The 102,483-nt window shown below is 45.3% G+C and overlaps 2 protein-coding genes across 5 annotated transcripts; both read right to left on the bottom strand.

Moving 5' to 3' along the window:
• Positions 1–5,370: 5,370 nt before the first annotated feature.
• Positions 5,371–8,649, bottom strand: LOC119655573. The gene is made up of 3 exons (XM_038061501.1): positions 7,264–8,649; positions 7,164–7,208; positions 5,371–7,100 (listed from the first exon to the last, which is right to left on the bottom strand). The coding sequence occupies exons 1-3, from the start codon at positions 8,423–8,425 to the stop codon at positions 5,863–5,865; spliced, it is 2,445 nt and encodes an 814-aa protein (XP_037917429.1). The 5' UTR covers positions 8,426–8,649; the 3' UTR covers positions 5,371–5,862.
• A 12,409-nt stretch (positions 8,650–21,058) lies between these two features.
• LOC119655245 (small G protein signaling modulator 2-like) lies at positions 21,059–74,850 on the bottom strand. Of its 4 annotated transcripts, none has more exons than XM_038061037.1 (13): positions 74,369–74,850; positions 41,130–41,544; positions 40,628–41,066; positions 40,180–40,489; positions 39,939–40,118; positions 39,529–39,879; positions 39,206–39,362; positions 38,586–39,139; positions 38,149–38,462; positions 32,085–32,209; positions 31,823–32,002; positions 31,479–31,756; positions 21,059–22,760 (listed from the first exon to the last, which is right to left on the bottom strand). In XM_038061037.1, exons 1-13 carry the CDS (start codon positions 74,388–74,390, stop codon positions 22,672–22,674), a joined length of 3,414 nt encoding a protein of 1,137 aa, XP_037916965.1. In that variant the 5' UTR covers positions 74,391–74,850; the 3' UTR covers positions 21,059–22,671. The 4 variants fall into 4 exon arrangements, with proteins under 4 accessions (XP_037916965.1, XP_037916964.1, XP_037916962.1 ...); XM_038061036.1 differs by having other exon boundaries at positions 38,149–39,139; positions 39,529–39,688; positions 39,743–39,879; XM_038061034.1 differs by having other exon boundaries at positions 38,149–39,139.
• Between the last annotated feature and the right edge of the window lie 27,633 nt (positions 74,851–102,483).

The following is a 102,483-nucleotide window of genomic DNA, read 5'->3' as shown; positions in this document are numbered from 1 at the left end:
AGTTGCCTGGTCCACCTTGCATCGGTAGTTGTCTTCTGGTTGAAGGCGAATACCAAGGGCTTGTGCTTTGTGCGGATGGTAGATTGCCCGCCTTCAAGTAATTCCTGAAAGAGAGAGAGAGCAGAGCCTATCTCAGCTCACAAAGACTGTTCCGCTCGAAACGTCTCACCATAGGGTCAAAGCTCTTACTGTACAAGACTATGATCTTGCCAGTCCTGATGTATTCCTTGGAAACTTGGGTTCTTAGCAAAAAGAATTGCGAACTCTTGGCCGCGTTCGAGAGAAGAATCCTCCGAAGAATTTTTGGCCCCCTACATGAGGATGGACGATTCCGTAGCCTACACAATGACGAAATCTATGAGCGATACCATGACCGTCCGGTTGTGGATAAAATCCGGCTCAATAGGTTACGGTGGGCGGGTCACTTAATCCATATGGATGAAGATGATCTATAAGAGCAATATCTATGGTAGGAAAAGAAGACGAGGCAGACCCTGCCTAAGATGGAGCGATGGCGTGGGCCAGGACGCCAGACAGCTTTTAGGGATATCGAATTGGTGGACCTCGGCGCAAAACCGGGATGTGTGGAGTTCCTTATTAAGGCAGGCCTAGACCGGATACCGGTTGTTGCGCCGTTGATTATGATGACGTACAGCACTGTAGATAACCAGAAGTTTTCTATCATACGTAGAGTACTTGCGCTGAGCCTCGCTGAATACATTTGAGGTTGCCAAGTTCTGTTGACTCGTTGGTGCAGCTCCCATACCGTGGTCTGAAGCATCCCAGTCTAATGATATTTCTGCTTCTGGGTGTGGATGACCTAGTAGTGCCTTCTGAAGATCTGTTATGCATTTTTCGAACGCAGCTACTGCAGAATCGATCCAGTGGATCGGAGACTTGTCATTCTTTTTTGACATGTGTAGAAATGCATTTAGGGCTTCTGTGTAGTGGTTGTATGTGGAAGGCATTTCCGGTAGAAGGTCAGCATCCCTAGGAATCATCGTAGCTGCATTACCATCTCCGGGTGTGTGCAGTTCTGGATTGATTAGTAACATGCCTAGTGATGTTCCCTTGTAGCTTAGTAAGCCGTTCTGTCTGGCCAAGATCGCATTTCGCAGGATTGAGATTGACTCCGTGCTTTGAAAGTGTCTTGGAGAGTATCCTGAGGTGCTGCTCTTGTTCTGAATCGTCTTTTGAGGTGATGAGCAAATCGTCCAGATATGCGATAATGAAAGGTGGATCTCCGAAAAGAGAATCAGTGAATCGTTGGAAGGTCTGTGCTGCAGAGAAAATGTGTTTGCCCTGTAGTCTCACGTTGAAGTCCGCTGTGTTGGGCACACTGTATCTGTCAGGCATAGTGTGTGCGTTGAGCCGGTGGTAGTCGCCACAGAGACGAATAGTGCCATTCGCCTTTTTGATATTGTGCAGAGGACTCGATCTAGAGCTGTTGAATGGTCAGTAGATTCCCTGGTCTATCATCCACTGGAATTCTTGTTTTGTCGCTTTATATTTTGTTGGGGGAAATCTTCTAGTCTTATCGTTCATGGGCTTATCTGTAGTTTCTGTGATGTAGTCCACAGTGTGCTTTGATTGTTTCTTAGACTACACAGGTTTTGTTAGTTCAGGAAATTGGGTGAGGAGATACTGGAAACGGTTGCCTTCTGTGACTGTGGGTATATTGCTTTACATCACTCTTCCTTTCGTAGTGAGCCCAGTTTTGCTATAGATCAGTTGTCGACGCTGGAGATCTATTAGATGGGATGCTCTATTTGATGACCTGACTGTGAGGTCGCCTTAGGTTGAAGTCCAAAACTTCGTTGTTTCTACCGGAATTCTTGATAGTCGTCCTGTTGGTTGCATAGAGAGTGTAAGACTCTGGTGCCGCTTTAGAGTTTTTAGGTATGGACAAGACTGGGACAGTATGTCTAGTTTGTCCACTTATCGTTGATGAAAAGGTGTGCCAGCAGCGGTTTCCGCCATTAATGTTGTTGGTTGGAGTTTTACTTACACGCAGCGTAATATCTGCGTGCTTTTACGCCAAACTATTTTGGTTTTGAGCTACTACGCATCTTCGCGTTGTTTTGATCGTTCTCGAAGCTGTGGCGAAGCTTTGTTATATCAGCTTCTCAAACTGACAAGACCGGCTTGGGTTGTACTGCGCAGAATATGGGATGTGAAGGATAGACTTCGCATATCTTATCCAATTTGTTCAAGTTTGTTTGTTCTGAGGTTTATAGGATCTCCTGTGTACACCTAGGAAGCGCTTGCCAACAAAGCCGGCGAGCAGTCTCATTTGGGGAAGAAATTGAGAAGATTTTTCACCTCCAATTTGTTCGTCTTCGTCTGTCTGACCGCTTGTTTTCAGGGTCCATGGAGATTTCGATCGATCTATTCTTGAGTGCGTTATAGCCTTGGTTAAGACTTTTTACTAAGTCGGACACCTGTTGTAGTACCTTGAAGTCCAAGTTGGCGATAACCAGCTGGAATTGCATTTTGTCCTGGTTTATCCAGGAAGTGCCGAACACGTCTTTTATCCGGTAAAACCAGAGGGTTTGGTACGCTTTCCAGAAAGGTGGAAGGCGTGGCGCGTGGTTTAAGCTTCAAAACCCTATGGTGGTTGGATCTTGGCTGCTGACGATTTGAGGAATGTCTTCCATTGACACCTTGACGTCGGTATCAGTCGCGTCGCAGCAACATAAAAAATAGTGCTTTTCAATACTATTTTTTATGTTGCTCTAGTCGAGGTCACTATTTATAGAAGTAATGTAATTAAAATCCATCATTCAACGAGATTTGGTGGACAGATGGGAACTATGAAATCCCACGCATACAGCGAGTGACATAAACTTAGGTGGTGTTTAAAGGGGGGGCTCCCGTTACATGTAAAGGATATAGTCGTGCGGGGTATCAAATGAAAGGTCTCGGTTAGTACTTTCCGAAACTGATATTAGTTTTGGCGTGAATTGCAGAATGCGCGAGTAAGGAGTCAAAATGTACGCACTTAAAGTGAGACAAGACTCATTTTTGGAAACTACCCAACCCAAAAATACGAAAAAAATCAGGAAAGTGCGCTTAGATGAAATCTAGGCCTCAAAATATGTCCCATTCCGATATCTGCTCAAATAAAATTACTAATAGTTTATTACCAGCTTTTAGAAATTTACTGAAAACCCCCCTTAAATTCATTCTAGGACTACCAAAATGGTCTGCAGGATGGGTTGAAGGCGGAGAAGGTCGTCAATTTAAGTGAATGTTCATGAAGGAAGTCTTTGATTGTCGAGTCTATAATCGAAGTAATGGCGGGGTTGTTTCTAGGTGCTGCTGATGTTTTCGTGTTATTGGTGAGAACGAAGTTTCTGGATTTGTTTCTGCCTGTCAACCTATTTATGTGTCCAAATATATTAGGTCCCAGCTTCTCATCTGCAAACTTGCGAGTGAGTTCCTTGTTACGAAATTGTTCAACCATTGAACGGATTAGTGTCCCTAGGTAGTTAATCCGAGAAATTAATACCTTATATTCGGTGTTAATTCTGTTGTCATTTTTATGGAAGTTCCGCTTGTGATTTCTGCACCAAATTTGCCTGACTTTCAGATGTTTCATTATTTCGTGTGACAGTTTATTAAACTGAATCTAATCCACTTTGAGGAGCTTTGTGTTTCTGTGTGAAGCAGAGTTGATGGCATCAGCAGCCAAAGTGATGACCTTATCGATTTCTTTGTCTGTTAGATTTTACGAGATTGTGAGTTTCTTCGGGTTCAGCTGTGATGCTAATTCTGATCTGAACTTATCGCAGTTAGTGTGGGCGAAGGATCTAATTTTGTTGGGTACTCACTTTTGCAGTTGAGAGGCGAAGGAAAGTTTCAGCTCAACTGCAAAGTCATCGGACATGCCTGGTAAGGTTTTGCGCATCAACACTAGTAGAAGTGCTCTTTCAGAGAATCTACCAACTCTTGTGCGGTGGCACATTGGGCGTGTGAGACCACACACGTGGAGTTAAATGTAATAATTTTTAACTCCATAGACTCATTATCAGTTGGATAGCACCGAATTGTCGGTGTTCGTTAGTTTGGACCGAAACGAGCGTTTAGCCCAAGTTTCTGAAGGTCAACTTGTTGCTTTGCGGAACTTGAAGAGCTGCAGCTTTAGGAAGAGTATACCTGGCTGCTTGAGCGTAAGATACGACTGGTTGAGCCAAGCTTTGTCTGAGTCACCGCCTGTTTGGCTCTCATTGCATCAGCATTCTTTTTTAACTGCCAACTTCGCTTCTGGAAACCATGTCCTTGTATGACAGGCACCCGCGGTAGTTGGCGGGATGTCCAGTCTAGCCGCAATTGCAGCCGGTTGGTGTGTCTGTCGCGGGTTATGAACATTCCCCTCGCACATTAGTTTTTGTACACTTCATGCACCTGTGCACGATGGTGGAATTGAGAGTGATGTGCCCGAAGTTTTAGCAGTTGTAGCACTGCACTTCCTGGATAGGCTTGACTCTCTCAAGCGAAATTTTTTAGTGGAGTATATAATTCACCTTGAATTCTTCATTTAGCTTTTAAGAGGGCTCGAAAGTAGCCATGAACAGCCCCAATTGCGACTTCAACGGGAGCGTTGGGTTCTGGCTATGGAGAAGCTCCTCGGCTCACGTGACCAGGTTCGACATTCTTTTGACCTTCAAGTGCGAATACTCTTCATTGAGCTGTCGCATTTTGTCAGTCGGATCTGTCTCTCTGTGAAAACCGCGGATTAGTAAGGACTGAGTCCTTAAGGCTAGTAGCGTGGAGCCCCTTTTCTTTAATAAGTTGAAGATCGCCGCACGATCTTCGATCATCATCAACGGCGCGGCGATCGGTTTCGCTATCTAACTCTATCGAATGCCTGATCTGGCTACAACTTCAGGGCTTTAAATCCCCATCCAGCGTATCAAGCCACCGTTGTTTCGTATGTAAGTGATTAACTTACAGCAGCGGATACAAGTACAAATATGCACACAACATATCCATGACGACTGGAACCCGGGAGCAACGGGACTGAGAGGGCAACACTTTACCTCCGCAACCATTGCGAATTCAGCAAGAATTGGCGCTCAAATCTCACTAAAAGGCAAGACTTGGTTGGTTGCTATGAGCAATGGTTATTGATCCCATATAACTTAAGCGCAAAACGTCACTCAACATGGAACTTAGAACCTTGCAAGGTTGTACGCTGTGCGATGCGCATTGCAATATTATATAGGACTTGCCATATGGTAACTTATAAAGTAATCTTTCACTAAGGTCCTCGCACCAAGTGACATTTCACTATGCGCATCGTAAATGTTGCTGCGTCTTCAGGCCTGGGTTGTTTTTTTACGGAGAGAAGAAGAAAAACAATTTTTTTTCAGATTGATCCGGTTTACACGTAACCTATCTTTAATCAAGTTTTCCAAAACATTTATTTTCTTTTATTCTAAATATTATAAAAGGCTAACGTAACCTAACTATTAACTGAAAAATTCACAAACTAAAATCGTTGACCTTAACTTTTCTTTTTGTCGTGGAAACGCCAAGTTCAGTGTTCCCCAGTAACTGGCATCGAACCTAAGCTAATCGGACCTTTCATTTCATTATTGGTATCACATTTACAACACCGAAAATCGTCCAACTTTCACTGGACAATTACATCAACTTCAAAGCAAAGACGGAGAACCACGGAAAGTACTTGCTGAGATGGAAAATGAATGACCTCAAAACTTGTCCAAGCAGTAGCGCAGTTCTCAGAAAAATGCTCGATAGTTTCGAGACGGGATAGGATTGAACTGACGCGGTACAGATATTGCAACCCTTTGAACAGGATCTGAAGGGTGTATATCTGGGGTTCGGCGAATCTTTTCAGAAACGACGTGGAGTAATTTGCACGTTCACATTGGTACGCATTGACCGGGGATCGTGCGGGTTTTGCGGTCGAAACATGTTTTGTCGAGGATCTGCCAATGGCGGCCCCCGCTGTGGATATGGATAATTGGGATTTGGATTTTGATGTTGATTGTATCCGTCCATAGGTTGTGGTGGTCCATATTGCGGATGCATTTGCTGAGGAGGCGGCACTGGCTGAGGCCCGGATGGCGGAAACATTTGATTTCGCTGATGATATGGTTCCGGGACAGGTTGTGGGTGACCCATCGGAGGAGAATAATCAGAATGTTGTTGGTAGTCACCAGGATGATGCTTCGGATAGTCATCAGGATGCTGTTGCCGATAGTCACCAGAATGCTGCCGTTGGTAGTCGCCGGGCAGTTGGCCTGGTCCCGGGCCCGATGAAGGGAATAATGGCATAGGCGGTCCGGTAGGTTTTGGAGGGTACAATTTGGGTATAGGCGGCTTCGGATGATTGAACAGTACAGCTGGGGTCGTCAGATTTGATGGATTCTGGGACTCTGCAGCGCTGTGATCGCTGTGGCCGCCTTGACTCTGCGCTAAAGTGAAAATGTCCATTAATCGCTCACGCATTCGCATCACATCATGGCTGGATGCAGGTGCGGGACCCATTAATAGCTCGGAGAACTCTTGTATCGCCGTTTGCTGCGCCGACCCTAGTCGGTTTAGAGTCTGAAGCATGGAGTGTGACACGCCCTCGTACATTGGATTTGAATTTGATTTCAACGGAGCCTCGGTTGATCGCAGGGAAGCTTGCGTCGCTTTGTCAGCGAACATCTTGAGTTTACGTACAATGCACTTGTTGCACTTTAGAGGTTCCGTTTGACACTCGGCGTTCACGAAATACGCCGCCGAAGTGGAGGACTCCAAAGGGTCTTCATTTTCGCTTTTCATTGGCTTCGACTTCAACGCGCTTACCAGATCGTATGCATTGAAGCCAAGCAAGTGCACGATTTTTGCCGTGTGCTCACTGAATTTGGTGATGCCAAATTTGGCTGTGTTGATGGGCAGCGCATGGGAGCTGAACTCATACTGAATACTGTTGCTGGCGCAGAGTGGAGATCGATTTTCGGAGAGTTGGGTTGCGTTTTCGAGAACGGCTGCGGTCGGGGTGTATAGGAATCGCCTTCTTATCTTCGGGTTGCTCGCGTGATAGTCGAAATTCTTGATTGTCTCCTTTGCGAACTTTACCACTGCGGAAGAAGCGAATTTGTTAGTAAATTGTTACCATGTTTTCTGATACTCTGCATGGTTACCTCTTTCTCGATGCGATAGCGGTTGGTCGTCCCAATTATGAATACCTGCGAGGGAGAAATGTGTATATTTTTTGGAATTCTCCATCAAAAACTGACTAACCTTCACTCGAATGGGATGATCCCGACATGCGACTTGAGGAATCGAAATCTTCCACGGGCTCTGTCTTGATTTTCAAGGGTTGCGGCATAAGCTTTAAGGCTACGGGATTCTTCACGAGGGGAGTTCCGCGAGTTTCATTCTCGAAGTCGGCGTCTAACCCACTCCCATTTTTGGATTGGTTGCTTGATGTTTGGGGATAGGCCGAGTCCACTGGCTCCGTTTTGATTTTAACCGGCAGCGGGATTTCATTTGAAACCGCTCTTCGCTTCTTTGGCGGCTGCTCACTGGAAGACGAGGCGGGCTGACTAGTTTTCTTGAGTTCTGCAAGGACTTTCTCGCGCTGTTTTTGAAGGAATGCCAAATCATCTTCGATTGAGGATTTGGATGGAGCACGACTTGACGACACAGGTGGAGGCGGCTTTGTGTACGGCGTGGAGGGTAATGGAGGCTGTTTTGGGTCCTTGTTGCTCTGCTGCACATTCGCTTCTGCCTTGTCTGGAGGAGGCGACAATCGTTCTTGTTTCACTCGCCGCGTGAAAATTGCTTCGTCATTCGATTCTGATATCTCATTGCAGTTTGTCGGAATCTCCCTGGGAGGGGAGATTCTCTCTTGCTTGATTTTTACAGGAACGAATGACTCCTTTGTCTGGGGCTGCTCGTCTTGCCTGGGCGGAACGGGTGAGGGCTGTGTGCTTGCACCCGGAATATCACTTTGTGTTGACGGCACTTTACTAGTATTTGAGATTTCCTGAACGTCTTCAAGTGTTCGACTTTCCTTCTGATCGACGCTGACCTGTGGCTCTGTCGTTCCCCTTGAAGTCTGTTTCTCAAGAGTGGATTCCGAATGTTTCCTTTTGCGATTATTCTTGAGATTCTCTGAACTACTTTGAGCTGCTTCACCGTTTCCTTTGTCCGCTCCTGACTCCGGCGGTATTTCAACTTCTCCGTCCTCTTTACTTTGATCATTTTCATTATTTGCCGCTCCCGACTCAACCTCGTCATACTCAATCTCGTTCAGGAAGTCTAGCTCGTCATTCACCCAGTTTAAATCATCCTCATCGTCATCTCCCGCTACTGGTTCGCTTTTAACTGCAACATTATCCACTGCAACCTTGTCATAACCAGTATCGAGGGGTTCTTCTTTCACTTTAACTCCTTCCATTGAGTACTTGTCGCTTCCCTTCGCGAAGCCGCCAACCGCAATTTAACCTCAAAATTCGTACAACTGCATTTCGGTGAATTAAAAACGAATTGTTGGCGTTGAGCAGTCTCAGCGGTTTCTTAATTTTTAATCCGTTGAGACCGATTGGAAAATTGTCTAACTAGAATTGTTTCGCAGTTTGTCGGGGCAACAACCTTCGTTACATCAACGCCAACGTCAAAAAAGTCAACTGCCCGAAAATTCGAGCAGGTTCTGCTGTCAATTGGAAATGAAGGTGAATAAGTTATAATTTTGAATGGAAGTGTACTGACTTCCAGGGTGTCGAGAAGTATTTGGCAAAAAACGGATAAAGGATTCGAAATTCATAGAGAACTTATGGATTTTTTGACAGAAATGATATTTTAGTGCCGATGTTTGTAAATAAATAGAAATTAGTCCTTTTCTTTTAATGATGTGTATTTGTTAGGAAAATATTATATACTAGTTTCGCGAAAAAGAAGGTCGGTGATAAAAAGTACGTTGTAATTATAGCAAAAAATTTACGGAAGGCGGAGCGATGAGCCGAAAAGCATTTCAGCCTGAGAGGTTTGCAGATCCCCTTTGAAAGTGGTGCGTAGCCCATGGAGGACTGCTTTCTTGGAGATTTTAACAGTAAAGTAGGGACGGAGCCTGCATTCAAGCGATACGCCAGCTCCCATAACTTACGCAAGGAAACCAGTGATAACAAAATGCTGATTATTCAGTTAGCAGTACCGGTCGAAATGGTTGCTGGAAGTACCTGGTTTGCGCGGAAGGCGGTCCACAACACACATGCGCCTCTCCAGACGAGATCACTTTCAACCAAATTGATCACGTGTTGATTGAACGTCGCCACCACTCAGCCTTGATGAATGCCATGAACTCCGTAGAATGGAAAAGCGACTTCACAAACAGAAAAAGGAAGCCTGGGAGAACCAACAAGTCTGTAAATTCGAGAAATACAGGGAGCAACCGCACCAGGTGTGGAGGTGATACTAACAAGTCAGCAGGATGAAGCTTTATACTCCTCGATGCTCATCCTGCCGAGGCAAAGAAGGAAATCTGATTTCCGACAGAATGGGTACATTGGAGCCATGAGTTGAGTACTTTGATGAACTGCCAAACAACCAAAGTATCGACGAGTTGGAAGTCCTACCAACTGAAGATGATGAACAAATTCTCCCCCAGCAAGCATGGAGGAAACAATCCGTGCAATTCAGCGGCTTAAAAATCATAAGTCGCCAGTACCTGAAGGAATTATAGCCGAGTTGGTTAAATATTAAGGCGACCAACTGTACCCAGTAGTTCATCAACTAATCCTGACGATTTGGGACAGCAAATCAATGCCTGACACTGGCAACGGGGCATTATCTGTGGCATACATAATACAGTGCAGCAATTATAGAGGTATCACGTTGCTGAGTACCATCTATAAGATATTCTGCGCTATCCTTCTAGGTCGGATAGCCCCGTACACCCAGAACATCATTGGCCGATACCAAAGAGCCTTCACTCCAGGCAAATCATCAACAGATCAGATTTTCTCTCTGCGGAAAGCGATGGAAAAACTACTGAAATATGGAAATCAGTTGCACCATCTTTTCATCGACTGTAAAACCGCCTATGATAGCATAGCCAGGGTAAAACTATACACGGCCATGAGTGAAATCGGTATCCCAACGAAATTGATAAGACAAGATTGACTGGGCTGACCCTGACCAATATGCGAGGCCAGATGAAAACAACAGGATTACTTTTGAGACCATTCAACATCAACAACGGTCTAAGACAAATCGATGCTCTATCATGCGTCCTCTTTAACTTGGCCATGGAAAAAGTGATCCTTGATGCGGATGTTAATGCCAGAGGCACCATCCTCTTTGAGGCCACCCAACTACTGGCCTATGATGACGCTATTGACATTATGGGACGAACAACCCGAGATATACAGTCTACCTGTCGAACAAGAGGCGACTGAAGCGAGATCTTGGCCCACACATTAATGAAGGCAAGGTGAAGTACATGGTGGCAATGTCAGCGCCAAAAACCAAAGAATGAAAAAAGAACAATAAAGGTAGGAGACTACTACTTTGAGACCGTTGATAATTTCTCCTATCTAGAGTAGCCGATGAAAGCTATGATGACAAAATCCAGAAAGCTTGTAGGAATATCGAATTGGTGGACCTCGGCGCAAAACCTGGATGTTTGGGGTTCCTTACTAAGGCATGGATAAATCCTATACCGTTTATTGCGCCGTTGAGCTGGGCGGGCAGGTCAGCCTCAAATTTGCGACCTTGATCAGCGGTGATAGCACATACGATGGTGGGAGCCGTTGTATCTAGGACTGGAAGTGCTTGCAGCCAGCGTGTATGTCGGTCAATAATAGTAAGGCAACTTCCGTAGCCTTGCAAAGAAGGAGCTTGATGAGGTCCACGCGGATGTGTTCAAACTGAGCGTTAAGAGTTTTGAAAATACCGACTTCTGCTCTGTTGTGTCAGTGTATCTTTGAGAGTTGGCATGGTACACATTGCATGGCCCAGCGCAAGAAGTTCCTGTGGAGACTCGGCCAAAAAAAAAATTAACACGCTTGACTGTGTCCCGGCCTCTTGGGTGTGTCAATTGGTGAATGGTACCAAAAGTCTGGTGGCGAAATGAAACCGGTAATACGGCTTGATCGTTCCATTGAACTCCGTTTAGTAGACTACATGGCCGTCCAACTCAAGTCGGAGAAACTTGAGGCGAGGGCTAGCGAAGAGGTACGATAGATGTTTGTCTTTCGTCTGCGCCTTGCTGATACCACGTGGATTGAGTGTGATGAGTATAGAGACCGCCTCCACGTGTTTTCGTCACTAGACGTGTACTCGAAGCGACGTTTCGCCCTGGGACCTATAATACTCTTTGAATTTTTGGGCCCCTACAAGAGGATAGAGGACTCCGTAGCCTACATAACAACGAAATCTATGAGCGACACCATGACCGTTTGGTTGCGGACAAACTCTGGGTCAATAGGTTATGATGTGCGGGTCACTTAATCCGTGTGGATAAGGATGACCCAGCCCGGAAAGTTTATAAGGACAAGGCAGACCCTGCCTTAGGTGAAGCGATGTTGTAGACCAGGACCCGAGGGGAGCTTTTAGGGATATCCAATTGGTTGATCTCGGCGCAAAACCGGGATTTTTGGAGTTCCTTATTAAGCAGGTCTAGGCCAGATATGGTTTTTGCGTCGTTGATGATGATGACTAGAGAGGAGGTACTAGACGTAACACTAGACAATTCTCTGATGAACGGGCTGGTCAAGAATTTGAGAATGTCAGATGAACGTTCTATATCGGATCACAGGATAATCAGATTTAGCATTGGGGGCAACTCCGAAATAAAAAGAATGCTCACTTTCTTCAACTTGAGCAATATAAGCTGGATATTCTGGGCCTAAGTAAAGTAAGACCTTGGAGAGTAAAAAAGTGGGACTCTGGAAAGCACTCCACTTCCTCTTGCGGCAATGTGCTTTTGTACTCTGGAAAGTGATAGCAGACGCGAATTCGGTGTCGCGTTTTTTGTAACTTCTACCGCAAGGCGCGGTCGAAGTCAGAAGACCTGAGAGCCGGTTTCTGATAGACTTCTAACTGCAAGATTCCAGTCCAGGTTAAGAAGCATTCCAACCATACAATGCTACGCACAAACGGTGACTTCCGATATAGCGGAGAAGGATGCTTTCCACACACAATTAAACGCAGTTCAGGGGAGGTTTATTAAAGGTAACATTGCAATCCTGATGGGTGATCTGAATGCTAAGGTAGAGTCTGACAACACCTTGGTCAGATATGTGATGGAGAAATACGGTCTTGATCACCGCAACGGTAATGGTGGGTGGTTTCTGGATTTCTGCAACCTCTATCGCCTATTCATTGGTGGCACATTGTTTGAGCACAGAGCCTGCCGTAAGGCCAGTTGAGCTTCAATTGGCCGACGCCGTATAGGCAATCAGATCGACCACTTCGTGATCAACAGTAGATTTAGGAGTTGTCTACTGGATGTGCATAATAAGAGAGGCGCCAATATCGGCCCCACAAGGTATCACCACCTGATGGTCGCTTACGTTCTTTTGCGTGCTGCACCCGCAACTTCTCGTAGGGTTGAAGAGCTGCAACCCCTTAAGTTCACCATTGACTGCTTATTGTTGCCAGCTGCCTAGACGGTCTCCTAGCTAAGTTATTTATCGCTGCACTCCCAGTTACTGTAGATACTGTTTTCTCTCGTAGGGAATGGGAATGATTGTCAAGATCCCAAAAAAGGAGATTGGTTTTGAGTGTAACAATTCGAGGGGTGTCTGTGTGTTTTCAACCGTCGCGAAGATAATAGCTAAAATAATAATGAACATATCAAAGAATATCTCAAATGCTTGATCGACAGAGAGCAGGCATATAACCGCTCTGGATTGTCCTGCATTGACCAAATCGATAACATGCGAATCATTTTCGAACAGTGCACGTAGATTAGATCTTCGCTGCGCGACAGCGTGGACAGGAAATGTATTTGGAGTGCTCTACGTAGAGTAACTAATATCTATTATCCGAGCGACATATGATGGCGCAAAATGACACGTGCTGCATCCAAGTAAAATCTCAGAGGAAATTGTGAGGTTCTTCATGCTGCCTTGTTCAGAGGACGTAACGGAGTTCAATGGACCATTACATCTTTTTTCAAATACCTCGATTAGGCTGGTGACATATGTTTGCTCTCTTACCGGGTCATAGGCCTTGGCCAAATGACTCTGGATTTGGAAAAAGAGGCGACTAGAGTAGGACTGAAGATAAACACCAACAAAAGCTAGATCTCAATCTGACGGGTCATCGGACTCTCCTTATCTGCATTAATGGGCAGAGTATCGAAGCCGTCGATCAATTTGTATATCTATGAAGCATGGTTTCTGCCGACGGTGTGCGTTAGTGCCCTTTCTGTCTTTCTATATGGGAGTAGCACATGGAAGCCGAATTCCACTGTTACTCAAAAGCTCCAAGTCAATATCTGCCTGGGTAATGTTATCTGAGTGTGCTGACCTGATACTATCTCAAAAGTAGAACTTGGTTGGTGCACAGGCCTGCCACTCGTTCGCACTGTGATCGGAAGACGAAAGGGGCAGTGGATAGGTCATACTTTGCGGAAGGGCGACAATTGCATTATGGGCTACGTCATTCAGTGGGATCCATTCTCCCAAGATGCCGACGAATGGGTCGCCCCAAGAGCACTTCGCGCAGAACAGTAGAGGAGGAGTGCGAGCGTCTCGGGAAGTCATTGGGGGAGCTGAAGGGCATTTCAGGGGACCGTAAGCGATGGTGCGGTTGACGTACTATACCCCACCAAGGGCTGAATGGCATCCATAAATATATATATACATAATAAATTGCTGATCAAATCTTTAAATATATATTACTTTTATTTATAATAAATATTTCAAGACATTATCTTCATTTTTAAACTATAATCTTAAATACAATTTCCTTTTCATAGATTTTCTGATTGAATTTCAGGTTACTATTTCCATGGTTAGAACATGTTACATTTTTCATATCTTTCCTATGAATTACTGAATATTGTAAATTTCATTAAATAAAAATTGTGAATCTGTAAGGTGGTTATTTAGTTATGTCTAAATCTTTGCAAAAGTTATGGCCCTTTCTATTATATTTAATTTTTACTGTAAAAATTCGTGGAAGATATCTTGTATGATAAAATTGTATTTTTTCTGTTTTATCTGAATCTGAATTTAATTATATGAATATGTTTATTGATGTTCTGTTTTGTTAATTTAGTCCAATATATTTTTTTTATTATTATTTTTATATGATACATCCAAACCATCGTGTTTTAATAATTTTTTTTTTCTTTTTGAAAAATGAATTATGTATTTATCTGTAGTTTTTACATTGATTGTGGTGATATTGATTTTTATTTTGTACTAAATAGTCATAATTGTGTGTTGAAGGGGTTTCTATTTATTAGCTGCTGGTATTTCTCTTCTAGTTTTTTCCTTGTGCAAGAGAAATATTCCTTCTGAACAAAAAACGCTATTCCTGTATATAAGTGGACACAATAGCTGGAATTGAAATTGTTGAATTTTAGGCACTCGTATAATACACAACTTCACAACAATTAGTAAATAACATTGAGTTCTTTATTTCTTCAAATATAGAACCCTCCCGCGATAAAATATACATTAAATTAGATTGAATTAAACAGTTTAAAAAAGCAGGTATTTTTTGGAGAGTTTCTCTGACAACCTGAAAACCAAATCACTCTCGTAAAAGGGGAAACCATATCTCCAGCAGTCAGAACTTTAGTAGACCTACTATGCTATTCTGCTTCCTATGGACAATCACAAACATCCATGACGATGGTTAGGATTTGGATCAAGGGCACAAGGCCAAGATCATGCAAGGATGAAGATATTCCTCAATTTGATAGTTTCATACTTCGTCCTCCTTCGGGTTTTCCCGATTCAGCTTTTATTATACACCTCTGAATAGTGAGTGGTTAAGCACCACAGCATACTGAACTCCCTGAAATTTTAGAATGGGATGACCCACACTTAGGATGGAAAGCGTAGTTCCTCTGACTGGTACGTGAAGGGGGGAGGGGAATCAGGGAATCACTAATTTACTGACCCTGCAGATGTGATTCCCAACATCAAGACTTGGAAGCGTAGAATGTACAGAGAGGATAACTATCCAAACGCTCGACCAGTGCCTCACGGGGCATGCAGGTACATTGATGAAGTGCTTCTTTATCAAGAAAACTGAGAGACAGTTACGAATATGATAGGATGCATACCGTGCAAATTGTGAGAAGCGGAAAAGACTGGAAAGGCGTGTTTTCAAGTGCACTCAGTAGCTATAGTAAATTGCGTTCCGCGATATAACGTTGTGTCGGAAGTTTAGCAAGTTGCTCTGATTATGCTTCAGGATAAGGTCAAGTCTTCACACGACTTTCCTGTTGTGGTCGCCACAAACTCTCTTTGAACCAGCCAGGAATGGGGTCGAGGTGGGAGTAAGTTCATCTAACTCCCTCGACGATTATCTACCTTATCGTGGTGAAGGAGTTCAGTAAGGAAGATCCTCTAGGGAATTAAAGGTGATACCTGAAGCTAAGCGGTAATCAAAACCTCAAGCTAAGGTATGAATACCATGCCGATGACAGAATGGTCACAGAGGTTCAGATGTCTCCATTAACGGTGAAGTCTGGCTACCAGGCGAACCTCAGTTTTAGCTAGCCTTGTTTCGGAGCCGGCTTCCTTTCCCCGGTAAAACTAAGGCTATGGCAGCCAACTATGAAAAACTACAAAACAAAAACCCTAAGTGAAGGGGCAACCCTAAGCTCATCGATGGAGAACCTGAGACCAATAAAAGTTGAAATCTCTCTAGACTCAGATTCTTCACTTATTCAAGTGGGAACCAATCCGATTGGGACCCAGTCTTTAGCACACGAGGCGAAGCAGGCTCTTTCTGTCGCCACTCCTGGCCCCGGGCTCCAATTGGCACCTACTGAGGCTAAAGTCATGCCCCCGGGTACGCATCTGTCATCGTACAGCAAACAGCCTTCGGAAAAACCGCCTCTGGACAAACTGCCTTCGGGTATCTACGATTAAGAAGAGGGACGTACACAGAAAGCGAAGTGCTTGAAGTGCACTTGCCCGGTACCATCCACAATCTCACAGGTGGGTACAGCCCTCAACCAAGAGACTGGAACCTAGCATGCAAAATAGTATCAGTGGTGCGAGTAAATTTAACTCGGTCCATAGATACAAGTCTGTATGTGGGGATGGTATCATCTTCGCGCTCTAATGGAGGGAATGTGTGCTCTATTCGGAATATATGCCTCCATGTCTGGCACACACTTATATTCCAATTAATTGCCGTGTTGTGAAGATGATATTTATTCCCAAACCAGGGAAATCCACCTACACCACGGAAGCAAAAGGCTTCCGACCGATCAGTCTAACGTCCTTTCTACTAAAAGCACTAGAAAGACTAGTAGATCAGTTCAGAAGAGATACATACATTCCTAAGTGGTCCCTTCACTATAGGAAACACGCGACAATGTCTGACACTCATGGACACCGAAGGTGCCTTCAGTTAAGCCTTGGGTAGGTAGGTAGGTATCAGTGGCCGCCCCGAGGGGCCCAATTAGCGCTGTGGTGCGCCATTTTAATGCCACAAACTCCTGACTGCTGTTATGGGAGCAGGAAGGCAGAGTCTAGCCGTCTTGGTTCTTCAGAGCCAGCCCGTAGCCTTCACGAAAGAAAGCAGCTCTCCCACCCTGCAGCTAGAAATCTCTCTAAGGTCCCCAAAGAATGGTTTACCCAGTGTCCGTAGCCTGACTCTAGATAGAGCTGAAGAAGTGCATGAGAGTTTCCCGTTCTTCACCGCAGCGTTGGCAATGCGAATTGTAGCGTATGCCGAGCCTGGTGGCATTGTCCCTTATGGGCCAGTGCCCCGTGCAGACCGCCATAATCTTGAACGCATTTGCACGCGTCTGGCACAGGAGATCTCGTGAGCGGGCTATGTTATAAGCGGACCAAATTCTCCGTGACTTGGCACAGTGGAACACCGACTGTATTCGCCGAAGGGCTGTCAAAAGCAGACTCTCGCCTGGCCAATCCGCCAGCCCGCTCATTCCCCTCTATGTTCCTATGCTCGGGAAACCAGAGGAGGGTGACCTTGAGCGTGCCGTCCAGACGATTCAGCGCGTCACTGTACTGCACCACCAGCCTGGAAGATGTCGTCGCTGAGTACAAGGCCTTGATGGCCGCTTGGCTGTCGATCAGAATGGCTGTGTTACGCTTGGGACGCGAATCTCGCTCCAGCCATCGACAAACTTACAATATCGGCAGTACTTCCGCTTGGAATACACTGGCAAAACCTGAGAGACCATACAGCTTGCATTCACTGTGTGTATTCGAGACAACCCCGCGCCGACTCCACAGGCCATCTTTGATCCGTCGGTAAAGACTACTGAGTCATAACCTTGCAACACGCCGCCGGTCTTCCACTTTGCCCTGGTTGGAAAGTCCACACCAAAGTTTCTCGTTAACTTCAGTTTGCGTGTGGCATAGTCCGTGGGGAATGTCCAGATATCCCGAGGTACTTCGTCTAGAATGTTGCTGTGCCCGTAGGACCATTTTATAAATGGCAACGAGTCTTTTGGGATTACATATCTAATAATCTTCACTGATGTATCACTCACGGCACTCACAGCAGAATGCTTGTGAGAAAAATGGCAAGGTCCCGCCATCTGTTCCGATAGTCGGGCAACGTTATCAGCACTAGACAGCAAGAGTATATCAAGCCAGTTGCTACTGAAACTTGGCCGACTAAAAGAAGCATTCCTGATATGGGTGGCATGGCACTCAAACATCGCTGGTAATGAGGAAGATAATAGACTGGCTCGCCAAGTGCCTGGATCCATAATGGTGGGGCCAGAGTTTTTGACATCCGGCCACCCACTGTCAACTCTACTGTGAAGGGTGAAATTTTAAGGATTCATGCAGTCTAGTGGAGAAGTTTGACCTTTCGTCGGCAGGCGAAAATCTATGTGAAAGAACCCAGGGCAGTTAGAGTGGCATTTTTGTTGTCCTTTAAAAAGTGGGGCATGAAAACTCTAGTAGGGCTTTTAACGGGACATTCCTCCTTAAACTAAATTGGGGTGTTGATTTCGACTATATGCAGCGAATGTGAGGAGGAGACGGCCCTGTATGTTCTCAGATTCACAAAAGCCTGCGAAAACCGTAAGCGGGAAGCCATTGAATATGCGATTTCCAGGGATAGTACAATGGACCTAACAAAGGCCTCAGTGCTTGGAGTTGCGGCTCCCTTCACCAAACTTACTAAAAGTTAATCCAACTGATAAGGATTTGATTGTCTGATGGTCATGTTTTAGTGGTAAGCGGATGTGATGGGGGATGAATGGAAGTGACACTCTAGGGATGATGCCAAGGTGAAACAGTATATATCTAGGGCTGCACGACTAGCTTAGTTTCTAGTATGCTGACTCCGAATATTCTGGACTCCTCCCGATTTAATTACGACAACCACCAGGGTTGAACAGGCCATGGTGGTGGAATTCTTTTTGTAAATTACTGGTAGGACTAAGACATGGACTTAAATTTCAAAGAATGGATGACCATAGAAGAAGGGGATGTGCCTGGAAATCATTATCTTTGAACTAGACATGACGAATATCAGTCATAGTGCACCTGTTGTCCGTCGACGTAAGGGACTCCCTCGGGAAACAGGAATCGATAAGAATACTAGCTGAAAGAAGCTAATGCAGAAACGGAATTTTGATGGGATCCTGCTCTAGAGCCCGTATCAGTGCTTTGAAGGAAACTACGAAAATAAAAAAGGCGGCACTGTCAACGAGTGCGGTTAAAAGGACCTTGCTAAATACCAAGCCATTGTTGTGGAAACTGGATGAATTGCAGCACTCGAAGTGCGTTCCGGCTAACTGAATGGACTTCCTCCGAGAGGAAGACATTGATATTGTACGAATTTAGGAGCCTGATCATTATAGGTTCCCAAAACAAACAATTAAATTGGGGTTCTAGCTCAGAACAGAAGGCTCCGTGGGCCAGAAGCAGAGAAAGGAAGTTTCTTCCAATTGAGCTGGTCCGTCATCAAATGGACGAAACCGGCTGTTTTTGTAAAAAATTGGATTCTAACCCAGAACAGAAGAGTCCGTGGGCTAGAAATAGAAAATGGAAGTTTCTTTCCAATTGACCTGGTCCGTCATCCAGCGGATCGCGGAAGGACTCCTTCATATTCTTCAACATGAACTTAGACCTGTCCGGCTCATAACAGCTATCATAGGAGGAAACAACACCCGATAACCACTTCGGTCACGCTGCTCCCAGAGCAGAGGTGAGGCAGCGTCTAATGAGTAGTCTCTGCTCGAGACGAAACCGACGTCTATTTTTGTAATAAAATTTCTTCCACAGTACTAGAGACACTGACCCGGAGAAGCATAGAATAACCTTTCAAAGAAGAGCCTGCATACCTTTCTGTGTATCTCTTCCTGCGTCTCGCAGGACCTGAAACCCAGCAACACAACTGGAGTAAAATTAGAGCAGCTTGGAGCGGAAAGTCTGAATATCTCAACGGTTTACCTAGCTCAAGGATCCAGAAAAGCCAACCTGTTGATGGGTTGTGATGTAAATGCGAAACACATGGATTGCGGGAGTTCGATTCAACGAAAGAGTCGACATTCGATTCGATGTGTACAAGCGCAGTACACCAACCTCCCATTACCCCAGTTCGGGATTTTTGATAGTTGGAAGGAAGTCTTTGATATCATCCTACTAACTGACAATGAAACTTTCAAGGGGGAGAACTGGATAGTGTCTAATCACAGATGTTTCTCGGATCACAGCTTCATACTTTTCAACTTACATTCTGCTGTAGAGGTTTTTCTACACTTTTAGAAACCCCCGGACGATCGATTGGAGGGAATTTGGTCAGGTTATCAGAACTAAACTTATCGGTGCTTCCAGGGCCGTAGAGAGAACTCCGGGCCCGGGGTGAAAATTATCCGAAAAAAATGGGCCTGGAGGGAACATTTTATGAGTCTGAGGTAAAAATTATATTATCCCCTTTTTCATTGAAATTTGTATTGCAGACTCTCCATAAAAGTCCGGGTACGGGGGGACGTTCTACACCCTCTTGTCAGGCCAGGGTGCTTCCAATGATAACATCGCCACGGCAGGCGAACTAGAGCCCTTTCCTTTTAGAGCCTCGTATTTGGCAAAATTTAGCAATAAGTTATTGCCACAGTGGTGAATTAAGACCTGTCCAATCTTAGGCTAGAAATGTCTTTAGAATTTACTATAGTCATAGGCGTTGGCAGATATAAGACTGCCATCAGAACTGCCAAGAAGCGGTCCTGTCCGTCAGGCTCCAGAAACAGTTAGAAACGGTTGTTCTGTGGTTTGTAGAGATTTTTCACAGTTGTGTGTCGGTCAGATATACACCGCACTCTTAGAAGGTTGTGCCCGTTTTCATACCGAAAGCTGGTAAGCAGGGCCATGAGTGTGCAAAGGACTTTCAGCCAATCAGCCTCACCTCTTTCGTGTTGAAATTTCAGTACGTCTGCAATCTACATACCTTTGTTGTCACTCAGAATGTATAGCGAGCATTCAACAACGTTAGTATCAATCTAATCTGGGAGGTAGTCACCGGACCACAGCTGTGAGTAGAGGTATGCCCTAGGGGGGCATCATCTCTCCGGTGCTCCATTTAATTGGCGCAAACATCGAAGCAGATGGGAAACGATGAGAAGGCTGATTTGATAGCCTCTCCAATCCACCTGGACCAAATCTATAACCGATGAAACTAGTGAATCCGATCTAGACGAGTCAACCCCGCAGTCGAAAAGGATAAAGGTTAAAAAAGAAGAGGAAAATGGTATTTCAATTACTTTCAATAGAAAACCATTTTTCAATGTTAAGAAAAAGCATTCCTAGTCCTTTAAATTTAACGAAACCATCCCCTTTAAAATCGCAAAAAAAAGCTGTTGTGTTTAAAATAAAAAGCAAAATATATTTTTTTTATTCTGAAAGCAGTTGTACTATTTTAAATAAAAATTAAAGCAGAAAAATGTATTTATTTAAGTGTTTAGTTTCTAACAGTCACCACTTCTATTTGATCCTTTCAGTAATTTTGTCTATTTATTTTTTGTTCTTTTTTTTCTATTTTTATTTAAATTAAGGAAACATTTTTAGAACAATATTTCCTGAATAAAATGAAAGCATTAGGTGCAAAAGTATCAACCATTTTTTAGCAAATTTAATCAATTAGGCTCTTTAAGAAAATAATAAATATTAAAATATTATTTTTATGTAAAAAGAAACTAAAACTATTAAGCTTTTGCTTATATAATATTATAAATAGTGGACTAAATTTGCATTGCGCTAAAAATATTTCTTTAAAATAATTTTGTAATTAACCTTCTTTTTTGTATATGAATATTTGTATATATGCATTTATAGTTACATAGAAAAATTTGAAAATAATTCCATTAAATAGTACAATAAATATAAATTTTGGTTTGAATTTATTTGTCGCAATTCAACGACTTTGGCAAACTGTGCGCAGTATATACTTTGACAGTACAGTTTTATACGTGCGCTTTTTGTTACACAGTATATTAATGCTCTGCATTTTGTTAAATTCTGTTTTCATTTAGAGTTTCGTAGAAATAGGTAACCACATTGGGAATGGTCAGGTATCTGTCCATTTGCTTTCAAACTGAACTACCTGAGATGAAAACTCTCAATTTTTTTTTATATAAAAGCTAGTAATTGATCAAAGTGCTATTTTTTTATTTTTTAAAAATAAACCATGATTTTAAAAATTCATTCAGGACCATTAGTTTTTATTCCAGATTCCTTTTAAAAATATTTGTGTAAATTGAAGCATAGAAAAATAATAGTTTTTCTCAATCCGCTAATTGACACACACCCAGACAATTCTCATATTTTTCTACCAATGGCCATTCTCTTTTAAATAATATTAATTCTTATAAAATAGACTAAAATCACACAAAGATAGTTCAGTTTGAATTTCATGTGTTTCAATTTAAGGACATTCTGATAACGGCAATATGTAAATGTTGGATATAAATATGTCTTTTATCTTCCTTTAATATTGGTTCACTACTGCTATTCAGATTGATATGAAATTAGTCAACATTTGAATAATTTTTTATCTTTTTTTTCACTACAGATTTCTAATCAACTTTTGTAAATATATTTATACATAGACATTTATTTTCTTGTTGTTCCTGATTATATTACCTTAGAATAAGTTAATGGGTAAACGTATTCTGAAAATTATTTATAGATAATTATAAATCAACAACAATTCAAATATACATAAATGTAATAAGTGATAGAGAAAATATTCAAAATATTTCTTTCTTAGTGTTAAAGTGAAATGTTTATTATTTACAGAAGAAAATAATATTTAATGCTTTCCAATATGCGGTTTTTGACTATTTACTCTATTTTTTTATGAGACTTTCCGCCATTTTTGTGTTTTTAGAAACATATATGGAAAAATGAAAAAGAATATAAATATTGTATTTATATTTGCCTTGGAGATCATTTAGGTTTTTCTACTTGGATATTTTGTGATTATTGTGTGTTTAAATGATGTGAATATCATTTTTTAAATAACTTTTTATTTATTTTCTATAATTGTTTGCAATTGAAGGACTAAACTTCTTGCTAATTTCAGTACGGATGCTGTGTTGTGCCGTTCTGCCATTTCTGAAAAATGAATTTATAATAAGTTATATATATATAAAAATAGATATATATATAAGTTATAGATTGAATATAGCTGATACTATAACGAAGATGATGAATCTACTTTTTCAATATAAAAGAATCCATCGGGTAATATTTTTCGCATAGGCGTGTACGGTTCTCATCAAAGTTCCCAGTATTGTGCCTTGTATTGTGATTTATGTGTTTGCATTCTAAAATGAATTTGAAGGAGGCTTTCGAGCCACTTTATTTCAACAGAGATCAGTGGGAGATGTATTCTGAGGTCGAGATTTTACATAATTTTTTTTTCAGATTTTCCGATTGGGCGATTTCTGTCTCATTTCAAATTTGAACTTCCTGATTCCTTATTCCCATAATTTACAATTGATTTGAGACCTGTTTCATAAAGTACTAACTGGGACCTTCCGTTTGGTACCTCTCAACACCAAATTCATAGAAAAAAATGTTGCACTTCTGCTTGCGTGTATGAGGACTTACAAGCAGAAATAAAGCGGATGAATCAGGTGGTTTGAGTCTTAATAAAGATGGTGTAGAAGTTCATCGAAAAGGACCAATCCGCGTGCTCAGTCAAGCTAACGGATCAAGATTATACTCGCAATAAAAACAAATCCCCGGAGGACTTAATCCGGAACCTGCAGACGACAATGATGGCGCCTAGGTGTGGTTGAGTCTCCATATACTACTTGATTATATTTTTCAAGTTGAAGTCAATGCATCAACTAAATCCTTGCGACCGTTATGTCTTACCCGCATGGTGTTTCAGCGCCCTTTCCTCATAAAAAGACTCACTGGTAAATCAACTCGGAATAGGCGTAACGTTCAGCTATCGTAATTGAGCGAGAACAAAGCGTCGATTGGGCTTAACAGAATCCCGACCTTAATCTTTAAAAAATGCTCTGTATGAAAAACTTTAAACACCCGTATCTCTGTTAACATTAATAATTTCGAGAAAAGGAGCTTAATTTGTGATCACTAGTTTAGAGGAGGGTAAGACCTTCAAAACGATATATAGGTTTGGGAGTCTACTCGCGCAAACCATCCGCGAGAAAAACATCGATGTGGCCATACTAAGTGAACCATACCGAAACCGCGGTGGTAGCGTTTGGGTCAAAGACCAAACGGGCCAAGCAGCGCTGTGGACTTGTGGAGAACAAGCCTTCCAGGAAATAATGGAGCACCCGGAGGAGGGCTTCATCAGAGCGAAGGTGAAGGGCATCCACATCTACAGCTGCTATGCTCCACCCAGCGCTACACTCGTCGAGTATGAGCGGATGCTTGCTGCTCTTGTTTTGGATGCAAGAGGACGTTGGCCAATCGTAATAGGAGGCGATTTCAATGCGTGGGCTCTTGAATGGGGCAGCCGGGTAACTAATGTCAGGGGACGTGTTCTCCTCGAAGCATTCGCGGAGCTGGACGTGGTACTGGCGAATGTTGGGTCTTCGTACACTTTCCGGGGAAGGGGCCTGGGGTCTATAGTGGACCTGACATACGTGAGTGCCACTTTAGCCAGTAGAATCGCTTGGCATGTCAGTGAGGACTATACTCACAGCGACCACCAGGCAATCTGCATAGAGATCAAGGGCGGATCGAGCTCGAAAAAGAGTTTTCGCAGAATGCCGGGTGGTATGCTTGGCTGGACAGTGAAAGCTTTCGAGGGGGACACGTTTTCCGCGCCGCTCAAATCCGACATATCCCTGAATGGTACGGCTGAAGAGAAAGCCACCCAGATCACTCGATGGGTGACGGAAGCATGCGATGCTACTATGCCCAGAAGGCGATTGCTCCCCAGTAGGCAACCCAACTACTGGTGGAACAACGAAATCGCAAGTTTGCGAGCCGCATGTTTTCGGGCAAGGAGGCTTTACCAGAGGCTCAGGGGAAAACCCAGTGGCGACGGTCGAGAGGAGGCACACAAGCAATTGCGTGGCCGCCTAAAGGAAGCCATTCGGAGGAGCAAAAAGAACTGCTTCAAACAGCTGTGCGACCATGCCGACATAAACCCTTGGGGCGAGGCTTACAGAGTGGTGATGAAAACGCTGCGGAAATCACCCCAGGTGACCTGTCCGCGCCTCCTGAAACAGATTGTTACCACTCTGTTCCCTCACCGCAAAAATAGGGGAAGGCAAATTTTTGTCCAGCTAAATGGCGGCATAATACCGCCTGTAACTGTGGAGGAGCTGCGGGAAATATGTGGTAGGTTCGGTGACAACAAGGCCCCAGGGTTGGATGGCATCCCCAACCGAGCTTTGAAACTGGCAGTGAAGACTAGGCCCGACCTTTTCGCCAACACCTTCGAGGCGTGCCTAAAAGAAGGAATATTCCCTGCCCAGTGGAAAAAGCAAAAGTTGGTGTTGCTTCCGAAGCCTGGCAAGCCACCTGGAAACCCAGCGTCGTACCGTCCTATCTGCCTGTTGGATACAATGGGGAAGATGATGGAGAGAGTCATCTACAACAGACTCCTGCCCATCGTCGAAGCCAGCAATGGTTTGTCGGAACGCCAGTTTGGTTTCCGACGCGCCCACTCTACGGTGGACGCAATTGGCATGGTGGTAAACCTGGCAAAAGGTGCACTGATTTCTGGCGGCTGCTGTGCCGTGGTGGCGTTGGATGTCAAAAACGCATTCAACTCGGCTAACCGGAATAAAATTAAAGGGGCGTTGGCTGACATGGGTGTCCCCGGATACTTAGCGAATTTGTTGGAAAACTACCTCTCAGAGAGGACTCTCTGGTACGGGACGCATGAGGGCCCCAAAGAGTACATTGTCACAGCCGGGCTACCACAGGAATCGGTACTTGGTCCCCTGTTGTGGAATATCATGTATAATGGGGTGCTTGCTCTTCCCGTCCCAGAGGGGACTACGATTGTCGGCTTTGCTGATGACCTAGCTGTGGTTGTTGCAGCAAAACACCCAGAAGATGTGGAGGTTTGCGCAACAGAAACAGTGAGAGCGGTAAAGACCTGGCTAGAAAAGGCCGGGCTGACTTTGGCGGACGCGAAAACGGAAGCGGTCTTAATAACGAAACGCAGGAAAAATAACACTGTAAAAGTGGAGGTCGGTGGACATACGGTCGTATCAAAGCCGGCTATCAAATACCTGGGGGTAATAATTGACACCAAATTGAGTTTTAGGGAACACCTAGAGTATGCATGCCAAAAGGCAGCCAGTGCCACCACGGCACTTGCAAAAATGTTACCAAATATTGGAGTGGTGCGCTCCATCCTGCTCTACTCGTCGCCTGTGTGGGCAAAGGCACTTGCAAACTCTCAGAGACGGAAGCAGGTGAACTCGGTTTACCGGCGGATGGCTTTGAGGGTTTGCAGTGCTTTTAGAACCACATCAGATGAGGCAGTATTGGTGGTGGCAGGCATGATCCCGGTTGACATTCTGGCCAAAGAAATGAGTGTCCTGTACAATGCAAGACATATTGAGGGGCATGCACAGCGTAGAAGTGCGGCAAGGTCAGAGTCGCTTGATCTCTGACAACGCAGATGGGACGAGTCTTCGAAAGGTCGGTAGACGCACAGGCTCATTCCCAACATTAGGGTGTGGCTTGAGCAAAACATGGGGAGACCAACTACCACATTACCCAGTTCCTCACGGGACACGGTGGTTGCTACAGTCAGTATCTGCACCGCTTTGGGATGGATGATTTTCCGAACCTACCCTGCGAAGTAATACCTCAATGGTGGTTCCGCGGGGCTGGGGCTGGAGAGACCGGGGGTGGTTTTTAGTGGGTGTGAATCCCACACGCGCTCGCTGTAGTTCCGCCGTTCAGGCGGCGGACGTGTCTTTCTAAGATTTTCCACCTCCGTGTACGCACAAAAAAAAAAAAAAAAAAGGTTTGGTGGGTCTGGGTGCTAAGAAAATGGTCTCAAAATGGAGGAAAAACGTTTAACGCTCGTACCTCCGTTAGTATTGACCATTTCGAGAAAAGGAGCTTAATTCGTGATCATTAGTTTAGAGGTGAATTATACCTTCAGTGTCACTTTCAATCAACATTATTCAACGACTGCTTGCTGAATGTTCATTTCTCCTCGAACTAAAAGTATGCTCAGATCACACCCATCTAAAGCAAAACACACTCTCCTCCTCTCGGATAGCTAGGTCTATCGCTATTTTTACTCATTGGATCATACGTTCCTAGTCCTGGGAACCGATGCTTTACTCAGTATTAATGGGAAGACACCTACAATAGCCTGCCTTTTTCACTCCGTATGATAATATGGACTCATTTATAAGCTAAACAATATACTTTACTTCCATTCCCACTTCGGCTAGCTACTCTTTAGCTTACTAGAAGGGTAAAGTAACAATTCAGTAGTAACTCCTTCTCCTTACTCCTATCCAGCTGAAATCCCACAAGGCTCAGTTCGTTAAGCAAGCCTGCTCTCTCCCGAAACCCCCTCCTGCATTCAATAACTAAAGGTTATCATAATATACTATTATTAACTTTATTTGAACAAATATCGATGTGGAGGGTATTTCGGAGCCTAGGCCCCATATAGTAGCAGCCTCTTGATTTTTTTCAGATATTTCGGTTGGGTAGTTTCTGAGAGTGGATCCGTTAAAGAAATGATTACTTTCGACCCCGGGCACTTCCCATCTTTCAAACAAATGTCAAGACTAAGACCGGCTTCGGAAAGTACTAACTAAGACCTTTCATTTGATATCCCGCCCCCCTTCACAGTTCGCACCTTTCCACCAAAGTCGATCGCTACCACCATTTCCGAGAAAAGTGTGTGTGACAGACAGACAGACTGGAAACTCTCGATGAAATTCTATCAGCCGAAAGTTTGCCAGGAGGACTGGGATGCGATCAACTCCATTATCGCAACGATCCAAAGTAAACTGCGAAAAGCGGAAAAATTAAGGGAGGCGTGGTTGCAATTGGCGCGGATAAACGGAAGAGACCTAGCAAAATTAAGCTAATTCCGCCTGGTGACGTAATACCTGAAGATGGGGAGGTAGATGGGAGTCGGGGGTGGTTTTAGTGGGTAAAATCCTACACATTGGCATGTCCAAACCAGTGTCTTTTGGGGATTTCAATAACAACAAAAAAACAAAGACAGATAGAGAGACAATAAACCAATTTTAATAAGGTTTTGTTTTTCACAAAACCTTAACTAGCGGAGATGTTTTTGTTTACATTTTACAAATTTAGGTCATAGCCAAATTGCTCAAGTTCTTCAAAATCGATATCGGCCATCGTTGAGTTCGGGTTCCAGAAAACATTTTCGCAGTCTGGATTACTATGATTATTCTAGGACTTAATGACCAGAATGTGTCTCACTTTCTTGAGAAGTTGCGTAACTAGTCAGAAATCAACGTTAGCAAGGTAGTCCTTAAGTTCGCGTTCCAGAGCAACTTTCATGGAAGAACGCTGGCTCTTCACCATAGAATATAGATCGCGATGGAATAGCGCACTTCGCGAACAGAGTGGCGAATCTCTGCAAGGCAACAAGAGTTCAAGACTCTCCAGCTCATCGCACGCATATACCGTTCACATTTCAAACTTTAATCAATATCACTCCCAAAACCATAAATAAAGAAACTAGGGACATATATTCGTGCTGATGATGAAACAGGATGTGCCTCGAAAGAACGGTCTCGTCAGACATCGGATCCGATATTTTTGTCATTCCTCTTTCTTTTTGATATGCTTGGACCTTGTGTTTCGCTGCCCCTTCATAATTGCTGAAGTCATCTAGCCTATTCTCGGAACTAATCTCCTGAATTCTTGTCACAGTTAAGAGACCTAGTAACGCCTATTATACAGGCACTAAAGAAGTTTCATCGATCGGAATTTATATCGAGTAACAGGGCCTTCTTAAAAGACTCAATGGCAACACAAAGCCTCCCTTGTCACTGCAACTGAAAATGGGGAGTGTGCATCAATACATCATTACAGAAGGACTAGCAAGTACAAAACTATTGAGAAAATACTTGTAAGTTTGGAAAAGTTACTCTCACAAGCAACACATTTTCCTCATCCGGTTCAAGACATAACCCCAGCAATTCAGGGTGATCATTTATGGAGGAAGATAACATAGAAATCTGAAGGTTTTTCCTGAAGGAAGTGTGGGTCAAACCAAGGGGTGATTTCGTGCGAAGTTCAAGCCACTTCCAGCTCACTGCGTATAATCGAGCACATGGTGGAAGGATACTCTACAGCCCCAACAAGATAACGAGAAAATGCAGGCCACAGTATACAGCCCTGGATCTGTCCCCCCGTCAACTGGACAATACATTTTTTAGTAAACAGCCCTGGATCTGTTTCCCCGTCAACTGGACAATACATCTTTTTGTTTTTGGATAGCTGGTCTCTCAGATTTCTGGTTCATAGAGCTCGGTTTTGGGGAAACAGCGATTTTTCAAAAAGTAGTGATCGTAGTTTTTTTCGCTACGGAGGTGGAGCAGTGTTCGATGAGTTAACATTCGTAAACATGACCTGGAGGAGTATTATATTAGCTGAAAACCGTAAGGTTCATGCTGGCCGGAATAAAAATGATTTTCCAAGTCCTAACAACCGTTTTCTGTCAGGTTACTTCCAGGACAAAAGTTAGCCACAGTCCGATAAATTGCGTCTACTTTGGACGAAATCGCCAGTCGCTTTATTACAGATAGCATTTAGTAACAAACTGCTATACGTCTACGCATATGATACTCTTTCTTGAACTTCGCGAATGATGGTTTCCGACAGGACATATAGAAGAAGCATGAGCCAGATGATCTAGCGTCAACTCATTTGACGAAACATGATCATAACAAGGAATGGGCTAGTGCCTGCCGGGTGTGCCAGAGTAGCAAGATCGGTCGTCACGTATATCGCTGCCTGGGACAAAGGTTCCGATCATGTTCATCTGGATATCATTGGGCCAGTGCCAAACTCAAAAGAGAATCGATACGTCGTAACGTTGGATGGATTGCGCTTATCAGATCGAGGAACAGACTGAGGAAAGCCATTTGAGGATATACTTTTCAAAGCACTAGCGAAAATGGTTAGCTGTGATAGGACCTGCATCACAACGTATTATCCAGCTTTAAATTAAATGATTGAGGGATGGTCAATCTATGCAAATGTCATCTATACAAACAGCCTTACAAGACCACGAAATTCCTGAGGGTTTAACGTGAGTACCTGCCGTGAAGGCTTAATCCCACGGTCCTCTTCGGACACGGATTGATTTTGGGACTAGAATCAGAGCCCCGCCATGCAAGCACAGCGGTCCTGGTTTATACTGAGTGTAGGCTCAGCATTCATACCAGTGGATGCGAGGCCTATCTAACACCTCTGCCGCAACTAAGGGGTACGGCACCCGAGTTGTACAGCGCAACTCCACACTTGAACTCCGAAGAGCTCTGCCCGCGATAACCGGGCCGAGAGCACATCCTCCAGGATTTCTCCTGGAGCATATGCTCTCAGAGGGCCATCCCGGTTCCCATGGTACCAGATAACCTCCGGTGAGGCTTCGTGGCAGAGCCACTTCAGATGAGTTCCTTGCAGACTCGGGTCTAATCGCTCTCCTCGAGTACGTGGGGACGGAACTCCCCAGCGGGTTAACTGGAATCAGTCCGAGGCGGCCTTACAAGACCACGAAGAAAGTCACGGATAAGGTCTTGGCGTATGGATCGAAAGCTAGGTTTTCATTATTGATCAAATAAAGCCTCATTTTAGTCGGGCCACCTTGAGGCCAAATCCTAACAGCAATGGGGCCAAAAAAATACAACCTGAAACCACACAACATGCATTTATCAACGTCAAGCTGCCAGACAAAAGTGCCAAGTGCTTCAAGTTTTCTGAAACTGGTCACTCCAGCAACATTATGGCAGGTCTGATCCAATTTATGCAGACGTGTATATCATTCGCCAGTGCTGTCTGCCATGAAAATCCTGACACACCAAACTCCAACCAACCAAACCAATGTAGACTTCTCACAATGCGCAACATAATCTTGGTAATTCATTCCAATGTTCAGTGTTAATACCCAGCCTGATGCTAGAATCAGTGAGGCCCATAGTAAGGTGACCTGAACTTTTTTGGCTAATATAAATCACAGATAGTGTTCCTGTATGAAACCAGTCTGCACTATCGTCAAAGCTAGCTTCTTAAACCTCAACTTATCTGAACAAAAGGACAGCATTTGAATCCAAATTGTATGCACGCTAGTCGCAACACAATACTGGCTTTCAAGAAGTTCTTCGCGAAATCTTTGCAAATTCCCTCAAATTTCGCTAAGGTACCTTTGCCTCAATTAAAACAACACTGACTTCGTGTGGCTCCTATCCATCTATCCATCTACATGTTACCAATTCTTCGATCTCAATAAGATCGCATTCACTCCACTGCGCAGACCAACTCTACATAACTCGATGGGGGAAGAGATTCTCCTAGGTGGATACCCACAGTAATAACTGCGGTTGCCACCCGCATTATTTTTCCTGCTCCATGAAGCTTCCACTTGAGCCTAGCTTTCCTTATGTGCTATGAAGGGAGGAGCATCATCTTCTATAGGTTGACCAGATTCCAATGACAGCTATTCCAATTGTTAAGTTATCAATGATATTCAGTTGTCAAAATATTCAGTAAGTTGCTTGCCAAATATTTGGAAATTATTAAAAAATATTATGGAAATTGCGACAATTGAAATTTGAACAATTTAAAAATATAAAAAAACCTTGACCAAGTAAAACTTACCATTGAAAAACTTTATGACATCTGTAAAATCCATACTATTTGATAGTATTATATCTCTATAAGTTTCCAATAGCGCCAATGCTAAAAATAATACAAAATGAGAGCTGGCCGTGTACTTGGCCGCCCAAATGACTTCCCACGTTGAGAATACATCAGCATATACCAGTTCTCGTTTGAAATCCAGCAGAAACCATCGATAGCAAAAGTAGAAATGAGTGTAATCTCCATGAGCATGCATAAGATCATACAACTCTGAGTCCAAAATTTGAATAAGGGATCTATAAAAAAAGGATAATTCCAGAATCAGGTGAACAGTGGTGGATTTAAAAAAGTCACTTATATACCTCATATTTGAAAAATGCATATCCATAGCAGAACCACTCGGGAAGTTCTGAATCATTCTCTCCATCAAATGGCAGAAGCAACTGTAGCTCAAGGACTCATCGTCAAAAATAACAAGGAGCGGTGCTACCAAATCACACATGCCCTGCATATAACCGATGTCTAGATGTTCCCATATGTAGCTGCGAAGATTTTGAGAAGTTAGTGGAATTTAGGTTTTTTTATTTCTCGTTCTAATTGGGCAACGACTCTCTTCATACTCACGTGCAAATAACATTACGAAGTTTGTCTAAATTCTCATTTGCAAAGTACCAATAGTTGCGGTCACAACGCTGAACATCCTTTTCAATACGATGCAGGTTGAGGCCGAAATTTTCAAGTAGTTGACACTGAAATTAGAAATGAAATTAGTAGAGAGAAAATCTAGTACCGGACGACTCTCGCAACGGTACGCCGTCAGACTACCAACTAAACATCTCCCCATCTTCAGAGAGCTAGTTTGTTTGTCACATTACTTCCAGCTAGCCCACGAGCTCTCCCGTCTTAAGGAGCCTTCAGATCAGGGAATTCCTTTCACCAACGGGATGGGAGTGGAGGAAGGGAATTGTTAGTTCGAAGAATCCCCTGCCATCCGGCCCCTCCACAGGTTGAGCTCTATCTTCTTTGTAACGATAAGAACCCGAACGTAATCCGTCACATGACTCCACCTGTTAGCGGTCCTTAGCATCTTCTCGACAATATTGTCTGGAGAGAGATCCTCGGTGTTTAAATAGAGCTGCCGAAGACTCCCATCCCACCTTCAATAAAAAAAAGGTGTTATGGGCGTCGTCCACAACTCCACTGCTAAACACACAATCAGTAGATCGTGCCTTTCCAATCTTATACAGGTAAGACATGAAAACCTCCATGTCCACTTAGGAGCTAGATAAGGACATAGTCAGTCTCACCATGCTTCCGATCCAGCCACATTCCTAAGTTGCTAATGAGCCACGCTAGTGTCTAGTGTCATTGTCGTTCTTTACGAACAATCACCTCCCTTCACTTCCTTTGCCTTTGTATAGCAAGAAAAGCAACGGGGATCACGTTCGCGATTACCATCACGGCCGGTTCAGAGACAGGACGGTAGGCAGATGCCACTCGTAAAGCTCCCCGTCTTTGTACTCGTGCAAGACGCTTATGATATACATACCCCCTTGCCAAGAGTGTCAGCCCATACCTCTGTGGCGTAGAGCAGAATAGAATGCGTTGAACTCATCAATAGATGTCGCCTACTAGACGTGGGCCATTAGCCGACTTAAGGCCGAAACTCCAGTTACTGCTTTGATTTGCTCGAAAAATTTCAACTTTGAGTCAAGAATCAGTCCAAGATACTTTGCCGTTGGTTTTGATTATGGCCGATCGATAAGGGATGCAAGGTCGGAATTCTCTCTTTAGTTAGGATTACTATTATACTTCGGCTTTTTCCAGTGCAAGGTGCTTCATGGGCAGTAATCCATCCGCTTATCCGTCGCATTAATGTCTTGCGCCTGTTTGACAGTGCATCCAGCAACAAGCGCCGCGACATCATCTGCATAATCGACCAGGCACGGCTCTTCTGGAATATAGAGTCTAAGCAGCATAAGAAGCGTTCCAGAGGTCCGGCCCTAGGATGGATCCATCAGTTCCTCAATATCCGTTGGAGATAGATCGGCACGTGGAAAGTATTGTCTAGTATGCCTAGAATGTCTTTCTATCTTACGGAATTAAAGGAATTTCTGACGTCAAGCATTACGAGAAGCACCACCCGTAGAGATTGGCGGCTGCGTTCCATCGCTCGACGAACGGCACCCGGCAGGTTGTTTCTTAGCCGTAGATGCATTGGATGGAGAAGCCTTCGAGTACATAGCAGATAAATTCAGCTCACCGGGCATTGATAGCAGAGATCCTGCGAAGAAAGTTCGGCCGTTGTAGCGTCTTTGTGGCTCAGGGGGGGAGAAGCTGGACAAAAACCATCCCAGCTGTAAAGGTAGATGGGTGACCTAGCAGGCTCTTACGCTTCGGAAGATCTCCTCAAGGTCAAGGTCAAACGTGCACAATATTCTCAAATTTTCAAATCGGGAAAAATTCTGGTGGAGCTCATTTCAATGTCGAGAGATATTCTTCTCCGCATCGTTGAGTTCAATGCGAATTTATAAGACCAACTTGGCTAGTGTCAAATTTAACAAAAAAGGAGGAATCGCTCGACATCTAGGTCATGGTCGCATACCAACGATATGTGTTATTACTATAATTGTTCCAGAGCAGCAACTTGCCTTGCAGTTTCTCCAGTCAACATCGTTGTCTACAGCATTCGGGAAACCAGCTGCCATAGCTCAAAATTCTAGCTACAAGCCACGGAAGCAGAATTGCCTTTATATCATGGACAGGTCCTCAAGTGTAGTCTTTCTGATTGACATCGGAACTATAGTATCTATCTTTCCCCAAATCATGCACGTCGGTAATTGAGAACTTTCTCTAGGGGTTGCAAACGGATCACTCATGTTTACGTTTGGGCCCAAGATTGCACACGTGGGTTTAGGAGTGTGACGTTGGTTGACTTGATTGTCCGTCCCCGCAGATGCAAAAGTGATCATTTGAGGGACTGATTTTCTTTCGTATTGCGGTTTCCTTCCAGATCTAAAGAGGCGCCGCCTCATTGACGATTCAAATCTTTGTTGAACTCCTGGAAAAGTCAAGGGGTTGTTCGTCCACTTCAATTCGGTTCTCTCGCCGGGTCAGCCATTAACTTTGGGTCCAAAAAGGAAGTTGATACGGTGGTCGCATATTATTACAAATGGTTTTTAGCCAAACAAGGGCGCATTATAGGTCAAGCAGTTTCGAAACAGCACCACAGACCCGTCAGTCTTCACAAGGACTCGCCAACTTCTCAGTGCGAAACTCAAGGTTGAAAAAGCTGAGTACACGCGTTATTGCATCTCGCTGTTGTCAGACCGTCAAGTGGAACTTATGCAAGCCCGTTGCAGATTACTTCGTCAAATTTAGAGAAACTTATTTTAACGGGACTTGACGACGTCTACTTGAAAAAATCCGATTCCTGAAATGGGTTTGTTTTCAGACCCTTGTAGCAGAGATAGACATCCCCAAACAGCAGTTACTACGCCATTCAGATTCATCGAGTTCTTTGAAATGCCTCTCGGTTCAAAACAACGCTTGACATACCTTTTAGAGGTATATGCACAGCATCTTGGGTCGTGATCATCTAGTTGAATAACATCCTGATCCTATTATCAAGCCTGCAGGAACACAGGCGGGTCGTTTTCACAAGCAAACTTCACGTTAACTGGGATTAATGCCTATTTGAAGGGAACAAATTATCTTCTTCGGTGTTATGGTCAACGCGCTTGATTTCAAGCCGCCCCAGAAAAAGTTGAGGCTACCTTGGTCTACCCTAAACCATGGAAAAAAGCGTTAATTTGGAACAGTCAACAATTTTAGAGCGCACATACCGCATGTCCCTCAAGCGCAGGTATTATTGAAGGTGCGAAAAAGTGCGACAAGCGGAAAAGCGATTGGCCTCTACAGCTCGTAGGAACCTTCTAGTCTTCCAAATAGGCATTGGCTAACGCTAGAACGTCAATGTTTTTACAACCACGCGCCAAGATTGTCCTTTCAGCTGACCCCTCTTTATCCGTTATCGGCGGTTTATTGAAGTGGTTAATTGTCGGGAAAAGTTATATTTTGGAGTTCTCTTTCAGGAAGCAGTCCTCGGCAGAACAGAGATACAACCCATACGGTCGAGAACTCCTCAGAATTTTCGCGGCGCTTAAACATTCCAAGCACATCGTGAAAGGAAAGAACTTCATCATCCGCACGGACCATAAGTCCCTAGTCAAGGCTTTTCTTCAAAGGCCAGAAAAAGCATCTCATGTGCGGCAACTCCAAGTCATTGACCAGTTCAGTACCACTATCATGCACGTCACAGGCGAGGAAAACACTGTTGCAGATGCACTCTCGCGCATCTGTCTAATGAAAATGCCAACCAGATTCGATACGAAATCTATCGGCGAGCTTAGGGAGCGAAAGTCACAGACTCGCCAGGCGAAAGAGCATCGTCTCTCAGAATCCAGCGTCTTTAAATTAAAGACGTTTTACGTCATATTTGTCAGGCCGAAATTACCACCTGTCGCCACTTTCTGTCACGCTGCTCCCAGGATAGAGGTGAGGCAGCGTCTGATGAGTTGCCTCTGCCCTGGATGAAACTTGCAGTCAGGATATTTTCTTGGTCATTATTTGCTTGAGGCGCTTTGAAGAACAATCATCAAGGTTACCCACGGTCCCTCGTAGTGAGGCAGTGGCAAAGAGACAGGAAGCTGAAGAAAAATTGGTCTGACCGGCATCCGCAAAGGGGCACTTCCTTGGTTGCCCGAGTACATTCCGTATCAGAGGGCAAAAATACGCAAGCATACTGGTAACCAACCCATTAAAATTAAGATCATGGATTCAGGCTAAAAGCCATATTCCCGTGCATCTCATAGCGGTGCCCCTGGCGAAGCATTACAGATACTGCTTAATCATTACTGATAGAGTTAGTAGGAGGCCATAGGCAATCCAGCTCAAAAGCGTCCAAGCAGACACGGTTGCAACAACACTATTTACTTCCTTGGCAAAGCTGCTTGGTGCAGAACGAAAACCTCGCCATATCACCTCTGGAATCAAATGACATGATCGAACACAGGCACCGCGCTGTGGCGAAAGTGGCGCTCATGTGCCAGCTTTCGATGCTATGGATCGAAATCCTGCCAATTGTTTTTCTATGTCAGAACAGCGTATATGGAAGACGTCAAAACTTCGCCTTCGGAATTCCTCTACAAGTGAACTAGGAGAATTTTTCGTCCGTGGATAACCTGCGAAAGCACTTCAGGCTGCTGCAGTTGAGTGCAACGACACATCGGAGCAAAGTAAACGTTATCATGCATGGAGGTCTTCATACCTGAACATATGCCTTCAAGCGCATCGTCGCCATGAAACGCTCGCTAATACGGTCTTATACAGGTCCACACAAGGTGACCCAAAAATTATACGACCTTATCAACGTCGGCGGCAAATCTACTATCGTTTCAATAAAGAGACTACGACGTACCTGACTTCTCTATTCACCAACCACAGGTGCGCATCAAGATAATACACGGGGTTCATTTCAAGGTACCTATGCTTGTTGCCCAGGACTTTCCACTAGCCGAGGGTTGTCATCCCGAAGAGCCTCAGGTCAAGCAACTTCCAGAAAGGGAGTCATTGTGGTACCGCTTCACAGCCGGATCCACTCTCCTTCTTTTGACGCCGATTCGCTCGTGGAAGGAACAGCTGATGCCGCGTGCCATTTTCTAGCTTGTGCTAAGAAAGCGATGGACAGGATTCGCGGTAAGTGTTCTTTCTCTTTCGGTAATCAAGCCGAGCATTCAGACAAGTGTCTCCTATTTAGGAAACTGTGGCGTTATTGCCCTTCTCGGAGGTCTTCAAAGAATGGTTTACTTAGTGTCCACAGCCTAACTCTAGCTGGAGCTGGGCAATCGCAAAGGAAGTATCTGATGGTTTCTCCCTCTTTTCCGCAACTTCGGCGATAAGATTTGTAGGATATGTCAGGCCGTGCACGCGCTTGGTACAAGGCTCGCGTAATCAGGTCTTGTTATAGGCGAGCCAAATCCTCCCTGACTTGGTGCAGATGGTAAACCTTCGCTATTTCAGGTCCGCGGTTGGTAAGTAGTGCGAGTAGATTCCACCCTTAACAGTTGGCAACAGGACACAGACTGTGCCCGTCGAGGGACTGGCAAGAGTAGAACTCCGCCTATTCACTTTGTCAATCCGTTCATTTCCCTCTGAGTTCCTATGACCGGGAACCCAAACGAGAGTGACCTTAAGGTGCCGCCAAGACTGTTCTTGTATTCCCCTACCAGCCTATCGGATGCACCGTGTGTATCCGAGAAAACTCCCGCTCCGACTCCAAGGACCATCTTTGATCCGTCGGTGAAGATAGTGTCAAAGCCTTGTAACACTTCGCCAATCTTCCATTTTGCCCTGGTTGGAAAGTCCACACAAATCCCTCGGGACGTTCGCCTTGCGAATAGTGTGGGAATGCCCAGAATTCTCGAGGTACTTTACTTAGGATGTTAATGTAGTTGTAGAACCTTGCTCTCCAACATCCGGACTCACTGAGAGTTTCAGCGCCTTTAAAGCGGAGGTCTAGGGGAGGAGGTGTAGGACTACATTGAGAGCATCTATAAAAGTTCTCTCCGGATCGCTGATAAGAGCTGTAATCTATAAGATAGAAATAAATGCACAGAGAACCACTTACGCTATAAACTCCTCCATTTGAACTAGCTGGTGACACACATGCAGACTTCGGTTCCTGTAATGCATCCAATGCATTTCCATTAGCTTCTTCCTTAACTGGTGACATGACTGCAGTCTTCTCATCTTCTTCCTCCTCTTTATCAAAATTCGCTACATCAATAGACGCCTTTGTAACAATAACTGAAGCCCGAGGTGATGAGGCCGTAAATTGCTGCAAATGTTGTTCATCATGGTCCATTCCTTGTGCTGACGTTGCTCCAGCATCATCTTCATATTCCGTCAGCTCCATTTGAATATCGTCCACGCTCTGAAATTCTGGAAGTTTCATGTTGTTCAAACGTTCACCATTATTCATATCATTAGTATCGATAAATTCATTGCCGACGGTTTCGTATGAGGAAGTGGTAGGGGAACTTTTGTTGCTGACATTTTCTTTACCTCCGGTTGTAGTGGCAGCTGCGACACCATCATTTTCACCAAAACAGTTCTCCTTTAGTTCCAATTCGATGCCATTAATTGCGTTTTGATTACTCACGTTTCTCATCTCTGCATCATTGTCTTTTTCTTTTGGTATCTCCTCAGGATTCATTTCAGCATCGTTATCATCTTGACCGTCTTCATTATTTTTGATGTCTTCGTCTGGAACATTACCTGAATCTGTACTACTCTTATTTGCACGCGTTGGCTTTTTCATTTCCTCAGCTGGCACTTCTTCTTTCTTCTCTACATCATAATCAACAGGATCAGATATATCGGAAAAGTCATTATCCTCGAAAACATCATTCTCCATTTCGGCATCAACATCAACACCTTTTGTTTTGTCCCCACCACTACCACTTTCGGAACTAAGCTTTGCCACTGCATGAGCCGTTTTCTCCTTGTCTCGTTGTCTTACAATGGCTTCAACAGCTAACCATTCTCCCATTGTGGTCTCGTAGTAGTGCCGAGCAGCCTCATCCAACTCATGTCGTTCTTCTGGTGTGCTTCCGAAGCTGGTGGAATAGAAGTTGGAATTTTGAGTACCCTAGTAAGGTTAAGGCTTAAACTGAAGAGCTTACCTGTAGTGTCCAAGCAAATAAGGCCAAACTTCCTTACGTATCTCATGTTCGACTCCACCATAATAAACAAGTCGGTAAACTTCTTTATCATCGGATACAACCCCATCTGCATTGAGAGACTCCCATCGTTCTTTGGTTAGTCCTCCTTCAGCACCAGCTTGAATAAAATTTTTGCAAATCAGAGAGTTAAAATGAAGGCACTGGTCATCTAGTTCAACCGCTCCCAAGGTAGATAGATTCCTTCTCTTCTCAAAGTATCAAACCATGCTTCAAGGGCCTTTAGTCCATCTTAAGAAATAAAAAAACAAACTTGCATGTTTTACCTTCTGGGGTGATCCTGCCGTTCACCAATCCAATTAAATGTGTCCTCACGGTTGACAGATGCCTACAATATGCTAACCATCCATAAAATGCTCTGGAAATTATTTGTCTGCGCATTGTTGAGCAAACCAATGCTATACTTGCTGTCTGATTTGCACCTACCTGGAAGCACAAGTTAATGTATTCAAGGACCTTTGTGTCGTTGCTCAAACTTACCTGCGGTGTATCAGGCAAACTTTGATCTAAGGACATGCTCTTACTCGAACAATCGCTACTTTCATTCGTTGAACAACTACTCAATTGGGTTCGCCTAGGACTCGTGCGACCAGTCTCCATGATCTGATGTGTAGCCACTAGGAATATATGAAGTTAGACACACTTCAAGGCTTCAATATATTATTTTTCAACTTACGAAAATCTGCATGGTTTCCCTTATTTACCACACGGAATACATAATCTATTGGGTGATCTTCATTTGTTTCTAAAACCGATGATAAGAGACGCCTGCGTCCCTTAGCTGGCCATGGGAAAATTTTGCCAATTCCTCGAGTTGACCATAGCGGAGGATCCAATTGTCCGTGTGGTAGGAGACCTAGAACCATTGTACACTTCGAATTTATAAAGTTCAAGCCAGGAACTGAGAATATTTTCACCTGTCTCGAGACAACTCAGAAAAGCTGCCATGTGTCCACCTTCAGGGAAAAGTATAGGAGGATGCTGGACGCCATCCTGACCAACAAAAATAATAGTTCCTCCGGTATCCTCGCCACGTATTTGATGGCAATGTACATAGACAATTTCGTCGACGTTGATGTTAAGGGCATAGGCCCAATATGAACTTTTGTCAGTTACTTCGCATTCGGTATAGCCATTCATCAACTGATTTGGGGTCCATTTGACTGTGAGGGACTGTGCCGTTTGATGAATGCTTAGATATCCTGGCATTTGCTCGCTGACGTCCTTCTGCAAAAACGGAAGACTTTTACTTACTATACAATCAAATGTTAAGCATAGAAATATCCTTGGATATTTATTATCCACATTCTAGGTTCATCAAGGAGGCTCAAATCCATCCGATGAAGGCAACCTCATAATATTTACCGGCAACACAAGGATGTTGTTCTTTCCATACAACAAAGTGACACGACTATTCTGATGTAAGGACTCCACATAATCCTTGGCTGTAACAGATGTGCTGGATTTAAACGACCCGGTGCTAGCTTCCTCTGAACTAGTGTGCAGACTTCTTTTGAAGTTTAGTATAGGCCGTCGACATGTCGGTGGCGTAGGATTCCCCGAACTTATCCGGTGACGTTGTACCAATTCATCAGCATGAGGGTCGGTCCAATAATGATCTGGTGTCTTTGCTCTAGAGTAATCTAGGGCGCATGGTCCAACTAATAACGAACTAAGGATCGACCCATAATCAGGATCAGCTACCAGTGAGTCCCGCTCATAATATCTGGTAGCATTGGTTACTAAATGTTCGATGATTTTCGCTAAGCGTTTCTCGTATAATGCCAACCTTATCCAGAGGTATCTGAAAACAAACTTTCATATTAAGAAATATGTCTTCATAACTTGACATGGTAGATGATCCTACTTAACAGTTGGCTGTGCCGGCGGTCCACTAACCGTAGTTACTGAATTGCTGCTGTTCTTTTTCAAAATTGGTGGTTTGTTCGTGCTATCACTACTCGATGAAGACCTTTTGTTTGGATCTGTATTTTCAATATCCTGGACTTTGCGACTAATATAGGCAGCTTCCGGGCAGTGTTTTGCGACCTTATGTAGCAAAGCTGTTGTTGATGATGTTTTAAAGAGGCCTAAGGCTCGTCTGCGTAGACCTTGACTTAGGCATGCTTCAACTGCAGCACATAGTGATGTAACTGAGCCACTTTCTTCGTGTACAAATTTTCTAGTAACCGCCTCTTCCATCAGTTGTTTAACCTCCTTTTTGACGGAAGCTATTAGGCGCTCTTTATATTCTACCGAGTCTAAAAAGAAGAATAGAAATCCTGAAATAAGGTAATAAGAATGATAGTAATGAGTTTGAGGGTTTCTTGAGATTTAGAACTTTCATACAAACTTGTGCGAGACCAAACACAGGAAGCTGTTCTACAAATTATATAGCTGGTTAATGAAGCACAAAACGCTTTTTTTGGAAATATTTAACATTTTTTAACTGCGTAAAAATAACTACTACTACCAGGCAGGATTTCATTATGTTGAGAAATTGCCTCGTAGGCTCTGCAAATCGTATCCATTTTTTTTACAATAAATACCCCTATTTTCAAGTGTGACCTATCCACTGCCACTTCTTAATCAACACGTCTATCGGTGCTTGGCCTGTATGGCGACGTGGTTCGAATTTAGATCGGGCTCAAGTACTTCGATAATAACAGTAACATGAACCAGTTCCATTCAGTAACTTCAGGGGTACATTGCAACACCCCCTCCTCCCGCAGCCGGATACCCCATTTGTTTAGTTTAATGTGCGCTTTCTTTTTTAAAAAAAGATCGGCTTAGTCGAGAAAAAACCCCTCACAAATTTGTCTTGAAGAAAAGTATTGACGGCATTCATCGTTATGAAACCGACAAAGTTGTTTTTTTTTAAGTTTATTTTGACGCAACACATAGTGCCAATGATTTCTTTAGATATGATTAACGTAGAACTAGGCGGTGACCAGAATGACTAACTTTGTTGACTATGACCAACCACGAGGGCAGAGCTATCCCAAAGACCTAAAGAAAAAGCCGTTCTCACGCTTTTCACAAAATTTCACATGTTCTTAATTCGATGCGAAGAACCACATCAGAACCTGAAACGTAAAGCTAGGGAGAATCGATGGAAGATGGAAAACTCGAGAATGTCACAATGGAGAGGGAAGACGGTCTCCGATCTCACTTGCCTCTATATGCCTCTATATTTTCTGCCCATTGCGTACTTCTTTCTTCACTACAAATGGCGGCCAACGTGAAGCCCAAAGGATGTTGTAAGATTCAGAATTTTCAGTTCTTCAGCTGCTCATAATCGTGGATGAGAAACCTATCGTTAACGTCCCTGATGGGACCTTCAAAAAGTCTATAATAATCTGCAAGTCCTCTCGTAATACGGTAGCAAAATCGTCAGAGAATTGACTCAATTGAATACGGGTTGTCTCCCAGATCCGGCTGTCGCGTACAAGTGGGAAAAGTTTCTTGTTGCCACTGGACTCAGGAGACAATCAATTTTGTCAATGACGTGGGAGGATTGAAGTTTCCAAAAACACTCCGGAACTTAACTAGCACAGAAGCGTGCAAGCGAGTGTCAACGACTCACTTCAATGGAGCTGCACGGTCAATTTTGTCACTTTTTTTAGGCCTTTGCGATAGTTCTGTTTTCATGGTTTCCTACGAACGACCCAGACGGTCTACTTCTAGGTTCATTATAAAGTGCAGGAAGAGGTAGTAGAAGCCTTCATTCCCTAAAATATTGCCTATGGTATCCATCCCCTAAGTGATAGTGTCGCGTCAGAAGGTCGAGGACTTTAGAACAATGGTGACTTCACTTGCGGACGCGATCTCCAAGCGGACAGCGATTGTGAATACTTAGCGTTCGGGAGGTAGATCTCCATCGCAGTCACGGTTGAGATCTGCTTCACGAAAAGGGTGTACGGGTAATCGCATCCTGGGGCCCTCAGCTATCCCGACAATGTGCTGGTACCAGTGAAAATTAGTGGTTAAAGGGTAGTATAGGTCCCAGGGCGAAGCGTGGGTTGGTACCCACGATGGAGCATGAAACCTGGGAAACGCCTGCTGAACCAACACCAACAGCTCTACTACCACATTCTATCTCTACCTCCACCTGATGACCGCTGGGATCTCTCTCTTAACGAAAAGCAGCAGACGGTGAAGGGTGAAGTTGAGTTTCCCGCGCCTAAAAACGGGACAAATTGTACCAACTGGTCCTCCAGGTTGGGGGTTGGGTAGGGCTGACAACCCTATACGGAAAACAGCTTGTTAGAAGCCACAACAGGAGCCTTGAACTGGACTGATAACACAACGACGAATCCAGCAACGAAAACGGAATAACGATTTGCAAATTTTCTCATGGAAAGTGTGCTCCCTGTACAGAGATGGCCAAACAGCTAGCCGATACCCATTCCCAATATAGGGCTGATATAACAGCATTGCAGGAGATGTGCTGAACAGGGATCATATATTATAGCGGCCATCCAGTAAACCATGTGCTTGAATCCTCGAAGCCTGTCCCAGATACGATATCAAAATCATACTTGGGGATTTTAACAGCCAAGTAGGGACGGAGCGCGTATTCAGGCGATACGTTGGCTCACCACCAGGGAGCAACTGCACCAGGCGCGAAAGTTTTACCAACAGTCAGGTTGTTGGCAGTCAATAGGACCCATTTCAGCTCACAAAAACTGTTTCGCTCGAAATGTCTCACCATAGGGTCAAAGCTCTTACTGTACAGGACAATGATCTTGCCAGTCCCCATGTATTCCTCGGGGACTTGGATTCTTAGCAAGAAAAATTGCGAACTATTGACCGCGTTCGAAAGAAAAATCCTCCGAAGAATTTTTGGCCCCCTACATGAGGATGGACGATTCCGTAGCCTACATAACGACGAAATCTATGAGCGATACCATGACCGTCAGGTTGTAGATAAAATCTGGATCAATAGGTTACGGTGGACGGGTCACTTAATCCATATGGATGAGGATGATCCAGCCCGAAAAGTCTATAAGGACAATATCTATGGTAGCAGAAGAAAAAGAAGACGAGGCAGATCCTCCCTGAGATGGAGCGATGGTATATGTCAGGCAGCTTTTAGGGATATCGCACCTAGCATATCCCAATATTTCCACTGAACATTTCTTAGAATGGGAATTGGAAATAGAAAGAGGGGTAGTGACGCCTTCCTCAGCATATAAGATTAGAAAGTCAGACTCCAATTATTTTGATGCATCACATTGTGTCAAAGATTTCTATAGATGCAATGAATGTAGAAATAGGCGATGACCAGAATTAGCAGCTGGATTGACTATGACTAAGCACGAGGGCAGAGTTATCCCAAAGACAGTGTAGCATTCAAGTGCAGCCCCACTAAAGTGTCCGGCCAACAGACGTTTGCATCTAATGGTTGATTTTGAAACGATTTCGTGATTATCAACCTGGGTTTCGCCTGTGTTATTTTTCCTGCGATTGGTAATAAGGACCGCCTCCGTCTTATCTTCCGCCAGGTCCAGTTTCACCATTTAGAGCCATACTTTGATGGTGTGAATGGCTTCGCTTGCATACAGTTCCACGTCCTGGTGGTGTTTCACAACTACTACCATTGTCAGGTCGTCGATAAAACTGATCAATGTTGCTTCCTCTGGCATGCGAAGGCCGAGCGCTCCGTTGTACATTATGTACCACAGCAGGGGCCCCGTACAAAACCTTGGGGAACACCTTCTGTCACAACATATTCCTTCGGCCCGTCGTTCATCTCGTACCAAAGAAGTCTCTCCGAGAGGAAACTCTCGATTTCCTAATTTTTACTGTCAACTTCAGGGCATTGTTCGGAATACCATCCAATCACGGGACCCTATTATCCTCAATTCATCCACAGATTTCCCATCGTTCCTCCTCGGTAACCCCTGGGATTGTGAAGACTTCCTGTTGCACCGTTGTTTGAGGTCCACTTTCTTCCTGCTCTGGGAAAACAATTGCAATTATTTTGAATAAGAGTCGCGGACACGTCAGTTGGGTGATTTTTGTCCACGAATCTTGTTCATTACAACTTTGTAAGCAGCGTCCCATGGGTTCGTATTTGCTTCAAAGCACAACCGCTTGTAGCAATTCCGCTTACTTTATTCTTAAGGCTACTTCGAAGATCGCGGTATTTCTTCTCCGACTGCGATGTTCTGGCTTCCCTCTGTTCCTTTGGCAAAGCCAAATCGCTCACCGACACGATGCTCTCAATAGCGCAATTTTCTGGTTCCAACAGTAGTTTAATTTCCTGCCTGCCTTTCCTTCTAAAGCCATCAGGAATATCTCTTCCTCGAAAGCTCCAATGGACCACCCCACCAGACCATCATTCTCGTCAACAAGGTACTGAGGCAGGTTAGATCGACGATTGAGCCTAGCCCTTTGCCTCGGAAGGTGGGCACGCATCCAACGCAGGCTAGTACAATGCCCAACTCCGCGAAAATTTCAAGCAAGGTTTGCCCATGGTGTTTGTTACTCAACTTCCCCAGACTAAGGCCCACACATTGAAATCGCCGGCAATGATTTTGGGGCTGTGGTCCCTAGCATCCGATTGAGCCTAGCCCTCTTCCTCGGAAGGTGGGCACGCATCCAACGCTGGCTAGTACAGTGCCCATATCCGCGAAAGTTTCAAGGTTGCCCATGGTGTTTGTTACTCAACTTCCCCAGACTAAGGCCCAAGAATTGAAATCGTCGGCAACGATTTTTGGGCGGTGGTCCCTAGCATCCAACATCAAGCTGTCTAGCATCTCATCATATTGCGTTAAATCCCTGATTCCACCGGTTTCGTCATCCTTATGATGGCACTTTCTTCTATTTCGCTAAGGTTGAATTGTTCCCTTAGCACAGCACAGATATCCTCTCGTGATATGACCTCGCCTAGCCCTTTGCGCTCGATTAGTATCTGTTGCTTTCGAGCTTTCACGTCTGCTTGCTCACCTAGCACCTTTTCCACCTGACCGCGAAAACTATCCACTGTCTTGTAGCTAGATTTGTTTAGCTATAGCATCAGATCTCCCTTTTCCGTACGCTTGATATGACTGAACCTATCGCCTAAGTCTGTCAATTCCGGATCGGCTTTGACTTTCCGAAGGATATCAGCGTAGGACATCTCCTTTCTTGGAAATAATGATTATCTCCGGACGAATCTTCTTTTTCTCCTTCTGCCGCCCACCTTTATCCATTCTTCGGGTTTACGAGCTGTAGGCTCTTCCCCTTTTTTCAAAGTTGGGGCCGTAATCGAAGAACTCCCCGAAACTTTCTCCGGCGCAACCTTCTTCGGCGAAGAGGCCTTTTTCTCCTTGGCTGCTTGTTGGGCACCAATGGATTCACTCATTTCATCCCTACTCGGTTTGCCCGCGTTCTCACTTACCTTATGTTGAGGAGGCATTACCTGCGTCTCCCACATGACTTTGCCAGATGATGCTTGGGCGTTTTTTTCCTCCACCGCCCTAATATAGGACAACTAAATACCAAGTATCAGAGCCCTAATATTTTGGTGGATATTCCGCCTCTCCTTAATGAACTCACTCTCAGTCGCCAAACTGGTGAAGTATTATGAGAAGAGGATGTTATCACTTCTCCTCGGATGCGATGTCAGCGCCCATCACGAAGTCTGGGGAAGCAACGACACCAATCGAAGAGGTGAGTACCTTCTTGAATTTATTCTTAGCAATAAGTTAGAAATATATAACATACGGAACACTCCAACATTTGTGACCAGCACTAGACAGGAGGTACTAGATATAACTCTAGGAAATACTCTAATGAATGGAATGGTTAGGAATTGGAGGGTGTCGGATGAACCCTCAATGTTTGATCACAGGATAATCAGATTCGACATTGAGGGTAACTCCAAAATAAAAAGAATAATAAGGAATCCCAAGAGAACGGATTGGGAATCCTACACAACGCACCTGAGCAACAACATTGCTCACCGTCAAGGGGGCGGTGACATCAGGAGCGAACTGGAATAGAAACGGTGGTGGAAAACCTCAACACAATTGTCATTGACATATATGAGGCCAGCTGTCCGGCTAAGACAGTCAAGTCATCAAGGGATGTACCATGGTGGAACCTGGCCAGAATGAGAACAGAGGCACGAAAACTTCAACCGGGCAAAACAAACCGGGGACTGGCAGAGGTAGAAAAATACACTGACTGCGTATAGCAACGCGATCAGGGAAACGAAACGGAACAGCTGCGGATCAACCCAGCCAAAACCACCATAGTACCATTCACTAGGAGGCGTAAGCTTCATCACCTGAGAGTCATAAGATTACATGATGTGGAGGTGAAACGAGAATCAAAGGTCAAATATTTGGGAATTACGCTGGATCAAAAATTACTCTGGAAGACACATGTCGGAAACACTTGTCGGAAAGCCACCAGGGCTCTGATGACTTGCAGATCCATAGCAGGAAAAAAATTGGGTTGCAGCCCGAAGATACTACTTTGGATATATACTGCAATAGTAAGGCCAATGATTACCTATGGAGCGGTAATTTGGGCAGAAAGAACCGAACTCAGCACACAAGCCAGGGAATTACATAAGCTCCAAAGGCTGGCTTGCGTGTGTATCAGTGGAGCAACAGGAAATGCCCAACGGAATCCGTGGAGATCCTTCTGGGATTAATCCTTCTCCATCTGCACATACAGATGCAGGCAAGGAGATCAATATTCAGGATGGCCGGTAGTATGAGTGAGGCGGGGAGCTGCCTAAATCGAAGGAAGATTGATATTCTTTCTGGCGGTATCCCGAATTACTGATACTAAGGGATAACATGTCAACGAGGTTTCACTTTGATAAGAAGTTTGAAACACGTTGGAGTAACAATGCAAACTGGGAGAGCGTGGCTGCGACTTACGGCTTAAACCAGCAACTGATTACTTGGTACACTGACGGATCCCTCACAGCAGAGGGAGGGGGTGTCGGTGTCATTGGTCCAAGGAAAATGTACTTTGAGCCAATGGGCAGGTACACCAGCATATTCCAGGCGGAAATATACACCATAGACAAATGTGCCTCCTTTAATCTGCAAACGAACTATAGAGGCAGAACATAGCTATTCTCACCGATAGCCAAGCAGCGATCAAGGCACTTAGGTCCAACCAGGTGAACTCTAAACTGGTATGGGAATGCCTTGATAGACTGAATACACTCGGCTCATCCAACAAGGTCTGGATACTTTGGGTTCCAGGCCATGCTGGGTTGGAAGGCAACGAGGCAGCGGACGAACTAGCCAAGAAGGGAGCAGGGACGCCTTTACACGGGCCAGAACCCTTCTGTGGAATCGGAAACGGTTTCAATGCTATGAATCTAAGAAATGAAGAGGAACGGTTGAGGAAACTATACTGGGCGGGCCTACCAGGGATGGAGCAGTCCAGGGTGCTTATTGGGGAATACGAACCCGTGCGCACAAAGGATTGCTTAAACCTCACTAAAAAGAACCTCCGAATCATAGTGGGAATTCTCACGGGTCATTGTCGGCTGAACTATCACCTAGGGAAGCTAGGGATATCTACGGACGCTGCCTGCAGGTTTCGTGAGGAGGATGACGAAACCTCTATACACGTCCTGGGACAGTGTCCGGCACTTGTGCAAAGTAGGTTGAGGCATCTGGGATAATACTTAATACCAGATGCAAAGCTGAAAGATCTGGAAGTAGGGAACATACTAAAGTTCCTAACTGTTATAGGTTTGCCTGAGATACTATGATCAATAGGTACACTCTAACCAGTAAAAGGGGCACAATAGTTCTTCAAGGACGCGTTGCGACTTTCCCTTAACAGAATAATAATAATAATGCAGGGCTGACGTTATTTTCAGGACAATGAAATATTGCACTGTTCCGAATTGAATCGTACAACAACGACATGGTCGTAAATGCTAACTAAAATTTCAACCCCTCCCCCTCTCCATTATGACAAAAAGTCTTATAGTTTACTTACAAACTTCATATATAGCCAAGACAATGTGTGGTACCTCAGTGGGAATCCTAGGCCATTATTTAGCTAACACTGAGTTTGCGTTAACTTCAGGTCACTAGGCGACATGTTTCAGAAACCATTTTCAATCGGCTTAATATCTTTTAGGCCAGCAGAGTCATACAAAAAGTCATTAGGATCCTTGTTCCTAAGGAGCTTGAATTAGAAAATAATTAGAAGAGGATGTATACTCCAACAAAACGAATATTCATCAAAAGTCCTTGGAACATCAAAGAAAGGCAACCTAAGGAGCACATAATATCCGATTAAAACTATTCATAGGAACATCCCAATGGAACATGTACATAATTGAATCCTCTTTTGCACAATCTCTCGTCCTTCCATTCATTATAATTTACACAGCCCACATCAATTCAGTCGACTCTATTTCAGAGGATAAATCAATTTGGAGCAGTTTTGTTGAAATTTTGCTGTATACCCACCCCCGCGTCCTTGCAGCTATAGACAACATACATAGAAGCAAATAATAGGCTCGCATTGCTACTAAAACAATAGACATGTGAATAGACAAACATATACAGACCCAGCTCTAGTTTGATTTGAATTAGTATCAACATCCCAGAAGTAATTAATTTTGGATGTTTTACAATGTAAACCAATTTACACCATGGGGAGGGGGTTTGTTCAGTGACATTCAAATTTAATTGAAATCCACAAGATTCTGAATTTATCTACAATTCCCTGGTTGGTTCCTGCAACAATTGGAACCAGATCAAATATGTGTTCCTCCACTGAGGATGGGTCCATGATGGAAGAAGAAAAAGCCCAGCATCTTGAGAGGGATGAAAATGATTGCTTGACGTTCGCCTGGTGGCTGACGTTGAAAGGATATTAAACACCCGGTCTAACTTTCTTCCGTTGCTCTGGAAGTGTGAGAGTCCTTTTTCGGTTTGACTTAGGCTCTCTGAACTCAATAGAGTTTGCACAAGTCACTCTATATACTTTCAGCCTACGCATCGCAGAAGCCTACATATGTATATGGGTTGATATTGGGCTAAGAGTCGGATTTATACAAATGTAATATCCTGAATGCTCAAACTAGATACATCCTTTTTGACTGCTGTCTGTTCTAGGAAAGCTTAAATCCCACGTTTGAAATGAATTGACGTTTGGGAGCTGGGGGTTTATGGATTATGAAATGAGATATGAAACTGGTATAATTTGAGGCAGGATAATGAAGGAATCTTTAAACGTCTAAGGTAATACCCATATCGTTTACACTGTGAATTAGGCAGGAGCGAGGGACAGTTGGGGGTTTTTTAGAAGTCCTTCTATGTTTTGTTCTCCGAATTGAATTGAATATCAAATTAAGGATGAAGTTAGTCACCTTGAACCATTTCTAACTTCGATTATTCTGAAATGAAATTGGCATTTTCATGAATCCTTACTAGAAAATATTCCATAGAAAAGTATATCCTATGTTCTAAGGCAATTCGATTTTGGAAACCTGAGCAAATACACAAATTTAAAGTGGGCTTCCGATAGTCCTTCAGTCCTTCAAATTTCATTTAAATACTCTTCTGAAAAATGTTCATTCCGCTGAATTCAATTCCTTCAAGGAAAATGCAATTAGTCCTTGTTTTAGAATGCCGTTGAGAGGAAGCCATAATTCTTGAATCAATGGGTCATTATCAACATTATCAACGACCTAACAGCGCATAGTCACCACACTATTCGAATAGGTACATAGTCTGTAGACCTTTATGTGTTGGGAGGGGCCGACTCATTATTGTTTCCTCAACTTCACAACTGTAGACACTAGTTTGCCATCGTGAATATGATTATTTTTTGCCAAATAGGACTTATGATGCGCCTTTATACTTTGTCAACCATACATCCACTGCCTTTTCGGAAACTTGTGTAAAAAGTCAGTTTTCCCTACATTATTGGAGCATAGGTCTAGCGACCAAAGAATCCAAGTTTCCAAGATAAGCCAGTATTTTTCGAAATCAGCTAGGCAAAGTACAAGGGACCGAATAAAACAGGATATGTAAGTGGTTGCCTCATCCTCTTGGAGCTTAAAACTCTCCCGGATTTTATCAACAAGAACGAGGCCTGACAACGTTCTCCATTGATAGTTACGATGGCAAAGTATTGCTTGTAAATACGATTCACCTTTGCCGTCTGTATACGGACATAGTAGCCGCTATCCGACAGTAGCTGGAAGCTCCCATCAACAAACACAGCTACACCCATCATGTAGCATGTAGCTTTGTTTGCTGTGCCGCCTGCGGCCTAGCCTAGAACAGAACATGCTACGCAGCTGCCCATCAGAGTTTTTACGAAAAAGTCCCTGATCGTATTTCGCCCCCGCGCGCCTTCAGCGAGACAATATCTAAGCCTCCTCTGCAGGTTAAGAATCGCAACACAGCTCCGTTTCTCACTGTTGCTCTAAACCCTGGTACTTCATCCATTCGTGCCAGCGGTAACGGGTAACGGAAACTGGCCTCCCCAAAAAATTGTTTCTCCCCAGCGTTCGCCACTTCCACGGACGAGCTACAGGAGTACAGAAAGAATAAATTTGGTGCTCTTTCGCCATTGCTTTGTGTCAAACTGACAAAGACAGCAACTCCGACCGAATGTTAACTTCTTTTAAAGTCACTTAACCGTACCGCAATCCTTCTTTCTGGCCTGAAGATGTCTTCATCAAGCCGTACAAGCGTGCCAATTTGCGAGTGAATTTCAAGACAGCGCGCTTGCCTTGCATTCAATGTATCTAGCCCTGTGTCCACCTACTTTATCAAAATGTCAAGAGTTTAAAAGCCAAGCGGGAGGCCTTCAATTTATCCATGCTGGCTCAGCAACATCATATAATCTGAATTTTTGAAACTCGGTTTGATGATGTTTTACTGAACTCGGAGCTCCCCGACGGTTATTCCATTTTCCGTTGTGATAGAGACGGGGCTGCATAACGTAAGCCCACTGGTAGTGGGGTCCTAATTGCAATAAAATATCAACTCTGCGCCGAACCGTCTTTACCTCTTCTGGCTCTGCTGATGATTGTGTTGTTGTTCGTACCTCCCCACATAATTCCCTCAGCCCCACCCTGTTTATTGCATCCTTTATATACGACTCCTGTGCTTGCCCTCTTCCTCTCTCTTTATTTTTGAACACTAGTCTTGCCATGAATTTCACCACCACTTACTTGCCAAGCTCCCCTAAATTGCGCGTAAATCTGCTAAGTTCAACTTTCCAAAGCTAATTTTGAAGGTCTCAACTCAGCCTTAGCGTCAATTAACTGGGATCACCTATTACATAACTCAATGTGTGATCAAGCTCGAGCCGACCCCGCTTGTGAACGGGACAAAGGCTGAAGAAAAAGAAGAAGAATGTGTGATCAAGCTCACCTCACCTTTTACAATATCCTGCCGATCTCACATGCTGCTATGTCCCCTTTTCTCCTACTTGTCCGCTTGGTTGACCACAGAGATCCTGAATCGCCATTATGGAAGTGCGGAGTTTCGGACGCTAACAATGACACCGAATTTGCTTACCTCAAGGCTATGCGCTCCATTGTGGAGTCTATGATCAAAAAAGCGTATGAGAGATACTTATTAAGCATTGAGCCCTTGTCCGTGGTAGCTTGAAACCATTTTTTTGTCTCACACTACCTATTCTTGTAGTCCCACCCAATTCCTCCCTTCTTCCATAAATTTTGCTGACTCCACTACAAACTGCTCACAGCAATCCTATGACCTTTGTTCTTACTTCTCTTCCGCGGTCGATTTCTCCTTTGATACCGTTCACCACAATATTGGTCTGGCCTTGACCGCCACCTTTAGAGCCCTGTTCGGAATTCCGTCCAATCCCAGAGCCTTGCTGTCCCCAATACGTCTGCAGATTTCCCAAAGTTCCTCTTCGGTAACATCAGGGATCGAGAAGACGTCCTGCTGAGCTGCCAGTTGGGGTTCTCTTTCGTCCTGCTCCTGCTGCGGGAAAAGAGTTGCAATTATTTGCAACAAGAGCCGTGGGCATGTCACCTGAGGTGATTTTCGCCCGCGGATCTTCTTCATTACAACTTGGTAGGCTGTACCCCACGGATTCTTATTAGCCTCCATGCAGAGCTTCTGGTAGCATTCCCGCTTGCTTCTCCGAATGGCCTTCTTAAGGTTGCTTCGCAGATCCCTGTATTCCTCCTCACGCTCCTGGTGCTCCGGCCTTCCCCTTGTCCTGTGGGAAAGTCTCCTCGCTCGGAGACAAGAGGATCTCAAGGCAGCGATCTCCGTGTTCCACCAGTAGTTTGGCCTCTTGCCGTGGTGCAAACGTCGTCGTGGCATCGTAGCGTCGCATGCTTCGGTTACACACTGAGACAGCTGTGTGACCCTTTCCACCGCTGTTCCATCCGGATCATGGGCTCCCTCCAATGCGGCCAAGCTTCGATAGACCAGCAAACCGCCTTAGCCTTTCCACCTCCAGAGCGTCGTTGACTGCTTCCCCGGTTCCCAATGCAGAGGAAGATGGCCTGGTGGTCACTGCGGGTGTAGTGCTCACTCACTTGCCAAGCCATCCCCCTCACCAGTGAAGTGCTAACAAATGTCAGGTCAACGATCAAACCCGACCCTCTTCCTCGAAAGGTGGGTACGCATCCAACGTTGGCCAGCACGATGTCCAGCTCCGCAAATGACTCCAACAGAATTTGACCTCTGGTGTTCGTCGATCGGCTTCCCCACTCCAGGGCCCACGCGTTGAAATCGCCCGCAATGATTTTAGGGCTGCGGTCTCTAGCATCCAACACCAGACTGTCTAACATCTCCTCATATTCTGCTAAGGTTGCACTAGGAGGAGCGTAGCAGCTGTAAATATGGACACCGTTGACCTTCGTCCTTATAAAACCAGCTGCCGGGGGGGCCATGACTTCCTGAATGGCCTGTCTTCCGCACGCCCAGATTGCGGCGTTGCCAGACGCATCCACCGCCCAAGTCGCACCGCCGTAGTTTCTGTACGGCTCGCAAATAACCGCGACATCGACATTCGACTCTCGAATGGTTTGCGAGAGCAGGTCCTGAGCTGCCTCACAGTGATTGATATTGATTTGTATCAATCTCATTTGCCTGTGCGGTTCAGCTCCCTCCTATATACCGGACATCTGCTGCTTCCCGCAATATGCCGGCCGTCCACGCCCTCTTTCCCACTACATAACATACACCGTGGATCTCCGGTGCAATCTTTGATGAGGTGGCCCTCTTCCCCACACTTCCTGCAACTCCTCGACCTATCATGCTGGCTAGTGCATGCCGCCGCAAAATGGCCGAAATCGAGGCATCTGAAGCATCTCTTTAGAGAGATTTGCTCCCTGAGCCTGCACACGACCCAACCTACTCTTACCTTGCCCGCGGTAATTAACTTCATAGCTGATTCCGCCGGCAAACTAATAATAGCGGTCTGTGTGCCACCATATGCCTTCTTCATCCTTCTTATGGCACTCTGGTCTATATCACCAAGGTTGAACTGTTGCTTCAGCGCAGCACAGATGTCCTCCCGTGAGGTGACTTCATCTAGGTCCTTGCATTCGACCACTATCTCCTGTTTCCGAACTCTTACCTCAGCTTCCTCTCCAAGTACACTTTCCACCTTCCCGCGGAAGTTATCGGCCGACTTGTCGGCGGATTTACTTAACTCCAGCATCAGATCCCCTCTCTGTGTTCGCCTGATACGGCTCACACTATCCCCCAAATCCTTCAATTCCGGGTCTGACTTCACCTTTCGGAAGATGTCGGCATAGGATATATTTCCCTTCTTGGAAATAATTATTATTTCCGGGCGGAACTTCTTTTTGTCCTTTTTCCTCTTGTTGCTCACCTTAGCCCATTGTTCGGGCCTCCGGGCGTTGGTTTCTTCCACTTTTGTAGGTGTTGTGGCTGCAATCGTGAGATTACCGACTTTCGCGGGTACTCTCGCCGGCTCCGCCTTCTTTGGTGAAGAGGCTTTTTTCTTCTTCGCATCTGAAATCGGGTATCCTGGACCAGCCTGTTGGCGCTAACAGGGTCCTTGAAAAGGACTTTCACACTCCTCCAACATTCTGAATGTTGAGTGATTTGATTTGATGATGAAATTGCAAGGAATTTAAGTTGAGAGGGGTAGTTTCCCGAATTTTGATCCTTTTGACCAAGACGGGATAGCTTTTGCTCTAGGTTGCAAAGTCATACAAGCAGCTTGTCGATTAGTGTTGAAAGTATGGGTCGAGGAACCAATGACAAATGATATCCCATATACAAAAACAATGGGATCACCAAGTGCAACCAATTTAGGGAAAGGAAGGGGGGGGGGGTGACTTAGGAAAGAAATAGGATGATGATCTGAGATGGGCTACCATAATTTGTGTAACAAGTAAAACTTTTATGTGGTGAAAGACCGTAGATACCGGTAGACAAGGTAAGGATGTAATTGACTAGTTGACCTGAGAGGAGTCGGGAGACAAACTTTTAATGAAGAAATATTATCAGAAAAGCTGGTTTTAAAAAAGTTTAGGTGATTTGTTATTTTTTCAAGAACTCTGGGCTCCATACCCACAGGCATATTATTAAAGAATTTACCCAGGCATTTTTCAGCATTGAGAAGTTTAGGAGTTATTTATCCAGGACCGAAAAAATACTTAGCAAAATATTTTTCCAGAAAAAATATTCTGTTTTCAATATCGCAATCTCTGTGGACAAATACAATAAATTCTCTGGCTTGATTGACTTCTACTTTGAATTCTCATTCCTTGCCTGCAGTGCGGGTGAAAGCAATTCAAATTATTCGCAAACATACACAAAACAAATCCCCTCCCTTGTCTATTACGTAAAAGAAAGTTCCAACCACAAATCATTTACATTTTTCACATAGCTCCTTTGCATACGACAGGCTAAAGTGGTTTTCCCAAGCCACACCATTTCTCCGATGAGGGAAGTAAGAGGATCCTTATTGCCATCCCATTGCAAGTGGCTAGAGGGAGGGTGTGAAGGTCCTGTGCTCTTCCCATCATCTATTGCCGGCACGCAACTAGAACACTAGATGGAATTTGTTCGATTTGACCTGAAACTGTGAGGTTATTGAAAATATACGTTCGAGCATTCATTGAACTGGACGAATCCTTCGATTTTCCCATTCGCCAGTCAAAGAGAAATTTTGGAACTTAATGCGATACAGCTGTGAGCTAGGAATGTGGAATTTAAAGTGGCATATAATGTAAAAATCGGAGGAAGGACGAGCTCCTCAAGTCGTAAATGGTCGCCATGTAGCACTTTGGAATTTTAGATGGATGGATGGCTATAAATCTGACACTAGTTCGGTTTAGCACGTACACTTTGGGGTGGGTAATGGAATTTGAACTGCTTGACTTCTAGCGGAGAAGGAAGAACATCTTCTTCAGTAAATATTTACATTGCTGGACTATGTAGATGAAAATTGAAGCAATTCTGATTTCCAGGAGTTTGGTGACAATGGGGATGCATAATTATGGTTGAATTCTGTGGAAGTGTTTATGTGGGAGGGATGTTGGCCTACCAATTGTTCCAAGTGATTAGGACAAATCCTACCGAAAATCTCAGGCAGTTGAATGATTTGGCTACTACATGGCAAAATGGAACTTCGCGTAAGGATGGTTCTACTGCTTAGAATCAATGCCATACAGAAAGAATAGGAACTATGAAAAATCCATCCTCTGTATGTAGTGTCAGGATGATTTTCATCGCTTTTGTGTGGTTTCTTCATAAAAATGTTTGTATTTTATCTCAGATTTGTGGCAATTGCTTGTCTGTTTAAATACTTACTTTTTGAAACTATTTGAAACTTAAAGGAACTTGGTTATATCGCTTCCTAAATTAAGTTGTAAGTAGAATCAGGGACTTTCTCGGACTCCATCTTGATATGATGGGGTAGCATATAGTAGAGATCAGTAGGTGAAATATGTAATATCACAAAAGTGATATCACCTCTAAGTGCGATATTACAGTAACATCACCGAGTGGGACCCAAACATTACAATATCACCTAATATTACCGCATTACCAAGCGTCATGGCATTACAAAAGTGATGTTGTAATATAGCATCACCTAACATTAGCACTTTTCTAGTACTGGCTGACTTTGGGCTGACTTTTGCGTTGGAAATGAATTCGGGTGCATGTTCATATGGGGAGGCAGATTCTTGGCTTGAAGTTATTCGTTTGAAATGTTATATTGATGTGTGTATTAGTAATGGGTAGGTGATAGCATCTTAAAGTATGATATAACATTACCATCGAGCGCGATCTAAACATTACAACATTATCATACATTACCGTATCACCTAGCATTACCCCATCACCTAACATTACCGCATTACCAAACATGTTGGCATGGCAAAAGTGATGCTACAAGATACCATTATTACCGCATCACCGCATTACCAATCATCATCGCATTATCGCATTACCAACCATCATTGCATTACAAAAGTGATGTTGTAATATAGCATCACCTAACATTAGCGCTCTTCGTAGTACAAGTTGCAGCGGAATTTGCCGATGCTGAGTATTGGGCTGGTTTCGGGCTGGCTCTGTAGTCCAGTCGTTAAAGCTGAAAATCGGGTGCTACCTCCGAATTTTTTCAGTCAATTGGTCTTAAAAGCTTTAATGACTGGACTATTGGACTTGTTTTATGTTGGCTTTGGGCTGGCTTTTTGACTGGTTTCAGGCTGATTTTGGGCTAGAAAATGATTTCGGATGCATGTGCATATGGGGATGCAGATTCTTGGCTTTAAGGTATTGATTTGTAATGGAATTGGAATAAATGTCGGCTGCTGATTGATGTGTTTAAGGCGTTGATCTACGTAGTATAATATTTCCTAGTACATCGGGGCTCGTATCGACTATCAGTTATGAATCTGTTCTCTTGGCTGACTTTGATGTGAAAAGGTGATTTTGATAGGTAAACTTTAATTACGCCAAGCAAAGATAACATCTAACATAAGTAAAGTAATGCTCGTTCGCAAAAATCATGATTCCCTGTTCTTTATATGTGAAAATATTGTATTATACTATTTATTATCTAATGTCCTTATGGGATCTTTTGTTTTTTTTCTTCTCTTGGATAAAATATATTTTGCTCTTTGGGCTGATGATATGTCATATGCACTGTTAAGGTAAATGAAAGGTTTTCAAGAAGTGATATTACATTAGTAGGTAATGTGATATTACCTACTAATGTAGTGTTTTGTATGTAGTAGCTCACTACTACGATAAAAGGGGACAAAACATGAATATGGAATGTAAGAATTTGCACTCTCTAAGTCAGTGTCAGAATTCACAGACTTAGAATCCACCCGCGACTTTGCGTAATCCAGTTAATTCGCCGCAGAGACATGCATTTTGGAGACCTGACCAAAATATATTCATGTTTCTCCACAGAAGAATTCCTGGAACACGTGCTATCCACTTCAGTGGAAAGCCTACACTTGGTGGTTGAGGTGCAGTCAGCCAGAAAGGAGGCTAGAGCAACTCGAGTAACGGGAGAAAGGGGGTACCCGAGTACCGCCTGTCTGTCTTTGCCTTTATTACCCAAATCTTCCAGAAAATAGGAGATAAAGACACGATAGAAGAAAACTCCAACCACTAAAAAGGGGAGTTTCAGGCTTAATCCTGCGTGCCAGAGCCTTTTTTATTGCATCTATCAGAAGAAGCGGAAGCTAGGGATATGATTGCAACTGGTCTACCTGGTGTACCACCGATATGCGGAATTGGATCCATGCAGACCGGGCATTTGAAATCTGCCATCCAGAGAAACCGAATGCAATAAAGCGGAACTTTTGGCTGAAGATAAGGGGAAGTTGGTGATCCCGGTGAAACCCACACTGGACGTAGCAGATTCTTCAGGTAGCGACCGTTCACAGCACATGTTAATCTAACCAAGCAAAAAAGTTAGTCACATTAACATGCAGAATGCCATAGCATCTTCTTTTCTACTGGTTGAAGTTTGGCAAAGTGGCAGAACTGCTCTTATACCTTTTCGTACAAGTTAGAATCTTCTACGACGAGAGATCCTCAAGACCTAGAGTCTACGTCCTCATGCAAAAATTGTTAGAGACAACCACGCTAAAACAATTGTGCTACCAGGATGTACATAGTTGTGGTCAGTCAAGTGGTCTTGAACTTTTAATAGGTTGTAATGCGAACGTCCAATATATTTGTTGGGAGAGAATTTGAATTTATCACGTCAGCTGTCTCATGGCTGAGGGTGTATCCTATCCTCCGAGAAGCCAAACAGAAGTGAAGTAATTGACTGAAAAATATCTATCTAGACTGGTAGATGATGATGAAGTTTCACTGTAAGGCCACCGTGGATCAATTAAGATCCTGACAGTAGATTGCAGCGTCCTAGGTGACTAAGGAATCCTTTGATAATAGAAGATCAATTGGGAACTCTTGGCCGCGATATTTTAGAGTTCCTTCGAAAAGGCTTGTCCTAGGCAAACGTGGTAAAACGGTTCGCTTGTGGAAACGAGAACTACAAAAACTCAAGAAATCAACCAGGCTACTTCTGAATCATACTTATAAAAGCAATGAGAACCAAGGCTCGGTGACCGTCAAGAACTCCAAGTGTGAATATAAGAGTCTTATAAAAAATTCGAAGTGAAATTCCTTTAGAATATACTGTGAAAAATTGGAAGGAAAAAGGCAGATTTCAAGGCTGTCATCAAGTCGATCAAGATGGAATGGTACTTTCACAAACTTCAGAGTTGAGTCAGGGCATAATTTCTTGAAAATACATCTTCCGGGTGAGCAGCTGATTGAATTGGGCAAGTAAAAATTAACAGGTCCTGCAAACCTCCCAACACGAAAGTGTTACAAGAGAAGCTGGAACACTGCGGGAACAGTGTTTACCAGCGAAAAAGCAAAAGTTACTTTGCTGTCCTTCAAACACATCAAAGCACCTGACATGGATATAATTTTTCTAGCGATACTAAAGGAGGATATGGTGCACCTGGAGCTACGTGTCTACGTGTCCTCAACAAGGTGTCTCAGTCCAACTGCTGTTGGTCAGCACACTGATATAACTGCGAAATTTATCTATGTTAGATAATAAGCATTTTTGGAACACACCTGTAGAGGCAAAACTGAAACCAGCTCTCACAACTTATGGGCTATGAAGGCAGACCTTCCCTTCTGCAGTAATGTAATGTGTCTATGCATCCGTATTGTGGTGGGTTAGGGTGAGATAAAAGAATAAATGCAAAGAACGGTATGCTCAGTATTAGCGGTTCTAGTTGTACTATTGCGCTGAAATAGGAGCAGTTCATAGACTAATATGTTTAGATCTATCGTGAACCAAAGGATGTGAGGGGCACGGAATATTGTAAGGGAACTGAATCCCAGTTATTGCATTGCCTTCTGATTCTTGAATCTCTGGTAGTCTATTTAGTAGAAAATCTAAATTTATCCTCAAACATAGAGAAAACTGGTGCGAAGCAGAAGAATAGGTGGCAGGAATACTAAGGGGTCCTTCTGTTGCATGAGGCTACCTTCGTGAGAAAACCGTGAAGTGGGTTTTTTCCTTTGAAGAATGTGCAATCCTGAAAGCGGCAACGTGGTTGATTGAAGGGCAGGTATGTCGCCTTCATCCAGATCGAGCAGGCCGCGCGAGATCTTGGGCTGCACATCAATGAAGGCAAGACAAAGTATATGGTGACAACGTCAGCACCGAAAACCAACCAACCAACGACATCAAACTACACTGGTCAAATAGGAAGAATAAGGATAGGAGACTACAACTTTGAGACCGTTGATAATTTCTCCTATCTAGGGTCGAAAATCACAATCGATAACAGCTACGATGATGAAATCTGCACACGGTTGTTGTCAGCCAAAAGAGCCTATTTCAGCTTACAAAAACTGTTCTGCTCGAAACGTCTCACCACAGGGTCAAAGTTCTTACTGTACAAGACAATGATCTTGTCAGTCCTCATGTATTCCTCGGAGACTTGGGTTCTTAGCAAGAAGAATTGCGAACTCTTGGCCGCGTTCGAGAGAAGAATCCTCTGAAGAATTTTTGGCCCTCTACATGAGGATGGACGATTCCGTAACCTACACAATGACGAAATCCATGAGCGATACCATGACCATTAATGAGGCTTATATTTCTAAACTTGCCTCGCAAACGCAGAGTGCATAGCCTTTCGCTAATATTTTCAAAGCCGATAACAGCAGGTTTCATTTTTTAGGTGACTAAGAAACCTACTCCAAGCACATGGTTTACTGGATGGCCGCTATAGTATATGGTATAGCGTCTCTTCTCCAGGAAAACCGGTCCCTCTCCATCTCTTGCAACTCTGTTACATCAGCCTAATATTGGGATAGGGTATCGGCTAGCTGCTCAGCAGCATTCGGTCTGTCCCTGGAAGGCACGTTCCATGAGAAAAAAATCTAAACAAAATAGTAACCCTAATGAAATAGGTCCTGCCAATGTTAGTGTTAGTGACCTGGCCAGAATTGAGTGATTCAAGAATCTCGTCTCTCTATAGTTTCGTGTGCTGGACGACTAATAAAAACAATGAACGCCGCTTCGCGGTCATAAAAAGATACTGTTTTGGATCAGTCGCCTAACACGCCGTGATTACATGAAATAAGATTAGTTGGGAAATTGCCATGAAGCCGGCCTCGATGATATGATCATGTAATTCACGCTGATGAAAACTTACTAATTCAGATTCGACTGAGCATCAAAGTTGATGGGAAACAACCCAAAAGCCGATTGAAATAGCGATGGCTTGATTCGCTGAGTGGTGATTTAAAAACTTCTGGAGTCAACCCAGGCCAAGCCTATGGCCGAGAACAATGGCTGCATCAATCTAGTCGGACTGACCCCACTACCTTATGGGATAAAGGTCGAAAAAGAAGAAGAGGAGGGCTCATTCATAACTATAATACATCGATTGATATCCGACATCCATTCTATGTTAGATACCCTCTACGAGAAGTGATATTTGAGCCGCGACTTTCCTCTGACCCCTAAGTCATCCAGTCACCAATATCACTAAAAGGACAATTTAATGAGTCAATTTGCTTTCCAAAATGCACCTCAAGGAAACAAATTAGAGGGTATTACAGCAGTGTATGTAACACCACCATAGTTATCTGCTTTTAAATTACGTAATTACGTCCTACCTGCTTCCTAGCATTTCTCTCGCAAATACGTCGTTGAAATTGAATTACGCCCGGAAATCAACCATTTTTAAAATTTTCATCCAATTTATCAAGCATCCGTAACGTGGGTTGTTAATTCATCAACCTATTACAGCATCCTCCACAAAACAAAGTGAAATTTAACTCAATTTTCCAATGCCCACAAACTACATGCAGACAAAATCGAATTAATCTGCTCTGGATTTCCTCAATTAAACTCACGATATAGAGCCCGGAAATGGTGAATTCAAGAAAACTGTCTCCAGCTGGTCATAAAAGGGAACTAAATCGAAATGAACAAAGACCACCCCGGCCGTAGCCCGTGGCTAATGAGACGATTTTATTATTTTCCGCGCCTTCAATGCGATAGAGGGATGAACGTTAGCATGGACCGTCCCAAGGATTCAAGGAACTTAGTTCCAATATTATCGTCTTGAATGCAGGATCTCGCAAATTTTACGCAATTTGAAAGGAAATAAAAGTGATATGAATTGAAATTGTTATTAAAAAGAAAGTACAACTGACGCCTACGTGGTATCCTGTCTTGGATATGGACAGGACGAAATTCAATTATTCGGAGCTATTTTCGTATTTGGGTACTGGATGTAGATTGCGCTTCCGCTTGTAGGAGGAGAATAATTTATTTTTTCAATTTACTGCGATTTTAGTTTGTTATCATAGTGAGGTCCTTAAATTCATTCCAGGGTAGCTTGAAAAATATTTGCCTTAAAGTTGAGCTCGTCCTTCCTCCTCCCCTCTACCTCGCTTTCTCAAAACAAAGCCTAGAATTACTGATCTAGGCTAAGTAATTATTCACATGTTAAGGGTAGAAAGTAGCTGTTCGCTTATATTAGCTCATCTATAAAGACGATCCTTAAGAACCTCAGCTTAACCAATCTACCAAGAAGAAAATCCCACTTAGACGTCGTCCTAATTTAAAATAACAACTAAATGAGGGTGTTTGCGCAGACATTAAAAATTAATTAAAACAATAAAAGCGAGTTCCAATATCAACCGCACACAATATCCCTCTTCCTGTGTCCTTCACTAGCCAGTCACAACCGACGTCCTGTTGAGTTTTCTTTTATGACAAACCTATAAATCGCGTATTTAACTCCGGGGTAAAAGCTTTTAAAGGATCCAATTTCAAGTTCACGGATAGTAAAGTCAGGACGAAGGCGCTTCTGAGGGAGGATGCGTGAAAATATGAATCAATGGCATGTCGAAGTGGCGGAGACATCACTGAACGGACATATCAATATGAAGTGCGAGCAAGAAGGATGTGGTTGGCAAGTAACATTCTCCTGCATTCCTGTGAAGAAATCATCTCCCAATTACACACATAGCTTGTATGGGTACTGTACATCCGTATAGCATGAAATTACAAATGTTTTTCAAAGGAAATGCTCATAGTAAGGTTGAGTATCGGAGGGGGTGTAGGCGGATGAACGGAGAGACGAGAGGACACCGTGAAAAGTAGCCGACCATCTGTTTGGCACGCAGCTGTAGTTTATACAACCTTAAGGACGAAAAGCTTCAGAAAGCTTAGGGGATTGTATGTGACGCACATACATTAGGTGTGGGGTTTCCATTAATGTGGGATGGTGGTGTCCCGGAAGGATTCAGGATGTAGGAATATCTCTTTACTTACAAGAAAATCAACTTATATTTAGTATGGCATTGGTTGGGCTGCCTAGGCTGCTACCGAAGCGAGTCACAGGCATTTAGTGGAACAAGAAATGGCAGCCAGATAAGTTCCTTGCTCCTTCTAAGGTTCCATTTCCTTTTAAGAAGAAAGGTTTCCTGCATACGACCCACAACATATAATATATCAGTAAATTGTACGTGAGCGAAAACCAGTCGAAATCTTTCGTGCTATAAAAATCCGATGGATATAAAGGAAGGGTCACGTTTAGGCAATGTAGAAAAAAAAAGAGGTAGAGGGGGAAGGGAGAATTCAAGATAGGAGAGATCTAGTGGTAACGTGAGTTGTAGGCTAGTTCATCATCATCAACGGCGCAACAACCGGTATCCGGTCTAGGTCTGCCTTAATAAGGAACTCCAGACATCCCGGTTTTGCGCCGAGGTCCACCAATTCGATATCCCTAAAAGCTGTCTGGCGTCCTGACCTACGCCATCGCTCCATCTTAGGCAGGTTCTGCCACGTCTTCTTTTTCTACCGTAGATATTGCCCTTATAGACTTTCCGGGTGGGATCATCCTCATCCATACGGATTAAGTGACTCGCCCATCGTAACCTATTGAGCCGGATTTTATCCAAAACCGAACGGTCATGGTATTGCTCATAGATTTCGTCATTGTGTAGGCTACGGAATCGTCCACCTTCATGTAGGGGGCGAAAAATTCTTCGTAGGGTTCTTCTCTCGAAAGCGGCCAAGAGTTCGCAATTTTTCTTCCTAAGAACCTAAGTTTCCGAGGAATACATGAGGACTGGCAAGATCATAGTCTTGTACAGTAAGAGCTTTGACCCTATGATGAGACGTTTCGAGAGGAACCGTCTTTGTAAGCTGAAATAGGCTCTGTTGGCTGACAACAACCTTGCGCGGATTTCATCATCGTAGCTGTTATCGGTTGAGATTTTCGACCCTAGATAGTAGAAATTGTGAACGGTCTCAAAGTTGTATTCTCCTATCCTCATTCTTCCTGTTTGACCAGTGCGGTTTGATGTTGTTGGTTAATTCGTCTTCGGGGCTGACGTTGCCACCGTATATTTTGTCTTGCCATCATTGATGTGCAGCCCAAGATCTCGCGCTGAATGCCGCCTGCTCGATCTGCATGAAGGCAGTTTGTACGTCTCGGGTGGTTCTTCCCATGATGTCGATATCGTCAGCATATTCCAGTAGTTGGGTGGACTTAAAGAGGATCGTACCTCTTGCATTTACCTCAGCATCACGGATCACTTTCTCGAGGACCAGGTTAAAGAGGACGCATGATAGGGCATCCCCTTGTCGTAGACCGTTGTTGATGTCGAATGGTCATGAGAGTGATCCTGCTGCTTTTATCTCGCCTCGCACATTGGTCGGGGTCAGCCTAGTCAGTCTTATTAATTTCGTCGGGATACCGAATTCTCTCATGGCCGTGTACAGTTTTACCCTGGCTATGCTATCATAGGCGGCTTTAAAGGCGATGAACAGGTGGTGCAATTGTTGTCCATATTCCATCCAGTTTTTCCATCGCTTGCCGCAGAGAGAAAATCTGATCTGCTTTTGATTTACCTGGAGTGAAGCCTCTTTGGTATGGGCCAATGGGGCGTATGGGGCTATCCGGCTTAGCAAGATAGTGGAGAATATCTTATAGATGGTACTCAGCAACATGATGCCTCTATAATTGCTGCACTGTGTGATATCTCCCTTTTTATGTATGAAACAGATAATGCCTCGTTGCCAATCGTCAGGCATTGATTCGCTGTCCCATACCTTGAGCACAAGTTGATGAACCACTTAGTGTAACTGGTCGCCTCGATATTTAACCAATTTGGCTATAATTCCATCGGCTCCTGGCGACTTATGATTTTTTAGCCGATGAATTGCACGGACTGTTTCTCCTAAATTTGGTGGTGGCAGTATTTCTCCGTCTTCTTCAGTTGGCGGGACCTCCAACTTGCCGATGTTCTGGTTGTTCGGTAGTTCATCAAAGTACTCAACCCATCGCTCCAATATGCCCATTCTGTCGGAAATCAGATTTCCCTCTTTGTCTCGGCAGGATGAGCATCGAGGTGTATAAGGCTGCATCCTGCTGACTTGTTGGTAAAACTTCCGCGCCTGGTGCGTTTTCTCCCTGTAATTTTCGAGTTCATAGAGTTGCTGGTTCTGCCAGGCTTCCCTTTTCTGTCTGTGAAGTCGCTTCTCCACTCAACGGAGTTCATGATAAGTCTCTGCGCGTGCCCGCGTTGAGAATGCAACATTACTCGGTATGCGGCATACTTCCGTTCATCGTCAAACCAGCCGTTCCGACTCCTTTTGCGGCTGGGGCCAAGTATGTTTGTGGCCGTATCCATGATAACGTTCTTAAGGTGATTGTGAAGATCATTTGTTGATGCTTCATCTCCAGGTCCTCTGTTGACTGCAGTTAGTGCGGCATCCATTTCCCTCTTATAGGTGTCGCGGAGGGCTGTGTTGTGGATGGCTTCAGTGTTCACTCTGATTGTCAAAGGGGCTAGTTGCTTTCACGAATAAGCCTATTTCCACCAGACTTGCCAGTTTTGTACCACATGTTATGACCTATATTAATACAGAATTTTCTGGGTCTAGGATGAACTAAAGGAAGGGTGATTTTCAGTTAGTTTTCGAAATATCGAAATAAACTTTATTTAAACAGATATCGGGAAGGGGTGTTTCGAGGCGTATTAGTATATAGTTAGTTTGGTAGTTTCTGAGAATGGATTCTTGATGTTTATGTGCATCTCCCCTACTCTCTCCTTTTATAGTTAACGTTGAAACTAGGACTTGTTTCTAGGGCCATAGAGAGAAAATTCGGGCCGGGGTGCAAACTTACACGGGCACTTCTGTCTTCCTTAACTTTAGCTTTCCCGGTGTATATTTTTCTCTCTCCTCTCCTTTGAGCAACCTTACATATCCAGTACTCCCCCGGTGTTAAGCACCCTCCTTTCCTGGCCGTTTGAACCGCATCGTGGCATCGCCTGGCTGGGTACCTTTGAACGAGGATACTGTTCTTTTACTCTTCTCTAATTACTGCGGGTGGTGTCATTATCTCCCAAGTCTCTCATGGCATTTACGATCTTGCTCGTTATTCAGGGGAACGTATGGCAAGGAAGACTCACCGCAAACTTATGTGTGTCTATGATTAGGCTGACTTCACGTGTTTTCTTTGCTTTCCTCTTACAATCAACTTGGGTTTTCTTTAGGCTCCTTTATAGGGTGGGTACTTCCTGGTTCATTAATTTCGCCTACCTTAAAATTAGTTGCTTATTTCAATAGTAGATAAGTTTCCTGCTGGGGAATATGGTGGAATCGCCATTCAGTCGTATTTCGTTCTGCGGAAAGTCTTTTGTGCCGCTACTTGGCAGCACACATTGACGAAATTTCGCTCATTCCTCGGTTTCGTTAACGAGCCTGACGCCATCCTTATTTCTAAACTTAAATAATTGGGCCAGACTCTCAGTTTCAGTAGGTATACATATGTATATCCTTCGGTCAGCAAATTCATGTCCAACTGTACAAAAGTGGACATTAACTTCCATTCCTTGGGTTTTTAATAGTTCTGATGGGAATCAGGGAAAAGGCTACCGAAGCATATTTTCGAATTCCGTTAAAATAATCGATAATGATTTTTGTGAATTTTTTGGCCCTCATTATATCCCAGGAATATGAATGAAGTTTCCTTCCGCACGTGTCTCTACAATACTTATTTTTTCGCCTACATCACCTGGTTTTCTTTGGTCAGTTGAGGTGAGCGTTTCCTATGGGTTTTGGCATGCCCTATAAATACGATCTCGAGGCAAGTGAACCACGCCTCAAATTAGAGGGAGTACCTGATTTATTCCAGCTAACTTAGGAAGAATACAAAGAAAACTACCTATTTTTAAAAGTTTACGAAACTCTCGGTGGCTGCGGTTCGTCAATAACTGCTTGCGGGAGCTTTCCTAAATTTGGGGCAAAACCCCAGACAAAAGTATGAATGGATGGCAGAAATTATCCTATGGCAGACAGATATTGACGCACCTTGGTGGATAACTCTTCCACTGCAATAGGTAACCCTATACATGATAAGGAAAAGAAAATGAACAAAGACCCCTTCAAATTAAGTTGTGAAATACTAGGTTCATCGCTTAGCTGGATGGAAGACCAGTTGTTGATGGGGTCGTGGGCAGAGCAGGAAAGAAGCAACCAGCATCACAATGAGAGGATTAGCACTGTGCTAGCGAAATCTCATAAACGGAAAACTGTCCGAAGGACATGCATAGCACACTAAAAATGCTTTACGATCCCATTGACCCAAAGTATAACTTCCATTGCTACATTAAGGTTGTGGTCAGAAATCTAATGCATAACAACCGAATACGCAGTGAATGCAGGGATGTCGCCAAGTTACAAAAGTGACCACACTACAACAAGTTTCTGGAACAGGAGTCTATCTCTCCAATAAAAACGGAAACTGCGCATTTCCATGGGACATTATGCAACGATCTTTTCGATGCGAAATTAAATCTCGGATGCTTTACTTTTGCTGATGCTTTGGTTAACTTCCTTCCATACGCGGACCGAAAGCAGCAACTGGGAATAAGCCTCCCAAAATGACCACACAAAGTACGGCAAAGTTTATCCTGTCGAAAATCGGAAGACTTATAGAAGTATTGTGAGCATTCTGATTGGCCAGCAACTAACTGGGCATGTGGTCAGAATAGAAATTCTATAAGATGGTACGTGTCCATCCTGTAATAAAGAAGCGGGATCCACGGATCATTTTCAATGTGAGTGTCCCGCTTATGTATCACATACATCCACTAAAGGAAATCCTGCCATTCATAAACGAATCCTTTGAGACAGCACAAGCACAAGGGCTAACTAGGGTCTGAGTGCACAGAGCCTTTGCCCCTCCCCAACCTCATACATACACACAAAGGAGCATATGAGAGGAAGGCTTTTGATACCAAAAAGAAAACAGAAACTCCGAAGAGGCAAAATTGGGGCCAGCACAAAGTTTAGGACCAAAATCTGATCCGTTAACAAAATTCTAGAAAAGGGGAGGGGAATGTTTACTATAAAGGCTAGAAAATATTTCAAACAAAAAAGATCCCATTCAGTTGCTACTATTATCGCTAAGTGCTCTGGATGACAATGTTACAAGAACTAGGGAAAAACTTAGAGAAGAGCTACTCATGGAACTTTAGCAGACGCGTAACGAAAGAACACCCAACTACCAAAACTTGGCAGGCAAATTCTTAGGAAAGGAGGTCATAATGAGGCAAATGACCCGCGACACTGCTGTGGAGCATAAGAATCATACAAGATTATGCGGAGGGACGTATGGTGGACGTCGCGCCCTGTGTAGTGATTGGCGTATCTAGATCAACTTCGCCACTTTTCTCGGTTATAAGCTTGGTCCGGGTGGAGTTGAGAGTCTCTTAAGTCACTCTGTAACGTATCAAACCATCGTTGTTTCGGCCGACTTTTTGGCCATACTTTTTAGTATAACAGAGAGAAGAAGAATGATGAACTAAGGTTATGTCGGACGACGGGATATATATCTGCCAGCTTCACTGCGACATATTCTAGGAAACTTGTGCGGCGATATATGGCGAAAGAAAAATCTAGTTCGGGAAAGGGTCTTATCAGGAGTATACAGCGTATTGATAATTATCAGAGTAAGAGTGGCGAATTGCGGGCTCAAAATCCGTAGAAGGATTTAGCAAAGTATATCAGAAATTGTGATAGCGATAATAGTTTCGTATAAGTCGTTCCCATCTGTTGACCCAACCTATCCTTTGACCCGAATGATCTATTCAGTAACAAATCCTTGTGTGCCGAGCGACTCTCTCCAACTGGTAAATCGTGATTCATGAATTTAAGGGGTAACTTAATGGGAAAACGTACCTCCTGGTTATACGCCGACATCAGTGGTAATGGTCACAAACTGCACTGTTGGCTGTACGCAACATTTTCCTTTTAGACCCGGCAGTACCTAACTCAAAGTAAAGAACAACCATCCATTCATCGACCATTTCCTGATTACCACCGACATCAATGTAATTCCGAATCCAAACTTTCTCCCATTCTTTTAAACCGTTCTTGGCATCAGTGACCGATTGAACTAATCCCCCATTGTTTCTATTCCAGCTTTAACTCACACAGAACCAGGAAGTTTTTAACATATAACTCACCGTGTGATTCATCAATATATTGAAGCAGTTTAAGAGGCACGCATCCTAGACTTTGGCAGCTTCATTTCGCTCCCGGACAGCATCCTGCAAGACATCCACTTTAAGAAAATCCTACGGCGAAGAATATTTAAAAGTCGATATTCCCAGCAATACTCTTCCCCAAAAAACGAGATGGATTTCCATTTTTCACTTCCCTTTGGATTACCTAAGGACTAATCAACGGCCCCAACGCAGCCTGACTATTGCCGCAGATTGCGATGGCCCTGCCTTTTACCCACCCGTTAATAACCCAGGCTGCTGCTCTTTAGATTGCATTGGTTCGGCTAAAGTCTAGCACCACAAGGATTCAACTTGTCTGGGCTTCCAGACTATGCCATCTATAGTATAGAAATTGTGAAGACCCACGCAGTTGAGTCATCAATTTGAAATCCTGCCAGGAGTAACATTTTTATTCTTCCGTAAAAATTAGGACACCAAAACTTCTAACAATCGGAAATAAATCGGACTGGGACGCTCCGCTATGGCTCCTCATATTCGCAATGTTCATCGAATAGAGCAAGAATAACAAAATCGGGCGGCTTGACAAAATCCCTTCCATAGTCCTTGAAAAATACTTTATCTCCATCAGCCCCTTTCTGTTAACACTATTCAGCCATTCTTTCTTGAACGCCGATGTTTCCCCGAGATCAATGTTTGCTTGGATCTCAGCCATCCCAAAGAAAAACGAAAATCATCTCTTCCTAGTTGGCTAGCGGCCTATATCCATTCTTTCAACCTTCGCCAAAATGTCCGTACCGACTATCAAGTCAATGATAGGTCAGATTGGTACCAGGAAGCGGTCCTGGCTGGACTATTGTCAAAACATTAAAAGCACCAGCAAACCTGCGAGACTCAGTGATACTATTGCCACGGTACATAGAAGCTAATCTTTTCATAAAAAGTCGGAAGACACCTGGATGGAATGTTCTGGTGAGGTCCTGGAGCTGCTAGTCCCGCCAGCAAGGGGGAGCATGCGAGTCAGAGCCTTACGTGGAGGGTATGCAGTCCCAGTCCTGTGAGATTATTAAATCGGTGATTACCGAGGATAAAATTAACTAAGCTATAGACAGTGTATCTCCGGGTCCAGAGGGCTTAATATCAATCGTCCTCCAGAAAGAGCAAGATTGGGTTGTGCCGTGATTTGTAGAGAGCTGCATTTACTTTAGATACGTGCCGCACTTCTGGAGACGTGCGCATAGTTTTCATACCGAGAGCAGGCAGGCACGCCATGGGTCCATGAAAGACTTTCCGCCAATCAGCCTCACCCCTTTCATGTTAAAGATCCTAGGCCGTATCCCAGACATCCACTTTTGGACGATAATGGAAAGCACGACTTTCTCAGCTCAGCTACATCAAAGGCAAATTCGCAGAAACCGCTCTTTACAGGATAATTAGCACAGTTGAGTGGTCGCTACACTACTCGAGCTGCCTTCCAGAATACACAAGGATTATTAAGCTACGTAACTACCAAAGCTATCAAGAAAGCTCAAATCACATTAGGGTTGAAGGGTGTCTTACGCAGTTGATAGTATCCATGCTAAGAATCCGGATAACCCATTCTGATCTGGAAGGTAGCCACGTAACCAAAGCTGTGAGCAGAGGGACGCTCCAGGGTGGCGCTATCTCCCCAATACTCTGGTTGATAGTGATCGAATAAATTCTCCGGACGTTGGAAAGAAGCGGGGTGAACTTGATGTCGTTGGTTATGACACAGTGTCCTTCACTGACGAATTAAAAACGGTGTGTGTAGCCGGTGCGGGGATTTTCTTGGATACACATAATGTAGTCGAGTCGTATGATCTTACAGAATTCGCCAATGTATTCCAGGCGGAAGTACTGGCGATACTAGAAGCTTGTCAATTGGCTGGGGAATGAACCTAGTGCCAAGCGCAACATATCCATTCTGACCTACAACCAGGCGTCCATTAAGGCTTTGCATTCAGTGGCGATTTCCTGCAGATTAGTGGAGTAGTTTAAGGATGAACCGAACAATCTGAGCGGCACGATCAATATCATCCTCTTCTGGGCTTTGCTCTGAGCATCCTCTCGGTGGATTGAATTTCAGTCCGACTGGCGAGAATGTAAGAGGTGAAATTTACTCGCATTATTTGTAATGATAAATTTGATATATCGATGATGTAACGACCATCTTTAATGGCCGGAGACGACCAAGAGGAGAGAGCTAACCCAAAAACGTAAAAAGATGGCGAAATTGACGAAATTCTGCACGCAAACATTAGAGCTCCATCGTCACTGTGCTAGCCAGGCTCGGGAATGTGAGGGATCCTTTCAGCACTTCGATTCTTCACGTATCATTGCGCAAAATTCAAGTCTCTGGACCGCGCGCGTGGAGCTGTACAACCCCGGACCCTAGTGTCATGATCGGAAGAGTGTATCCTCAATGGGTCACATCTTCGATCGATGTTTTTCCTGCCTAATATGTTTTGTGAGGCGCGACCTCTGAGGTTCCCGCCCCGCCTTGACATCCTCAGGTCATTATATTGGAGGATATCAAGAAGAGGAGACATAAATCATCAGACACTTCTTTCGCGATTGCTGGTAGGTGAATAATTCATTGAGGATTCCAAAGAGTTCTCTAGTTGTAGGTGGGGTACCTTCATGGATGCTACGGATTGGCTCTGAAGAAGTACTTCGATGTTCGGATACGCTGTGGAATTCCTTTAAAGGCTGAGTGTCTGGGGATTGAGACTAGCAAGAAAAATTTCCTTCGCTCGAACCAATTTCCATACATATCCCTTTCCTATAAAAGTGGTAATCTGTTTTTTAACGAGAAAGATAGAATAGTTCCCTATATAGATCGCCACTCTCATGGCTAATGCATTCCTCCATCCAAATAAAACGGATTTTTCTATCCTTACCCTTACCTTACCCTTTTCGAGTAATATTGAAATATATATATATATATCTTAAAGTTGCCCACAAAGTCCACAAGGGTTACCCTTGTGGAGTATAGAGCACCCACACCATTTCCTTTTAGTATGGTTATTTCCCCCTTTTCGTTGCCATTCAGATAGCGCTTCAATCTCATTATCACCTCCCTTAATATTGTGCAAGTAATCAGCATCCAGCGGCAAGATAAGCATCAAGACAAACACAAGCACTCATGACACAATCAGGATTCGAACCCGGTGCACGAAGTCCAGAGGCTCTTATTGGAAGAGACCGAAATATCTGAGTTATTCAATTACCAAGTCACAGTAGATATTTTTCGTAACGTATTATTAGTTCTTTACAATGGAAATATCCCATATTCCTAGTCTTGAGTTAATTCTTTAAAGAGTTAAAGCCGATGACTGAGCTCAGTTCCTCAAATTACCTTCAGTACGAATAGTATTGGAACTTCTACAACTCGAAGCGTCCCAGAATATCCTGAAAACTCTCCTATCTGGTACTACTGAAAATGTGTATCCTTTGCGAAAGCATACACATGAGAAGTAACAACCTCAACAACTCTCGCCTCGTTCTTGGTCACGTTTTCTACCCACTCGCCACCATACTGCCGCCACGCTGCCAATTGAACTTTGGGAAAGTACAAAAACAAAAACATCTTTAGATTTCCTTACGTGGAAGAAAGTGTAACAAGAGAGAAATTACTTTTAGTATGAAGTTATTTGGGGATATCTGAGAGAAGGAGTAACATTTTACCGTATTTTTGGCTGCATTAATGTTCAAAACATATTGGAAAGGCTTTCACGTAGATTGATTATCATTCGTTTGATATGAAGCAGATAAAAATACACAGAAAATGAAAACCTGGTTGTGCTCACAGTTCTTACCACATTTCCATACGCTACTATAATATTTACGCTAAACAGATTGAAACCCAAACACTTACTAGGACCCAAACAAACCAACAATATGGCGATCTATCAACTGCTTCAGCCATAAATTAAACGAGTCACAAAAGCAACAAAATACGAAACATGTAACATGGGCGCTGCATTTTCTACTAGGGCTTTCTGATAATTTTCCACCCTCACGCGCCTCGTAACGCTAACTATCAAGAACTCCACCGAATACCAACCTGTTTGTCCGGACGACGACATATTGTAGTGGAAAATCTGTTAGAATTTTTCCGATCAGAATCAACTTTGTCCTTCTGTGATTCCTCGCACCAACCCCTAATTGCACCAGTTGATAACACTTGCCACCAAACTGCAACCTTAAATCATGAATTCAGTGCACAAAAGGAATTATACAAATTTCTCGATATTTTCCTGGAACGCGTTTGTATATATGAAAATTGACGCGTTTTCCACTATGACGACGACTTAGCCTGCAAACCCCAACCCGGATGTGAGAAGTTAGCGATTACAAACCTAGCAATTTCCGCCCTATCAGCTTATCGCACTTTTACTATTAGAAAAGGTAACTTTTCAACCGAATTTCCATGTTTTTTCCGAGTAAATTTTCCACCGTTTCACATATTTTTTCCCAGCTGGCTTATCGCACGACAGGAAAATGGAGGTCGACCGTCGCGGACGAAACAAAAAGTAATATTGGATGTAGGAAAAAAGCTTGTTGGCCAAGTTGAACTTGAACTGTGTGCTCCTCTTCGGGGGTGGTTCAGACTTTGGAGAGCACTACCACCTAATAGTTAACGCCACGAGCTCTCGGAGGCTCTTCAAGCGGTACCCCAATGAGGGAAAATGTAACTTTCCTCAGGTTTCAGATAAAAAAGAAGATTTTCCACGAAAGCTTTGCTCGTAAATAAGAGCTTTGGTGGGTGGTTGTGGAAATGCGGGTGGAGTGAGTTGGGTTCGTTTTTTGATAAATGATGGGTACAGTGGTTGCTTAGCTGAAAAATGAGCTGGGATTGCGAATTTTATCGAGACTGATTGTTTTCCCGAGCGTACGAATGTTTTCGGTTCACTTATCACAGTTTAGTGGCGAGTGATGTTTGATTTCTACAATATTTTCCAACGTGGGCGCAACTACTCAATTTTCTGGCACTTTTTTTGGCTTCCCTCTCTTCCAGATACCCTAGGACAACCTAGAGAAAATTGAGCATTTACACGATACCCGGGCCCTAAAAGTGCCCAAAAACGCAAAATCATGGGGATTTCCTATTGAGGAAAATCTGGCGCTAGACGGTCTGGCTGAAATCGAGGAAAATTGGAAATTTGCACGATACCCGGGTCGAGATACCTCGTTCGAACGGGCACGCGTTCCAGACTCAGGAAATCCAAGAATTTTTATCCTACGACATGGGAAACGCGAGATATCGAGGAAAATCTGGCGCTAGAGGGTCTGGCTGAAATCGAGGAAAATTGAAAATTTGCACGATACCCGGGTCGGAAAAATGGCCAAAAATACGAAATCGTCGGATTCGCACGCGAGATACCTCGTTCGAACGGGGAGGCACCCCACATTCAGGAAATCAAAGAATGTTTACCCTACGACATGGGAAACGCGAGATATCGAGGAAAATCTGGCGCTAGAAGGTCTGGCTGAAATCGAGGAAAATTGAAAACTTGCACGATATCGGGGTCGGAAAAATGGCCAAAAATGCGAAGTGGTCAGATTCCCACGCGAGATACTTCGTTCGTAATCAATGAATTTTTACTCTACGGCATGGGAAACGCGAGATATTGAGGAAAATGTGGCACTGGAGGGTCTGGCTGAAATCGAGGAAAATTGAAAATTTGCACGATACCCGGGTCGCAAAAATGGCCAAAAAGGCAACTCGTCGGATTCCCACCTGAGATACCTCGTTCGAACGGGGAGGCGCCCCAGATTCAGGAAATCCAATAATTTTTACCCTACGACATGGGAAACGCGAGATATCGAGGAAAATCTGGCGCTGGAGGGTCTGGCTGAAATCGAGGAAAATTGAAAATTTGCACGATACCCGGGTCGCAAAAATGGCCAAAAAGGCAACTCGTCGGATTCCCACCTGAGATACCTCGTTCGAACGGGGAGGCGCCCCAGATTCGCGAAATCTAATAATTTTTTCCCTACGACATGGGAAACGCGAGATATTGAGGAAAATCTGGCGCTGGAGGGTCTGGCTGAAATCGAGGAAAATTGAAAATTAGCACGATACCGGGGTCGGAAAACTGGCCAAAAATGCGAAATCGTCGGATTCGCACGCGGGATACCTCGTTCGAACGGGAAGGCGCCCCAGATTCAGGAAATCCAATAATTTTTACCATAAGACATGGGGAACGCGAGATACCGAGGAAAATCTGGCGTTGGAGAGTCGAGGAAAATAGAAAATTTGCACGATACCCGGGTCGGAAAAATGGTCAAAAATGCGAAATCGTCGGATTCACACGCGAGATATCTCGTTCGAACGAGGAGGCCCCCCAGATTCAGGAAATCCAAGAATTTTCACCCTACGACATGGAAACGAGGAGGGTCTGACGCTGGAGGGTCTGCCTGAAATCGAGGAAAATTGGAAATTTGCACGATAACCCGGGTCGGGAAAATGGCCAAAAATCCGAAATCGTCGGATTCCCACCTGAGATACCTCGTGCGAACGAGGAGGCGCCCCAGATTCAGGAAATCCAAGAATTTTTACCCTACGACATGGGAAACGCGAGATATCGAGGAAAATCTGGCGCTGGAGGGTCTGGCTGAAATCGAGGAAAATTGAAAATTTGCACGATACCCGGGGCGGAAAAATGGCCAAAAATGCGAAATCGTCGGATTCGCACGCGAGATATCTCGCTCGAACGGGGAGGCGCCCCAGATTCAGGAAATCCAAGAATTTTTACTCTACGACATGGGAAACGCGAGATATCGAGGAAAATCTGGCGCTGGAGGGTCTGGCTGAAATCGAGGAAAATTGAAAATTTGCACGATACCCGGGTCGGAAAAATGGCCAAAAATGCGAAATCGTCGGATTCGCACGCGAGATACCTCATTCGAACGGGGAGGCGCCCCAGATTCAGGAAATCCAAGAATTTTTACTCCACGACATGGGAAACGCGAGATATCGAGGAAAATCTGGCGCCGGAGGGTCTGGCTGAAATCGAGAAAAATTGCAAATTTGCGCGATACCCGGGTCGGAAAAATGGCCAAAAATGCGAAATCGTCGGATTCGCACGCGAGATACCTCATTCGAACGGGGAGGCGCCCCAGATTCAGGAAATCCAAGAATTTTTACTCTACGACATGGAAAACGCGAGATATCGAGGAAAATCTGGCGCTGGAGAGTCTGGCTGAAATCGAGGAAAATTGAAAATTTGCGCGATACCCGGGTCGGAAAAATGGCCAAAAATGCGAAATCGTCGGATTCGCACGCGAGATACCTCATTCGAACGGGGAGGCGCCCCAGAGTCAGGAAATCCAAGAATTTTTACTCTACGACATGGGAAACGCGAGATATCGAGGAAAATCTGGCGCTGGAGGGTCTGGCTGAAATCGAGGAAAATTGAAAATTTGCAGGATACCCGGGTCGGAAAAATGGCCAAAAATGCGAAATCGTCGGATTCGCACGCGAGATACCTCATTCGAACGGGGAGGCGCCCCAGATTCAGGAAATCCAAGAATTTTTACTCTACGACATGGAAAACGCGAGATATCGAGGAAAATCTGGCGCTGGAGAGTCTGGCTGAAATCGAGGAAAATTGAAAATTTGCGCGATACCCGGGTCGGAAAAATGGCCAAAAATGCGAAATCGTCGGATTCGCACGCGAGATACCTCATTCGAACGGGGAGGCGCCCCAGAGTCAGGAAATCCAAGAATTTTTACTCTACGACATGGGAAACGCGAGATATCGAGGAAAATCTGGCGCTGGAGGGTCTGGCTGAAATCGAGGAAAATTGAAAATTTGCACGATACCCGGGTCGGAAAAATGGCCAAAAATGCGAAATCGTCGGATTCTCACGCGAGATACCTCATTCGAACGGGGAGGCGCCCCAGATTCAGGAAATCCAAGAATTTTTACTCCACGACATGGGAAACGCGAGATATCGAGGAAAATCTGGCGCTGGAGGGTCTGGCTGAAATCGAGGAAAATTGAAAATTTGCATGATGCCCGGGTCGGAAAAATGGCCAAAAATGCGAAATCGTCGGATTCGCACGCGAGATACCTCGTTCGAACGGGGAGGCGCCCCAGATTCAGGAAATCCAAGAATTTTTATTCTATGGCATGGGAAACGCGAGATATCGAGGAAAATCTGGCGCTGGAGGGTCTGGCTGAAATCGGGGAAAATTGAAAATTTGCACGATACCCGGGTCGGAAAAATGGCCAAAAATGCGAAATCGTCGGATTCGCGCGCGAGATATCTCGCTCGAACGGGGAGGCGCCCCAGATTCAGGAAATCCAAGAATTTTTACTCTACGACATGGGAAACGCGAGATATCGAGGAAAATCTGGCGCTGGAGGGTCTGGCTGAAATCGAGGAAAATTGAAAATTTGCACGATACCCGGGTCGGAAAAATGGCCAAAAATGCGAAATCGTCGGATTCGCACGCGAGATACCTCATTCGAACGGGGAGGCGCCCCAGATTCAGGAAATCCAAGAATTTTTACTCCACGACATGGGAAACGCGAGATATCGAGGAAAATCTGGCGCCGGAGGGTCTGGCTGAAATCGAGAAAAATTGAAAATTTGCGCGATACCCGGGTCGGAAAAATGGCCAAAAATGCGAAATCGTCGGATTCGCACGCGAGATACCTCATTCGAACGGGGAGGCGCCCCAGATTCAGGAAATCCAAGAATTTTTACTCTACGACATGGGAAACGCGAGATATCGAGGAAAATCTGGCGCTGGAGGGTCTGGCTGAAATCGAGGAAAATTGAAAATTTGCACGATACCCGGGTCGGAAAAATGGCCAAAAATGCGAAATCGTCGGATTCGCACGCGAGATACCTCGTTCGAACGGGGAGGCGCCCCAGATTCAGGAAATCCAAGAATTTTTATTCTATGGCATGGAAAACGCGAGATATCGAGGAAAATCTGGCGCTGGAGAGTCTGGCTGAAATCGAGGAAAATTGAAAATTTGCGCGATACCCGGGTCGGAAAAATGGCCAAAAATGCGAAATCGTCGGATTCGCACGCGAGATACCTCATTCGAACGGGGAGGCGCCCCAGAGTCAGGAAATCCAAGAATTTTTACTCTACGACATGGGAAACGCGAGATATCGAGGAAAATCTGGCGCTGGAGGGTCTGGCTGAAATCGAGGAAAATTGAAAATTTGCACGATACCCGGGTCGGAAAAATGGCCAAAAATGCGAAATCGTCGGATTCGCACGCGAGATATCTCGCTCGAACGGGGAGGCGCCCCAGATTCAGGAAATCCAAGAATTTTTACTCTACGACATGGGAAACGCGAGATATCGAGGAAAATCTGGCGCTGGAGGGTCTGGCTGAAATCGAGGAAAATTGAAAATTTGCACGATACCCGGGTCGGAAAAATGGCCAAAAATGCGAAATCGTCGGATTCTCACGCGAGATACCTCATTCGAACGGGGAGGCGCCCCAGATTCAGGAAATCCAAGAATTTTTACCCTACGACATGGGAAACGCGAGATATCGAGGAAAATCTGGCGCTGGAGGGTCTGGCTGAAATCGAGAAAAATTGAAAATTTGCACGATACCCGGGTCGGAAAAATGGCCAAAAATGCGAAATCGTCGGATTCGCACGCGAGATACCTCGTTCGAACGGGGAGGCGCCCCAGATTCAGGAAATCCAAGAATTTTTACTCTACGACATGGGAAACGCGAGATATCGAGGAAAATCTGGCGCTGGAGGGTCTGGCTGAAATCGAGGAAAATTGAAAATTTGCGCGATACCCGGGTCGGAAAAATGGCCAAAAATGCGAAATCGTCGGATTCGCACGCGAGATACCTCATTCGAACGGGGAGGCGCCCCAGAGTCAGGAAATCCAAGAATTTTTACTCTACGACATGGGAAACGCGAGATATCGAGGAAAATCTGGCGCTGGAGGGTCTGGCTGAAATCGAGGAAAATTGAAAATTTGCACGATACCCGGGTCGGAAAAATGGCCAAAAATGCGAAATCGTCGGATTCGCACGCGAGATATCTCGCTCGAACGGGGAGGCGCCCCAGATTCAGGAAATCCAAGAATTTTTACTCTACGACATGGGAAACGCGAGATATCGAGGAAAATCTGGCGCTGGAGGGTCTGGCTGAAATCGAGGAAAATTGAAAATTTGCACGATACCCGGGTCGGAAAAATGGCCAAAAATGCGAAATCGTCGGATTCGCACGCGAGATACCTCGTTCGAACGGGGAGGCGCCCCAGATTCAGGAAATCCAAGAATTTTTACTCCACGACATGGGAAACGCGAGATATCGAGGAAAATCTGGCGCCGGAGGGTCTGGCTGAAATCGAGAAAAATTGAAAATTTTCGCGATACCCGGGTCGGAAAAATGGCCAAAAATGCGAAATCGTCGGATTCGCACGCGAGATACCTCGTTCGAACGGGGAGGCGCCCCAGATTCAGGAAATCCAAGAATTTTTACTCTACGACATGGGAAACGCGAGATATCGAGGAAAATCTGGCGCTGGAGGGTCTGGCTGAAATCGAGGAAAATTGAAAATTTGCACGATACCCGGGTCGGAAAAATGGCCAAAAATGCGAAATCGTCGGATTCGCACGCGAGATACCTCATTCGAACGGGGAGGCGCCCCAGATTCAGGAAATCCAAGAATTTTTACTCTACGACATGGGAAACGCGAGATATCGAGGAAAATCTGGCGCTGGAGGGTCTGGCTGAAATCGAGAAAAATTGCAAATTTGCGCGATACCCGGGTCGGAAAAATGGCCAAAAATGCGAAATCGTCGGATTCGCACGCGAGATACCTCATTCGAACGGGGAGGCGCCCCAGATTCAGGAAATCCAAGAATTTTTACTCTACGACATGGAAAACGCGAGATATCGAGGAAAATCTGGCGCTGGAGAGTCTGGCTGAAATCGAGGAAAATTGAAAATTTGCGCGATACCCGGGTCGGAAAAATGGCCAAAAATGCGAAATCGTCGGATTCGCACGCGAGATACCTCATTCGAACGGGGAGGCGCCCCAGAGTCAGGAAATCCAAGAATTTTTACTCTACGACATGGGAAACGCGAGATATCGAGGAAAATCTGGCGCTGGAGGGTCTGGCTGAAATCGAGGAAAATTGAAAATTTGCAGGATACCCGGGTCGGAAAAATGGCCAAAAATGCGAAATCGTCGGATTCGCACGCGAGATACCTCATTCGAACGGGGAGGCGCCCCAGATTCAGGAAATCCAAGAATTTTTACTCTACGACATGGGAAACGCGAGATATCGAGGAAAATCTGGCGCTGGAGGGTCTGGCTGAAATCGAGGAAAATTGAAAATTTGCATGATGCCCGGGTCGGAAAAATGGCCAAAAATGCGAAATCGTCGGATTCGCACGCGAGATACCTCGTTCGAACGGGGAGGCGCCCCAGATTCAGGAAATCCAAGAATTTTTATTCTATGGCATGGGAAACGCGAGATATCGAGGAAAATCTGGCGCTGGAGGGTCTGGCTGAAATCGGGGAAAATTGAAAATTTGCACGATACCCGGGTCGGAAAAATGGCCAAAAATGCGAAATCGTCGGATTCGCGCGCGAGATATCTCGCTCGAACGGGGAGGCGCCCCAGATTCAGGAAATCCAAGAATTTTTACTCTACGACATGGGAAACGCGAGATATCGAGGAAAATCTGGCGCTGGAGGGTCTGGCTGAAATCGAGGAAAATTGAAAATTTGCACGATACCCGGGTCGGAAAAATGGCCAAAAATGCGAAATCGTCGGATTCGCACGCGAGATACCTCATTCGAACGGGGAGGCGCCCCAGATTCAGGAAATCCAAGAATTTTTACTCCACGACATGGGAAACGCGAGATATCGAGGAAAATCTGGCGCCGGAGGGTCTGGCTGAAATCGAGAAAAATTGAAAATTTGCGCGATACCCGGGTCGGAAAAATGGCCAAAAATGCGAAATCGTCGGATTCGCACGCGAGATACCTCATTCGAACGGGGAGGCGCCCCAGATTCAGGAAATCCAAGAATTTTTACTCTACGACATGGGAAACGCGAGATATCGAGGAAAATCTGGCGCTGGAGGGTCTGGCTGAAATCGAGGAAAATTGAAAATTTGCACGATACCCGGGTCGGAAAAATGGCCAAAAATGCGAAATCGTCGGATTCGCACGCGAGATACCTCGTTCGAACGGGGAGGCGCCCCAGATTCAGGAAATCCAAGAATTTTTATTCTATGGCATGGAAAACGCGAGATATCGAGGAAAATCTGGCGCTGGAGAGTCTGGCTGAAATCGAGGAAAATTGAAAATTTGCGCGATACCCGGGTCGGAAAAATGGCCAAAAATGCGAAATCGTCGGATTCGCACGCGAGATACCTCATTCGAACGGGGAGGCGCCCCAGATTCAGGAAATCCAAGAATTTTTACTCTACGACATGGGAAACGCGAGATATCGAGGAAAATCTGGCGCTGGAGGGTCTGGCTGAAATCGAGGAAAATTGAAAATTTGCACGATACCCGGGTCGGAAAAATGGCCAAAAATGCGAAATCGTCGGATTCGCACGCGAGATACCTCGTTCGAACGGGGAGGCGCCCCAGATTCAGGAAATCCAAGAATTTTTACTCCACGACATGGGAAACGCGAGATATCGAGGAAAATCTGGCGCCGGAGGGTCTGGCTGAAATCGAGGAAAATTGCAAATTTGCGCGATACCCGGGTCGGAAAAATGGCCAAAAATGCGAAATCGTCGGATTCGCACGCGAGATACCTCATTCGAACGGGGAGGCGCCCCAGATTCAGGAAATCCAAGAATTTTTACTCTACGACATGGGAAACGCGAGATATCGAGGAAAATCTGGCGCTGGAGGGTCTGGCTGAAATCGAGGAAAATTGAAAATTTGCACGATACCCGGGTCGGAAAAATGGCCAAAAATGCGAAATCGTCGGATTCGCGCGCGAGATATCTCGCTCGAACGGGGAGGCGCCCCAGATTCAGGAAATCCAAGAATTTTTACTCTACGACATGGGAAACGCGAGATATCGAGGAAAATCTGGCGCTGGAGGGTCTGGCTGAAATCGAGGAAAATTGAAAATTTGCACGATACCCGGGTCGGAAAAATGGCCAAAAATGCGAAATCGTCGGATTCGCACGCGAGATACCTCATTCGAACGGGGAGGCGCCCCAGATTCAGGAAATCCAAGAATTTTTACTCCACGACATGGGAAACGCGAGATATCGAGGAAAATCTGGCGCTGGAGGGTCTGGCTGAAATCGAGGAAAATTGAAAATTTGCGCGATACCCGGGTCGGAAAAATGGCCAAAAATGCGAAATCGTCGGATTCGCACGCGAGATACCTCATTCGAACGGGGAGGCGCCCCAGATTCAGGAAATCCAAGAATTTTTACTCTACGACATGGGAAACGCGAGATATCGAGGAAAATCTGGCGCTGGAGGGTCTGGCTGAAATCGAGGAAAATTGAAAATTTGCACGATACCCGGGTCGGAAAAATGGCCAAAAATGCGAAATCGTCGGATTCGCACGCGAGATACCTCATTCGAACGGGGAGGCGCCCCAGATTCAGGAAATCCAAGAATTTTTACTCCACGACATGGGAAACGCGAGATATCGAGGAAAATCTGGCGCCGGAGGGTCTGGCTGAAATCGAGAAAAATTGAAAATTTGCGCGATACCCGGGTCGGAAAAATGGCCAAAAATGCGAGATCGTCGGATTCGCACGCGAGATACCTCGTTCGAACGGGGAGGCGCCCCAGATTCAGGAAATCCAAGAATTTTTACTCTACGGCATGGGAAACGCGAGATATCGAGGAAAATCTGGCGCTGGAGGGTCTGGCTGAAATCGTGGAAAATTGAAAATTTGCATGATGCCCGGGTCGGAAAAATGGCCAAAAATGCGAAATCGTCGGATTCGCACGCGAGATACCTCATTCGAACGGGGAGGCGCCCCAGATTCAGGAAATCCAAGAATTTTTACTCTACGACATGGGAAACGCGAGATATCGAGGAAAATCTGGCGCCGGAGGGTCTGGCTGAAATCGAGGAAAATTGCAAATTTGCGCGATACCCGGGTCGGAAAAATGGCCAAAAATGCGAAATCGTCGGATTCGCACGCGAGATACCTCATTCGAACGGGGAGGCGCCCCAGATTCAGGAAATCCAAGAATTTTTACTCTACGACATGGGAAACGCGAGATATCGAGGAAAATCTGGCGCTGGAGGGTCTGGCTGAAATCGTGGAAAATTGAAAATTTGCATGATGCCCGGGTCGGAAAAATGGCCAAAAATGCGAAATCGTCGGATTCGCACGCGAGATACCTCATTCGAACGGGGAGGCGCCCCAGATTCAGGAAATCCAAGAATTTTTACTCTACGACATGGGAAACGCGAGATATCGAGGAAAATCTGGCGCTGGAGGGTCTGGCTGAAATCGAGGAAAATTGAAAATTTGCACGATACCCGGGTCGGAAAAATGGCCAAAAATGCGAAATCGTCGGATTCGCACGCGAGATACCTCATTCGAACGGGGAGGCGCCCCAGATTCAGGAAATCCAAGAATTTTTACTCTACGACATGGGAAACGCGAGATATCGAGGAAAATCTGGCGCCGGAGGGTCTGGCTGAAATCGTGGAAAATTGAAAATTTGCATGATGCCCGGGTCGGAAAAATGGCCAAAAATGCGAAATCGTCGGATTCGCACGCGAGATACCTCATTCGAACGGGGAGGCGCCCCAGATTCAGGAAATCCAAGAATTTTTACTCTACGACATGGGAAACGCGAGATATCGAGGAAAATCTGGCGCTGGAGGGTCTGGCTGAAATCGTGGAAAATTGAAAATTTGCATGATGCCCGGGTCGGAAAAATGGCCAAAAATGCGAAATCGTCGGATTCGCACGCGAGATACCTCATTCGAACGGGGAGGCACCCCAGATTCAGGAAATCCAAGAATTTTTACTCTACGACATGGGAAACGCGAGATATCGAGGAAAATCTGGCGCCGGAGGGTCTGGCTGAAATCGAGGAAAATTGCAAATTTGCGCGATACCCGGGTCGGAAAAATGGCCAAAAATGCGAAATCGTCGGATTCGCACGCGAGATACCTCATTCGAACGGGGAGGCGCCCCAGATTCAGGAAATCCAAGAATTTTTACTCTACGACATGGGAAACGCGAGATATCGAGGAAAATCTGGCGCTGGAGGGTCTGGCTGAAATCGAGGAAAATTGAAAATTTGCATGATGCCCGGGTCGGAAAAATGGCCAAAAATGCGAAATCGTCGGATTCTCACGCGAGATACCTCATTCGAACGGGGAGGCGCCCCAGATTCAGGAAATCCAAGAATTTTTACTCTACGACATGGGAAACGCGAGATATCGAGGAAAATCTGGCGCTGGAGGGTCTGGCTGAAATCGAGGAAAATTGCAAATTTGCGCGATACCCGGGTCGGAAAAATGGCCAAAAATGCGAAATCGTCGGATTCGCACGCGAGATACCTCATTCGAACGGGGAGGCGCCCCAGATTCAGGAAATCCAAGAATTTTTACTCTACGACATGGGAAACGCGAGATATCGAGGAAAATCTGGCGCTGGAGGGTCTGGCTGAAATCGAGGAAAATTGAAAATTTGCACGATACCCGGGTCGGAAAAATGGCCAAAAATGCGAAATCGTCGGATTCGCACGCGAGATACCTCATTCGAACGGGGAGGCGCCCCAGATTCAGGAAATCCAAGAATTTTTACTCTACGACATGGGAAACGCGAGATATCGAGGAAAATCTGGCGCTGGAGGGTCTGGCTGAAATCGTGGAAAATTGAAAATTTGCATGATGCCCGGGTCGGAAAAATGGCCAAAAATGCGAAATCGTCGGATTCGCACGCGAGATACCTCATTCGAACGGGGAGGCGCCCCAGATTCAGGAAATCCAAGAATTTTTACTCTACGACATGGGAAACGCGAGATATCGAGGAAAATCTGGCGCCGGAGGGTCTGGCTGAAATCGAGGAAAATTGCAAATTTGCGCGATACCCGGGTCGGAAAAATGGCCAAAAATGCGAAATCGTCGGATTCGCACGCGAGATACCTCATTCGAACGGGGAGGCGCCCCAGATTCAGGAAATCCAAGAATTTTTACTCTACGACATGGGAAACGCGAGATATCGAGGAAAATCTGGCGCTGGAGGGTCTGGCTGAAATCGTGGAAAATTGAAAATTTGCATGATGCCCGGGTCGGAAAAATGGCCAAAAATGCGAAATCGTCGGATTCGCACGCGAGATACCTCATTCGAACGGGGAGGCACCCCAAATTCAGGAAATCCAAGAATTTTTACTCTACGACATGGGAAACGCGAGATATCGAGGAAAATCTGGCGCCGGAGGGTCTGGCTGAAATCGAGGAAAATTGCAAATTTGCGCGATACCCGGGTCGGAAAAATGGCCAAAAATGCGAAATCGTCGGATTCGCACGCGAGATACCTCATTCGAACGGGGAGGCGCCCCAGATTCAGGAAATCCAAGAATTTTTACTCTACGACATGGGAAACGCGAGATATCGAGGAAAATCTGGCGCTGGAGGGTCTGGCTGAAATCGTGGAAAATTGAAAATTTGCATGATGCCCGGGTCGGAAAAATGGCCAAAAATGCGAAATCGTCGGATTCGCACGCGAGATACCTCATTCGAACGGGGAGGCGCCCCAGATTCAGGAAATCCAAGAATTTTTACTCTACGACATGGGAAACGCGAGATATCGAGGAAAATCTGGCGCTGGAGGGTCTGGCTGAAATCGAGGAAAATTGAAAATTTGCACGATACCCGGGTCGGAAAAATGGCCAAAAATGCGAAATCGTCGGATTCGCACGCGAGATACCTCGTTCGAACGGGGAGGCGCCCCAGATTCAGGAAATCCAAGAATTTTTACTCTACGACATGGGAAACGCGAGATATCGAGGAAAATCTGGCGCTGGAGGGTCTGGCTGAAATCGAGGAAAATTGAAAATTTGCACGATACCCGGGTCGGAAAAATGGCCAAAAATGCGAAATCGTCGGATTCTCACGCGAGATACCTCATTCGAACGGGGAGGCGCCCCAGATTCAGGAAATCCAAGAATTTTTACTCCACGACATGGGAAACGCGAGATATCGAGGAAAATCTGGCGCTGGAGGGTCTGGCTGAAATCGAGGAAAATTGAAAATTTGCATGATGCCCGGGTCGGAAAAATGGCCAAAAATGCGAAATCGTCGGATTCGCACGCGAGGTACCTCGTTCGAACGGGGAGGCGCCCCAGACTCAGGAAATCCAAGAATTTTTACTCTACGACATGGGAAACGCGAGATATCGAGGAAAATCTGGCGCTGGAGGGTCTGGCTGAAATCGAGGAAAATTGAAAATTTGCACGATACCCGGGTCGGAAAAATGGCCAAAAATGCGAAATCGTCGGATTCGCGCGCGAGATATCTCGCTCGAACGGGGAGGCGCCCCAGATTCAGGAAATCCAAGAATTTTTATTCTATGGCATGGGAAACGCGAGATATCGAGGAAAATCTGGCGCTGGAGGGTCTGGCTGAAATCGAAGAAAATTGAAAATTTGCACGATACCCGGGTCGGAAAAATGGCCAAAAATGCGAAATCGTCGGATTCGCGCGCGAGATATCTCGCTCGAACGGGGAGGCGCCCCAGATTCAGGAAATCCAAGAATTTTTACTCTACGACATGGGAAACGCGAGATATCGAGGAAAATCTGGCGCTGGAGGGTCTGGCTGAAATCGAGGAAAATTGAAAATTTGCACGATACCCGGGTCGGAAAAATGGCCAAAAATGCGAAATCGTCGGATTCGCACGCGAGATACCTCATTCGAACGGGGAGGCGCCCCAGATTCAGGAAATCCAAGAATTTTTACTCCACGACATGGGAAACGCGAGATATCGAGGAAAATCTGGCGCCGGAGGGTCTGGCTGAAATCGAGAAAAATTGAAAATTTGCGCGATACCCGGGTCGGAAAAATGGCCAAAAATGCGAAATCGTCGGATTCGCACGCGAGATACCTCATTCGAACGGGGAGGCGCCCCAGATTCAGGAAATCCAAGAATTTTTACTCTACGACATGGGAAACGCGAGATATCGAGGAAAATCTGGCGCTGGAGGGTCTGGCTGAAATCGAGGAAAATTGAAAATTTGCACGATACCCGGGTCGGAAAAATGGCCAAAAATGCGAAATCGTCGGATTCGCACGCGAGATACCTCGTTCGAACGGGGAGGCGCCCCAAATTCAGGAAATCCAAGAATTTTTATTCTATGGCATGGAAAACGCGAGATATCGAGGAAAATCTGGCGCTGGAGAGTCTGGCTGAAATCGAGGAAAATTGAAAATTTGCGCGATACCCGGGTCGGAAAAATGGCCAAAAATGCGAAATCGTCGGATTCGCACGCGAGATACCTCATTCGAACGGGGAGGCGCCCCAGAGTCAGGAAATCCAAGAATTTTTACTCTACGACATGGGAAACGCGAGATATCGAGGAAAATCTGGCGCTGGAGGGTCTGGCTGAAATCGTGGAAAATTGAAAATTTGCATGATGCCCGGGTCGGAAAAATGGCCAAAAATGCGAAATCGTCGGATTCGCACGCGAGATACCTCATTCGAACGGGGAGGCGCCCCAGATTCAGGAAATCCAAGAATTTTTACTCTACGACATGGGAAACGCGAGATATCGAGGAAAATCTGGCGCCGGAGGGTCTGGCTGAAATCGAGGAAAATTGCAAATTTGCGCGATACCCGGGTCGGAAAAATGGCCAAAAATGCGAAATCGTCGGATTCGCACGCGAGATACCTCATTCGAACGGGGAGGCGCCCCAGATTCAGGAAATCCAAGAATTTTTACTCCACGACATGGGAAACGCGAGATATCGAGGAAAATCTGGCGCTGGAGGGTCTGGCTGAAATCGTGGAAAATTGAAAATTTGCATGATGCCCGGGTCGGAAAAATGGCCAAAAATGCGAAATCGTCGGATTCGCACGCGAGATACCTCATTCGAACGGGGAGGCGCCCCAGATTCAGGAAATCCAAGAATTTTTACTCTACGACATGGGAAACGCGAGATATCGAGGAAAATCTGGCGCTGGAGTGTCTGGCTGAAATCGAGGAAAATTGAAAATTTGCAGGATACCCGGGTCGGAAAAATGGCCAAAAATGCGAAATCGTCGGATTCGCACGCGAGATACCTCGTTCGAACGGGGAGGCGCCCCAGATTCAGGAAATCCAAGAATTTTTATTCTATGGCATAGGAAACGCGAGATATCGAGGAAAATCTGGCGCCGGAGGGTCTGGCTGAAATCGAGAAAAATTGAAAATTTGCGCGATACCCGGGTCGGAAAAATGGCCAAAAATGCGAAATCGTCGGATTCGCACGCGAGATACCTCATTCGAACGGGGAGGCGCCCCAGAATCAGGAAATCCAAGAATTTTTACTCTACGACATGGGAAACGCGAGAAATCGAGGAAAATCTGGCGCTGGAGGGTCTGGCTGAAATCGAGGAAAATTGAAAATTTGCACGATACCCGGGTCGGAAAAATGGCCAAAAATGCGAAATCGTCGGATTCGCACGCGAGATACCTCATTCGAACGGGGAGGCGCCCCAGATTCAGGAAATCCAAGAATTTTTACTCCACGACATGGGAAACGCGAGATATCGAGGAAAATCTGGCGCCGGAGGGTCTGGCTGAAATCGAGAAAAATTGAAAATTTGCGCGATACCCGGGTCGGAAAAATGGCCAAAAATGCGAAATCGTCGGATTCGCACGCGAGATACCTCATTCGAACGGGGAGGCGCCCCAGATTCAGGAAATCCAAGAATTTTTACTCTACGACATGGGAAACGCGAGATATCGAGGAAAATCTGGCGCTGGAGGGTCTGGCTGAAATCGAGGAAAATTGAAAATTTGCACGATACCCGGGTCGGAAAAATGGCCAAAAATGCGAAATCGTCGGATTCGCACGCGAGATACCTCGTTCGAACGGGGAGGCGCCCCAAATTCAGGAAATCCAAGAATTTTTATTCTATGGCATGGAAAACGCGAGATATCGAGGAAAATCTGGCGCTGGAGAGTCTGGCTGAAATCGAGGAAAATTGAAAATTTGCGCGATACCCGGGTCGGAAAAATGGCCAAAAATGCGAAATCGTCGGATTCGCACGCGAGATACCTCATTCGAACGGGGAGGCGCCCCAGAGTCAGGAAATCCAAGAATTTTTACTCTACGACATGGGAAACGCGAGATATCGAGGAAAATCTGGCGCTGGAGGGTCTGGCTGAAATCGTGGAAAATTGAAAATTTGCATGATGCCCGGGTCGGAAAAATGGCCAAAAATGCGAAATCGTCGGATTCGCACGCGAGATACCTCATTCGAACGGGGAGGCGCCCCAGATTCAGGAAATCCAAGAATTTTTACTCTACGACATGGGAAACGCGAGATATCGAGGAAAATCTGGCGCCGGAGGGTCTGGCTGAAATCGAGGAAAATTGCAAATTTGCGCGATACCCGGGTCGGAAAAATGGCCAAAAATGCGAAATCGTCGGATTCGCACGCGAGATACCTCATTCGAACGGGGAGGCGCCCCAGATTCAGGAAATCCAAGAATTTTTACTCTACGACATGGGAAACGCGAGATATCGAGGAAAATCTGGCGCTGGAGGGTCTGGCTGAAATCGTGGAAAATTGAAAATTTGCATGATGCCCGGGTCGGAAAAATGGCCAAAAATGCGAAATCGTCGGATTCGCACGCGAGATACCTCATTCGAACGGGGAGGCGCCCCAGATTCAGGAAATCCAAGAATTTTTACTCTACGACATGGGAAACGCGAGATATCGAGGAAAATCTGGCGCTGGAGTGTCTGGCTGAAATCGAGGAAAATTGAAAATTTGCAGGATACCCGGGTCGGAAAAATGGCCAAAAATGCGAAATCGTCGGATTCGCACGCGAGATACCTCGTTCGAACGGGGAGGCGCCCCAGATTCAGGAAATCCAAGAATTTTTACTCCACGACATGGGAAACGCGAGATATCGAGGAAAATCTGGCGCCGGAGGGTCTGGCTGAAATCGAGGAAAAATTGAAAATTTGCGCGATACCCGGGTCGGAAAAATGGCCAAAAATGCGAAATCGTCGGATTCGCACGCGAGATACCTCATTCGAACGGGGAGGCGCCCCAGATTCAGGAAATCCAAGAATTTTTACTCTACGACATGGGAAACGCGAGATATCGAGGAAAATCTGGCGCTGGAGGGTCTGGCTGAAATCGAGGAAAATTGAAAATTTGCACGATACCCGGGTCGGAAAAATGGCCAAAAATGCGAAATCGTCGGATTCGCACGCGAGATACCTCGTTCGAACGGGGAGGCGCCCCAAATTCAGGAAATCCAAGAATTTTTATTCTATGGCATGGAAAACGCGAGATATCGAGGAAAATCTGGCGCTGGAGAGTCTGGCTGAAATCGAGGAAAATTGAAAATTTGCGCGATACCCGGGTCGGAAAAATGGCCAAAAATGCGAAATCGTCGGATTCGCACGCGAGATACCTCATTCGAACGGGGAGGCGCCCCAGAGTCAGGAAATCCAAGAATTTTTACTCTACGACATGGGAAACGCGAGATATCGAGGAAAATCTGGCGCTGGAGGGTCTGGCTGAAATCGTGGAAAATTGAAAATTTGCACTGATGCCCGGGTCGGAAAAATGGCCAAAAATGCGAAATCGTCGGATTCGCACGCGAGATACCTCATTCGAACGGGGAGGCGCCCCAGATTCAGGAAATCCAAGAATTTTTACTCTACGACATGGGAAACGCGAGATATCGAGGAAAATCTGGCGCCGGAGGGTCTGGCTGAAATCGAGGAAAATTGCAAATTTGCGCGATACCCGGGTCGGAAAAATGGCCAAAAATGCGAAATCGTCGGATTCGCACGCGAGATACCTCATTCGAACGGGGAGGCGCCCCAGATTCAGGAAATCCAAGAATTTTTACTCTACGACATGGGAAACGCGAGATATCGAGGAAAATCTGGCGCTGGAGGGTCTGGCTGAAATCGTGGAAAATTGAAAATTTGCATGATGCCCGGGTCGGAAAAATGGCCAAAAATGCGAAATCGTCGGATTCGCACGCGAGATACCTCATTCGAACGGGGAGGCGCCCCAGATTCAGGAAATCCAAGAATTTTTACTCTACGACATGGGAAACGCGAGATATCGAGGAAAATCTGGCGCTGGAGGGTCTGGCTGAAATCGAGGAAAATTGAAAATTTGCAGGATACCCGGGTCGGAAAAATGGCCAAAAATGCGAAATCGTCGGATTCGCACGCGAGATACCTCGTTCGAACGGGGAGGCGCCCCAGATTCAGGAAATCCAAGAATTTTTACTCCACGACATGGGAAACGCGAGATATCGAGGAAAATCTGGCGCTGGAGGGTCTGGCTGAAATCGAGGAAAATTGAAAATTTGCACGATGCCCGGGTCGGAAAAATGGCCAAAAATGCGAAATCGTCGGATTCGCACGCGAGATACCTCGTTCGAACGGGGAGGCGCCCCAGATTCAGGAAATCCAAGAATTTTTACTCTACGACATGGGAAACGCGAGATATCGAGGAAAATCTGGCGCTGGAGGGTCTGGCTGAAATCGAGGAAAATTGAAAATTTGCACGATACCCGGGTCGGAAAAATGGCCAAAAATGCGAAATCGTCGGATTCGCGCGCGAGATATCTCGCTCGAACGGGGAGGCGCCCCAGATTCAGGAAATCCAAGAATTTTTACTCTACGACATGGGAAACGCGAGATATCGAGGAAAATCTGGCGCTGGAGGGTCTGGCTGAAATCGAGGAAAATTGAAAATTTGCACGATACCCGGGTCGGAAAAATGGCCAAAAATGCGAAATCGTCGGATTCGCAGCGCGAGATACTCTCATTCGAACGGGGAGGCGCCCCAGATTCAGGAAATCCAAGAATTTTTACTCTACGACATGGGAAACGCGAGATATCGAGGAAAATCTGGCGCTGGAGGGTCTGGCTGAAATCGAGGAAAATTGAAAATTTGCACGATACCCGGGTCGGAAAAATGGCCAAAAATGCGAAATCGTCGGATTCGCACGCGAGATACCTCATTCGAACGGGGAGGCGCCCCAGATTCAGGAAATCCAAGAATTTTTACTCTACGACATGGGAAACGCGAGATATCGAGGAAAATCTGGCGCTGGAGGGTCTGGCTGAAATCGAGGAAAATTGAAAATTTGCGCGATACCCGGGTCGGAAAAATGGCCAAAAATGCGAAATCGTCGGATTCGCACGCGAGATACCTCATTCGAACGGGGAGGCGCCCCAGATTCAGGAAATCCAAGAATTTTTACTCTACGACATGGGAAACGCGAGATATCGAGGAAAATCTGGCGCTGGAGGGTCTGGCTGAAATCGAGGAAAATTGAAAATTTGCACGATACCCGGGTCGGAAAAATGGCCAAAAATGCGAAATCGTCGGATTCGCACGCGAGATACCTCATTCGAACGGGGAGGCGCCCCAGATTCAGGAAATCCAAGAATTTTTACTCTACGACATGGGAAACGCGAGATATCGAGGAAAATCTGGCGCTGGAGGGTCTGGCTGAAATCGAGGAAAATTGAAAATTTGCGCGATACCCGGGTCGGAAAAATGGCCAAAAATGCGAAATCGTCGGATTCGCACGCGAGATACCTCATTCGAACGGGGAGGCGCCCCAGATTCAGGAAATCCAAGAATTTTTACTCTACGACATGGGAAACGCGAGATATCGAGGAAAATCTGGCGCTGGAGGGTCTGGCTGAAATCGAGGAAAATTGAAAATTTGCACGATACCCGGGTCGGAAAAATGGCCAAAAATGCGAAATCGTCGGATTCGCACGCGAGATACCTCATTCGAACGGGGAGGCGCCCCAGATTCAGGAAATCCAAGAATTTTTACTCTACGACATGGGAAACGCGAGATATCGAGGAAAATCTGGCGCTGGAGGGTCTGGCTGAAATCGAGGAAAATTGAAAATTTGCACGATACCCGGGTCGGAAAAATGGCCAAAAATGCGAAATCGTCGGATTCGCACGCGAGATACCTCATTCGAACGGGGAGGCGCCCCAGATTCAGGAAATCCAAGAATTTTTACTCTACGACATGAGAAACGCGAGATATCGAGGAAAATCTGGCGCCGGAGGGTCTGGCTGAAATCGAGGAAAATTGCAAATTTGCACGATACCCGGGTCGGAAAAATGGCCAAAAATGCGAAATCGTCGGATTCGCACGCGAGATACCTCATTCGAACGGGGAGGCGCCCCAGATTCAGGAAATCCAAGAATTTTTACTCTACGACATGGGAAACGCGAGATATCGAGGAAAATCTGGCGCTGGAGGGTCTGGCTGAAATCGAGGAAAATTGAAAATTTGCACGATACCCGGGTCGGAAAAATGGCCAAAAATGCGAAATCGTCGGATTCGCACGCGAGATACCTCATTCGAACGGGGAGGCGCCCCAGATTCAGGAAATCCAAGAATTTTTACTCTACGACATGGGAAACGCGAGATATCGAGGAAAATCTGGCGCTGGAGGGTCTGGCTGAAATCGAGGAAAATTGAAAATTTGCACGATACCCGGGTCGGAAAAATGGCCAAAAATGCGAAATCGTCGGATTCGCACGCGAGATACCTCATTCGAACGGGGAGGCGCCCCAGATTCAGGAAATCCAAGAATTTTTATTCTATGGCATGGAAACGCGAGATATCGAGGAAAATCTGGCGCTGGAGGGTCTGGCTGAAATCGAGAAAAATTGAAAATTTGCGCGATACCCGGGTCGGAAAAATGGCCAAAAATGCGAAATCGTCGGATTTGCACGCGAGATACCTCCTTCGAACGGGGAGGCGCCCCAGAGTCAGGAAATCCAAGAATTTTTACTCTACGACATGGGAAACGCGAGATATCGAGGAAAATCTGGCGCTGGAGAGTCTGGCTGAAATCGAGGAAAATTGAAAATTTGCGCGATACCCGGGTCGGAAAAATGGCCAAAAATGCGAAATCGTCGGATTCGCACGCGAGATACCTCATTCGAACGGGGAGGCGCCCCAGATTCAGGAAATCCAAGAATTTTTACTCCACGACATGGGAAACGCGAGATATCGAGGAAAATCTGGCGCTGGAGGGTCTGGCTGAAATCGAGGAAAATTGAAAATTTGCGCGATACCCGGGTCGGAAAAATGGCCAAAAATGCGAAATCGTCGGATTTGCACGCGAGATACCTCCTTCGAACGGGGAGGCGCCCCAGATTCAGGAAATCCAAGAATTTTTACTCTACGACATGGGAAACGCGAGATATCGAGGAAAATCTGGCGCTGGAGGGTCTGGCTGAAATCGAGGAAAATTGAAAATTTGCACGATCCCCGGGTCGGAAAAATGGCCAAAAATGCGAAATCGTCGGATTCGCGCGCGAGATATCTCGCTCGAACGGGGAGGCGCCCCAGATTCAGGAAATCCAAGAATTTTTACTCTACGACATGGGAAACGCGAGATATCGAGGAAAATCTGGCGCTGGAGGGTCTGGCTGAAATCGAGGAAAATTGAAAATTTGCACGATACCCGGGTCGGAAAAATGGCCAAAAATGCGAAATCGTCGGATTCGCACGCGAGATACCTCATTCGAACGGGGAGGCGCCCCAGATTCAGGAAATCCAAGAATTTTTACTCTACGACATGGGAAACGCGAGATATCGAGGAAAATCTGGCGCTGGAGGGTCTGGCTGAAATCGAGGAAAATTGAAAATTTGCACGATACCCGGGTCGGAAAAATGGCCAAAAATGCGAAATCGTCGGATTCGCACGCGAGATACCTCATTCGAACGGGGAGGCGCCCCAGATTCAGGAAATCCAAGAATTTTTACTCTACGACATGGGAAACGCGAGATATCGAGGAAAATCTGGCGCCGGAGTGTCTGGCTGAAATCGAGGAAAATTGCAAATTTGCACGATACCCGGGTCGGAAAAATGGCCAAAAATGCGAAATCGTCGGATTCGCACGCGAGATACCTCGTTCGAACGGGGAGGCGCCCCAGATTCAGGAAATCCAAGAATTTTTACTCTACGACATGGGGAACGCGAGATATCGAGGAAAATCTGGCGCTGGAGGGTCTGGCTGAAATCGAGGAAAATTGAAAATTTGCACGATACCCGGGTCGGAAAAATGGCCAAAAATGCGAAATCGTCGGATTCGCACGCGAGATACCTCATTCGAACGGGGAGGCGCCCCAGATTCAGGAAATCCAAGAATTTTTACTCTACGACATGGGAAACGCGAGATATCGAGGAAAATCTGGCGCTGGAGGGTCTGGCTGAAATCGAGGAAAATTGAAAATTTGCACGATCCCCGGGTCGGAAAAATGGCCAAAAATGCGAAATCGTCGGATTCGCACGCGAGATACCTCATTCGAACGGGGAGGCGCCCCAGATTCAGGAAATCCAAGAATTTTTGCCCCACGACATGGGAAACGCGAGATATCGAGGAAAATCTGGCGCTGGAGGGTCTGGCTGAAATCGAGGAAAATTGAAAATTTGCACGATACCCGGGTCGGAAAAATGGCCAAAAATGCGAAATCGTCGGATTCGCACGCGAGATACCTCATTCGAACGGGGAGGCGCCCCAGATTCAGGAAATCCAAGAATTTTTATTCTATGGCATGAGAAACGCGAGATATCGAGGAAAATCTGGCGCTGGAGGGTCTGGCTGAAATCGAGGAAAATTGAAAATTTGCACGATACCCGGGTCTGAAAAATGGCCAAAAATGCGAAATCGTCGGATTCGCACGCGAGATACCTCATTCGAACGGGGAGGCGCCCCAGATTCAGGAAATCCAAGAATTTTTATTCTATGGCATGGAAAACGCGAGATATCGAGGAAAATCTGGCGCTGGAGGGTCTGGCTGAAATCGAGGAAAATTGAAAATTTGCACGATACCCGAGTCGGAATCGATATCGAGGAAAATCTGGCGCTGGAGGGTCTGGCTGAAATCGAGGAAAATTGAAAATTTGCACGATACCCGGGTCGGAAAAATGGCCAAAAATGCGAAATCGTCGGATTCGCACGCGAGATACCTCATTCGAACGGGGAGGCGCCCCAGATTCAGGAAATCCAAGAATTTTTACTCTACGACATGGGAAACGCGAGATATCGAGGAAAATCTGGCGCTGGAGGGTCTGGCTGAAATCGAGGAAAATTGAAAATTTGCGCGATACCCGGGTCGGAAAAATGGCCAAAAATGCGAAATCGTCGGATTCGCACGCGAGATACCTCATTCGAACGGGGAGGCGCCCCAGATTCAGGAAATCCAAGAATTTTTACTCTACGACATGGGAAACGCGAGATATCGAGGAAAATCTGGCGCTGGAGGGTCTGGCTGAAATCGAGGAAAATTGAAAATTTGCACGATCCCCGGGTCGGAAAAAATGGCCAAAAATGCGAAATCGTCGGATTCGCGCGCGAGATATCTCGCTCGAACGGGGAGGCGCCCCAGATTCAGGAAATCCAAGAATTTTTACTCTACGACATGGGGAACGCGAGATATCGAGGAAAATCTGGCGCTGGAGGGTCTGGCTGAAATCGAGGAAAATTGAAAATTTGCACGATACCCGGGTCGGAAAAATGGCCAAAAATGCGAAATCGTCGGATTCGCACGCGAGATACCTCATTCGAACGGGGAGGCGCCCCAGATTCAGGAAATCCAAGAATTTTTATTCTATGGCATGAGAAACGCGAGATATCGAGGAAAATCTGGCGCTGGAGGGTCTGGCTGAAATCGAGGAAAATTGAAAATTTGCACGATACCCGGGTCTGAAAAATGGCCAAAAATGCGAAATCGTCGGATTCGCACGCGAGATACCTCATTCGAACGGGGAGGCGCCCCAGATTCAGGAAATCCAAGAATTTTTATTCTATGGCATGGAAAACGCGAGATATCGAGGAAAATCTGGCGCTGGAGGGTCTGGCTGAAATCGAGGAAAATTGAAAATTTGCACGATACCCGAGTCGGAATCGATATCGAGGAAAATCTGGCGCTGGAGGGTCTGGCTGAAATCGAGGAAAATTGAAAATTTGCACGATACCCGGGTCGGAAAAATGGCCAAAAATGCGAAATCGTCGGATTCGCACGCGAGATACCTCATTCGAACGGGGAGGCGCCCCAGATTCAGGAAATCCAAGAATTTTTACTCTACGACATGGGAAACGCGAGATATCGAGGAAAATCTGGCGCTGGAGGGTCTGGCTGAAATCGAGGAAAATTGAAAATTTGCGCGATACCCGGGTCGGAAAAATGGCCAAAAATGCGAAATCGTCGGATTCGCACGCGAGATACCTCATTCGAACGGGGAGGCGCCCCAGATTCAGGAAATCCAAGAATTTTTACTCTACGACATGGGAAACGCGAGATATCGAGGAAAATCTGGCGCTGGAGGGTCTGGCTGAAATCGAGGAAAATTGAAAATTTGCACGATCCCCGGGTCGGAAAAATGGCCAAAAATGCGAAATCGTCGGATTCGCGCGCGAGATATCTCGCTCGAACGGGGAGGCGCCCCAGATTCAGGAAATCCAAGAATTTTTACTCTACGACATGGGGAACGCGAGATATCGAGGAAAATCTGGCGCTGGAGGGTCTGGCTGAAATCGAGGAAAATTGAAAATTTGCACGATACCCGGGTCGGAAAAATGGCCAAAAATGCGAAATCGTCGGATTCGCACGCGAGATACCTCATTCGAACGGGGAGGCGCCCCAGATTCAGGAAATCCAAGAATTTTTGCCCCACGACATGGGAAACGCGAGATATCGAGGAAAATCTGGCGCCGGAGTGTCTGGCTGAAATCGAGGAAAATTGCAAATTTGCACGATACCCGGGTCGGAAAAATGGCCAAAAATGCGAAATCGTCGGATTCGCACGCGAGATACCTCGTTCGAACGGGGAGGCGCCCCAGATTCAGGAAATCCAAGAATTTTTACTCTACGACATGGGGAACGCGAGATATCGAGGAAAATCTGGCGCCGGAGTGTCTGGCTGAAATCGAGGAAAATTGCAAATTTGCACGATACCCGGGTCGGAAAAATGGCCAAAAATGCGAAATCGTCGGATTCGCACGCGAGATACCTCGTTCGAACGGGGAGGCGCCCCAGATTCAGGAAATCCAAGAATTTTTACTCTACGACATGGGGAACGCGAGATATCGAGGAAAATCTGGCGCTGGAGGGTCTGGCTGAAATCGAGGAAAATTGAAAATTTGCACGATCCCCGGGTCGGAAAAATGGCCAAAAATGCGAAATCGTCGGATTCGCGCGCGAGATATCTCGCTCGAACGGGGAGGCGCCCCAGATTCAGGAAATCCAAGAATTTTTACTCTACGACATGGGAAACGCGAGATATCGAGGAAAATCTGGCGCTGGAGGGTCTGGCTGAAATCGAGGAAAATTGAAAATTTGCACGATACCCGGGTCGGAAAAATGGCCAAAAATGCGAAATCGTCGGATTCGCACGCGAGATACCTCATTCGAACGGGGAGGCGCCCCAGATTCAGGAAATCCAAGAATTTTTACTCTACGACATGGGAAACGCGAGATATCGAGGAAAATCTGGCGCTGGAGGGTCTGGCTGAAATCGAGGAAAATTGAAAATTTGCACGATACCCGGGTCGGAAAAATGGCCAAAAATGCGAAATCGTCGGATTCGCACGCGAGATACCTCATTCGAACGGGGAGGCGCCCCAGATTCAGGAAATCCAAGAATTTTTACTCTACGACATGGGAAACGCGAGATATCGAGGAAAATCTGGCGCTGGAGGGTCTGGCTGAAATCGAGGAAAATTGAAAATTTGCACGATACCCGGGTCGGAAAAATGGCCAAAAATGCGAAATCGTCGGATTCGCACGCGAGATACCTCATTCGAACGGGGAGGCGCCCCAGATTCAGGAAATCCAAGAATTTTTGCCCCACGACATGGGAAACGCGAGATATCGAGGAAAATCTGGCGCTGGAGGGTCTGGCTGAAATCGAGGAAAATTGAAAATTTGCACGATACCCGGGTCGGAAAAATGGCCAAAAATGCGAAATCGTCGGATTCGCACGCGAGATACCTCATTCGAACGGGGAGGCGCCCCAGATTCAGGAAATCCAAGAATTTTTATTCTATGGCATGAGAAACGCGAGATATCGAGGAAAATCTGGCGCTGGAGGGTCTGGCTGAAATCGAGGAAAATTGAAAATTTGCACGATACCCGGGTCTGAAAAATGGCCAAAAATGCGAAATCGTCGGATTCGCACGCGAGATACCTCATTCGAACGGGGAGGCGCCCCAGATTCAGGAAATCCAAGAATTTTTATTCTATGGCATGGAAAACGCGAGATATCGAGGAAAATCTGGCGCTGGAGGGTCTGGCTGAAATCGAGGAAAATTGAAAATTTGCACGATACCCGAGTCGGAATCGATATCGAGGAAAATCTGGCGCTGGAGGGTCTGGCTGAAATCGAGGAAAATTGAAAATTTGCACGATACCCGGGTCGGAAAAATGGCCAAAAATGCGAAATCGTCGGATTCGCACGCGAGATACCTCATTCGAACGGGGAGGCGCCCCAGATTCAGGAAATCCAAGAATTTTTACTCTACGACATGGGAAACGCGAGATATCGAGGAAAATCTGGCGCTGGAGGGTCTGGCTGAAATCGAGGAAAATTGAAAATTTGCGCGATACCCGGGTCGGAAAAATGGCCAAAAATGCGAAATCGTCGGATTCGCACGCGAGATACCTCATTCGAACGGGGAGGCGCCCCAGATTCAGGAAATCCAAGAATTTTTACTCTACGACATGGGAAACGCGAGATATCGAGGAAAATCTGGCGCTGGAGGGTCTGGCTGAAATCGAGGAAAATTGAAAATTTGCACGATCCCCGGGTCGGAAAAATGGCCAAAAATGCGAAATCGTCGGATTCGCGCGCGAGATATCTCGCTCGAACGGGGAGGCGCCCCAGATTCAGGAAATCCAAGAATTTTTACTCTACGACATGGGGAACGCGAGATATCGAGGAAAATCTGGCGCTGGAGGGTCTGGCTGAAATCGAGGAAAATTGAAAATTTGCACGATACCCGGGTCGGAAAAATGGCCAAAAATGCGAAATCGTCGGATTCGCACGCGAGATACCTCATTCGAACGGGGAGGCGCCCCAGATTCAGGAAATCCAAGAATTTTTGCCCCACGACATGGGAAACGCGAGATATCGAGGAAAATCTGGCGCCGGAGTGTCTGGCTGAAATCGAGGAAAATTGCAAATTTGCACGATACCCGGGTCGGAAAAATGGCCAAAAATGCGAAATCGTCGGATTCGCACGCGAGATACCTCGTTCGAACGGGGAGGCGCCCCAGATTCAGGAAATCCAAGAATTTTTACTCTACGACATGGGGAACGCGAGATATCGAGGAAAATCTGGCGCCGGAGTGTCTGGCTGAAATCGAGGAAAATTGCAAATTTGCACGATACCCGGGTCGGAAAAATGGCCAAAAATGCGAAATCGTCGGATTCGCACGCGAGATACCTCGTTCGAACGGGGAGGCGCCCCAGATTCAGGAAATCCAAGAATTTTTACTCTACGACATGGGGAACGCGAGATATCGAGGAAAATCTGGCGCTGGAGGGTCTGGCTGAAATCGAGGAAAATTGAAAATTTGCACGATCCCCGGGTCGGAAAAATGGCCAAAAATGCGAAATCGTCGGATTCGCGCGCGAGATATCTCGCTCGAACGGGGAGGCGCCCCAGATTCAGGAAATCCAAGAATTTTTACTCTACGACATGGGAAACGCGAGATATCGAGGAAAATCTGGCGCTGGAGGGTCTGGCTGAAATCGAGGAAAATTGAAAATTTGCACGATACCCGGGTCGGAAAAATGGCCAAAAATGCGAAATCGTCGGATTCGCACGCGAGATACCTCATTCGAACGGGGAGGCGCCCCAGATTCAGGAAATCCAAGAATTTTTACTCTACGACATGGGAAACGCGAGATATCGAGGAAAATCTGGCGCTGGAGGGTCTGGCTGAAATCGAGGAAAATTGAAAATTTG

Source organism: Hermetia illucens, chromosome 4 (assembly GCF_905115235.1).
Source record: "Hermetia illucens chromosome 4, iHerIll2.2.curated.20191125, whole genome shotgun sequence".
NCBI classification, from domain to species: Eukaryota; Metazoa; Arthropoda; class Insecta; order Diptera; family Stratiomyidae; genus Hermetia; species Hermetia illucens.
This window is presented reverse-complemented; position numbering and strand designations above follow the sequence as displayed.

Excerpts from the sequence above, each read along its gene's own strand:
- LOC119655573 (XM_038061501.1), bottom strand. The coding sequence starts at position 8,425 with ATGGAAGGAGTTAAAGTGAAAGAAGAACCCCTCGATACTGGTTATGAC. Across the intron at positions 7,209-7,263 it reads ATCATCCCATTCGAGTGAAG|GTATTCATAATTGGGACGAC; the intron begins GTTAGTCAGTTT and ends TCTCCCTCGCAG. Across the intron at positions 7,101-7,163 it reads GCTATCGCATCGAGAAAGAG|TGGTAAAGTTCGCAAAGGAG; the intron begins GTAACCATGCAG and ends CTTCTTCCGCAG.
- LOC119655245 (XM_038061034.1), bottom strand. The coding sequence starts at position 74,390 with ATGTCGTCGTCCGGACAAACAG. Across the intron at positions 39,140-39,205 it reads TATTTGCTTGGACACTACAG|CTTCGGAAGCACACCAGAAG; the intron begins GTAAGCTCTTCA and ends CTATTCCACCAG. Across the intron at positions 32,003-32,084 it reads CTTCGTAATGTTATTTGCAC|CTACATATGGGAACATCTAG; the intron begins GTGAGTATGAAG and ends AAATCTTCGCAG.